This window comes from Myxocyprinus asiaticus, chromosome 33, assembly GCF_019703515.2.
Source record: "Myxocyprinus asiaticus isolate MX2 ecotype Aquarium Trade chromosome 33, UBuf_Myxa_2, whole genome shotgun sequence".
NCBI lineage: Eukaryota > Metazoa > Chordata > Actinopteri > Cypriniformes > Catostomidae > Myxocyprinus > Myxocyprinus asiaticus.
The window spans coordinates 26,782,219-26,926,397 of record NC_059376.1 but is presented as its reverse complement, the minus strand read 5'-3'; the positions used below and the strand labels follow the sequence as shown (position 1 = coordinate 26,926,397).

Sequence of the window (144,179 nt, the reverse complement as noted above, 5' to 3'; positions counted from 1 at the left end):
AGAGAAAAAGTCTTACAGGACAAACACCTCTGTACATTGAAAATTTACAGCTTAATTAAAAACTATGTGGATACTTTTTATACATACATACTGTATATTTGTGAATAAATAGCTGTTTTCAAAATGTTTGTAAATTAAATGTAAAAAGTAAACAAAAGGATGCTTGTTGCATAAATTAATTTGAGGCATTCAGTTTAAATTTAGTTTGGCCAGGTCCGGTAGTCCTGCCTCCAGAGCTTTGGCTGAGACTCTGTCATTTAAAGGCAAGATGATCAGCGGGAGTTTAATCATAGGATTTTTAGTGAATGATACATCCAAAATAACCTGCAACAGAAAGAACAAACTAGACTTTAGGTGGTGTCAAAAAAACAAACAAACAAAAAATCATAAAACAATGAGTGTAATTTATCCATGAATGTTTTTTTTTTTTTGTTTGTTTGTTTGTTTTTTATTGCAAGAAAACTATCTTTAATTTTCATCCCTTAGTTCCACTGAAACAAATACACTATTCATAAACAAAGACTTTACTGAAAAATCAGCCATTTACACACATCTACTAACAAAACAAAACAAAGCCAATCATAAAACTCTGTAGCTTAACTGGTAGAGCATGGTGCTAGCAAAGCTAATGTCATGGGTTTGATTACCACATAACACACATGCATAAAAATTATTAAAATGTTTAACTCAGATGCACTGTAATTCACTTGGGATAAAAGTTTCTGCCAAATGCATAAATGTTAATATAAAACCCACTAACTAATTTATTTAAAATATAAATGTAGCATTTTTGCATTATGCTTTTTAAGTAAATTCATCTTATGGTCATTTCATGTGAGCACACCTAGAAAACCTTTGTGAAATATACACAAATGTATCAGTTCATTCCACATTATTTGCTTAAAAACACATTTATATCACTGTTTCTACTTAATTTACTTTAAAGAAAACAATAACTGAGGTCAGGTATTAAACGTGTTTCCCCAAAGAAGTGCACACAAAGCTGTATTTTTAGCTATGCATATGAACATGCTCAAGGAAAGATGGCATACACTGAACAGAATTCAATTTGACCACTTATGGAACACTAATCACCCAAATGGTGACTTTACAAGAAACAGCAATTAACAGTAAATCAGCATAAATTATTCTATATAACTTCATGCTTTAATTATTCAGGCACAAGCGCTTATGGTTATTCCCCACAACCTTAGTTCTGTACTTGATTGTTTGAGTTAGTAGTACATAAAATCTTAATTTTATTGATTTGTAAGCTAAAGAAGTTCAAGGAACTCATGATAATTCATTTACTTTATGTAAATCTAAGATCACCTTAAAATGTATATTTTGTGTTGTACACATTAATGAAAATGTAGTAAACCTAAAACTATTAAAATATATGCATTTTTAAGTAGAAGCTTTTTATTGTTATATGATGAGCCAACAATTGTTTCCCACACATACTGTAGAGGTTGCAAGATACCCAAGCCACACTTCCCCTTTCATTGTTTAATACAGGATATTAGACATAAAAGTCTTTCAAAAGAGAGGGGAAAGACAGGTAGGCCCACTAATGTTACTGTAATTGGGAAATTATTGAAACACATTAGCCAATTACTGTTCAATGGCATTGTTCTTCTCAAAAATCATTTTCCGGTTAATTTTTTACATTTCCTTGCTTGAATACAAACCACATAAAACATATCTGCTGCTGAAATTAAATCAAACCCTTTTAGAAAACCTGGTAAATCCTAGTTGAGTTTTTGAATATGTACCTTTAGTCTATATTCCACTTTGAGGATACAACAGTTTTGGATGGTGGGGGTGATTCCTGAGGGAATGGTTAATACTTTAGACAGATTCTCTCTGGTGGAAGAAGCTAAAGAGTCTCCCTTCTCCTTCAGAATCTCAGTGGTATAGACTGCTCTGTTACCTCCAGCAAAGAAGCTCTGCTTCTGGTAGATAATGTACTTTGGCACAATTTTTCGAGTTGAGTTGTTGATGATTTCACCATTGACAACCAGCCCTTCACCTGTTTGGGAAGTAAACAAATGCATTATAGCTCACAAAAACAAAAACAAAAAAATCAATGTTTCCCTGTTATTTAATGGTCTTTTTGTCAAGATTGTCCTTCTAACATGCTAATTTAATATCTTTGATGGTTCAGTTCCAGGAACATCCCACTGGGATTATTTACAGTGTTTCTAACTTTGATGTTTAAGGTAGGTTTGTCTCAGATGCTACATTCTGATTTTATTGATTGTGTTACCTTGCTGATAGCCTGTCTTTGGCAAAAAAATATTCATAGAAATATTTCCAGAGGCAAAGAATATGACATTCTTGTCTTTACTGCCATGCTGAGGTGCCTGAAAATCCAAAAAATGTTTTTAAATACCATCCACTGAGTAACAAAACATTAGAGAGTAATCTAAGCATTTATTGCTTCTCATTTACTAATAATTGTTCAGTCACTACTGGATTAAAGTGGTAATGAGTTTATTATTATTATTATTGTTCCACTTATTTAATATACTTACCGAAACACAAACTGCATTAGCTGTGTCTTTGAATGTTACCTCTAGCTTAACTGATAAGGATCGTGATCATACCATGAGTGTTGTCTGATCATAATCAGCTCGGGAAACAAAGGTGAACTTTGTTTCGGATTTGCTTGCAGCATGCAGAGACCTGCTCAGCTTGGCCAAAAGTCTGTAGTGGATTTTACCATTTGCACCTTTAAAAGATGAGGGTAGACCCCTGTGAGAGAGGGACATTCTGCATTAATCACAGCACTGACATTCTTCAGGTATAAAAGACTTTGTATCTTATGATAGATCAATTCTTCAGATTTGCAGCATATATGTACAGCCGCTTATAGTTCCTACCAAATCCAGGTATTGACTACATTTAAAAGGTAGTTGCTCTAAGCTATAGAGTTCACACTGTCCGTTTCAAAGGAAGAATCTCAGTCAAATTCATCAACCAGATTCATAGACTGTGTGTCAGAGGAAGAAAAAGATGTTGTTGACTTACTGGTATGGAAGCTGGAAAGCAAACGGGAACACATGTCGTCCAGCCACAAGTGTGACAGAGCCTTACAAAAGGTACAAACATAAACAACATGCACACACAAAAAGACATATAGGTAAAATATTAAACAAGATGATAATCTGTGCTGTATAAACTAGAAACCTAAATGTTAAAAACAAAGAACAATCTGGCATTAAGTGCAAGGATTGTTTTGAACATGTGAGTGAGTGTATAACAGCATTTGCATCTTGAGATACCATCTGCTTTATCCTCTGGTAAGACAGACTGAGTTTGTGAGAAATACTTTTCTTTATCCCAGTAGGTCACGCTTTCTTCCCCATGTGTCTCAGTCCATGCCACATCGGCTTTGCCTTTCACCTTGACAGTAAGAGACTTGATCTTCGTCTTCTTTGAGACCTCCATGATAACTCTGCCTGTCAAAATATCCCCATTACTGAAGGTGTTACGATCATTTAAGGCATCATATTCAATGGTGAAGCTCTGGATTGTCATCTCCTGGAAAAGCAGATGAAGTCTGAAACTGATGGTATATTGTTGTAAATGGATTTGTAGGATGTCTGGAGTTGTAATTTTCACTCCTGCTTTCTGTAACAGTCTTTGAAAGAGTAACCTGGGGATATTCGCACTGATGAATAGCTCACCAAACTGGCTTAACGAGTCACGCCTCTTACCTGACAACATCTACTACAACAGGTCTAGCATGTAAATTGAATGTTAAAGGGATAGTTCACCCAAAAATGATTCACCCTCAAAACTTGTACCAGGTTACAAACCTGTCAGACTTTCTTTCTTCCATGGAACACAAAAGATGTTAGGTGAAATGATAATCTCAATCACCATTTGCTCACATTTTATATATATATATATAAAAAAAAGATTCAATGAAAGTGAATGGTGACGGAGGCTGTAAGTGCCTGACTTTCTGCCCAACATCTTCTTTTGTGAGGGAGAGTAAAGAATGACAGAAATGTCATTTTTAGGTGAACAATCCCTTTAAACACATGACAAAGTGAGAGTGCTGTTACTATTTCTATGGTGTCAGAGAGTCTACTGGGAATCTGCTTTTAGAGCAGGGTAGTGTAAACAGGGGCATTGTGAGGGAGGAAATGAAGCTGAGAATACAGCAACTGGAAAAACAAAACTCACTCTGCTGTCGGTGCACCTGCGCTGTGAACCTGAGCTTTAATTAGTTCTTCATGGCTCTTTGTGTTTTGTGGTTAAAGAGAATGTAAGCCACAATCACTGTCTACAGTTTAATAACTGCCCTTAAAACTATTTTTAGATGCACATTATTTTTACACATTGCAATGACTGATGAGGCAATTAAGTGTTGTTGGCAATGAACAGTGAATATTGTGTATATGTGTTGGATGGAAATGTGTAGAGTGAGATTCCAGAGCAGCTGAATATTTCTGTTGTTGTGATCCATTTTCTCCACTTTGCAAGCACATAGTGCATATAAATTGGCAATACAATGGTCAGTTCTAAAGAGATTACTTTGAATAAGCCAACAAAAAGCTTTTCTTGGTCACGCTACATCCTGATGGTCATTTAAAAAAAAATTCTGGTATGATCCACATTGATGGATGCGTACTTTTGCTCTGCAAAACTGTCTTTGGAAAAGCAATTTCTATTGATTTTTCACCCATCAAAAATATAATTCACATTTGTTAGTGAGTAAACTTGATTTGAATACATTTAGAGTCATAAACATTTGTATGTTATGAGGAATTGCTTAAATGTGTTTGTTGCCTAGAGGCAACATTGTGCGCAAGGTTATAATTGTTTAAAAAAAAAATAATATATTTCCGTTTCGTTTAAAAAGTTTCACTCCAATATAGTTTAGTTTTCATTTTGTTTGTTAGTTCTTTGTTAGTTTTAGTTTTTAAATAATTGATAGTTTAGTTTCAGTTTTTCATTACATTAAGTTTTTATTTTAGTTTTAGTTTTTATATCAAGTGATACATATAGAATGGGGAAAACAGGCTGGACACCCAAATGTACGGTTTGTAAATAGTACTTATGAAAAGACTGTGTGTGTGTGTGTGTGTGTGTGTATGTGTGTGTGTGTGTGTGTGTGTGTGTGTGTGTGTGTGTGTGTGTGTGTGTGTGTGTGTGTGTGTGTGTGTGTGTGTGTGTGTGTGTGTGTGTGTTTGCGGGTGTGTGTGTGGGGGTGTGTGTGTGTGTGTGTCTGTGTGTTTTAGGTTACAAAATGGTAATTACAAGGGTATTATTCTATAAATGTGGTTTATGAGGACATTTCTAGTGTCCCCATAATTCAAATTGCCTAAAAAACATACTAAACAATGTTTTTTTGAAAATGTAAAGATGCAGAAAGTTTTTTGTGAGGGTCAGGGTTAGGGTATATAATCTATAGTTTGTACAGTATAAAAATCATATTGTCTATGGAGAGTCCTCATAATGATAGCTGCACCAACATGTGTGTGTGTGTGTGTGTGTGTGTGTGTGTGTGAGAGAGAGAGAGAGAGAGAGAGAGAGAGAGAGAGAGAGAGAGAGAGAGAGAATGTCAGAATAAATTACTGGATATTCTATTGTTTCTGTTCTCTTTGTTTTAACATCATGCATTGGCAACACAACAGTCATTCCAATAAAAGTTCAAATGAGTCATTACTGAAGTCCCAGAGAGGGCTAGCGCGTTTTGTATAGGGTGACCAGATTTTGAAAGTCTCAAACTGAGACACCTGGGGGGTTCGCGATACACGCATATATATATATATATATATATATATATATATATATATATATATAAAATGTACAAATTCCATATAGCCTATTATATCCATATGATGTCATATTGCATGTGTAATAATGAAATGACTTGGCAGTGCTTGAAATTTCTTGTCAGCTACACATTTTTACACAAAATTTGCAACACTGGAACTTAAATGATAAAATGCAATTCCACATTTAAGTGCTTGTACTATTTATTAAAAGTGCAGCTGTATGAATATGACCTGCAATCTCTTATTTAACACTGTGGCGATGGGAAATTGAACATTTCCAGTGACAGTAAAACATTTAAATTCCATTTTCACATGTTGTGCGAAGAAATAGATCGGCTTCTTTCAGCTTGTTGAACATGCATTTTCATTTGGGCATTTCTAAGCGCCAAACGCGTGAGTCGTTGTCATGGTAACCAGATAGCTTCTGAGCGGATTGCTGCAAAACTAGAATGAAAGTGTCTTCATCAGTCACGAAACCAAGAAGGACGTTGATGATATTTAATTTAAAAAAATTATAATAATAAAAAATAAAAAAAATCAGTGAGCCTAACAGCTGAAACCGGGACATTGTTACATTTTTTTTAGACAAATGACGGGACACCGGGACATACCTCGTAAAACCGGGACCGACTTCTGGTCACCCTAGTTTTCTATCTGCTTTGCTTTTCTCCATGATGTACTAGTGATTCCCTCCCGCTGTATCTTTGCCAATGTAATGAGGGCAATAGGCATCTGGACCAATGACGTGATGTGCAATTTTGATGTCCAAACCACTTTATGGAGTAAAAATAAGGAAAATGTTTATAAAAAACACATTTATTGAATCTATTAATCTCTGTTTATCAAATGATATGAACATGTAATGAGGGTTTTACAAAGTTTAAGAATTATTAGACATTATAGTCACACAATGTCATACCGGATAACTGTCCAGACAGTCCGGACTCATAGTGAAATGCAAAAAAGCTACAAAAAGTGTTAAAAATCAAATAAAACCTAAAATCTCTGCAACATGAATGTTGCCAACAATATATTTAAAAATTTAAAAAAAATATATGTCATCCAGTTGATTGTTATGCTTTGGAGCATTCTGTCCCAAAACTGGCAGTCAGCCAATGTCATCCGGGATAACAAGCAATCTGAAGCAATTTTATAGGGCATTTAATTTTGACACCTTATCAGACAGGATGTTACACAATCAGGAAGACCCTGAAGGACCCCCAAACAATGGTGAGAGGTTAGTAAGTCTCTCTTAAAATGTGTTTATTTTACCCTTTTTGCTCACTGGTACACTAGGTAGTAAAATCCTGTGTCCTTTTTACAGTGCGTTATTAGTTATTTCATATTTAAACGTGTCAAAAGAGAATGCACCATATTCATAACATTTTTCATTTGCCTAGATACTTAATATTTATATAATTATTCATCATTAACAATTAATATGTATATGTACAGTTCTCACATTTTGATGATTTTTCTAGATGCCACTGTCAAACAAAGAGAGAGCAGCAAGGTTTCTTTACAGTGTAGCCTAATTAATTTCCTTGAAAAAACTATTTTCAGCATGACTCCCTTTGCATAACATAAAAATTAATTATTTATGAACATCAATTATGTGTAAGTTGTGTAAAAATGACAATTCATATGTAAACTCATAAGGTGTCACACCGAGTAACAATTTCAGTCAGGCGGGATAATGCTGATTTTTCCCTTAAAACGCATAATTTCATTTTATGGAGTTAATGCCAAGTACTGTAAAACATTTTCAGACATTTTGCAGCTTAAATCACATTGCAGCATTAAAATGTGGGTAAAGAACTTTAACAAGTAGGTTCACGTTTAAAGCAAACACATTATAATGAGAAAAAATAATTGTGCAAGTTTTATTTTCCGAGCTCTAAATATTGGTTACTGCCTCACTTTATATATTCATTAAGAATTATTGATTAAAAAAGTTTTAATATGATAATATTTAGAAAATTCATTAACGTTATCCCATATGACATTTTGACTGGTGTCAATTATTTTAATTTTAATGTTATATTTAGTTTTCGTTTTCGTTTTAGTTTACAATAAATACCTTGATTGTGCGACAGTGAGATGGATATGGATGTAATACAATTTGGATATAAGCCATTATGTAAAATATTGCAGTTATCATGTTATGTTTTTATTTGTATTTGTATTTGTATTTTTTATTTTGTTGTATTGTCCACACAGTAAAATCTAATTAGGTGACCTTATATTTTTAAAGCAATCGGTTTGCATGCTTTTTTAAGTAAACGTACTGATTTAGCTCAAGTAAAGTGAACTTTACTATTTAAGTACTGTTAACACAAGTAGACAACTCATAAATGTGATTATAATATTATTGTTTATAATAATAAAAAATAAATAAAAATAGTTATAATTTACAGAAGCACTTAACTGCAAGGTGAAAAAAAATAATTAGGTGCCTCCAGTCAGTTTACCTAATTAGGACTCTCCAAATATTATTTTTCAAAATTAGTTTTTGGTAAAGAAGTACATTTTGTGTAATAAAATTTAATCAAAATCAGTGCAACAGAGAGTTCACCACAGGAATGTGTGGAGTATATCAATACCATCACAAGACCCATGACATTGTGTAATGTGTGGAAATGAACTTGTCTTATTTTACAAACAGATATTGAAAATGTTTATTTCTGAAGCTATGCAGGAAGGGTGGTATTTGATTCTATAGCACTGACGTAGAATTGGGAGAGACGGGGGCACACGTCCCCCACATGCTGTGAAGGGAGTGATTTGATCTACCAAATTCATATCCATCAAAAAAGCGACTTTGGCAGCATTTAAATGACAGACTGAAGACAACGGATGCAAAACAAGCAGACAGAAGTCCTAGAAAGACACATTCTAAATTGCACTTAAATGCCGCAAATGATTTGACTAACTATTTTATTTGGTATATTCAAAGTAATTGAAGCTATCAGAACATGTGGAAAATAAACCTGAGTAGACACTGTAAATAGAGTTTTGTTTTTTCTGTATTCAGAGCTCAATCTGCAATTTTGGGGTTTCCAGACAGACACCTATAAGCCCTCGTAGCCAATTTCACACACTGATTTGTACCCAATTTAACAATATTTCTGCTGGACAGTGCAGTTATAGCTAATAAATGAATGAATAATTGATTGAATGATTGATTGAATTGCGCCTCAATCAGTTATCACCTGTACTTATATCTTTTTATGATTATACACTATACCTGATGTTATATGCAGATTAATTCTCTACAATGAGAATAGCTCTTAAAAATGTGTAACTGACTTTTCCTAAACAATTACTGATTTAAAAATGGATGTTATGTTAAAATAACCAGAGATTCCCAGAAACTGTAATAGGTTGAAATAGAACAGGAATAGAAAACTGTTAAATGTCAAAACAACAGTCTGATATTGAATACAAACAATTCAGTGAATGCTAACATGAGTTTAAGAATTCATTTATTCTACATGTGTAGATGTTGAAGCAAAGCAATGCGATATTTACACATTTTGATCATGTGCCATTCATAAAGGTTCTCTCGGTATCGCCACCCCACACTAGGTCTGTGCCCCATCTTGGCCACCCCAGTAAAAATGTCCTGGATACGCCACTGCTGCTGTTATTATGCATAGTCCACAGGTTTATTTGTAAGGTGTTGTGGATAGTATTTATAGTCTGTTGCCAATTGTTATGTTGGGGTGTCTGACAGAACAACGGATTGCTTTAATAAACTGTAGAAAGTAGAAGAAAAAACTGTTTGATGTCATGAACTACATGTTGCGTATCCACAATAATCTTACATTTACGCACTTTTGAAGCACTCTGGTTACACTTAAACACATCACTGAGCTCAGGATGCGCAAAAGCGTTGCTGTGCTCTAGATTGGAGTGTCTCCTATTACCTTGTGTGTGTGTGTGTGTGTGTGTGTGTGTGTATTTATCAGTTTTCTTATTATAGGGCTTCCTTTAGCGTCTACATATCCCCCAGAAATACGTCCACTTAGACGTTTAGGCAATTGTAATATGATATGCATTTTTTGCATCAGTGCTGTTAAATAATAAGAAAATTTGCATATAATTGAAAAACCGGTCAACCACAATTTTTTCTCAAAATAATGTCTTCAAAAACATTCACCACATCATCCCTACATTGAATATACTTTTTTTTTATTTATCTGTGCATTAATTTGAACTGTTATTATGCATTGTGTAATGTGTTGTAATGAAACACACTCATGTATCACTGTAACTTGATTCAAAGCTGATACAGACATAGTGAAACAATCCAATATACAAGATCAGGATCATCAGATTCAGTCCAATATATGGTTTAATCTCCAGCTCTTGATTATATGTACGTTTTAATGTGAAGCTGCTCAATAAAATGTTTCGAAGCTATTCATTATTCAATTCTTTGAAAGTTATTTTAGCTTTTCGATTTGTCTAGATATATTAGACTGGAAGCAAATGATTGGGCCTTCTTTGCTTCTGCAATTTTAATAAGAACATATTATTTATTAGGCAGACAGTTTTTTCTAAAGCAAATTACAGTGTATACAAGCTATTTATTTTATCATTATGTGTGTTCCCTGTGTATCAAACCCCATGACATTGGCATTACTAGCGCCATGCTCTACCAGTTGAGCTATAGGTACTTGTTCGTCTTTGTACTGAATATTTGAAAATTATAACATTGTAGTCAAGACTTAAGAATAGAGTATTTCTGTAAACGTACTTTTTGAACGCTGGCTGGCCTACAGTGTTTCAAATGTGTGTTGAGGATATCTCACAAAACAGAGGGGTTTTGTCCTTTATGCTTCTGAGAGATGGTGAAACAAGTGCCATGTAAAATTATGAGATTACAGAGATGTTATGGCCTAGGTTGTCAGCAGAGCTGATCAATAGAATAGTGGAGTATTTATGGAGGAGCTATCTGGCTTAAAAGGCTCAGGCAGACAGAAAGGGAAAAGCAGCGATAACAGCAATCAAGTCAATCTATAATTTGCCATGGTGCATAAAAGGAGAAACTGAAATTAATTGATGCTGTTAAATTAAGTAAATAATCCCTTTATACATGAACACACACAAGTTTGAAAAAGTTTATCATGTGGCACACTGCTCATAAGGATCTTACTGGAAGGAAATCTTCAGAAGTATTTATTTTCTAACACAGACAGTGACGAACAGTCAATAATCACTATTAAATGCACTAACACACACACACACACACACACACACACACACACACACACACACACACATCAGTGTACCACACATACAGGGCAGTGAGATCACAGCTGTTGGTTTAATGAAGCACTTCTCCCAGGAATTCCAACACCTCAGCATTCACTAGCACTTCTAACTGACCCACACACATACTTATACAGAAACAAGCAGTCACACACACACACATGTTGGTGCAGCTATCATTATGAGGACTCTCCATAGACATAATGATTTTTATACTGTACGAACTATAGATTCTATCCCCTAACCCTACCCCTACTCCTAAACCTAACCCTCACAAAAAAACTTTCAGCATTTTTACATTTTCAAAAAAACATTGTTTAGTATGTTTTTTTTTAAGCGATTGGAATTATGGGGACACTAGAAATGTCCTCATAAACCACATTTATAGCATAATACCCTTGTAATTACCAGTTGTAACCTAAAAAAAAGTCCTCGTAAACCACCTAATAGAGACTTGAGTTTAGTAAAGATGTACGCTTGCCACAGAATGTGGATTATTTTACTTGGTACGCTGACTGTATGAGTTGGTCTCCACTTTCTGGCAGTAAGTAGGCAGCAAAGTTATCCATTTTATTTTAATTTGAGAAATTGTTACAATAAATGTAATATGTTTGTATGTTTTGGTGGTTGATGTCCTCACACTACTGTGCATGGGTGGGTGTGTTCATACAGTAGGATGTTGCCTTGACTTGATAAAGGAACAGTTGTACAGAGATAAAGTGGCCTCTACAGGCAGATTCGGGAAGTGCATTGCGCAATAAATATATAAACAAATCTTACTAGGCCTTCTACAGTAATACACATATTTGTAGACAGTGTAATTTAGTCGCTCTTTCTTTCTGACACACCATGAGTTTTAGTAGTGGTTAGATTGATTATTGTTTTGATTAATTTAGGAGACACAAACTGCATTACGGCCTCAATGTCTTTCCTTTAGTTTTCATCTTTTTATGTGTAACTGATTTGTTCATTTTTTAATTGTTCAGTATTGAATAAAATGGTGCCAATAATTGTGCCACACATATATTTGACAAAAATATGTGTATTTGATCAAACTTATGTTGTGTTTGCAATTGTTTGATATCCATTAGAGGATAGATTTTTGTGAATATTTTGAATGAAAAATCAAAAGAATAAACAATAAAGACATATTTTTCACAGCCTTCTTTGCTCATATTTACCAAGGGTGCCAATATTTTTGGCCACAACTGTGTGTGTGTGTGTGTGTGTGTGTGTGTGTGTGTGTGTGTATACAGTGTAAAGTCTTTGTGTGTGTGTTTGTGTAATTTGCGACAGTGCTCGATAAAAACATAGCCTAGAACACAACCTAACTCTACCCTTAAGTACAGTAAATACTTGGCAAGCATTCATACAATGATGCTAAAGGTTATTTTGCCATTTGCAAAGTATTGTTACTGTGTGTTGTTCATGTACTTGACTTGATTTAAGGTTTAAACAAACATTTTTGTTCATACAACAGCTAAGTGTCTCTCACTTAATTTGTGGTGACATCTAAATTAATTGGCTTCAAGTAAAAATATATTATTTAATCACTAAATCAACCTGATTACATTAGGTCACACAAGCAAAACACATTTTAAGACTTAGGCCAGGTAGAAATAGTTCCTTAAGGTAACAATTGCAGGTTACCACTTTTTAACTGTGTAGAACAAAAACTTGTGCGTACTGTAGAATAGAAAACTGTTCAATGAAAGCAATTTGTCTCATATACAGTAGTTCTTTATTTCTATTTCATGACCTTGTCCAGGTTTCAGTTCCTTCTTGTCTCATCTCTGCACATTGTCGTGTTTAGGTTTCATCCGCACAGCACATACAGTATATGTGTTTCTGCTGGTATACATCAGCATTCCTAGAACTTCTTTACAAATTAGCAGTCCAGAAAATAAACTCACCTTAGTGTGACCACTTATGCAACCTCACACAAATATGTATGCACCTCACCTCAGCATGTCAGGGCCTGTATGTGGTTGGACAGCTGCTCCTGACTCAACAAATAGAGAGGGAATTTCCCAATCTGCTGCCTCCAGAGGAACTTGACAGGAACTTGTTAATAAACATGAAGATGAAACTTGGAGATGCAGATGATGGTATTGTATATGTTTGTAGACACTGAGGGGATTTTTATTTTATTTTTATTTATTTTTTTACAAATGGCACTAAACACATAAAAAAAAAAATAAAAAAAATAAAAAAAAAACCTGTAGGTGAATGTTTTGCTTCCTGAAACCTAATTATACAACATAATATATAAGTTCATAAATTGTATTCACTGTAATAAATATTACTTATATATTTATATAAATTATATTGTTAATATAATTTATATTAATATAATGTATATTAATAATATATACTATAAATATATTTACATATATGGATGCAATCACGAGCAAGAATGCTGATATCCTGTACAATAGCATGATTGTAAGTGTGATATTGCTTTTATACAGTAATAAAAACAAGAATTTGATTTAGAGTAACTTACATTTTACACAAAATATAGGCAGTTATTTGATCTATTTTTACTCAGCTGATGAAAATAGTTCCAAACGAATCCAAAGTACGATCGAATTTGCATGTCGCTAAGCAACACACAGACAAGTGGAGTTACAAATAGCGTTAGACTAAATATCAGCATTCTTATAATGCCAGCTGTGTAATCAGATTAGAGGACCAGAACTAACTGTTGTGTAATTTTATTTGCATGCATAACTTATATATAAATAAGCTATAAATACCAGGTATTATCTCATCGTTCCACACAATCACACAAACACACATACTATTTGAGAAGACATCCCTGAGGACATATTGTGTCTCAGACATTGCCCACAGAGGGAAAAAAACAAAAACATATTTAAACTGTTAAAGAGGCGTAGTCTTTGCACTCCAACATGTTGAATAAGCTTTAATTATATATGGGTTAATCAAGGTTTGTGGTATAGCTCTCTCTCTCTCTCTCTGTGGTACTGAGTGATGAACCACAGCTTTACAACTTCTTCCCGTGCCAGCTTAAATATTCCTTTCCACTTAACCCACGCTCCATTCACTGACTGTATTTGGTAAAATCTTTTGTCCTCCAGATGTAGCCACCAGTTTGGTGTTGAAACATTTAACCCCCACTTTTTAGTTTTAATTGGTGTTTTTTTCTTCCTTATTCAAACATATTCTAATTGCCCCTTAAACTTGTTGAACAAGTCTGTTTATGTATTATGTTTAATTCTGTTCTTGAACTTTTGAGGGAATGTGGTTTCAGTGTGGCTAAAGTATTGCTGGTTTGGCAGATATTTCTCAAGTGTCTCATTGTATATGCTGCTGGGATTTAGTGCCACTGTGTGCATTCAAGGGAAGGGAGGAAATGGTGTGATATGGAAATGTAAAACCACCAGCCGTTTCAGGTTTTGCTGAGTTCAGCTTGTGGCTGCTTTAAAGTGACCATAAATGCTGGATAATGTGCAAAGTTTACAAAGTTTATCGCGAATGCTGAGCAAAAAAGGGAAGAAAGTTTTTGTTTTTTCCCCTGTTTTGCACACCACATTTTGTTTTGCCTTCACAGCTTTATCTTATTTTTAAGTTCCTGTGAACTTTGGTCTCAGTTATCTTGCTTTTATTTAATGGTATTGCTGTAATAGCAATGTCAGCTTCTAATTTGGTATTTTTCTCCACAATAGAAGTAGAAGTTGTGGTTTAGATGGATATCATTAATCATCTTCATCATCTCTCTGTATTTTACTTACATTCAAACACACCCTTTCAAGAAAGAGCATCAGGCGGATAATTGAACACCTTGTAACGGTGCAGCTTAAGGTTTTTAATGAATCATTTCAATGCAGCCTGTTCTATGAAAAGATTTTGCAGAACTTCTCTTCAGCCAGACAGAAGAGTCATCTGAGCTTTATTAACATCAGCTCTTTGACTCACAAATCCCGAGGATCACAGACAAGAGTATATTTTGATTTTGCATTTAATATCCAGGATAGTTTTGCATGACACCCTAGGCTCTAAATAATAATTGTTATCTTCATGATTTTTTCTTCAGTTCTATCCAGACAGGTGTTTTTTGCCTCCACAATTGAACCAATTATTTCTTAAGAGACACTACTTAAAGGGATAGTACACCCAAAAAAGAAAATTCTCTCATCATTTACTCACCATCATGTTTGATTTTCTTTCTTCTTTCTGCAGACCCCAAACAAAGATTTTTAGAAGAATATTATAACATAGAAAATGGATAAAGGGATTTTATAATATATCATATAGATAATATTTGGTGCTCCAAAAAGCACATATAGCCATCATAAAATTAATACATATGACTCCAGTGAATTCATGAATGTCTTCTGAAGTGAAAAGCTAGGTGTGTGTAAGAAATAGATCAATATTTAAAAAAATTTTACCAAAAATTTTCACTTCCGGCCAGCTGTGGTGTGCACATTCACGAGGGTGGAGTTCAAACTGCTGCGTGATGTAAGTGTGATGTAGCGCGTTGGCATGACGATATTGTCAGATCCCTCAACTGGTATGAAATCGGCAGGGGAAAAATGTTCACTGCACACCCTCAATATTTTGAGTGACTCAATGGGTGTATTGAGTCAGCAAGCAGCCATAACTTCAGTCGATCAGGATAATTGATAGGGAATCTGTGAAACGTTAGTCTTTTCTCTTGCGATGATTCCTGGGGATGTAATCTAATGTTTTTCAGTAGGTTGAGATATCCAGGATAAGCACACACAAAAAGAAACAGATACAAATACTAATTCAGCTTCTGTACAACATTCCTCCTCCTCTGTTGTAAACAACACTGTGCTTCTGTATTTTTCATATTTCACGCGTCAGTTCTAGCATGAACTTGCCAACACGCTTACTTTACGTGAGAGGCTGTGTGACCTCGACCTCGTGAACTTGCATACCACAGCTGGCCAGAAGCGAAATTTTTTTGTAAAAAAAGTTTTAAATATTGATCTATTTCTTATGCACACCTAGTCTTTAGCTTCAGAAGACATTCATTAATCCACTGGAGTCATATGGATTACTTTTATCATGCCTTTATTGGCTTTTTGGAGCTTCAAAATTTTTGGCACCCATTCACTTGCATTGTATGGACCAACAGAGCTGAAATATTCTTCCAAAAATCTTTGTTTGTGTTCTGCTGAAGAAATAAAGTCATACACATCTGGGATGGCATGACGGTGAGTGAATGATGAGAGAATTTTCTTTTTTTTTTTTTTTTTGGTGAACTATTTCTTTAAACGTTTCACTTTACTCAAAATATCCTCAGTGGAGTGGAGTGCGAGATTTAAAGTATGTAGTCTATTATATATGCATGTATCTTAATGTATCTGATTGTATAAGCTTGAAATTCAAATGCTTTCAAATTGTATGTATTGATGCTGCCTTCATGTGCTATCGGAATAATTCTACTTCCCACTTCTGAAGTGGTAATTTCAAGTACGTCGTGTTCAAGTGCTTTGTTGTCAGAAAGAACAGGAAACATGGACGAAGCCAGGTTCATTCATACATATATCTTGAGAAACTTTTATTTTGACACCATAATACATATCACTCAGTTAACTTGCTTACGATAATAGCATCTTAGTTAAATACGTACAAACTACTTTCACACTGTAAAAATATAAAACATGCATAGAATGGTATTTAAAACAATTAACAAAACCTGTCATTCACTAAAGAAACTGTACTCTTGTACATGTTAAAACGGCATGTTGAAAGTTTAGGACTCCTCCCATCTTGGGTATCAACGTTTCCCAGTCATAATTATGACTTGAGGGGTCATTCACGTGCAACTTCCGAATGGGAAACTCATATTTACAATAATTCCAATAGCAGGTGAAGGCAGCATTAAATGAGGTATAATAACACAAATAAAAAGACCTTCAACTCACAGCACTCATCTGTCATTCACAATTGAATGGCTTTGAAATGGTATTTCTATAAATACATTATGACAGAATCAGTAAAAATCGCCATCATTCTGGAGAGCATGACACAGGTTCAAAAGATTTGCTTTGGTAACATGATGTATTTGATCACATAACGTACAAGATTGTTAAAAAGATATGTAAAAAAAAAAAAAACTAGACTAGTGCCAGAGAAATCATGTAAACCCAGTCAGCATTTACGGGAATAGTTCACCCAAAAATTACAATTCTCACATCATTTACTCACTGTTATGCCATCTCAAACTTGAATGACTTTCTTTCTTCCATGGAACACAAATGAAGATATTTTAATGGACATATGACATCTGTTCATCCATACAATGCAAGTGAATGGTGACTAAATTTACAAGCTCCAAAAAGCATAAAGACTGCATAAAGAGAATCTATAAGACTCCAGTGGTTTAATCTATGTGTTCTTAAACAAACCAACAGGTGTGGGATTAGAACAGACCAAAATAAAACAAATTTTCACTGTACATCTTTCTATTGCAGTCTCTTGGCACGATCATAGTTTTAAGCTTGATTACACTTCCTAGCGCTTGACCCATGCGCACAGCGCTAGATGGTGCTAGGGAGTGTAATAAAGCTTGAGATCATGATTGCCAAGGAGATTGCTGATGTCAAGATTTATAGTGAAAAAAGAGTTATATTTTGGTCACTTCTCCCCCAAAATCGATTGGATCACTTCAGAAGATATTGATTAAACCACTGGTGTCTTATGGATTACCTTTTTGCTGCCTTTATGTCCTTTTTGGCTTTTTAACATTTGGTCACCATTCATTTGCATTGTATGGACAAACAGACATCATATGTCAATTAAAATATCTTTGTTTGTGTGCTTTATATTTAAATTTTTGTACTTCAGTTTTATACTTAATTTTGACAGCATGTCAAGTATACATACATGGATTTATCAGTGCTGCAGGGTATGTCCAGCAGGTAGGTGTAGGTAGTTGTGGCAGGTCGGAGGGCGGGGCCGGGTTGTGATTCTGCACACCCGGCCCCGAATTAGGCTGATTAAGCCCGAGAGGGATAAGGCTGAACGGAGACGGCAGTGCGACAGGGAGAGAGTTATGGACAGCTGTCTGACACATGTGTGTGTTTGTCTTTTTGGTTAAGTTTATCATTAAATTATTATTTATATTGTCAAGCCGGTTCTCGCCTCCTCCTTTCCATCAAACTGTGTTACAGTAGTCTTATGATGGAAGTGAAGGTAGGCTCATTTGGCAGGAGGACAGCTCTCCTGAGATGGTTCTAAAGGTGAAAGGTGATGGGATAGAGTCAGTGTCAATCCATCTAATGGAGAAACTGCATGGGACTTTGATGGACAGCGGCTCCATCAAATTTCTTCATGACACAGGCAGGGGAAATTGCACTTTCACAATGAAGTTGCTGAAGGTGAAGGCAGTTGCGTGGAAAGCATTTGCCAAGAGGAGGAAAAGTAGAAATATCTTGGATTGAGAACACTTCATGCTCACTTAATCTGAGGGAGTAGATGATAAAAAAATTAAGTTGACCCATATTCAGCAACTCAGCAACAAACTGTTGTGTTGACATCAGCTTCTTATGAAGAAGGAGAATGTCAATGTGTGATTCTGGTGGTGGCTCATATCCTACACCTCTCTGGTAATGTTTATTAGGATAAAGAAAAAAGTCCCACCAAACTCATTGTATAGTGTCATCATGTGTGTAGCCACAGGAAATGACTCAAGCTCTTAGGCAAACATATACTCTGCAACTGCTGTGCCAGAAACAAGACAAACAGCAAGTGCCTTTGAACTTTAAAGCATAACAGTGCTACTTTTTAGTACCATTATAATTCTGCTCATGTGCCTTTGTGTTCCAACACAAAGAACTTACCTGCAGAGTTACTTGGTTACACAATGATGCTTTATTTTCTGCAACTGATAATTGTTGTCCACATAGCAGGGGATGTTGTGTCTAAAATGACTCTATCGATACACAGAAATATACTTTATTAAATACGAGAATTGATAAAGTATTGATAATTTTTTTTTTAAATAATAGAAAACGGACTATTTAACCCAAAAATGTGTGCTGTGCATGGGAGCGTGTGGAGGGGGATGTGGTCTTGTGTCTGTCAGTGGGGAGAGAGGAAGTGGTAAGAGCCATCACCCGGAAATTATTGACTCTAAACACCTGTGTCTCATTTCAGTGATGGCAGAGACTGGCTTTAAATGGCCTAACTAGAGCTGAACAGCTGTAAAGCTGTTTATGTTGAATCTAATGAGTTTATGTTGACTGTTATCACTGAAGCTGATGAGTATGAACTAAAGTTCTTGTTGAAAGACAAAGATTGAATGAAACTTTGAGAATAAAAAGAACACTCATGTGGACTGCAACACTGACTCCCACATCCCCCTTTCCACCCCGTTACTGAGAATGTTACACTGGTGCCGAAACCCGGGACTGGGAAGAAGGTTGGTCGCCATGGACACCTCACCGCTGGGCGAAGTCATCCGCACCTTGGCTGGCATCCAGGAGACTCACCATCAAGCACTCCTTGCCCAGGAGCGCCGCTTCCAAGAGCTCCCTTAAGCTCAGGCCGAGGATCAGCAGCTCCAAGCAGGTCCTCCACCGTGGCCCCGGAAACAGTGATGAAGCCGTACTTTGTTCTCATGATAATGGGGCCCCAGGACGATCTGGAGGCATTTATGAGCCTGTTTGAGAAGTCGGCCACGGCCTCCGGCTGGCTGTGAATGCAATGGGCCCTCCACCTGCTGCCGTTGCTTTCCGGGGAGGTGTGCGGCATGCCAGTTGGTGAATCCACCGGCCACCACAAGAGCGCCATTGCACTCATTACTGTTAATCGAGGCCCCCTTCGAAAGAATTGGTATGGACCTCGTTGGGCCATTAGAGCGGTCAGCACGCAGATATCGGTTTGTATTAGTCCTGGTAGGTTATGCAATGCGATATCCAGAAGCAGTGCCTTTGCGCAACATCTCAGCATGCAGTTTTGCAGAGGAACTCTTCCATATGATCTCCCAGGTGGGGATTCTGAAGGAAATTGTCACCGATCAAGGCACAACGTTTAAGTCACGTACACTGCTCAAACTTTATGAACTGCTGGGGATTAAATCGATTTGCACCAATGTTTACCACCCACAAACTGATGGGCTTGTCAAACGATTTAATCGAACCATAAAAAAATATGATTCGTAAGTTTGTATGCGAGGACGCTAGAAACTGGGACAGATGGCTGGAACCCCTATTATTTGCAGTCCGGGAGGTCCTGCAAGCCTCCACAGGGTTTTCCCCCTTCGAGCTCCTGTGTGGACATCAGCCCCGCGAGGTGCTTTACATCATACGGGAGGTGTGGGAGGAGGGACCTTCCCAAAGCAAAAATGAAATTCAGTATGTCCTTGATCTTCGAGCAAAGCTACACATGCTGGGTCGGTTGTCACAGGGAAATTTGCTTCAAGCTCAAGAGAGACAAAACCGGCTCTATAACAGGGGTGCCCAGCTATGGGAATTTGCACCGGGAGACAAAGTCCTTGTATTACTGCCCACTTCGAGCTCTAAATTACTCACCAAGTGGCAAGGACATTTGAGGTTACATGGCGAGTCAGGGATCAGGGATCGGGCTAATCATTGCACATGTAATGACCTCAAAGAATTGTTATTTAATTTGTTTCATGTCTTTATGTTTATTGTAGGTAATTTGCACTAATATGTTAAGAGGATAATATACAGAAAACCTAAGAAAATATATACTGTTGGGGGCACTGTGGGAAGAAATACTAGAGAGTAAAAATATAGAGAATAAGCGGAGTTAACGCATGTTGTTAGTGTTGAAGCTTTCCGCCCTGAATCTGTTGCAGAAAACAAAAAGGGAAAACAACCGAGGCAAATAAATCTACAGAAAATCAAATGCTTGTCGTGGTCCTTGTCCGAGGGGGCAACACACAGTAGTTTTCATACATATTTCTCAACACAACTTGGGTAAAGTGTGAACGGCAGGGTAACATAAAGTGGGTCGCACACCGGACGAGTCTGGCGGATGGCATGGCGCATTCTAAAATGAGAAACAATTGTTTTCTATGAAGGTATGCACACCGCTGCCACCGCTCGGTGTCTGTTGGCGGCGCCCAGCAATGACTCTGGAGGCTGCTCTAAATTCTGCAGAACCACGGAGCGAAACTCGCATAGTTTTTCACTAAATTTGACCCAATCATTATTACAAGACATAGATTATTTACTCTTGCCATCACTAGATGATATATTGTGTATATGTATCTTTCATATAGCCTACACACATACTCATCAAGGTCACTTTGTTTATTCTTGTAAAAGTACAAAAACCTTCGTAGCGTTTGTGTGTATGGTGACTAGATTAACAACTTTGGACTACCACCTGCACCGCATCGACACGTTCTTCAGCATTAAGGACAGTAAATATTTTATTTCCCCCATGTGGTCTTCTAAAGCTATTTTGCCAGACTACATTAAACAAAAGGCCAACTGACAGTGGATTGAAATGCACACAAATTATGCTCCTAATTTAAATGTTGACATTAAACACATGATAAAAACATATCGAGATAATAACATGCCGATCAATAATCAATGTATCGAAATTTTATGGCATTCCTAATTTTCACCTTTTGCTTGTTAAATAGGCAACTAGCTAGCATCAGAAGGACTGTGCATGCCATAATGTTTGATATGTGAACATGTTGCCATATTGTGTGATTGACCGGAATGCACTGAGGTCAGAAGTGGGAAATTTCAACTAGGGTATCCCACCTCCGACTTAGTCTATTAGAGGCTCCAATTCCATTAGGATGCTGCCATATAAGGCAGCTACCTATAGGCAGGATTTGGTTGTGATTTGGTTTTCTGGATGGTGTATTCCCATTAATTTAAGTTGAATTATATACATCAGCATCTTTTTATAGAATACATGGCTGAGGTGCAACCCACCATTTCACATTTGTGATAAACACAATAAGGAATTACTTGCAATGATTTATGAACAGTTTATTTGGCTGTTCAGCTGTTTCATAATACAAATCCCACAGTCCAAGCATATTATAAAATATTATTAGAGTATTGTTTTCCTAAAAAGCAGCCTGGTGGAGTGGAACGCAGCCAAGTGTGAGGGCTCAGTGTCTGTGTAGGCTTTGGCTAGAGGAGTAGGGCAGGGCAGACTCTGTAGCTGTGGTTGCTTTATAGCCAGCAATCTCGGCCTGCAGCATTTAAAACATAATTATTTGCATGCATCATTCTGAGGCTTTAAGAAGAGGCGAAGTGCGGGCCAGTCACTCCTTGCCTCCTCCAGAGGATAGACTCTTCACACAAGCCATTGCTTTTATCACACAGGATCTTAGTTGTGCACATCAAACCACAGTATGTTTTTACAATGTTACATTCACACCGACATCAGCTAATCCCTGTCAACATCACACACACATCCTCATTGTTGTGATGCAATGCACTTTTTTCTGTCTGCAATGGTTTCATCTTCCAACATGAGAAATATTTTCTCAAATGAGCTGTAAATTTACTGTTGCCAAACAAGATGTGAATTTTTTTTTTGGAAGATGTTTGTGTTTTTTTGGAAGAGGAATAGCAAAAACACTATGGCATTCTGTGCACACTGTGGCCGTGTTCATTACTCATTTGACGCCATGCTTAAACACATACAGATGTATCTGTATAAGCAACTCTATGTGGATATGTGAACGATACGAATAGTATCACCCATATGATTGTGCATACAGTAAATTATCATAATGTCCAATTCCAGGTACGTCTTATGAACAGTTATATCTATAAGACTTGGACTTGAAATGGAGTGTTGAACTTGTAAGGAATCAAATTCAGTAAAACATTTGTCACCATAGATCAGTTATTTGGGGTTTGTTGTTGCTGTCTAAAAGGGGCACAACAGAGCCTGCATATGTGTGTGGTTGTTACTCTAATTCATGTTGAAATTATTTGGTTTTGTTGACATTTAGTCTCCTTGAAGGAAGAATCATCCTCAAAAGGAGTTCCATGGCCAAACTTTACATGAGCAACAAAATTCTCCACATAAAAGCCAAATGGCAACCGTATGTCTGAAAAACATAAACACAAGTATATTTTTGTGTTTTGTCTTTAAGTTTAAAGAGTCACTCCCTTGTGTCTAATGGGAAAATTGTGCCCATTCTTGTGCCTTAAACAACTTTTCAGGACAAGATCAAACAAATGTTAGAAATATTTTTGATACTTTTAGGAGAACTCACACTCCTAACAGACCTAAATGCATTGCCATATTCTTAAATTTACTATTAAAGGTGAAGTGTATAATTTCTGCACCACTAGTGTCGCCACATGGAACTGCAAAAGTAATGACTGTTTTCAAGCAGGTTTCCTGAACACTTCTCCATTCTGTTATTTGTCACACAACAGACTGTCTCTTCCCTAAACCAGTATTTTAGCCAATGAGCATGTTTACATGCACAGCAAAATTCTAATCACAAATCAGCTTATTAAAATATATACTGTATATATAAGTGTTTACATGACTTACACGTTGGCGGCAGGGATAAATTGGAATTTTTGAGGTGGGAGGAATTCTAACACCACCCACCCCTCCGTCACATCCGCCTTGAGGTTATTCCAAACTCAGGGTCAAAATGATGATTTCACTGGATGGCACTGATGGAAAGTGATAGGAACTAGCTGGCAGGACTAAATCTCACGAATTTGGAAGTTCCTCAATTTTTTTATTTGGATATAACTGATCTAATGAATATGGCCTCAGGGTTTTGCATTAGGTATGAATGTGTAAGTGAGAAAGTGTGAGAAGAAATTAAACTTCAATGAGCTCTGGATGTGCAAATATGAATTTCTCACTCAGCCTGTTACTCAGTAGTAATAGAAAGATACCCCAAACACACAAATCATATCCATATCCTGACACATACACACACACTGCTTATTTTTTATTCTTTTAAATGTTACTTCATACTATTGAAATCTTTATAGTGCTTTTAACAAATCAAATCCATTTTCCAATACAACTCCACCCATAGGTTACAGACATTACACTACACCATAAAAGTATGTCATAACTATTTCTGATGCTCTCAATATATGTTGCCATACAAGGACATGCTTTCCATGATATCAGTTCACTTTAAATTTCTTAAAAACAAAGAAAAATAACACTGTTCAATTCAGAACGAGTTTTTTTTTTTTTTTTTTTTTTTTGGCAGTTGTTTATGGAAACAGAGCAAGGTGCAATAACAACAAAATGTTCTGTTTTGATTTTGATTTTTTTTCCAACATCTTGTATCATATCACAAACATCTCAAAGATAAATTAGTGCATTCCTTACCTTTGGCATCCACTTAATCTGATACTGACCAAAGAAACTATTCAAGCATGTCGGCACCCCCTTCTTATTAATGGTTTTGGCTATTCCAGTTATTCCAGTCAAAACAAATCGGAATGCTACACCATACAGTGACATTGTAAGTAATTCTATGGTTCCAACTTTTTTTTTTTTTACAGTTTGGGGAGGGCATTTTCTTTTCCAGAATGACAGCGTCCTTGTGCACAAAGGATATAAAGAAATGGTTTACCAAGTCTGGTGTGGGAAAAACTTGGCTGCCCAGAAAATCGGAAACAGCAGGTTGAATTTTCTTTAGCTAAAATCAGTCTCTGCTGACTGAAATTCAAATCACTGCCCCCAGTGGCCAAAGCGGTATGTGTTGTTGACGGATTGGCATGTTTGAGCTCCATTTTCTGGGTGTAATGTCAACAGAGGGGTGCCAAAAGCAAGTTGTGATGCCAGTTGTTTTCAGCTGTACATGCTGTAAAACAGTGAAGAGGAATGCAAATTTTATCAACTGTACCCCAAACCCAAACATAAATATAACCAATCATTGGAGTAAAAATATAATGCTAGACGAAAAAATGCAGCCTCCAAATCACACCCATCACTGATTATAGGAAAGTGATTACTACATGCGTTCAATGCAGTATCCAAACCTAGGTCTCCCACACTGCTGACACAACATGCCTCCGGTCGCACCACATGTTAAACATGCTGGAGCTGATGCAAAAATGTCTGATAGCAGTTGCTGCTTGTCAGTGAGTCAGAATTGTGCACAATGCCCAGGACTGAAACCCACTGAACACAGTTGGGATGAAATGGAATGCTGACAGCAAGCCAAGCCTCATCACCAAATGTCATGTGCCTGACCTCACTGATGCTCTTGTTTCCTTATGTTAAAAGACAGACAGATTGACAGATAGATACATGGATGGATAGATGGGTCAATGGATGCATAATCAGGCAGATATAGTTGTGTAAGCTGTAAATCAGCTTTTACATTTCATTTATGAATAATAAATATTCTAGGCATAATTGTATAAACTCAGAAAGAGTGCAGTTTATGTCCAATTAAGCATCTGTGTAATTCTGCTATTAAATGTGATTAACATGGGCTTGTGATCAGCCTTACTGAAAACAGCTAATTTCAAAATTGGCTCCTGATGAAATAATTAAAAAAGGATGTTGCATTTGCGTCGGAAGTGTTGATTAGTTAAGAATAGAGGATGTCTAAATACAGTCTTGTTTTACTGCAGTAAAACCACATGTCTGTGACATAATAAGTAATTACCAAATGTTCAAATTTCGCACAGCCCACTATACTTATTTACAGCCTAAACATACCTATAAACTATTTTCCATAATTTAAAAAAGTATATTATACTTGTTACTACATTATCCTGAATTCTGTTCTAGTAAGTCATTCCCTCTATTTCCCTCTGAATAGAGGGAAATATGTCAGAAATAGAGACATGCAAGTTACTTTTAGCACCAAGCCATGAGAGCGCTCTTTCCTGTTTCAGGTTGTGTCACAATGCATTTGTTCATCTGTGCCTAGAAAAGGCAGTGATATAAAATGTATTGAGAGTGCATTACATTCTTAGGTGAAGTATGCAAGAGAAAAAAATGATCACAACTTCTATAGTTTCCCAAGAAACACATACAGGCACATTCTGGTGATGAAGTGAAATTAGGAAATGAGCAAATGATTTTGTCTTGCACTGTTTACCAACACAACACATCTCTCTCCTGTTCTCATTAGGCAACATTTTAGATGTAAAAAATTAAAACACCAGCTGATGGCTTCTGCATTTCTGGCCACAAACTAGAGCAATGCATGCCCATACATGGATTATGATTTCCTTAGCCTTTGGGCACAAAACTGCTTAGAACCCCCTCAACAGCCTAATTGCACAGTGCTGTCCAACATGAATCCAGTTGCACAATTTATGGTTAGTACGTTTATGGAGCTACTGTATGTTGTCAGAACACCTGCACGTATATATGTCATTCAACCACATCATGAATGTTGGTAAAAATATTTATGAGGAGAACAATTTTATTTGCCCATTCTTCACAAGGAATGATTAATAGTGAATTATTGACTCAATTCTCCCAAACTGCATAATCTTCCACTTTCCCCAAATGCTTGATATCCATCCATCCGTCTGTCCATCCATCCATCCATCCAGCCATAAAATTTTCAAACAGTTACTGGAAGGTATTATTAACTTGAACATCTTACTGTACTGTACTGGAAATTATCAAATTTATTTTGAGACAAAATTCTTATTTGACATTTTCTATTTTGTTTAAGGTGATTGAATAAATAATAAATAAAAAATCAATAACTGTTCAATAAATTAAAGAATAGTATTTGGGGTTAAAAGCCCCTCTGTTGCAGGGGCTAAAGGCCCCTATTAAACACACTGTTTTTCTTAAGTGGGGAAAATAGATTTGTTATGAATAATGTTTTAAAGTGGGCTCACATTGACTGATCCATTCACAATGGAGATTCATTTGTTTATAGAATACTTGAGATGTAATAAAATATCAAATGTGATTGAAATGAACAAGAAATGATGCATCCTTTTCTAAGTAGTTATTCTGAATAAGCATTATTTTAATTTGTTACTAAAAAAAAGTATTTTGATATCTTATAAGTATTTACATACGTTGACAAATTTTGTTGCTCCATCAATTTTTAATTAAAATTAATGTATTCATTGAATCTTGATACACTTTGTGACCAGAAAAAAATCAAATAAAAAAATCTTTAAGGTGTGCCTTTAGCCCCATTGTACCCTAATTAATTTCTCTGGTGATCATAAACTGCAAGTTTTAAAAATCTACACTGAAAAAGGTGGTGGAGTGGAGTTAATTCTACCTGATATAAACTTTAAAATGAGTTTTATTGCTGTAACCTAATGTATGAAAATAAATTTTTAAAAAAATGTAAATATAAATTTTAGTTTAATTTTTCTTTTTTCTCTTTTAAGGATAAGTTAAGGATAAAAACTCTTTAATAAACGTTATACTAAAAAATGTAACACTGAAAGCTTTGAAATGGAATTATCAACAATAGAATTTAAGAAGCCAACAAAATCTATGTAAATATTTACAATTCATGCAAAGATTTATTGTAAAATACTAGATAGAAAGAGATAACTAAATTTAATCTTTTGTGTCTTCACAATAAGAGGTTGCTGGAAAGCCCCTTCTTTTTTGAATAGGTTAAAAAAAATAATCACTCCTTTCAGTGGGTAAGTGTTTAGTAAGTGGGAGTGCTAAAATGACCTACAGGAGATGGGTGGGTGCTCAGTGACTAATCCCTATGGACCACATAAATACTGCCTTCAGGGCACAAGAGAAGACAGAAAGATCAAGAGGAGAAGACACAACAAAACTGCATGTTCTTCACTTCTGGCTTCATCTGATCTGGCTTCTCCCAAGAAGACGTTTCTCCAGATTTGTTTTCTGTTTACTTATACAAATTTACTTTGATCTGTGATCAAAGCTCTAAATATGAGACTTGGAGTCCTGTCATTTCTGGTTCTAGGAACCTGCTCATTGACAGCGTGGTGCGTGCCACTGAAATCTGTGTATGTGACATTCCCTGGAGATGTGATCAAGAACATGACAGACATTCAGTTGGCAGATGTGAGTATATCAAGTTGTATTTCATGGTTCAATTATAAAATTTGTATAATTTTAATTGTAAATCAAAGACAAAATATGGTTTATATGATATAGATAACTCCCCTCAGTCCTCTTTAATTAATTCCATATACTGTATATTTATTTACTTAAAAAAGTGGTAACCTGCAGGGATCTATTTGTACTTGATGAAATGTGCAATCCATTAAGTGGATTGGTTCAAGTCAAAAATAATACTTAACATTACAGAATCAACCTGAAAACATTAGATTACAATAAACAAAGTTCAGTCAGGTTAGCTTCTTAAGGTAACTATTGCGGGTTACCAGTTTTTACAGTGTAGATTACTGTTTGAATAGATAGAACACAAGTGAATTTAATTCATCTGTATGTATATATATATTTGGCTCCAGGAGTACCTGAAGCGTTACGGCTACATAGATGTCCTGCAGAAGAGTGGAATGCAATCAGTCTTCTCCACTTCAAATGTTCTGAAGAAGCTCCAAAAGCAGCTCGGACTGGAGGAGACGGGGACACTTGACAAAACCACACTTGATGCAATGAAGCAGCCTCGTTGTGGGGTCCCAGACATCCGCAGCTATCAGACTTTTGCTGGGGACCTGAAATGGGACCACAATGATGTTACATACAGGTGAAATATTAACTGCATGACAAAGAGATATATTACACCAGCAACATAGTCAAGCACTTTGAAATCCCTTTAATTTGTGGTGAACAGATTACAATAAATTGCATTGTTTTGACTCGTAGGATTCTGAATTATTCTCCCGACATGGAAGCCACTTTGATCGATGACGCCTTTGCCAGAGCTTTCAAGGTGTGGAATGATGTGACCCCACTGACTTTTACCCGCCTCTATGAGGGCACTGCTGACATCATGATCTCCTTTGGGAAAGCAGGTGAGTCCCATGAAGCCACTCACAATTTCAGATGTAAGGTGTAATTTTTTACAATATTAAAATAGCCTACTTTCTCCTATCACAATTTAATATGCAGAGCCAACTATGAGTAAGCCACTCATAGGTTGATCCAGCTGAAAAGTGTAAACACTGTAGCTCTGTGGCACTTTCAAAAGCACTGTTCATTGTTTCTTTGTTCCAGCCCATAACAGCAACATTGGCTCAACCAATGGCATGATTTTAGGGTGGGATCTTTTGTTCACCAAAATTTTGAAAACATTATTTTTGCATTTCCATTTGGTGGTTCTAGTGGTACAGAAATTACACACTTCATCTTTAATGGAAAAAGTATGGTAACACAAAACACTTGGGGTTCTGAGAAGGTCTGAATGGGTTGCTGTTTGTTGTTTCAGATCACGGTGATCCCTATCCATTTGATGGAAAAGATGGCCTGCTGGCTCACGCCTATCCTCCAGGTGAAGGAATACAGGGGGATGCCCATTTTGATGATGATGAATACTGGACACTGGGCTCTGGACCAGGTACGAGTTATTCATGCTCCCTCTCAAAAATGTACAAAAAAAAACAAAAAAAAAAACAAAAGTAAACTGAAGGACATTTCATACTTGAATACACTCTATTTTCACAGTTTTTATTGAAGCAGTTTGGATTTATAAGAGGCTGGAATTTTAAACGATGTAGGAGTACAAGTCCCTGATTGATAAGATTGCATAGTGGAACAATAGTTCCCTCTACAGTTTGGATTGTATATTGACTAGAGCAGCAATTCTCCACGTGGAAAGGGGTCAGGGCCGAAGTGGGGTAAAAGGTGGGAATGATTTTATGGGCCCACACGTCCAGGGGGGCCCACAACAATTTATAAATAGTATTTTTTTTAAAGGTAAGGGGCACAAGGCAATAAACAGTCAGGGGGCCAAAATTCCTTACTACGGCCCTGAACGAGGTACATGGAAAGATTTAGATTTTTTTTTTTTTTTTACCTATAAAACTGAAACTTAAAACATTGTAGACTGTCAAAGGGTACAATAATTAATTACAATTAATCTCATAATTTTTGTAGTGACTGCCTTCAAATATTTATTTCCAGTATAAATCCAGTATAATATGATTTAAAAGGAAAAACAGTTGGGAAATACTAGTTTAGAAAACAACAATTATATGTCTCTTTCAGCAATTCAAACTCGCTATGGTAACGCCGAGGGAGCCATGTGCTTCTTCCCCTTCCGTTTTGAGGGAACGTCCTACACCACCTGTACCACTGATGGGCGCACAGATGGACTCCCCTGGTGCGCCACCACTGCAGACTATGACAAGGACAAGAAATTTGGCTTCTGTCCCAGTGAACGTATGTGTTCCAGACTCTTAGAAGGGCTCTTTTACCAAAACATTGTAAAAGTTTATAAAAGATGGTCACTTTTAATTGATTCCTTGTCCCTCAGTATGGAATTAGTATAAAACAAGCAAAAGAACATTTTTAATCTAACAATCGGACTTTCTCCCCCACAGTTCTCTTCACATTTGGCGGGAACAGCAATGAGGCACCATGTGTCTTTCCATTTGTGTTTCAGAAGGTAAAATATGACTCATGCACCACAGATGGACGAACTGATGGATATCGCTGGTGTGCCACTACAGCTAACTTTGACACAGATAGCCAATATGGATTCTGCCCTAATAGAGGTGAGCAGCTTTCATACATTCAGGATGAACACTTTTATGACAGAAACAAGATAAGCAGTTCGCAATTAGATATAATTATCTCTATGCCACAGCAAATATTTAAAAAGTTGCTTTTTTCCACCTCACAGATACAGCTGTGATAGGTGGAAATTCAGAGGGAGAGCCATGCCAGTTTCCTTTCACCTTCCTGGGAAAGACATACACTTCCTGCACCACCGAAGGCCGCAGCGATGGAAAACTCTGGTGTGGAACTACCAGCAACTATGACACAGACAAAAAATGGGGATTTTGCCCTGATAGGGGTGAGTGTATTGAGAAACGCAATATACATTAACAAAATTGTAATACAACAATAAATGTGAAAGTGAGACATTAACAAACATTCCTAATCAGAATGACACTGCTTTCCCCTCATAGGATACAGTCTGTTTCTGGTAGCTGCCCATGAGTTTGGACATGCACTTGGTCTGGACCACTCCAACGTCAAAGACGCTCTGATGTATCCCATGTACAAATATGTAGAGGATTTTTCTCTGAATAGTGATGATATTAAGGGCATTCAGTATCTATATGGTATTTATTCAATCAAACAATCGATTATTTACTGATTGATACAAAATTCTATATTTTCCTCAATGATTCTTGCTTCCTACAGTAGCTATATTTTTATTTAATTATTTCCTTTCAGGACCCAAAACAGGCCCTGATCCCACTCCTCCACAACCCAAGATGACCACTTCCTCTCCAATCTTGCCAACCAGACCCAACCCAAGTGAGACAACTACCTCTGTTTCTACCACAACACATGTAGTAGTCCCTTCTGTGGATGCCTGTCAGTTCAAAGAATTTGATGCCATCACTGAAATCCAGAAAGAGCTTCACTTTTTCAAGGATGGGTATGAGCCATCATTCTACAAATAGGCTGATATAAAAAAATATATATATACATTTTCATTAACTGAGCAGGTTCTTAATAAAATGTTTTGACATTCTCTCTCTTTAATAAAAAAGGCACTTCTGGAAGATTTCAAGCACTGGAGAGCGCAAAGGTCCATTCTTGACATCTGAGAAATGGCCTGCCCTGCCAGCAGTCATTAACACTGCCTTTGAGGATCAAATCACACAAAAGCTTTACTTCTTTGCAGGTACTAGCATTACAGATTGAGATATTTTGCCATAATTACTATCTGAATAAGTTTAAATTTCAATTAAACCTGTATCTTGTGCACACAGAAAAACAGTTCTGGGTATATACTGGAAATGAAGTGCTTGGACCACGTAAAATTGAGAAGCTCGGCCTACCAAGCAACTTAGAGAGAGTGCAGGGAGCAATACAGAGAGGAAAAGGCAAAGTGCTTCTGTTTAGTGGCGAGAACTTCTGGAGGCAAGTACACTGCTTTAAGTGACTGTGACTTTCGTAAAAAACTTTTTCTTTTTTGTATAGAGCTATTTTCTTATGCCCTATTTATTGTCACAGACTGGATGTAAAGGATCAGTTGATAGACAGAGGGTACCCTCGATTGACTGACTCCGCTTTTGGTGGAGTGCCCCTCGATTCACATGATGCATTCCTCTACAAGGGTAGGTGTGCTAAATCCAAAATACTGAACTGTTGACCAGCTCATTACATATAATATGCTTCTTCCTTTTGGCCATTAATTTTAAAGGTGCACTCAGTGACTTTTGTCTTATATACAAATCTTGGACTTACACTGACACTTAGCAGCTTGGATACAGCATCATTTAAAATCAATATTTTTCAGTTTCAGATGCCATTGTAGAAATTTAGTATTCACAGTCGGCCATGATTACTTTAATCAATGAGTGAAAGTGTAAAATAACAGGACCTTTACTGAGATTATGCCAGTAGTATTCGGCTGGTCATGTGAGTCTAACATGGCAGCCCCCATGTGCGGACCCTCTCCATGTAGAACAAAACAGCTTTTATAAGGTTACTGATATGACTGGAGTCTTAATTTTAATGTGAGTGGTCGTGATTTCCTACGTATACAGCAAAATTACAATTCATGTCTTTAGAAGTTAAACTTTTTTAAATCATTAAATTAGATTTACTGCATTAATTATCTGATTTGATCATGTTAAGTCTATTGTTTATACTTTGCAGGATTCTATTACTTTTGCCGGGAAAGTTTCTACTGGAGAATGAATTCCAGAAGGCAGGTTGACCGAGTTGGATATGTGAAGTATGACCTCCTGAAATGCTAATGACGACAGTCATTAGACACATTCTAATGAAGTCTTCCAACATCCTAACCTGATGACAGAGCCCTTTTTAATAGGGAAACCATTTCTCTTCAGTGTAAAATGTAGTGAGGTGCACACAGGCAGAATGTATTAAATTTAAGGTCTCTGTTATGGGGATCTTGACTTTAACTGTTACAGGAGAAGAACAGTTTTAACACTGAAATTATGATAGGCACATGAAACAGGATTTTAGGCATATTTGTCTGCTTTAACATGATTTTCTAATTTATTATTTCAGCGCACTATATAACTGCTTAGGTATGAATGCATTTCTGAACAGAACATTAACAAATAATTAAATCTTGTGCTATAAAACTATGAGGAAAGTTTTAACCTAGGAATTGACTTTGTGTTTTTAAATGTAGGAGTGGAGTCACCACAAGAACATTCAGAGATCAAATGCATTTATTGATGGCATTAATTGTAGTTTTGTGCAACTTGTCCATTCACTGTGTTGACCCCACTCAAATGTTTTCCAATGCAAAGGTTTATTTTTAGCCATAGAGCTAATATTCAGATGTTATTAAGCCCAGATTTTGGTATATTGTAAAAATGATTTGCCTTGTGTAAATGAGGATATTGGTATTATTAATTTAATGGTCCACTTTGCACTTATTTATATTTTTCTGTTTGTTGCATTGTTTGTTGTTTACGTTTACTCAATAAATTAGTAAAAAATAAATAAATAAATAAATAAAAGACTATTCCGATACTTGTGCAATTGCTGTGTCCTTACAACTTGATAAATAAACCTAGTTGAAAATAATAAAATACTCAATCGTATTTGTTTCAGTAGGATGGAAATGACAAACATATCTATATCCAGATTAAACACGGTGTATGAAAAATGACCCTACACATTTTTTACTTAGAGAATTCAATATTTTAAATAAGTATTAAACCAAATAATTAGCGTCCATATTAATCCGCGAGTCGCTCGCTGGTTTCATCCTCTCAGAGGAATATAGTCCTCCGTTTCACAACATTAATTTACAAAACACTAAAAAATTAGGCGATAGGGGTAATATTCATGTTTCCTTGCCAATAGGTAAACCTTAAGATAAACCGTGGTACATTATAAATTAAAAGCGAACACGCGTTTCCTCACTCGTCTTTTCCCCTTGACGGATAAATGAGTTCCGGCCAGCTATGAGGACAGGAAGCGAGGAGACGCTGATGGCGCCCGACTAGAAAACACTAGCAACTAATCGCTTTCGAACACCTAATTTATTTCGCCTCATTCGCGAACGAGAGGAGCAAACAGTCGTCCATCTACGGTAAGAAAATTTCCTAGCTCTAAATAGTGGGGCAAGTTATTTATATATACAATTTGTTGCATGGTGGGCAAAAGAAAACATTCGGGCAGGCTGGCTGCTCCCTGCCCGTGTAGGCCCTCGAGGTCCCCGAGTCGTTCTTCATATCGCCTGAGCGGAAAAAATAATCCGAGAGCGGCGGGAGGGAAAATGGCGCTGCGCAAGCAGGCAGGAGAAAGGGCAGCACATACACACGCATTTATAGAGGGATTGAAGCAAGCAAACAGTAGCCACTCAGTGCTGTGAATAATTACGTGTTTTAAAATTAAATGTAGTTATATTTTCTTCCCTTCAAATTGTTGTAAAAGACGTTTGGTGGTATTAATGTTGGACAATGACCCAAGCCGTGTACAAGCGGTTGTCCATGAGAAGTTTGTGCTGGGAGAAATGCCCAAATCCTAGCTATATAATGTGAGGTGTTGTGGTGGGGTGGGATTAACAGTGTTTCACTGGGTGAAATACAAATGGTTTAGATGACGTTTTATTGTTTATTAAGTGCATTTAACGCAAAGTCCACGTTGTTGTCGGGCTGTTGTTCTGAGGGTGAGTTATCAAGTGTAATGAGCGCTTATGCGGACTGTATATTTTCCTGCGCATAGTCCACATAAGAACATAACATGCTAAATTGGTTGTCACCAAGCTTTTTATTTTCACCAGGGAGTATTATTTATAATACAAGAAAACTGATTCAGAATTATGTTTTCCCCCACTGTGTCCTGGTAAAAGGGGTCAATAACGTGACGCTTTTTTTGTGTGTGTGTGTGACCAATCAGGAAATTTGAGGCCGATTCCGATCTCCGATTTTTAACACTAAGATCGGCAGATACTGATACCGATTTTTATAAAGGTGCCCTTTGCCACACTTTTTTGTTTACCAAAAAACCCCAAAACCATATATCAGAGAAGACAAGTTTGAGTGTGAAGATTTCCAAATATAACTGATATTTTTATAAAAAACACCTTTTGTTCAGGTCATGTAGTGTAATCCTGAGAATGTTTTTTATTTTTGTTTTCATATATTTGTAAAAATTCATAATATTTTTACCCAAAAATAATACCTTGAAAATCTTGTTTGAATATTTGTTTTTTTTGTTTTGACATTTAATATGAAGTGTACACTATTTATTTTTATTTAAAGTGCAAGAAAGTACTTTAATACTTTTAATTTCATGGTTACATCACATTACGTTTTTAAAGTTATTTATTTATTTATTTTGAAAATGCTAGGCTATAAATTGTCAAAAAAAAAATTAGACCAACTTGAGCATAAAGATTCCATTTCTATGAACCTGACACATGGGTTTTTTTTAACTAGATTTTTAAAAGATTTCTCAATTGCCATCATTTCACCTCAGAAAACATTAATTGTCAATGACTCAAAGATATTGTTAGTCAAAACATCAGTAATGTGCATCTCCCTAAGATCATAAAAACCTTTGACTGACCACCCCATGTGTCACAATGTAACATACAGATTATCAAACTTTATCACTGGTAAGTAATGAGAAATGTTTTGAAATCAGTTACAAGTAGTATACAAGATTGTCAAGCAATTAACTGTATAGGCTCATGAATGTAACCAAATATTACATTTTAAATCTTAAGAATCTGTACAAATTTACTTTGGGCTAAAGCCAAACGTTATGTGTGTGCTTATGTGTTTTTTACAGTTCTAAAAATGTAGGTTGGTCCATGTTTTCAGATGCATGCAGTTCAGCCCATCTCAGTATCATTCTCGGGGCACTCTGTCCAATCTAACTGTATTATTGTGTCATAGACACTTTCTCACAGAGCAGAGATGGACTCGGAGGACATGGAGGTGGAGAGCAGCAGTGATGTGGGACATTCTGGGATGGAGGAGCCGTCAGAAAGTGGCATGGGCATGGAGTCTTCAGAGGCCATGTCTGCTGATAGCAGTGATGCGGCTGCTCCTGCCCAGGCCCCAGAATCAGATTGTCATGTAGGACAGAGTTCTGAGGGACTTGTGGTAAGACAGACAACTTAAACATTTGTGTAGCTCCATATGCTAAAGTGTAGATCTAGATTTCATATCAAGGTTACTTTATCTGCTGTGTTGTAGGTTTTTATACCAGAGACCAGCTCAAGCACAGATGTGCGAAGAGTTCATCTCCCAGACTCTTCCTCTGTCGCCCAATCAACCAGTGTTTCTAGCGTCTCCACGGTGACACAATCAGTCCTGGTGTCGGAGTCTGTCCAGGTCCTGGTGCATTCCAGTGCTGTGTCTGAAGGAGGAATGATGATTTCTGATTCCACTGCTTCCACCTCCTCAGATCTTGGCTCAGCTATTGACAAGATCATCGAATCCACAATTGGACCTGACATTATGAATGGTAGAAAAACACTGACAATGTAGTAATACGTTTTTAAGTATTTTTTTCATCTTAATTTTTATAACACCAAAGGAAGTTAAGATTGTAGTCATTATCATCTTTGATGTTTTATTCATATACACTCTACATGCTGGGTACATTATTTCTATCAATGCCCATTTTACAGGATGTATTGCCGTTACGAGTGCAGAAGATGGCAGCGCAGTGACAACGCAGTATGTGATACTTCAAGGACCTGATGATGGTGAGAACACTAGGGATCTTTCAAAGTTAAAGTGTAGTCTTAATTTTAAGGGAGAGTTAACCCAGCAATGAAAATTGTGTCATCATTTACCTCGCCCTCATGTTGGTTGATTTGTCTGTCTTCTGCTGAACACAAAAGGAGTTTATGAATAATGTTCATCTTCTCTTTTCAATACAACAAAAACAATAAAGTGGCAGAAAAATAGTCAAAAGCCATTTTTGTGCTATATTCCATATCTTCTACCTTTTTTGGTACTTTTTGGAGTTTGACAGCCCCTACCATTCCTACCAACCTAGCCATTCTGCTAAAAACAAGACAAGACAAATCACACAGGTTTCAAATGGCATCAGCATGAGTAAATTATAACTTTTCATTTATGGGTAAACTTTACCTTTCCCCTTTGATCACATTCTAGTCTTAATTAGTGTGTGACAAATCTACATAGTTGTTTATTAGTGTCTGGTTTGGCTCAAATTTGCTGGTATTACTGTACTTCCACATTCATGGAGGGAAAGGACCTTTTTTTTTTTTTTTTACAAAAAGAAAAAAGATACAAGAAGTGCGGACTTGTTTTGGCTTTTTAATAAAGACTTCCTGTATGTTAACTGTGTGTAGGAGCACCAATGGTTCCTCAGATGTTTTCCTCTGCACTGTCGCTTCGGCATTTTAATAAGACTTCCTGTGTGTTAACTGTGTGTAGGAGCACCAGTGGTTCCTCAGATGTCTTCCTCTGCACTGTCGAGTCGCATTGCCATTGAAGCTCTTGCTGATGGACCCACCTCCACGTGCCAGGATCAAGCAGACCTATCAGATAACCCGCAGGGCAGCGTGGAACCCGACCAGCCTGGACACTCTGGTTACCGTGGACATGAAGACGGCAGCAGTAGCAGCCATCCAGACCAGACCCAGCACTCCCAGTACATTGAGTGCGGTGAAGGAGATGACTCAGACCAGACCAGAGAGGCTCGATGCATTGAGTGCTCAGGAGCAGAACCAGACCCAACCCCACGTCATTCTGGGGTCACGAACTACAGCGTGGCCGAGTGCAGTGGTACGAATTCTAGCCCTCAGAGATGGCCGTTTTGTTCCTCACGCTACGTTGTGGAATGCAGTGATGGGTACTTGGAGTGCAGAGCAGAAGGGACGGAGCAGACAGAGCATTCCCGTTACATCGACAGCAGCGTGGATGACAGGGAGCGCGTCTCGGCCTCAGAGCAGGAAGGGAGTGTGGCAGAGGAGCCCCAACATTTGTACATGCTGCAGGACGCACCATATGCAGATGAGGGTGCTGTTCGCCACTCACTGGCTGACACAGTGGGTTCGCAGCTCGCTGATCAAATGGACTGCAGTGACAGTTTGCCTGGACCATTCATAAGTAGCAGCGGGAACTATTCTACCCAACCAGAGCCTGAGGTGGTGGAGTCTGGGGTGGTGGCTGAACCAGAGCACAGAACCCCAGATATGGCAGAGCTGGAGGAAATGATGGAGGTGGTGATTGTACAGCAGTTTAAGTGTAAGATGTGCCCATATAAAAGTGTCTCCAAGGATACGCTCATCAACCACATGAGGGACAGACATTTTAAACCACCAGGTAAACAACAACAGGTTATAACTGACCCTTAGCTAGGTTCTGCCCCCCTTGGTTATGGTCGCTCGCTCTGACAAGCTCTGCAGAACTCCCCATGGGAATGAATGGGAGATTGCCGTGAACGGCAAAGTTTTTGGCAAAATATTCTCATAAACAGAATAGATAATATTCCGTTCCAAACCAGTATGACTTTTTTCTTTCATGGAACACAAAAGAAGATGTTAGACAGAATGTTAGCTTCAGTCACCATTCACTTCAATGTATGGAAAAAAGTTACAGTGAAAGTGAATGGAATAGACAGAGACTAACGTTTTGGCTAACACCTTTTTTTTGTGTTCCACGGGAGAGTGAAAGTAATGAAGGTTTGGAACAGAATGAGAATGAGGGACTGTAATGATGATGATGATAGAATTTTCATTTTTGGGTGAACTATCAATTTTCTTTTTGCTTCCGATTGTGCTGTTTCACACTCAGGTGCTCCACCCCCCAAAAAACGTGGCCGGGGTCGTCCACGAAAATCTGAAACTAAAGAGCGACCCGTTTCTGAGGTCAAGAAGGAAGAGCCACCTGAAGAAGATGATGATGACATCATTGATGCAGGTGCCATTGATGATCTTGAAGGTCAGTGGGGTTAATTTAATACAGTTTGCATTTTCCAAAGTCCATAATGTCCTGTTTTTTAAATACATATGTTTTATTTTGCTTTTTAGGCGACAGTGATTATAAGCCAGCTGATGAAGAGGCTAGGCCCAGATCAGCTGCCAGTCATAGCACACCTCCTCCTCCTCCGTGTTCTTCCTCATCTTTCACTACCTTGCGTAAACGGCCCAGAAGAATGGTGGGCCCACCCCGCAAATTCCTTTTCTCCCAAAGTTACTCAGGTCAGTGTTAAAAAACTGGGTATTTATTTAGTTTTCCCAGGTTACAGAATTGCAATAAAACCTCTATATAGCTCTCCTATGTAGCTGGTCATTTGAGAAATTCACAAAAATCTAAATTTCCAAGAAAGTATACTATAAATCTATGAGAAAATTGTGATTTATTTTCACCTGTGTATGAAACAGAAGCACCAGCATTGTCTCAGACGAACTATCCAGGTGACCCTCAAGCTCCTGAAGAGGCAAGCTCCTCTGGATTGGAGAGCAGAACTTCCACATTATCCAATGGGAGTACAGCGGAGCCAGGCATCAGCCAATCAGATTCAGAGAACAAAGATCCCTCATCAAACACTGGCCCTGATGACGTAGAGTTTTTGCCAAGGAAAAGAGGACGGCCTTCCAAACGCTTCCTTCAGAAGAAGTACAAAAAGTACATGAATCGCAAGTATGTGATGAAGGCTTTACCAGTCGTTGATCATCCAAAGCAGATTTTGATCGGTTGATTTGTCAAAATCAACAAAACCTTGAATGACATTCATTTCAAAGATGTAGCTATATATTCAGGATTGTCAGTCTCATTTTCTTTTATATTATTTTTTAAGTAAGTACTACAGATCCCTGAAGCCTCTACTAAGGCCTCATAATTGCTGGATCTGTGGCTCCCGTTTTCTTTCGCAAGAAGATCTCCGTTTCCATGTGGATTCTCATGAAGGAAATGACCCTGAACGCTTCAAGTGTCTGCAGTGTAGCTACCGCTGTAAACGTTGGTCCTCACTCAAAGTAAGAACCAGAGCCCCTCAACTGAGGACCAAGGTTAAATTCATGCTTCAATTTGTAGATCTTAATAATTGAAATATCATAAAAATGTGTTGATATTATTGAATATACTGTGATTTATTGACTTTAGTTCTTGTTCTGTCTGTATTAACTATTTCTTTGCATTTTTATCATAAAGTCCTAAAAGCTTCTTTTCTAACATTCTTGATATGTGTGTCCCATAGGAGCACATGTTCAATCATGAAGGTACGAAACCTTATAAGTGTGAGTCATGTGATTACTCCAGTGTTTATAAGAAAGACGTCATCCGGCATTCGGCTGTCCACAACAAAAGCAAGTAAGACCTGACACATGAGAACATCTCCTTTTCAAATAGTTTCTTGTCATGTTATTTTTTTATGATTTGCTTATTAAAAATCAAATTCTAAAATACTCACTTGTTTGGAATATGAATGAAAATCTGATTGAATTAATTTCATATTTATACATTATATAAAATCTTATTACAGTGGTATTAATATTTTTGTTTCTTTTCCAATTCCCTTTAGGAGTCGGAAGACAGATATGGTAAGATTCCAGAAGTCATGATGCTAACTATCAACAAGCAATCACATTTAAATTAATCACATGACCTGCATCTTATTCTCTCATTCATATAATGTATCAGTTTAGGTTTACATTAAAGTAGTAGTTCAGCCAAAAATGAAAAATCTCTCATAATTTACTAACCTTCATGCCATTTCAGATGTGTATGACTTTGTTTCTTCTGCTGAACTCATGAAGATTTTTAGAAGAATATTTTGACTCTGTAGGTCCATACAATGCAAGTGAATGGGTACCAAAATTTTGAGGCTCCAAAAGCACATAAAGGCAGCATAAAAGTAATCCATAAAATCCCGGGTATACTTAGTTTTTGTGTGTTCTGGATCGGCTCGCGTTGCTTTGCAAAGTATACTCTTCTGACCGCAAGAGAATACTAACGCATTTGACGCATGCCCACTACAGCTGCTTTGTGATACTCTTTTAGTAGAGTCAATGGCAGGCGCATGCGCAGACGATGCACACAAACGAGAACCGCATCTGCCTGTCAAGAAAATCTGGGCCGCGCGCGTTCAGTCTGTGTGGACTGTGCTGATGATGAAATTTGATTCACGCATGCTGTACACAGAGTGATCCGCAATGCGGACACCCAAAGTATACTTTGGTCTTAAGACTCCAGTGGTTAAATCTATATCTTCAGAAGTGAAATGATGGGTGTGGGTGACAGAGATAAATATTTATGTCCTTTTCTTCCTTTATCTCCACTTTTACATTCTTCTTGTGTTTTTGATGATTCCCATTCTTCGTGCATATCGCCACCTACTGGGCAGGAAAGAGAATTTATAGTAAAAAAGGACTTATGCCTAAATATTGATCTATTTCTCGCCCACACCTGTCATATCACTTCAGAAGACATGGATTTAACCACTGGAGTCTTATGGATTACTTTGATGCTGCCTTTGTGTTTTTGTATTTTTTTGCTTCACAGTTCTGGCCACCATTCACTTGCATTGTGGACCAACAGAGCTGAGATATAGATAATTGTTTTAATCTTTTTTTTTATTATTATTATATTTTTTCAGCAAAAGAAAGAAATTCTTACACATCTGGGATGGTGTGAGGGTGAGAAAAACCAAAATTTTTTGGTGAACTATTTCTTTAAAGGGATAGTTCAAGCAAAAAGAAAAAAGTCTGTCATCATTTAAGCACCTTTTAGAAAGTCATTTGAAACCTATGTTACTACCTTCCTTAAAGGAGCAGTTAGGCATAATGTTAGACAGCCTCAGTCACCATTCACTTTCTTCGCATCTTTTTCCCATACAATGAAAGTGCATTGAGACTGATGCTAAGATTCTGCCTAACATCTCCTTTTGTGATCCACGGAAGAAAGTCATATGGGTTTGAAAAAAATGATGGCAATTATTTGTGAAATTTATTTTTGGGTGAACTAGCTCTTTAACTCTTAATGGTTTGATAAAGGGTAGCTTTTCATGCGACAGCAGTCCTACGTTAATCCTTCACAGGTTCCCAAAGTGTCAGAGTTTCCGTGTCCCATCTGCCACCGTGTGTACCCCATGCAGAAACGCCTCACGCAGCACATGAAGACACACAGCACGGAGAAGCCTCACATGTGTGACAAGGTAGGAAAGCCATATCAGCCAGCAGCCATATCACCCTGTAGCTCTCGCCTGATTACCCACTGAAGCTAAGCAGATTTGAGCCTGGTCCGTACATGGATGGGAGACCTCATGAGGAAAGCTAAGGTTTCTGCTGCAAGAGGTGTTAGTGAGGCCAGCAGGGGGTGCTCACCCTGCGGTCTGTTTGGGTCCTAACTGGGTGACACTGTACTGTAAAAAAGGCACAGTCTTTCTGATGAGACATTGAACGGAGGTCCTGACTCTCTGTGGTCATTAAAAATCCCAGGGTAGTTCTCGTAAAGAGTAGGGGTGTAACCCCGGTGTCCTGGCCAAATTCCCCCTATTTAAAAAAAGGCCCTTCTCCCCAGAGTTCTTGCCTCCCCTCACCAGCACCTTGATTTGTTCCAGTTGATTTATTTATTATTTTTTTTATTTTTTTATTATTATTATTATTACCTATTTTTGATTGTTACTTTTGACTTTAAAATAAATAATACTTTTTGTTTAAATCTTATCCTCGTGTGGCCTCCCCTTCATGTTGCACTGCCTTGAGCCAGGTGGTTTGTAACATATGGGGGCTTGTCCGGGATTGTAGCTGGGATCAGGTCAGTAATGTCCTTGGGAATATTTATTTTTTCACAACACATTACATGAGAGGTATTGTGTTAGTGTTGTGTAAAACGCTTTGAGAGTAGAGTCAGAAAAGCGCTATATAAATGTAACATTCATTCATTCAAATCTACAGCTAATCATTGCTGAAGTTCTAATGTGCTGTAGCTGGGCATGTGAAATAATATTTTGTGCATATGGATAGACAAATGGACTGGTTTTGATGGGTTGGACAGGATTTATGCTTTGCTTATTCTAATTTAAATATATCTACCTTGCAGTGTGGGAAATCCTTCAAGAAACGCTACACTTTCAAAATGCATCTTCTCACACACATACAAAACTGCGGCAACAGCTTGTAAGTGAGATGTTAGGTCTCAGTGTATGTGTCTGTTTGCTCCAAAAAACTAAACTCAATCTTAAACACTGTGAAGTTCAGCTTTACATTATGCTCTTGGTGAATGCTTTTTTAACAAGGCATAAGTGCGCATATTGCACAAAGTGGTTATACTAGGACAGATTTCTAGAAGAGTGATCCTCTCTTATCCTTTGTCAGGTTTAAGTGTGAGTTCTGTGAAATAACCTGCAATGACAAGAAAAACTTGCTCAATCATCAGCTATCCCACACCAATGACAAACCTTTCAAATGTGAAGATTGCAAATATTCTACGAGTAAAGAGGATTTCCTGGTGTCCCACATTGCCATTAAACATACGGGTGAGTTCACATTATGAATAAGAAGTTCAATGTTTTTTTAAAGGTTGTTATTCTGGGTTCAGTTCAAGTTAAGCTCAATCAACAGCATTTGTGAAATTATATTGATTACCACAAAAATTAATGTTGACATTCACCTCCTTTTCTTTAAAAAAAAAGAAGCAATAATCGAGGTTACAGTGAGGCACTTACAATGGAAGTGAATGGGGGCCAAAATACTCACTTTTTCAAAAGTATAGCTTCAAGAGATAAACAATATGTGTGTAAGCATAATTTTAGTGTGTAAAGTTATAGCCTGTTTAACAACTTCATTGTCATGACGATGTAGTCACCAAACCCTAAAATGACTATAAAAATTACAATTTAAACAACTTTACATCTCAAATAATACATGAGTTTTAACAGAAGAATTAATTTTAGTGCGTTTATAAAATTATAAGCTTCAAATTTCTGCCTTTTAAACCCTCCAGAAATTAGCCACATTCACTTCCACTGTAAGTGCCTCACTGTAACCTCTAATTTTTTTTATTTTTTATTTTTTTTAAAGAAAAGTTGGGATGAGTCTAAATAATTTTTTGTGGTAATCAACATTTTTCCACAAATGTTGTCAATTGAGCTAAATTTGTATTGAACCCAGAATATTCCTTTAAAATACCTTCTTTTGTCATTTTAATGTAATGAAGTAGTCACAAAGTATTTAGATTGTATATTAATTACTATGATAAAACAAAAAAAATAAACTGCTCCATCCAAAGCAATTTACAACAAACTTCTTGCAAAGACACACAGATATCTTTCTGTATCAACTTTATCCTCTCAAAGAAGGCACAAAGATCTCAGTAATTCACTTTTAGATGAGATCGAACCTACAACTTTTAGTAGCCCTTTAAACCACCACTTGCATAACTACTGGAAGTTTCATTAAGCTTGTAATGTCATACATATTTAACTTTCTTGAAAGTGTTGAAAGTTTTGCTGACCTGCCATGTCTGTCCATCATTACCTGCCACTCAGGTGAAAAGCCCTTCTCCTGTGACATGTGCCACTTCACGACCCGACACAGGAAGAACCTTCGGCTGCATGTGCAGTGTCGTCACCCTGAGGCCTTCGAGGAGTGGAGTCATTTGCACCCTGAGGAGCCCATCCGTCGCCGCCAGAAACCTGTTTTCACCTCACAGCAGATTGAAGAGCTTAGGTTGCAGCATGAGACGCAGGGACTTCAGGGTACAATTGTGAGTATACATACACACCAGAAAGTATTTGGCCACTTATGGACACTTAAGTCACACTGAGCATTTGACAATACTTTTTGTCTTCATTGTGAACAATATATCTACCGATTTATCACTTCAAAACCTAAAAAACTTGAAATGTTTTGCTTAAAGTGTGTTTGTGCTATATTTCTATCTATATTCAAATCATCAACCTTTTATCATTATTTCACTGCCACTCTATATACAGTACATGCATTTAAATACGCATGAATGAATTGTGCCATGTAATGAAGTTTTAATATAATAAGATAATCCTCTTTCGTACTCTAAGGTGTCAGTGGACCCCATCACTCTCCAAACCATGGAGTCCATGGGGAACACCTCTATATCACAAGATGCCCTGGGAAACACTACCATCATTTACGAGCAAGGTCAGTAGAAAAGTTCTCCAGCCTAATGCTAGTCTAGCCCTTAAATATTTTGGCAGCCACTTAAATTGCAGCATGTAATTTTGAATTTGCCTACACATATTATTACAAAATTTCACCTTTCATCTTGTATTATATTAATAGTCAGCTCACAGTGCTAAATTTGATTGTTATCCCTGCACACAGCCCAGACTGCAGACCTCTCAGCCCAGAATGCCCTAGACCTGCTGCTGAACATGAGTAATGCAAGAGAACTGCAGGTACTGTACTGACACAGTCATCTGTCATTTATGTATAGAATAAGGTGATAAAAACCTCATATTTAGGCTTGTAATGTTAGGATATGAAGGTACCATTAACTGATTCAAGTGCTTTCGACATTTTTGCAGATACCAAACAACTATAGGCCAAATACTGATTATGAATTTTTGTAACTAGATTTTTGTTTTACTTTTGAATTACTCCTGTAAATAAACAGTTGAATGATGCCCCTACAAAGGCATTTAGCAATTTACACTGAGCATTATTGGATTGGATCGGATCTGTTAATTGGATGCATTACAGGCTTACATTACAAGACATTCACATTGAAAAAAAAAAAATTCAAATATGACCATTCTTTTATAGAGGTTGTTATTGCACTAAACAGCTTTTACCTGTAATGACAGAACATAAAATAAACTCAAAAAATAACTCAAGTTCCTTGATAACTCAAAACCTTGATACTTCAGAGAGAGAAAAATGGGACAAGAATTACAAAATAAACTTTTTTGCTTTTTCACAGCTCAGTCAGTTTTGTTACACATGTTGTGTATACAGACATGTGGACAAGAAACACCCAACATGCTTTACATTTTCCAGATGTCATTCTTTTATGTAGGTATTTAAGTGATTATCAATGACTATAGGTGATTTCATATGCAGAAAAAAGCTGATTAAATACCCTATGCAACACCACTGTATGTACCCAAGTAATTATAAAGAAACTTTGCCTTGTTCATGGTAAAAGCCGATTTGTAGTGGTTTTCATCAAAAACTGGCTGATAAATCAGTGTCCCGTACATTGGAGCATCTCTAGAAGTCATCAGACGGCTGACCTAAGATTATTATTTGACCTTTATCTGCTGGTGAATCGCATTACGCTATAATCATATGTAAAAGGGAGAGTAGATCCAACACAGCGTTTATCTTTAGAATCTAAGCAGTGCCCGTTCTCTGTGATGTCCCCTCTCAGGTGGCGGTGCTGAAAACAGATGGTAAGACTCTGGAGAATGGGTCTTGGCCTGGAGCTGGCTCTGGGGGTCAACCTCAAAAGATTGTGACCTTCCATGTGTCAGAGAACGGAGATACTCTGGTGCAGGAGGCGTTTGAGACAGCTACAGGAACCGTGGAGCAAGAAGAGGCTACTGGTGTGTCACAGGAAGTGGCAGAGATTGGCATCAGTACATACGAGGGAGAAGATTTCAGTGTGGTGGAACAGGCTGCGGAGGAAATTCCTGCCACTGGAACAACACACAGGTACCATTTAATGTCTTAAAATGTCATAAATATTTAAGATCCTGCACTATTTCGAGGTCACTTATCATGTTAACTGCTTTGTACAAAAGGTCAGATTTCCTTTTCATGCAGGGATAACATGGATCACCAGATTTTGCACACCCTTGTGGAGTGCATGCAAGCTCGAGTGCTTGCTATCATTAAAGCTAAGGGGGGACATTCTAAGGGGCCGTACAGACCGAATGCGTTCTTGTGCACAAAAAGACTAGACACAGCACAAGGAATAGAACAGAACGCAGGTGTCTTGACGTGTTTATAAAAGATGAATCTTTTGTAAACCTGTCACAGCATCTAAAAATGCAGAAAATATAGTGAGACTCGGTGCAATGGTCAAAGATGTCCATCTAGTGCATGTTTACATAGAAAAGCAACTGAAAAACAGCGCAGACACATGCAGGAACGCTAAGAAAGTCTGAAATTGTTACTTTTTCAATTAAACCTTTCACTCAAATTATTATTCTGATAATATAAAATAAATAAATAGAAAAATGCTAAATCGTAGCAGTTCAGTAGTGGTATCAGACTTTTGGACCCCACTGTATATTTTTATTATGCAGTGCTGTACAAAACTTTATTGATGATAATCCTTTATGGTGTGTGTGTGTGTGTGTGTGTGTGTGTGTGTGTGTGTGTGTGTGTGTGTGTGTGAGCAGTTTAGAGGAGCCCTCAGCAGAGCCTCAGTTGATGGAAGTGAGCACCGAGCCCTTGTCCATCTCTACATCTCTGAAAGAGAGTAAAGAGAAGTTTTACCTGAGCTCAGGTCTCACGGATGGAGTCCTGCAGCAGGTGGAGGTGAGATTGGGTTTGTTACTTCACAGAAAGAATAATCAATGTTGTTTTATTTCCCAGTGGAAAGCACAATTGATGAAATTATTTTCCTGCAGCTGAGCAGTGAAGCTCCAGGCTCCCCTTCTCTGTGTCCATCACCCTCTTCTCAACAGTTCAACAACAAACGCTTCTCCTGCCGGATCTGCATGGAAGCTTTCCATGGCCGCTCAGACATGGAGAACCACAAGAGGGCGCACTTAGACCCCAAAACGTTTAAATGCCCCGACTGTGACTTCACAGCACCTTCCTGGCCAGAGGTCAAGGTATGAGGGTCTTATCATTTACATTTTATATCAATGTTTTGTTTTAGATTTTATTTTCATGATTTGTTTGAAAAATAAATTAGCACTCTGAATAATTTTGGTGTGTGAAATGCTTCTTATAATAAAGTTATATAATCCTAGTCTCACATGGCCATGCACGCTTATTTGAGGCCTCATAAATGCACCAGCTGCAGTTTTGCCTCTAAGAACAAGAAAGACCTGAGACGCCACATGATGACACACACCAACGAGAAGCCTTTCGCTTGTCAGGTCTGCGGACAAAGGTGCTGTCCCTGATTCTATTTGACTCTTCATTATATTCAGATTCTGTTGATCTCTATTTGACAGCTTTGATGGTCTGTTCTATTTTGAAGTTCTACAGATCTGAAGTTTTTATTTTTTTATTTTTTTATATCACATATATCCATCTTTTTTTATTTATTCTGCAACGTTTCCATATTGCTAGTACTCGGATAGCTTTCTTGCTCTTTATACAATATGATAAAATATGAAAAGCATATTGTTGGTCAGTTATGATTCGAGAATAGGTACTTTGTGATTTAATATAAAGCTTCTTTTTTCTTTTTTTTTTACCACATATAGGGATAAAGACAACACACACTGAGTCTGAGTTTCTCTTTTAGGTTCAACCGTAATGGCCATCTGAAGTTCCATATGGAGAGGCTTCACACTCAGGAGGCCTCGCCCCGTAAAAGCCGCTCTGTCCCCTCTCAACAGACCATCATTGTTAACAGCGATGAAGAGGCTTTAGCCACACTGCAGAGTGAGTGCTGACTACTGTCTCTCAGCTTTACTCATTATGAAACTGATGCATTTAATTGATAGAAATAATCCCAAACAGCCTTGTTCTCTCCCTCACAACTGATTACTTGAAGACTTGCTATGCTACAATTATAATATAATACTTATACTTCCTGGCTAAATTATTATATTGCTCTTGTATGTGTGTGTGGGTGTATTCTATATCTGTAAGCGGGTCAGGCAGTGATCAGTCCAGAGAGGTTGCAGCAGGCTTTGGGTCAGGAGCACATCATTGTGACCCAGGATCAGACTCTTTCTGACCAGGTATATCCCAATAAATTATCCATTAGCAGTCATATTCTTGTCAATGGCAGTTTTTTGGCAGGCACAGGACCCCTTGGAAGTATGTGGTTTGAATTGTGCCATCTATGCTTATAAGCCATAAATGTCATGTGACCTAATTACTCTGGAGCCGAATATGAAGTCCTGACAGCACTGATTGGCTGATAGCACCACAGGAATGCACACAGCCTTAAATAGTTCAGTCAAAAATTAAAATTCTCTCATCATTTAATCCTCATGCCATCCCAGATGTGTATGACTTTCTTCTGAAAATAAACAAAAATGTTTAGAAAAGTAACTCCGCTCTGTTGGTCATTCCATGCAAGTGAATGGTGACCAGAACTTTAAAGCTCCAAAAAGCACAAAAAGGCATCCTAAAAGTAATCCATACTATTCCCGTGGTTTAATCCATGTCTTCAGAAGAAATATGATAAGTGTGGGTGAGAAACGGATCGATAATGATAGTAAAAACTAAATTAATTAATGATCTGTTTCTCACCCACACCTATCATATTGCTTCTGAATACATGGATTAAACCACTGGAGTCTTTATTAGCAACTGTGACATCAAAGATGTGTGAAAAGTAAGTCCATTTCACACTTTTAGGGTTTCTTAAAAAAATCTTTCACTGGTAAAATATTTACTATAATTTAATTCTTGCGATTTATATGCTGCCTACGTTTGTATGTGTGTCAGAATACATGACAACTTTTGAATGGTTGTCAATGAAGAAAGGTGCTTTTTGCCCTAAAGAACGGTTTAGTTGTGGCATTTAACAGTAGGGGCTAGCTGGATCATGCTAACCAATTAAACCTTGACCCTCTGGCACTCTGAGAGGAAGAGCTTGTGATTGGACAATGGCCAAAAAGAATCAGCCAATCACAGAGCTGCTCGGTAAGCTTGCATTTACTAACAGACTGAAAGCTTTGATTATTCTCTTTTACCAGGTTTAAGGTCTATTAAATTTGACTGAATGGATTGAAAAACTTGTTTTAGACTAAATGCTTATTTTCTCAGGAGGAGGCGACATATATTCAGCAGATCACAACAGTTGATGGACAGACGGTACAGCACTTAATGACTGGAGATAATCAGGTCACTGAGGTACTCATTTTCGAACACATTTTTGATTCTGCTTAAATTTACATGACTTTTAGCTGCTGTCTCAGATGGGACAATGTCTCATTAATGTTGTAAGGGCCGAATGAAACAATGCCACTAAACAGGTTCAATGAGAGCCTGATGCACTCATGATCAATGCAAATCACATTCTGATGGCTATCATTCCTTCCTATGGCCTGTTTCTCTTAGGTCCAGTACATCATCTCCCAGGACGGAGTTCAGCACTTAATCCCACGGGAATATGTGGTAGTATCTGATGGCAACCACATTCAGGTTAGTGTCTTTACAAAAGGACATCTCTAACCAAATGGTCCAGAATCCTCAAGGAGAGGTTTTCAATGAAAGGTCCTTTAAAAGCTTAGAACAGGCTCAACTGGTCTGTAACAGCAACTTGAAATGCATTTAGAGTGTCATTCATGGTCTGTAGGACATTAAGTAAAGACAAAAAATTCTGTCTGTGATTTCTAGATGGAGGATGGAGAGATCGCTCACATTCATTATGAACACGATGGGACGTTTCTGCAGGAGCAGCAGGTTAAGCTCACAGCAGAACACAAACACTGATGCTTTTGCATTGCTGCATAGCTTAAAAAGCATAAATGTCTGTGAACACTTTTTTTTAAATTCAGGAAAGCACACATATGCTCTTTCCCAAAAAACCTATTCAGCTGCGTACTGCCTATATATGCAGCTGCTTTCTAAGGCAGCATCCTAACCAGCATGGAACCTCATGATGTGACCCATTTGGAACATATTTGGTACACATAGCCAGCAAATCTGTGTGCCACTCAAATGGTGCTCTGCTCAATACACTCAGCATACAAATTATTTCAGTAGTGTGACATCGGTATGACATCAGTATCAAACATAGCGTACACAATATATTGAGTAAAATAATCAAATTTTAAGAACAATAAACCATTTTTAGCGACACCATCCATTATTTCATAATTTCATTAATAAAAATTTATAATCAATATTTCACATTGTTGTTTATTTTTAACTCTCTTCTGTGGTGGTCAGATTGATGGACAGATCCAGTATGTTCCCATCACTGCCGAGCAACAGATTGTCACCCCTGAGGACCTGGAGGCTGCCGCCCATTCCGCTGTCACCGGTATAATCTTTCTCCAGCTCTGACCTTGTTATACTTTACCTGGACAAGTTTGATCACCCTCAGTGCCAAGAGCAAAATGTTTTTTATAACTTTCTGGTAATGGAAGAGAGAATATTGAGGGATGGAAGCAACCAGTGTTGGGTAACGTTACTTTTAAAAGTAACTCGTTAGAATATTGCATTACTCCTTAAAAAAGTAACTTAATTAAAAAGTTAATTTTTATGGAAAGTAAAGCGTTAAATTACTTTCGTGTTATTTTTGCGTTACTTTTTTCTCACAGTCACTTTCTCTTGCGGTTGATACAACTTGAATGGAATCTTTATTAATGCTACCAAAATGTCATAAAAACAGTTTGTTTCGTGAATCAAACTACTTGTTTATTATAAAACAAAAATGTAGAATCTTTTTAGAAAAAGTTATTTTCTTTGCGTACACAATCGATGTCTAACCTTGCTTGGAGTCGATCCAGAGTCAGCTTTTTTTCATCCCATTCACCCAGTTACAGTAAGCTGTAACACGAAGCAGTTTTGATGCATAAGTAAGTGAATTGAGCAAGTATTTCACCCTGTGTATCATGTCGTGGCCAGTGGAAGACTAATCTTATAATCCCTCTGCTTAAACATATTTACTGATTTTTTTTTTTTGTTATTATTAATTTTTTTTTATGCAATGTGTATTAACATGAATCAATCACGTTTCACTCAACCGAATGTTGACCTCATATTACGCTAAAACACGCAATTTTCTCAGCATTTATAGCTAATGCGCATGCTCGTTAGTGAGTTGATTGACAGGCGATGTCTGTATCTAAAAGGTGATTGGCTCTTTTATCTGCAAGGACGGGACTTCCTTTCTACATCCATTCACTGTTGGGTGATAGAGCTTCTTGGTTGGATGTTCTAATTCATTTAAATAGAAGTGACTCGACTCTGCTAAATAGTCTCTGGCCTCAAACTCTATAGAACTACAATGCCCATCATGCACTATATCTCCTCCCCGAAGTTTGCACACTTTAACTACAGATTTCAAAAGTAGATGTGTACAAATGCAACGTATTACTTTATTTAAAAAGTAACTCCGATATTATGGTCTAAAATAAAAAAGATATTGTGTTACTTTACTCGTTACTCGAAAAATATGTCTGATTACGTAACACGTGCTACTTGTAACGTGTTACTACCCCCAACACTGGAAGCAACCGACACTTGTGTATCAGAAGTGATGTGATTGATGGGTATGTTTGTGTGTAGCTGTTGCAGATGCAGCCATGGCTCAGGCGCAGACAGTTTACACAGAGGCCACACCTGAACAACTAGAACAGCTGCAGCAACAGGGCATCCAATATGATGTCATAACATTTACTGAGGAATAGAAAATAAATACACTCTGATTTTGAACACCAACACACACACAGAATTTTGCGGCTCGTGGCTGCTCCATATGACTGCAGTGGACATCACAGACAATGATGATCATCAATCAGACCGAGATGTTCCACAGACTCAAATTATCTTCTGCCAGAATTGTCCAGTAAGAGGGTGAATGTACTGTTAGATGCACTCTACAAATTATACAAATCATGCCTTTATATTTATATATCATATTTAAAATGATTTATCTTTGCGCGCCTACAGTGTGTTTCCCTTGTAAAGATAAAGAAAAAAGAAAACAGTGCAACCTGTATAGAGAATTCTGTATTTAATTCTGTGTTGCTGTGGTGTACTACCATGGATGCTACTTCTACTGTTCCTCTGATTTAGACAGAATTGGAATTGCACAAGTGTGTAAAAAGTATTGGACGATTGATATATCTTGTTTTCATATGGTTCCTAGCTGTAGCTAAAATAAAGGTGGGTTTATTTTCATTTTACATGAAACACTGTTTCGTCTTTAGCTTCTTCAGTTTTAAAAAGACTTTTACTTTGTCTATAAAGATGCCTGCAGAAATTAACTTAAAGTGCATACCAAATAAATCATGTCTTCTTTATCTGAACTTTACATTGTTAAAGTATTTATGCTTTTTTGACGTTCAGTTCAACATCACAGATATTGTGATGTACAGTACAAGAGAACAGATCTGTTGTACCTTTTAGATACTTAGGTTTGTGGATCAAAGATTGAGGATGACTCTTTAGTTAAAAAACAGCAAAATAATTGCACCATTCACTTGATATTCCCTGGCACATCTAAAATATTATATTGAATATACAGTGTATAGATACGTAAAATTAAATGCTCCAGCCAGTGCAACAATGGTCTTTTGGTGGTTATATTGGGGACGTTTGTACACTGATAAGTATAATCATTTAATTCTATTAATGTAAAGGATAATTACCAGTCATACAATTAGAAAATTTGCCTCGGGATCATCTATAAAGTGATTTATTAATATTATTATTTTTCTTTTAAATCATGAAATCAGAAATCATGAATGCCTGGAAAGTTTATCTTTCCAGGAATTCATTACAAGAACATATAACATGTCTCAACAAGAACATATACAAGTTTCAAACTGGATCAGAAAAACTATTTAACACCTAAACATCATTGGTCACACTTTTTGTGGAGCTGCTTATACTTGCATTTTGTTATTTACGGTGATGTGAAAAAGTGTTTGCCCTCTTCCTGGTTTCTTCTATTTTTGTGTTTTTCATTCTAAATTGTTTAGATCTTCATACAAGATATAACATAAAACAAAGGCAACCTGAGTAAACACGAAATACAGTTTTCAAAAAAGTTATCCAACACCTATATCACCCATGTGAAAAACTAACTGCCCCCTTAAATTTAATAGCTGGTTGTGCCACCTTTAGCAGCAACATCTGCAACCAAACACTTCCAATAACTGGAGATCAGTCTTTCACAACGCTATGGTGGAATTTTGGCCCACTCTTCTTTGCAGAACTGCTTTAGTTCAGCTACATTGGAGGGTTTTCGAGCATGAACTGCCCGTTTAAGGTCCTGTCACAGCATCTCTATCGAATTCAAGTCAGGACTTTGACTAGGCCACTCCAAAACTTTAATTTTGCTTCTTTTGAGCCATTCAATGATGGACTTACTCCTATGCTTTGGATCATTGTCTTGCTGCATAATCCAGTTGCGCTTGAGCTTCAACTCATGGACTGATGACCAGACGTTCTCCTTTAGTATTTTGTGGTAGAGAGCAGAATTCATGTTTCCCTCAATTATTGCAAGTCACCCTGGCCCTGAAGCAGCAAAGCATCCCCACACCATCACACTACCACCACCATGCTTGATGGTATGTTCTTTTTGTGGAATTTTGTGTTTGATTTATGCCAGGTGTAACGGGACGCCTGTCTTCCAAACAGTTCCACTTTCAATTCATTAGTCCACAGAACATTCTCCCAAAAGATTTGAGGATCATCAAGGTGTGTTTTGGCAAAATTCAGACAAGCCTTAATATTCTTCTGGGTTAGCAGTGGTTTTCGCCTCGCCACTCTTCCATGGATGGCAGTTTTGGCCAGTGTCTTTCTGATAGTGGAGCAACCTTTATTGATGCGAGAGAGGTCTGCAGTTCCGTGGATGTTGTCCTTGGCTTTTTTGTGACTTCCTGAATGAGTTGTCGCTGTACTCTTGGAGGAATTTTGGAAGGTCGGCCACTTCTGGGAAGGTTCCCTACTGTGCCAAGTTTTCTCCATTTGGAGATAATGGCTCTTACTGTGGTTCTTTGCACTCAAAAAACTGAAACATGTTGTTTTATCAAACTGTTGTTTGATAAAATGAAATTAAGTATTTTGAAACAATTAAAACTAAATAATTTATGAGATGAAGTGTTATTTTAATTCAATCTAAATTAACCCTTGTAAGTTACTCAGAGGTCCTTAGAGGACAAAAATGTCCACGTCAAAAAATTGCCATAATAATATTATATATTAATATTATTTTCCACTTTCAATGAGTTAATTTTTTTTAACCAACATCAGTCCTGATAATAACTACCAAATATTCATTCATTTTAAGGATTTTAATCCTTTAAATGCCATTTTGTTTATATAATGCCACTGTTATGGGACAAAGTATATTGAAATAACTTTATTTTGTGTTAATTTTTATACTTTGTTTTATGATCAGGTTCCTAGATTAAGTGCTTATAGTCACCTTTGGCTTGCTCACTGGAAGCCTAAAGGCAATAAGTTTGAAGGTATAATTTTCAATCGCATTATTCATATAAACCGCACAATGAGGACTTTAAGACATCACGGCATCATTTTCTGTTTCCTGTTACAGCATAATTTTCTGTGAAGCTGCTTTGAAACAATGTTGTGAAAAGTGCAATACAAATAAAAATTAAAGCTGCAAGCAGCGATGTGGATTCCTCTTCAAAACTGCAGATTATGTAAAAATTGAGATGGTAGAGACATGTACTTCACACATGTACACAACATCTCATTAATTTGTTATTAAACATTGCAAGAGTCTTCATATGAACTGGTGATTGAATCAAAGTTTCGGTTTTATGACTAGCGAATTTGTAAAGCATTATTTTAGTGTTAGTGATAAATAACAGTAAACTGTAATTCTGTCATCTTGTGACACATCAAGGTGAAATTTTGCACAGTACTTCAGAGTGATGTCACCTTGAAGCCTGTTAGGTTGGAAAAAACATTAGTCAAAATGGCATTAGATTTTTTGGACATATGGATAATGAGACAATGTGGACATAAATGCGCACATTCAGCCATTTTGTATTGTATTCATTTTTGCTATATAATAAATTGAAAGACATGTATCCTACACATACATACCGAGTTTCAAGTCAGTTGGCGCTATGGTTCAGGAGGACTTTATGGGTTCTAGAGGCTTTTTTGTTCCTCGTGAGAAATGAGGCATATATACCATGTTTCAGAAATTTTGGACTTATGGGGTGGAATAAGCATCACTTTGAAAATTGATTGGGGTGTGGCCTGTAGTGCCACCTTTAGGCTCACGTGGGCCATTTTTGGTGTGGTAATTACTCGTGGCCTGTAGTATCAATGTGCCAAATTTAAAAAAAAATTTTACCAAGAAGATATTGAGTTATTGGGCAATTTAGAGCTACAGGAATAATAATAATAAGAACGAGGGACTTGGGATCTCTGGGTCTGTCGTCATGTACTTACTGGCCCCTTACTATTGATAGGGCACTCCACTGATTCCCTGCAATTCAGGATCAGCCTGATGAGAGGGCTGCTTGAGGAGCACAGTTCAGGGGATGTCCTGCCTCAGACAACCAGGCATTTCCCCTCTGAAGTTCCTCAAACCACTTCCCAGGGTAGCAGGACCAGGTGGTACTGCAAGGTCCGTCTCCAGCACATGGAAGACAAAGAAGAGGCACTTTAAAAAAATACATATGTGTGCCGTGCAACACTCCCTTGTGTGTTACTCCATGCTTTGAGGAGTACCACATACTCAAACATTATTGAACCAATAAAAGGTTGTTTAAATGTTCTTTATAGTTAATATGTAAAGTTATTTCATACTGCTTAGTACATATTATCATATGTATATTTTTTTTGCTTTGTTTTTGTTTTTTGTTTTTTTAAAGTAGTTCAAGTTTAGTAGTTCTTAAAATTGCTATGGTGTATGAAATTTGTGTCTTTTGTTTAACCATAACTGTAATAAAACTAACATTTCATCATTATTCAAAATGTCATTTATTATGCCTCTTGATGAAGCAGAGCCAAGTAACATCAAGTAACATAGTACTTCACATCATGCAGACTCAGGACATTTACAACTTACAAGTGAATAACACTCCTTTCAGCATGTTTTGGTTCCTCTCCATGGATGAATTAATGACAAAGTGGAAGGGCAGGCTGGCATTTCATCAGTTTACACCTGCAAAAAGAAACCGATTTCACATCATTTTTTTGTGTGTGTGACATGCACACTGAGTATTTGCAAGACATGGTTATTTATATCAGATCCACCACAGACATTCACCATTATGAGGGGCAGATCATAATCCAAGAGACCCAATTTCAGTCATAACTCAATTTTGTAAAATGTGTATTTTGCCTTTGCATTAGAGTTTATTGCTGATTAATTACATATCATGCTACTTTCAATTACAACCCATTCCTAATATTAGCATTAGAAAATAGGCTATACCTCACACAATAGCATTCGATCAAAGTGAACACGATAAAACATTAGATATGTGCAATATGCCCACAACATTACACAAGCAGTGAACAGCACAAGCCATTACGTAAACCACATCATAGTACGATAAATACAGATCATAAACATATTATTCATGCATTTATCATGGACTACATGTGTTTGCAAACAATTTACAACAATTCTCAATCGAAAAAGACTTAAAATGTACACACCAGTAGCAATCCTGTAATGCGTTGGCAGAAAAGTTGCACGTGGGAGCGAAATTCAAAGCCCGAGAAAATAAAATAAATAAATGTCAATATAAACCGTTGGTTAAAACAGTTATTATAGTTTATACATGTTTTAAACCAATGAGGAACGTTTTAAAGTGAAGAAAAAAGCGAAACATGACTTGCAACGCTTACCTATACTCTGTCCTCCATCTCTAATCGAGACGAGTCAGCGGTGAACGATCATGTGACTGCCCAGAGTGTCACGTGACAATCTTGGTGCGTCACACTGGATTTTAAAATTTGATACGTTGTAAAATAACTGCCGAAAAAAAAATCACACTGGGGGGATCAGTTAAATAATTTACAATTTACGTGCGAAAGGATTAAACCCTCCCAATGGAGGAATCCTAAAAAAACATGTCTTTCTGTCTGAATCCTAAACAAGAAACTTATGGCTATGGCTAGATTTGAACCTCTGACCCTTCATTTACCAACACAACATCTTAACCAAGTTAGCTATTAACATTGCTGAACATTTCTGCTTTCAGTTTCTGTATAAAAAAAGAACCAGTAGCTAGCATTGTCAGATTTGGTCCAAGTTCAAACAAGTGTAATTCAGTCATTTTTTGACATATCAAGGTGAAATTTTGCACGGTACTTCAGAGTGATGTCCATCAGTCAAAATGACATTTGATTTATTGACCCATATATATTGAGGCAATGTGGACATTTACATAAATGCGCCCCTTTCAGCCATTTTGTACTGTATTCATTTTTGCTAAGTAACAAATTGACATCAATTCTACACATGGGTACCAAATTCAAGTCAACTGGATCTATGGGTCAAGAGAAAAAGATTTTTGTATGTTTTCCCAAATTTTCACTGTACAGGAAAATCCATCATGGCAGACCTTATGGGTCCTTGAGGCTTTTTTGTCCCCCATGAGAAATGAGGCATGTACACCAAGTTTCAGAAGAATTGGACAAATAGGGTGGAAATGCCATCACTTTGAAAATAGGAATTTTGGGCGTGGCCTGTAGCGCCCCTAAGGGCGAATGTGGTCCATTCTTGGTGTGGGGATTCCCGGTGGCCTGTAGTATCAATGTGCCAAATTAGAAAATTTTTGACTAGTGACTTTTTGAGATATTGGGGCGCAAGGAGAATAACAATAGTAATAATAATAATAATAATAATAAATATAGCTGCAAGCAGCAATGCGGATTCCTCCTCAAAATGGTAAATCATTTAAAAATTGATCAGTAGAGGGTTGGGGTTAAACCCTCCCGATGGAGGAATCCTAAAAAACATGTCTTTCTGTTTGAATCCTAAACAAAAATTATGGCTATGGCTGGATTTGAACCTCTGACCCTTCACTTACCAGCACAACATCTTAGCCAAGTTAGTTATTCACATTGCTGAATATTTCTGCTTTCAGTTTCTGTATAAAAAAAGAACCAGTGGCTAGCATTGTCAGATTTAGCCCAAGTTCAAACAGCTGTAATTCAGACATCTTTTGACATATCAAGGTGAAATTTTGCATGGTACTTCAGAGTGATATCATCTTGAAGCATGTTAGGTTTGAAAAACCATCAGTCAAAATGACATTTGATTTATTGACACATATATATTGAGGCAATGTGGACATTTACATAAATGCGCCCCTTTCAGCCATTTTGTATTGTATTAATTTTTGCTAAGTAACAAATTGAAAGACATCAATTCTACACATGGGTGCCAAATTTCAAGTCAGTTGGATCTATGGTTCAAGAGAAGAAGATTTTTGTAGGTTTTCCCAAATTTTCACTGTACAAGAAAATCCATCATGGTGGACCTTAAGGGTCCTTGAGGCTTTTTTGTTCCCCATAAGAACACTCAATTCATGCCAGTATTATTTACCATCTCTGAATCAACATGACTACATTAAGTTACACCAACAACCATTCTGTAGCAGAGTCCAGAGGAGCAGAGTGGCATCATCTACTCAGTGGTGGACTTCAAGCCCCACCATGATCCATCTGAACTTTTTGCCAATATGCAGATACACAGTGAAAGAGATACTGGTTATTCTTCAAACTGTACCATCAAATCATGGGAAAGTGTAGAATATTCCACTATTTTGAGAGCAAAGTCATAAACATTTTCATAATTATGTTATATCTTCTGTTGTTTTCCCAGTGCATACATTTTTGTTATTTTTAGTTGTTTGATAGATTATTATTATATATTTTTTTCTTCTTAAAAGATACTATAGTGGTAATTAATTTATTCTAAAAGGTGACATTAAGAAGTTCTATTATGTATAAAAAAAAAAAAAATAATAAAAAAAGGGTTTCGCCTTCTGTTGTGAAATAAAACAATGTGTACTACCCCTTCTGGTTAAAGCATCTGACGATGTGCTATGTGAACATTTTGACATCACGGATGAGTGAGGAGACATTTTTAGATTGAACATATTGTACCAGTAGAGAGGAAGTTAACTTCAAAATCCCCTACAGTTCTGTCGAAAGAATGAGTGACATCACAGAGCAAGGGCACAATGTTACGTATCATAAACTTACATCTCCATTCTGGTATGTGATCAAGGTTTGACTAGTTAGCATAGCTCAGTCAGCCCCTGCATGATATCGTAACTATACAATATGGCTGATAAAACACTTTCATTGAAGGCCAGTCAAAAGTAGCCACATATTTTGACTGAGTCATTCATTTTGCAGACAACATATAAATCAAAAATATTTTATTTGTCAGTTCCCATTTATTAAAATAGATAACACTGAATAGATGAGAGGTTTCAAGACCCTCTGGTGTTTAAAGTTCTGTGATCATCTGAAACACAAATTGCTACACCACACATTCAGAACAGAAGTAAAAAAAAAAAAAAAAAAAAACAATTCCCTGTTTCTGTGCTTAGACTTTCATTTTGAAATCCTTGTTTAGTTCCCTGTTCCTGTTTCCTGTTAGTTTTGTAGTCCTTTGTAGTTTCCTATCATGACTGGTTTTCCCCTGATTGTTTTCCCCAGGTGTTCCTCATTCCCTAGTTTGCTCTTGTGTATTTAAGCCCTTGTTTCAACTGGTTTCTTTGTCAGTCTTAACATGTTTTGTCATGTTCTGTGTTTGGGGCCCTGTGTTTTGTTTTCTTTTATTCTGAGTTACCTTGTTCATCTTTGGTTTATTAAAAGCTGTGTTTAGATCTTCATTCCTTGTCTGCCTCGTCACAGTGCCAATAGAGTATTTTCAACCATTTAGGACATGTACTTATAGCCTGTTTTATTTTAATTATGAGTTTGAATCATTAGAATTTTTCAAGGTTAGTTTGCAAACACCGCAGTGTTGATACTCTATATGGCACAAAAACAATCATAGTTATTTTAATATTTACTTTTTATTTTAATATTTTTAAATAGCAATCAGTGTATTTGGAACACTATTTTCATTGAGTGTGTTTTTGTGCAGGCGATGAACTTTGTCAGTGCAGTATTTCACTGTTTTTACAGTATTGAAACACTGTTTGATCAAGAATCAGAGATTTAATCTAATAGGGAACATTACGGTTTGTTTTATCTTTAGAATATAACCCCTTTTAATCCCAGTTGTCCTCATACAGTAAATGTTATGTTTAATTAGGAAAGAGTTGGTGCCAGGATCAGGCTGCTTTGACTTTGTGTTTCCAAAATGTTCATGTTCTTATATGGTGATCCTAATAAATTTTATTGTTTATATCATTATAGTAATATAATTCTTTCATCATTAACCATGTCTCTTGATGCCTCTCTCTCTCTCTCTCTGTGTGTGTGTGTCACACTCACACAGAACAAAAAAGATGCACAAAGACCATTCAGACAGATTATAATTTAATTACAATAACTAAGCCTTCAATAAATTTACAGCATATTGAACATGGATTTCTCCAGAAATAAGATTCCTTTCTGAACATATTCCTAACAAAATTGTGTACTACGTATTCTTGTATGATTGCATGAGGTCAGGTTAGACTATGAAACTAACGTATGTTTTTACTATTAAATAAAAGTGCAGTGGATGCCAAAGTGAACCAACGATTCTGAAGTAGACCTTGTGGCATGGCCGTAATATGTTTGCATTTCTGGGGAAGCTGGATAACAGCATTTGTAGTGCAAAGCTCATGATAGTGAAAAATGAAAATGATGAGAAAGATGCTATGGCACTTATGTATTCTTCTTGTGCTATCCAGTCTTTCTTTGAAGTATTCCTCTTCTCCATTGTTCTTGTTTTCGCTCTCATTTTCAGTGTTAAAAGTCTATGTTTTTAAAGTCACTGGTGCAGCGATATCTGTTGTCATTGTACCTGCTACACACCAGGTATGGCAGGCAGGGGCAAGTGTGGTGTTGTCTCTTGCCAGGAAAAGGAACCTGCAGTGGGGTCGAAACACTTTGGATTACTTCTTTAGCAACTCGATCTTAAAATTAAACTGTTGGATTATTATTACACTGTAAACCCTAAAGTTGTCATTACTGTAAAAATCAAGTTGTCTTAAGTATTACTTGAAATGTCAAGTTTTGGACTCATAACTCAAATATTTAAGTTCATTGAAATCATTTTTCTTAAAAATCCATAGAATTAAAATTTGAAGTGTTAATAACTCAAACTACTGAGTACAAAATTGAGGCTATGGGGAATACCCACAATCCCTTGCTGCTTGAATTATGTTTCCTTGGTCAGAGGGAAGATTGGGGCATTTAAATAATTGTTATTAAGAATTCATAGATATTTTAGCTCTTTTGTTGTATTATTTATGCTTTGTTGCAAATAGTTGTTTGGTGTAATGTCACCATTAGGGTGATCTGTGTCTCTTTGGTCAAGTTGGACCATGGTCACACTATCTCAGTTCTCTTTGTGCATGTACATCTGAAGTGCATATATGCATCTCTGTAAAGAATTATTTATTAACTCTCCTAGAATCAGTTATCATCTTTTTTTGAGCTGTGCTGTTGTTTGATCTAAAATTGAATAAATTCAATTAAATGTACAACCGTAGAAACAACAATATTTAAATTCAAATCTGAGTTAAGTCTTCTTGCATGTAGTTAACTCAACTTAAAAAGTTAAGTTCACTCTACTTGAAAACCAAGTTAATTGAACTTAAATACTCAAGTTTTGGGAGACCCCATTACTCAATGGAATTGAGGGAACGAGTTTAATCAATCAAATGAGTGCAATGAACTTATTAGGGTTTTCAGTGTAGTAGTAAATTATTTGATCAGATCTGCAGTGATAATGAAAAGATTAGACATAATTTTGTTGATACATTTTTAAGTCTGACTGCTATAATGACATCAACATGGTTATCGTTTTAATTAAATCTTTGAAGGTTGTTTTGGTAGGCCAATCAAGATATGTTGCATTAAACTATAGAGGCTTAGGTTTCTGGAAAAGGGCTATCAGTCTTATTAGTTGAGTCAGAGACACCCTCCAAATCTGTTTTTACTTCACTTCCTAACCTTCTGTATCTCAATACCAGTCTGAGACAGTCCAACAGAGAGATAAACAGCCCTGATCTGTCAGACATCTGATCGATATCAGTTACACTTATCAGCGGATTCTTTTCAAGCCTTCTCAGCCCTCTCTGGCAATCGCTCATGCGTACTTCACTGCCGATAGTATGTCTGGGCAGTCAGATCACTGTTAGCTGTTTAAACCACATGAAACATTGTATCTTTTCACTTAAAAGTTGTTTGGCCATCAATATGAGATTTTAATTCTTGCATACTGGCAGTTTCTTGATGTGGGGTTTCTCTCTCTCTCTCTCTCTCTCTCTCTCTCTCTCTCTCTCTCTCTCTCTCTAGCAATTTTTATAACGGTAAATCATGATTTCCTGCAGGTCAACCAATCAAATCATTACATTCATGCTCCAGAGGGGTTTCTCTAGACTCTCTCTCTCTCTCTTTGTGTGTGTGTGTGTGTGTGTGTGTGTATACCTTGTGGCTGTATGGGTGGCATTCATCTCCCTCCAGTCCCTGTGGTGTGCACATACGCAGTCCTCTGAGCCACAGACTCACTGCACAGCAAAGACCCACACCACACTGCACATCCCTGTCACATGCCTGATACACAACAACACAACACAAAGTCAGTGTGCCATGTGCCCCCACTACAAATGTCCTAGATTAGAAAAAACAATTATTTGTATAACCAGGGTCAGAAATTAGCAACCTGGTCTTATAGAATGAACGTTACTCTATATACATTTTTGCAAACTGATTTGCAGGTGCCGCTTACTACGTTTTGATGCAGTTTCCTGGTGAAATGAACACTAGAGGCGCTACAACAACTGTGCATTTTATTCATTGTCACACAAATCACAAGTACAACTGCTGATTATGACTTTATAAAAACGTATTTGTCACTCTGGAAAATAAGGATCAGCTTTAGTTGGATTGTCTCTCTTGTGCTCCTGCCTTCCGCTGCTCTGTGCGCGTTTAGAGAGAATCTCTGTACACTTTAAAAAAAATAAAAAATACACACACACACACACACACACAATTTACTCAACGGTGCTGCAGCATCACATTAGTAGATTGAAAAAGTTCCATCAAAAGCCTACTCGTTGTTTTGACAGTCATACGTATCATCACTTATTTTAGGTGGGCATACGCAAAATCCTAAGAAAGATAGGTGGGCATATGGCAAATGCTTGCGTATGCCCTAGACTACACTACTAAGGGTAAAGATTTCTGTTTTGTTAAACTCTCATTTATTTTTTTCATACACTATTGGTCAGGTTTAGGGTAAAGTTTTTGGTCAGGGAGGTAGGCTTTGTTTTACTTATTAAAACCTCCATCTAATATTCACCTAACAAACCTCATCTGATTACAACCTCATTTCACTCTCTTTTGGCGCCCCCCGCTGGAAATTTCACTTGAAAACTGCAGCAAAACGTGGAATGAAGCTAATTTCAGTTTGCAAAAATGTTGCAATGCTCACGTAAATTTCATGAGACCAGGCTGGATATTAACCAAGGCTTTGGGAAAAAATGCCACCAAATCAGTATGTGGGGGCAATAAATAATGTCCTATAATGAATCACTCTTTTTATTTTTTGTAACATTTGATGTATTTTTTTTTATTCTACATTAGTCCTAGTTAGTTATTTGCATCATTTAGATGGAGAATTTATTGTAACAAACCAATTAAATTTAAGTTTTGATGTATTTTTATGTGGTTGGTTAATAATACACCCTAATAAGGGAAAAATGCACCTGAAAATCAAATCCAGAAGGAAAATAATGTTTAATTATAATAAAAAAGTTAATTTCTGACAGCGTGCATAACTGTGATAATGATTTAGTTTAAATAGTGGTAATTAAACTGCATAAACAATGTATACTAACTGGTATGTGTAACAGACCTTTTTCATAGACTGTGATGATGCGTTTCTGCCTTATTTAGCAGCGTAAATCTAGCAAAAACTTTTTTTATAGGATCATTTTTTTTAAATATTGAGTGTAAGTTTATAACATTATTCTTTGTGTAATATTACCCTGGAATTAGTTTTAAAAACTGAATTACCACAGCTGCAAGGGGGTTTCGATAACTGCTGCTGAGAGAGTGACAGTAAATCTTCTCCAATCTTAATCCACCGCCCTCTATTTTTTATTCTGGAAAGTCATTCAAATGTAATAGTGGACTTTTTATATTGCTCTTGGAGCAAATGAGTAAGTAAAAATAATATATTCTGTGGTCTCCCATTCACCTTCATTCACCGCTGTTGAAGTTTACCCTGCAATCATTTACTTGCATGTTCTGGAGTGTGAAAAAGATCTAATGAAAAAAAGACTTTAAGTAGGAACATTATTATTAAGCTTACAATAATCTTATTTGATATCTGACCTGATTATTAAGAAATTGTCATTTTTTTAAGCTATTGAAAGCTATTAGCTATAATGAAATTAAAACTAATTTGAAATATATTGGCTGCGTGAGCAAGAACGTTTTTAGAACAATTAGCTTGAATAAAGGCGATTAAGGTAAATCATGGATGAATTCCAATTTAGTTGATTTTGGAGACAAACAAACTTTTCTAACTTACCAAAATCCTCCCTTTAATACTTGTATACATTATTTAAATTAATCATTACATTTGATTCTTTTCCTACATGTATTCAGTAATACTTTACAACAAGTTTATAAATGTTAACATTAGTTAACATAATAATTAATGAGAACTAACGCTTAACAAATTTACAGCATTTATTAAACTTGATTAATGTTACCTTTTACTGTACATATAGAGTACTAATAAATGTTTACATCAAAAGTTAAATATGTTCATGCATTATGAACTGAAATGTACCAATGACCAGTAGTATATTCAATAATAATATACATTAAAAATGTAAATATAAATTAACATTAACCAAGATCAATAAATGCTGTAAAAAATATTGTTCATTGTGGTTAATAACACCTAATGCATTACTGTAACTAATGTTAACCTTATATAAATTGTTACCAATTATTCAGATCTAACCCAACTAAACTGTATCTTTTATTACTGTATGCACAATTGCATAAATGAATGATGAAATAAAAATTAATTGAAGATATTTTTGTGAGGTATATTTGTGAGACTTACCCCTGTAATGACAGCACATCTGCACCAGCTGACAGACAGCAGGAGTACGGAGAGAATCACTACCCTGCTCATAGCAGTAGATGAACAAACTCACACGATTTAACACTAATTACTTGCTTTTTCTTTTTGCCTCTTTCTAGCCTCTATTTTTGTTAATTTTCTCCTAGTGGGGCTCCCAAAGGATTATGTATGGCCCTGAGGAAATGCAATTCCTTGTATAATTTATTTTTTGTCTTCACTCGTGTGCTTCTCGATGTGTCTCAGTGTGCCTGAGTCTATAGTATAGGTAACTTCTGAAATAAGGCTGAGATCTCACTCTGTCTGTCTCTCTCTCTCTCTCTCTCTCTCTCTCTCTCTCTCTCTATCTATCTATCTCTCTCTCTTTCTCCATCTCTTTCTCTTTATTTCCCTTACCCGTTTTACCCCCACCCACACTGCTGCAGGGGCTTCTTCATCACCCTTTGTATGATGCTGGATGGGATGATGAAGAAGAGACCTCACTGGACATTGCTGTTCAAGCAAATCCATACTTGCAAGATTATAGCTTTTTTATTTGTTTATTTTTTTATTTTATTTTTTATTTTTTTGGCCATTGAATTTCTGTGGTTATTAATCAACTGAGTAAAATTTTAAAAAGCACATGTCACTGGTAGCAATTTTTCACTATATGCAATGTTACAGAATAACCCATTCCATAACCCATTCATTTGATAGCATGTTTTTTTTCATACAATGCAAGTGAATGGTGACTCACGTCACCATCTGCTTTTGTGTTCCACATAAGAAAGTCATATATATTTGGAACAATATTAGGGTGAGTAAATGATGACTGAATTTTCATTTTATGGGTGAACTAACCTGTTAATGTTTATATTTAGTGTTGTCTTTCCACTGTGTTTAACTAGCATAATCAGTGAATATTACGGTTTTATGTTTTAATTACTTTCTTCTTTTTTTTTCAAACACTTTTCAGACAGTTTCATTTGAGTATTATTAGAGTATGCATTATTTAAAGGTTTATTTATTTTTATTTATGTAAGAAATCCCTGTTGAAAAGACTACAGTATATGTTGTGTTTTGGATGCTGGTGATGTGCTGGTGAGTCCTTCATTTTATCATCAACAAATGTCCACATACAGTACTGTGCAAAAGTTTTAGGCACAGGATATCTTCAAAAATAATGCCATAAATAGTTTTCATTTATCAGTTAACATCATACAAAGTCCAGTAAACATAAAAAAATAAAAAATAAATAAAAAAACAGCTAAATCAATATTTGGTGTGATCAACATGGCCTTTAAAACAGCCCCGATTCTCCTAGGTACACCTGGACACAGTTTTTCTTGGTTGTTGGCAGTTAGGATGTACCAAGCTTCTTAGAGAATTCACCACAGTTCTTTTATCCATTTAGGCTGTCTCAATTGCTTCTGTCTCTTCATGTAATCACAGACTGACTCAATGTTCAGTGGGGGGCTCTGTGGGGGCAATGCCATCTCTTGCAGAGCGACCTGTTCTTCTATTCTAATCTTTTCTATTGCAAAAGTAATGTTTGGGAGTCTAAAATATATTTTCCCTATTGACACACTAATGCTGAAGATATAAATAACCATCTTAAGACAAATGTTTTTGTGAAACTTCTTAAGTGCCTAAAACTTTTACACAGTACTGTATATGCATCAGGTCTCATGCACAGCTGGTCAGAGTAAATAGAGTTACTCTCCTGTCCCTTGACCACTTCTTCACAAGGCACTTGTTCATTTTACAGAAGTCTATGACCTATTGTCATCTTCTAATTTGAATCATTAGGCTTCATCACCCTTTACAGTGCCAAAGTATTGTCAGAATTGCTGCCAAGTTTCAAAACAAGTAGTACCAACACAAGTAAATTAATAGGAAATGAGTCTTCAGCACAAGGGGTTGACGAGAGAAACGTTTATTTTTGCTTCCTGACAATATGATTCAGCTTGCAGGTAAATCACAACAAATTAAGCACTTGTCAATTCATTTAAGACCTTTAAGCCTACAGTCACTCCATGACATAATATGCTCTGTCATTCACTGACAATTTCTTATTTGCATGTCTTAAATGTGCCAGTCAGGCACAGACGGTTAAACGCATTCGACATCATGTCCTCTCATGCCTGAAAACTTTCTTGAAAACTAACACTTTGTACCCAGCAGTAGCAAGACTAATTTCATCTCATCATGGACATTTGTGAAGGTAGACACACATTCTCTACTCACAAACAGTAAATTTCTCATGAAGGGGCTTGGTAACTGTTTAGCTCTTACTGCTGTTAAGTCAGCAGAGGAAGACCTCCACAACAAAGAACATCACAAATTCTGACACCAGGTTTGTGCATCATTAAAGCTGATGTTTGTAGTTATTTCGATGTTGAAATACTTTTTCCTATCCCAGCTTAATATGCATAGTCAACTATAAGTAAGCCATTTGTAGGTTGTTGACCTATGTGGCTCTAAGACTCCCGTTTGATCATGTTGTTGTTTAAGCAACACAGTAACACTGGTTCAACCTATGTTGTGTGTTTGGGGTGAGCCTATCTGTTTGTACAACCCATGGATAGCAGGGGGACTTTTCTGGAATCTGTTTAAAAACAGTGATTATTTTTTCAATACCGTGTAGGGACACTGGTGCAGATATTATACACTTCAGTTTTAGGAATGGCAATTAAATTCTTGAATTTGAATTAAACTGCATTTCAAATATTAACTTAATGAAGCAGAATTAAAATGGAATGGAAGTATCTGAAAACAATGTGGTGCATTTTGTGGTGCTGTATAACTTAAAATAAAAATTCTCATTAGATGGCTGATTCAATTGTTTAGACAGTGTTGAAGTTAAAGGGTTAGTTCACTCAAAAATGAAAATTATCTTGTCATTTACACACCCTCATGCCATCCCAGATGTGTATGACTTTCTTTCTTCTGCAGGGCACAAACAAAGGTTTTTACTCATCTCTGTTGGTCCTCACAGTGCAAGTAAAAGGGTACCAACATTTTGAAGCTCCAAACTACACATAAAGGCAGCATAAAAGTAATCCATAAGACACCAGTGGTTAAATCTATGTCTTCAGAAGTAATATGATAGCTGCGGGTGAGAAACAGATCAATATTTAAAGGTGCATTCAGTAACTTTTTTTTGTGTAATCTTGGACTTACAGTAACACCTAGAGGTGTGGTTGCAGCATCATTCAAAATCAACAGTTTTCAGTTACAGATGCCATTGTAGAAATTCACTATTCCCAATCAGCCATGATTAATTTAATCCAAGAGTGAAAGTGTCCAATAACAAGACGGTTACTGAGATTAAGCGAGTAGTATTCAGCTGGTCATGTGATTTTAAAATGGCAGCACCCATGAGGGCGCCTCTGCCCCATGTAGAATAAAACAACTTTTATAAGGTTACTGATATGACTAGAGTCCTCATCTCATGTGAGTGCTTATGATTTTATACATCTGTTTCAAAATTACAATTCATTTCTTTGGGAGTAAAACATTTTTTTAATGTGGAAAAAATTACTGAGTGCAACTTTAAGTACATTTTTACTCTAAATTCTTCTCCGTGCCCAGTAGGTGGCGATACGTACAAATAATGCAAATCATCAGAAACAAAAGAAGAATGTGAAAGTGGAAATTGATAGGACAAACGCATTTAAATATTGATCCATTTCTCACCCACACCTATTATATTGCTTCTGAAGACAGATATATTTCCACTGGAGTCTTATGGATAAATTTTATACTGCCTTTATATGAGTTTTGGAGCTTCAAATGTCTGGTCACCATTCACTTGCATTGAAAGGACCTACAGAGCTGAGATATTCTTCTAAAAATCTTTGTTTGTATAATGCAATAGAAAGAAATTCATACACATCTGCATGGCCTGAGGGTGAGTAAATGATGAGAGCATTTTTATTCTTAGATAAACTATTCCTTTAAGAGTAACATTTCTAATCAGTTGAGTAAAAATATATTCTACTACAAAAATGCATAGCCTAATTAATAAGAAATAAAGATGCATTTTTAAATCTTTTGTCGCAAAACTTTTGTTGTGTTGAACTAATTAAATTTCTCTGTTGTGTGACTCTGTTGAATTTCTTTGAATTAAAATTCAGTAAATTCTACTTCCTGTCGTTCCATAATAAATTCCGATTCAACATCCTGTGGGATGCGGCCAATTTAATTCAAATTCCAACTCATGAACTAAATAGGAGCCAATTATAAATTCTGAATTTTGACCAAAACATTTTGACACTCTTTAATACCCTTTCTTGAACATATATAGACATGCTTTAGTGACATCTAATGTGGACTTGCTCCTTAAGATGTTGAGCTCTTATTTGATCAGCATCAGATGTATATGAAACTGTGGTGGCACGGTGTGGATATGACCAGCATGAACTGCTGATTCTACAAGCCCCTGGGATGGAGATACGTGACGGAACGCAGCTATGCAGAACTAATGAGCTTTTTGAAATGATAGCTAAATAAAATATCAAACTTGACAGCAGTTGGAGTGAAGGATAGTGGACTGGATAGTGCCATTCCCATGTGTTAGAATTTGATTTAGGTTTAGAGAGTGCGTGAAAATGCCATTAGTTAGTCAGCAGAGCACTCATAGGCTGCTTTGAAAGTGATGGATGTCGCTGATCCCCAGGCCACGTAATTACATTGCAACTTTTAGCCTCATCAGCAGACAGACTTGGCCCTAACTGCACAGGACTGGGCAGAAATCCTCAACCGTTGCCAGCAAGGGAGAACCAAAGTTGGCTAAATGAGCTTGGAGGCTGTTAAACAACAACATAATAAAATATGTAGTGGGAAAGTCTGAGATGAAAAGAGGAGTTTAAATACTAAAATGGAAATTGTATTTTGGCTTGTAACAATGGCCTTTGATAGAAGGCGTTGTAATTATTCACATTATTTATCAAAATATTCATACCCAGTGATTAAAGTGTCAGTTCATATATTATGTCCTTGTAGAAGTAATTTGGTGGGAGAATCATCTTATAGATTTTGACGGTTATGCTATCACCAATGATATACAGTATAACTATAAACAGAATTGCATTGATTAGGTCGAAATTGTCTTTGCTGACCAAGCCTCTACCCAGCTAGCTAGCATACTAAAGCCAATATTTCATACCATGTTTATAAAGGCAGTTAAAAAATTACCGTAGCACTCCTTATTAAAGCTATTTGTCAAGAGAGAGAAACAGTGAAAATATCTTAAATGAGTCTCACATCAAAGAGCTTTGATTTCCATAAATAAATGGTTATGTACATTCTGAATACATTAAACTGTTTTGATGGGTTTTAGAGGAATATAAATAGCAAATGCTGCTCTGCCTCCTATTTCCAAGTATGTTGAGTTTAATAGCCTTATTTATACTTATAAGCTTCATTTTGTTGGCTACTGTCTTTTCAACCAAGGACCATCAAGAAGATAGAAGAGTAATCATATGAATAAGGAGACAGCATTTCTGGCAGATTAAGTTTAAATCAAACTGTGCTAGTGTATGTACACTTAGTAGTACAGTATATTACAGGCTATTTAAATATATTATACACATATATTTGACAAATTATTTAATGACAGAGAAAAATGGTCTTTGTCAAAGCTGACACATAAAACACAAAAGAGAGAGTGGCTCAATACCACGCGTTCTAAATGGAGAAGGAGGCAGATTTATGATAAAGAATATCTGCTCTAAAGGCAGACTCAAGTACATTTGATGGAAAGAAGCAGAACTGGTCTTTTATTCTGCTTGTGGTCAGAGCATGGGGTCGTCTGGAGAGAGGTACCAACATTTCAATTCACTAGAGCCACTGAAGTTCCCCTGGGAGTTCTCAAAATGTTAGCTTGCCATCTTTAACTGTGCGCATTTCCGTGCCCTTCTGAAAATGTATTATTTATGAAAAAGGAGAGGAAGAAAGGTCTAGCAGCTGAAACCAGTGCTACGCTAAAAGTAGCCTATCATTCCCTCTTTCCCAAATAATTGGTTTTATTTATTTAACACAAATGCACCAATAAAGCAGTCCATCTCTGGGCTGCAGGATACTGCATGAGAGACTGCACAGAGAAGGTTTGGCTGATATTCTATTTTCTTTTCTTATTATTATTTTTGTGTTTATTTTTTACTAGACTGACTTTAGCTAGATGGCGCTATTCCTTGCAGGTCGCCGTAGTATTCGAGTCACATGTTAGAATGTCAGCTGATATCCCGGAAGGAGCACAAAATAAACAACGCTTCCGCTCTATGCACAGACTTTTTCTCTTGTCTGTTAATTTAACAGCATTTTAGCCGATATTATGGAGAGTGCACTGGAACAGCATCTTGACGACACGTAAGTGTAAAGATTTATCATTTATATATAATTATTTTCGGTATTAGGCAAGGCTAAAGTTGTTGCATGCTTATCTGTGTTTTCTCTCGCTAGGATGAAAAATCCTGCCATTGTTGGGGTTTTGTGCACAGACGCTCAAGGCCATAATCTAGGATGTAAGTATCGTCTCATTCATCCACTAGCTCATGATGACAGTGTTATGACTGTAGTTAGGCAGAAGACAGTTTATAATGTCCATGTACTGATTTGTCCTTAAGCTAATCAAGAATTTAAAGTTAAACATTTACAAATGAGTACAAAAGGAAAGTGGGCATCTTAGGTAGGCTACTGGAACTGTCCCTATTTTTTTTCTTTTTTATGGTTTTAAATTGTGAGAAAAGAACTTTTAAAAGTGCAAATATTACATATAGACTCTCAGTTGATATCAGGGGACTAAAACTAAATAAATAATCATTCATACTCATCCAGGCCGCGGCTCACTCTCTGATGAGCATGGAGGAGTTGTGTCTGTACTGGCCAAGCAAGCTGCTTCCTTAACCAAAGACCCCACTGACTGCCCTACTGTGTGCCTTGAGTCTGACAGTGGGTAAGAAAATATATATATATATATATATATATATATATATATATATATATATATATATATATATATAATGTATATGTGTTGAAAAATCAAATCCAGGAGGCAATTACTGCACCTTTTTGTAAAAGTACATTTCTGACACTGCAAGACAAATTTTTCTGGGTTGAAGATTAACATTAGATTTGATCTTAGAGATAAGAAATCAAAAATTTGAGATCTAATGGCTGACTATCTTCATTTATATGAATAAAGAAACATCTCTTAGATGGAGGGTGCTCTGTAGGTTTAAATGGTTAGTTCACCCAGAAATGAAAATTCTCTCATGATTTACTTACATTTAAGCCATCCCAGATGTGTATGACTTTCTTCAGCAGAACCTAAGTGAAGATTTTTATAAGCAGATTTCAGCTCTGTTTGTCCATACAGTGCAAGCAAATGCTTCAGCGCTGTATTTCTATTGAAACTTCTGTTTAGAACTGACTCTCACGTGACGTTCATTCCTCTTGTATACAAAGCGCACACTTATGACTTCTCGCGTGAACGGCCATTGCGCTTATGTCACTGATGCGTCGACTGCTGGCAGGAAGCGATTTTTTTTTTTTTTTTTTTTTTTTTTTTACACAAACCTATCGATTTGCTTTAGAAGACATTAATTGATTGACTGGAGTCATGTGGATTAATTTTATGCCACCTAAATATACCTTTTGGACCGTCAAACAGCCAGCAGCCTGATGGCACCTATTTACATACATTGTATGGACAAACTGAGCTGAAATCTGCTTATAAAAATTTTCAATTAAGTTCTGCTGAAGAACAAAAGTCATACACATCTGAGATGGCTTAAAGTTAAGTAAATCATGAGATTTTTGGGTGAACTAACTCTTTAAGGTCAAATTTTCAGTGTGAATGTTCATTGTGCATGCGAACAAGCTTTTGAATAGGAACAATGGAATTGCCGAACCTCACTGCTATTGTTAATGCCAGGATAATAACACAAGTATTCCTGTAATGGTGCTCTTTTGCTCGTCATGCACAAGAAACCCAGAATTCAAGACAAATATGCAAGAAAATGAACCTGTGTTTTCTTTTATATTATTTTTTTTAATGTTCTGATGCATCGTGTGTTATACTATACCTGTAATGTTCCACGTGTAATGTTATATTATCCAGGCATTATTAAAAAAAAGAGAAGCTTGGGAGTTCAGAAGTTCATTTGGAAAATACCTGTTGCAAAATACATACATAAATAGCCTATAAAGTCACAGGATGTAGATTTATGCAACAGTGCTCTTTACTCATCTCATTTACACAAAAAACAGATTATATATACTTCAAAATGCATCAGAAATATAGAAAGAACATAATGAAACAGTTATGCCAAATTAGGTAAATTAATTTCTTAACAGCGTTATATATATTCATCTCATACATTGACATCTGTATGCAGGAAACCATAAAAAATATGATTGTAGAACAGCCTAGCCTACTATACAGGGGTGAAATTGTTTTTCATTGTATTCATTTCGGTCTTGGTGTGAATGTTAATAGATCTTTCGTCTGCAGTTCGTCTCCCAAATTTGTCCCTGATTTGGTCTGAACAGGACTTTAGTATATCATTTTACATTTAAGGCTTTAAAAAAATAATTTAAGTCACCATTTTCTGCCTCCATATTGCAATTTTAAACTTCCATACCAAATGAAAAACAAAAAACAAGGTCATTTGAAAAAGCAGCTTACTATCTGTATTCAGTACTGACAACCAAACCAGGGATGTAGAAATCATTATAACTGGGGCAATGCTCCCCCACTTTAAGTAATTTCTACATTCATCCTATTACTTTTTAAAGACCCACACACACATTTTTTCATATGCCTGTGCTGAAAACAGTAATCACTGATCTCAGTTATTTATTATAAAGTGATTTATAATAAATATTGCAGCCATCTGTAACAATTAAATAATAAACCTTATGTAATTCTATCATTGCAGGAACATTTTGGTGAGAACACATGGAACAATGACAGTAGCCGTGCATAAAATGGCATCATGAATTATCTGTTAAACTGTTCGCTCTAATTGTCTCTGAATATGTGCAGTGTTTTTAAACTTCATTACTTTGTATTTGAATAGCTTTAACAGTCCTTTATCATCAACAGAGAAGCCTTGATTGGCTGAGATTATGTCTCCTGTTTAACAGATGTATTTAATGCTTTTTTTGTCAAACAATATTGTTCCCCAATTAATAAATTGTGTTATTTATGGAAACTGATTGTGACTGAATCTAATTTACACAATTATGAAGGGCGATGCAGTACCACATAGTGTCCAGTGTAAGACATTTAGCATGAAGCAGAATAGCCTAATGTTAATCAAACCTGAACACAGTGACTTTACAGACATCAAGTACTACACAGAGATCAGTTTACTGGATCATTTAGACATGAGCCATATGAAAGTCATGGGTTTGATTCCCAGGGAATGCATGCAAATGTATACTTTGCATAAAAGTGTCTGCCAATTGCATAACTGTAAATAGTCAAAGTCTAAAATGCCTTCCACCTTTTAAGGGTTTAAGCAGCTCTCATTGTCATTTCCACCATCATGGATTATCCAAGAAATCTGAGTACATACAACCCTCATAATTTGCCCCCATAGCAAGTGTAGTGCTTTGACCTTCAAATAGGTGAAGCCCAGGAAAGTCTTTTAAGCGATCTCTGAAATGTTCTCAACACTCGGTTTCTGGGTTTTGGTCACGTGGCCATGAAATTGACATGGGGGTGCCTCAGCGCACTGCATCCAAGCTGTGCCGGTCCAAGGGGTCAAATGTGAGACACCGAGAGACTCAGAGACAGGGGGCAACATTTCAGAAATGAAGGGATATCAGCCACAAGGATTCCAGCCATGGTCAGGGATGGCTTTGATAAGATACACTATATTGCCAAAAGTATTCGCTCACCCATCCAAATAATTGAATTCAGGTGTTCCAATCACTTCCATGGCCACAGGTGTATAAAATGAAGCACCTAGGCATGCAGACTGCTTCTACAAACATTTGTGAAAGAATGGGCCGCTCTCAGGAGCTCAGTGAATTCCAGCGTGGTACTGTGATAGGATGCCACCTGTGCAACAAGTCCAGTCGTGAAATTTCCTCGCTACTAAATATTCCACAGTCAACTGTCAGTGGTATTATAACAAAGTGGAAGCGATTGGGAATGACAGGAACTCAGCCACGAAGTGGTAGGCCACGTAAAATGACAGAGCGGGGTCAGCGGATGCTGAGGCGCATAGTGCACAGAGGTTGCCAACTTTCTGCAGAGTCAATCGCTACAGACCTTCATGTGGCCTTCAGATTAGCTCAAGAACAGTGCGTAGAGAGCTTCATGGAATGGGTTTCCATGGCCAAGCAGCTGCATCCAAGCCATACATTACCAAGTGCAATGCAAACGTCGGATGCAGTGGTGTAAAGCACGCTGCCACTGGACTCTAGAGCAGTGGCGACGCGTGCTCTGGAGTGACGAATCACGCTTCTCCATCTGGCAATCTGATGGACGAGTCTGGGTTTGGCGGTTGCCAGGAGAACGGTACTTGTCTGACTGCATTGTGCCAACTGTGAAGTTTGGTGGAGGGGGGATTATGGTGTGGGGTTGTTTTTCAGGAGCTGGGCTTGGCCCCTTAGTTCCAGTGAAAGGAACTCTGAATGCTTCAGCATACCAAGAGATTTTGGACAATTCCATGCTCCCAACTTTGTGGGAACAGTTTGGGGATGGCCCCTTCCTGTTCCAACATGACTGCGCACCAGTGCACAAAGCAAGGTCCATAAAGACATGGATGAGCGAGTTTGGTGTGGAAGAACTTGACTGGCCTGCACAGAGTCCTGACCTCAACCCGATAGAGCACCTTTGGGATGAATTAGAGCGAAGACTGCAAGCCAGGCCTTCTCGTCCAACATCAGTGTCTGACCTCACAAATGCGCTTCTGGAAGAATGGTCAAAAATTCCCATAAACACACTCCTAAACCTTGTGGAAAGTCTTCCCAGAAGAGTTGAAGCTGTTATAGCTGCAAAGGGTGGGCCGACATCATATTAAACCCTATGGATTAAGAATGGGATGTCATTTAAATTCATATGCGTCTAAAGGCAGATGAGCGAATACTTTTGGCAATATAGTGTATATTATCACATAACACAGGGTCTTTATGCGGCCCTAAGCAGAATTTGATTTGGGGGCCCCTTGGCGCCACCAAATACAATTGTCTGTTGTCAATGCTTGATTATTCGCACACTATAAATCTAACACACCCATTATCAATTTTATTAGTTGTAGCTGTGTTGCTTACATTATACCAATGTCTGCCTGGCATGTTTTTACCATTTTTAATTGTAACAATAGCAAACCCACAAGAGTGGTCAGATGTTAATTTGCACTTTAATATTCAAAGTCTTACAGTACTAAGTGGCATACTTAATGTGGTGTACTGAAAAGTAGCAAAATAAACTAGCAGACAATGCATTTACTGTAAACAAGTTAACCACTTTAATTGCTTTTGGTTAAAAAAAAAAAAATGTGCAATGTTCAAAAGTGCAGAACAATCAACTACAAATAAAATAAAATAAACAGTATTACATTAATAATTATAATTAGAAATATTAATCTCATGATATTCTACGGTAAACTGAGCAAATACAAAGGCTGCTGTGCTATTAACTTAACTGCCACATCCGCTGAGGTTGAAACAGACATGGAAGGAACAGTAGGATCAGTGGATGCAGGTGCTGGTAAGTGCTCCTCGCCAGCAGAGGATGGACCTGATGAAAGATGAAAATAATAATAATAATAATAATAATAATAATAAAAGATAGCCATGTTAGATGTCATATTAGAAGGTAATGCAACTATCTGTCAAAAACAAAAAAAGATCTCACAAAAGGCATGGTTTATCCATATAAATATATTGATCTGGGATTGTTAAAATCTCTCCTGCTGGCACTTGGGGCAGGTGGCGTTGGTTGTGCCCCACCAACAAAATATTTCAACAGTGCTCCTAGGGAAGTTTCATAAGAGTACATAATTGACAGAACAGAATGTTATTTTAACAACATAAATTATTATACACAGCAGCAAGCCATCTGTACACCTAAAACAACAACTCTTAATCTATAACTAGCTAACTGAAGCATAATGATACTGGAATATAATAGCAAAGACCCCAAACTGGTAAGCTGTTATCAGTACCAAGTTTATGGAACAGAAGCTTAATTTTACCACAAAAATATATACCCAGGAACAAGTTATTTTTACACAGAAGACAAAAACTTTAATCTAAAACTAGCTAAGTAATATGTTGTATTATAATATATTAAGATGACAAGGCTATTTACGGATGTTTAATCAAACGTGAACTTTCCTAAAACAAGAAGATATGCTACTTAGGCTATGTTAACTAACTAGCCAGCTAACGTTGGCTCGCGACATAGCCTAGCTACTTAACATACCTTTATCTTGCTGGGGGTTTTTTCTCTTCCTCGGTTTTCTTCTTTTTCCTTTTCTCTGCACCAGAGGGATATGTCCTTTTTTGTGACATTGCTGTTTTGCTGCAATGCTGCTGCCTCTTCAGTCAACTAACTGTGACTGTGCTTGCATCCTGCAGCCCGTTAACATAATATTGCGTTTAATATTGCGTTTTTGTATAATTTCCATTGTCCATTGACATAATATATCACAAAATAATAATAATAATAATAATAATAATAATAATAATAAAATAAATAAATAAATAAGAATAAAGCTGTCATTTCATGTGCTCTTGGGGCCCCCTGGTGACCACGGGTGCCCTAAGCAGCCGCTTAGTTAGCTAATGCCTTGGGCCGGCTCTGACATGAGGAGCTATCGCTGGGGAATCCAGCTGTTGCCAACAGCGCAACAGTATATGCGCGACTGAGGAGACCTCTACCGATATCGAGTCTTAAGTGATCCCTCGAATAAAGTGACAGATATTGTTTGGGAAAGTATGGTAAGTACGTTAGTTTATTAAACCTTTTGTTTTATTATTGAAATGACACTTTGGGTTGAGTTGTCCAAGAATTCCTAAAAGTTTAGACTACTCTTTTCTAAGTTTTAATTTATGATGACATATTTTTAATGTTAACGACATACGGTCATGTTCTGTTGTTGATAGGTTTATGTACTGCACTCCTGTAGTGCGCGCACACATGCATGCCTCTGGGCTTCACCTATCACTCGCGCGAGACAGAGAAGAGCGCTATGCGGCAGCGGACATCGCGCGACTCTATAGACGCAGGCGTTTGAGGTAAGTGCAACACCCTTGTGACTCTTTTCCAGTCTTTTGAGTTGTGGTGTGGGATTACGAACAACTAAGCCAAGTTTTTAGACATTAAATTACACAATCGCACGGCTCGTTGTACGCTTTTCGGGTGTCGTATATTCTGATGACTGAGTTGAGAATGGGGATGAATGATTTTCAACACATTTTCAAACTCTGCGGGACGTTCTGAACGGTGCTGTCCCAGTGTAAATTTTTAAAAGACTAAAAAACCCGTTTAGAAACACAAAAAATAAAAATAAAAAAGTTTCGAAAACTATTATTGTTTTACCATTAAAACAGATACTGGCAATGCATATTTTATGAAGTATTTCATAAGTGCCAAAATCCATGTTTCCTTCTAAACCAGGTTAAATTGCATAATTTATGATGAGAACACTTTTTATTATTATTCATTTAGGATGGGCACTTTTGATTTTACTTTATTGTAATAAGTTTTGTTTTCACAACCTTTGTAGATCCTGAAATGTTTGATGTAATGACACCAGTGAACTGGCATTAGTAGGCTTTTGCTGCAAGTGCAACTGCCCTGCGTGGAAATGTACATTCTGTGAACGTAATTGATTAGAAAACGTTACAGTGGATCAATGGAAAGGTCAACAGGATTTTCCTTTCACTGACTGTGACAACAACATGATGTAGCCCATGTCTTTACAGATACATCGAATAAGTGATATTTATTGATTTATTCAATTCTCTGCATGTGAATGTCATATTTTAACTACCGTAAAAGGCCAACCCCCTGCACAAATTCATCAGCAGGAAAAGGGGTCCATCTTAACAGGGGTGTCAAGTTCTACACAGATATGCCAACACAACAACTGTTTAAAAAAGTCTAAAGCAAGAGCAACACTATGTCTGTTCAGACCAGAAAATATGAGTTATGGTCTTAAGGTTGCTGGCCCCAAGCTAGACATCTCTAGCAATGAATAACAAGCATCTCATGCATCGGTCAATCTGAACTGTGTTAATGAATTATAGTGAGTAAGCAACATGAAATTCTAGCAGCAGCCATAGGTTGCAGATGTTGGTCAAGTAAGATAACTCTGAAATGTTTGTGTGACAGGTGTGTCCAAAGCAAGATCTGCAGGTTAAGCAACCTAGTGCAGAAGATGATGTTGAGTAAATAAGCTGTCAGCTCAGAGGTTCTTCAGTTTCCTGTGCAACAAGTATGCTACCGAAAGAGCAACACAGGTAAGTCTGCAATGCCAGACTTACTTGGGTCAAGTCCACACTAATACATTTTCATTTGAAAATGCATTGATTTTGATACATTTACACTTCTCATCCACTGGAATGGCATTTTCCTTCACTGAAAATAGAGACTTTTGAAAACACTAGCCATTTCTGCATACTTTTGAAAACGATGACTATAGGAATGGATTAGTATGGATGTAGACTTAGATATTTACTTTTTTGATGTGACAACATTGTGCTAATAGTACTTAGGTTAATTGATAGTGAAGATTTATTTTTTTATTTTTTTTACATTATCACTCAACTCTCCCATGTTAGTGACATGAAAATCACTCGTAAAATGTGTCATTTTCAGGATTTTTATTTTTTATTTTTTTTAGTTTCTGCTCTTTTTTTGTGAATACAAAAGGAAACAGGTGTATATCTGTTACATTTTTGTGGGATTTTGCTTCTCTTGCGAACAAGAGGAAAAAAGAAAATATATAAAATTGAAGACTCTTTTAATATCTAAATACATTTTTATGGTAAATATTTGGAACATTTTCTTAAGCTGGTTGCACATTGTAGCTTTTTATTAGATGGCTGCTTTTTGTCAGTTAGAAAATATTTGAGCATATATTTTATAAGAGGACTTGATTAAATCTTTAGCATAGATGCTCTTGAGACAGACCTACTTATTTTCACATTATTTAAATGTACTTTTTTCCTTCTTTTTTAAAAAAATCCTGGGTATTGTTCTCAGTTTGAAGGTTTTATGACTCTGATTTGAGTTCTTGATAGCAGTGTGTGTGTGTGTGTGTGGCTTTGAGAGAGCAAACATACATCTCTGTTGTACTTTATTTTGTTTCTTTATTTCTTTATATTTTCTTATTTATTTACATTCTTTATACAAATACATTTTATGTACAGTAACTTTTAATATATTTTGCTGTTGCTGTTTAATCTAATGTTGAGTGCTGTATTGTCTTCACAAGTTCGAGATTTGGGGATGTCTCCATTTCAAGGTGTTCAACATCATAAGACTATGTAGAGAAGCAGTAATTGTCCTTTGCATGTTATCATAACATTTATTATCATTATATTTTTTTCTGGTCAGATTAAGTCAGACTGAGCATTGGGAAAGATGCAAGTATAATTATTCTGTAAAGTCTAAAGCTGTCCAAACGTTTAGTTTAACTTAGATTTTTCCTACAGATGAGCTATCATATTCTTGTCAGCTATATGCTAATTTTGCAGAACATTTTAAAATGAAGCAACTAGACAAGTTCTGTATGACAGTTAGATAAGGGCAGGGATGGACTGGCCATCAGGAGCACCAGGTATTTTCCAGGGCCAATAAAAAAAAAATTTTTTTTTGTTCTACCTGCAATTTTCCAGATAATACCTTTACAATCCATGTACCAAAGGATGTAAATATTTGTGACAGAAATTGTTCCATTATTGCCAAAAGGCAATTACCAAAAATGCAATTAGCACTTGCTTTAAAGAGGCTTTAGAGAGAGAGAGAGAGAGAGAGAGAGAGAGAGAGAACAGTGGTGAAAAATAGGTGTACTATAGACTGCCATAGTACAACTTCCTGCCCTTACCCTTAAGTTGAAACATTCACACATGTGATCTCACATACATGAATGCCAGCACACACACACACACACACACACACACACACACACACACACACATGCAGACACATGCACAAACACACTCCGGGGCACTCTGTGATAAGCACATAGAAGTATTTTTTTCCTTTACAACACACTGGCCCAATTCATTGCTCTCTAATCCTCTAAGCAGTTTCTGCATGCTTTGGCCTCTCCACATGTCTGTCTTCTCTTGAAGGAACAGCCAACTACTTTGCATTTGAACTCATGAGCTTTACATACAATTGCTTTACAAACCACATATTTTCTGAAATGCCCCCTGATTCTACAGAAGTGTGGAAATACATTCGTGTGTCGGCGGTGGATCCACACAAAATAAGCATTTAGAGTTCTACACACAATATGGAATCTGTTAAAGCTGATATATATATATATGATATATATATATATATTATTTATTTATTTATTATGCTAAAATATTTCTCTTAACCAAATGTCATATGCAGACAAAAGTAAGCCATTCATACAGTATGCTGATTTCCCCAAAAAGTGTAGACACCGTGGCATTATCATGTTTGATCCCAACCAGCCCGACATATTGGCTCAACCAATGATATAAGTTAAGGGGCGGCTGTCAGTTTGTTCGACAAATGGCAGATGGTGGAATTGTTCAGAAAACTTTGAAAATTGTCATTATTTTGGCAATTCCTTTTGGTGACATTAGTGACGCAGAAATTTCCAACTTTTAATGAAAAAAAAAAGAATAAATCATATGTTGATATAAATATACATTTGTTGTTGTGTGTACGTTTATGTGCTTTCAAATCACACATTTCATCATGTTCCTTTTTCAACTGGAAAAACTTGAAGTACTGACTCTGACTGCTCAGTATCCATATTTCAGATGATCCACCACCTTTGCACAGGGGCTTGCCGTTTGGTTAACCTAATGCCGGTGATTATTTAAATGTACCTGTTAGCTTTTCCCTTTTGAACAAAAACAGCATAGCAGGTCACCAACATATGTTTTATTTTCAATGCTGGTCCACAACATGGAATGCTGGTGTTCTTGTGTTCCAACCATGCATTTTGACCAGCAAGACTTCCTTGGTTAACCAGCATTATCAGAAAAAAAAAAAAAAAACATACTGGTCGACCAGCTTTTTCAGCTAAGTTTTACTGGTGAATAACACAGCTATGTTGTTCTATTAGATAGACCAGCACCAAACCAGTCTAGACCAGCATTTGAATTGGGAATTGCATGCTAGGTAAGATGGTCTTTTTAGCATTGGATTTTTTTGGCTCAGTCTCTTTTAGTCTGGCTATTATTTTGAACATTGGACAAGACATACTGTAATCAGCTGTAAAGAAAGAGGTCTCGAGGCCTGATCCATAGTAAACACTTTCTTATAACCAGTGTAAACCAGCGGCATCCTCAGCTTGACTCAAATTTTCAATACTTTTAAATAGAACAACCCATTGTACTGATAACAACATGGTTCACTGCCTGTTGAGACAGAAACATTTTAAAGATTTACAAAGATAGCACCAGATTAAAGCACATTGTAAAGTGCTGGCACTTTTTGGGTCCAAAATTCTGCACCAAATGCAATATGTGCAAGAGATATAGGAGTACCAATAGATGAGATTAAATAGTAACTGTAACACAGAGTCATGGTAAAAAGTATGACTAAAATTTGTTTGTCAATTAACCTAAAAATGTGCTTTATGTGGTAACCTCTAAATTAAATGGTTGTAATAAAGGCAAAAATAAATAAATAAAATCAACCGGACTTGTATGCTTAAACCAACAAAAGTAATTTGTAAGGGTGAGATCAAGTAGAAATAGATGCTTAAAGGAATAGTTCACCCAAAAAAAGAAAATTCTCATCAATTACTCGCCCTCATGCCATCCCATGTTGAGAAGAAAGTTGTTTAGAGCCTCATGACACTTGTGAGACTGATGTTTTGAAGCTTTAATCGCTCATTAGTTGTTATTATTAAGTGGATATTTTGATGGTTTCAGTGAGGGCAAGGCAGCCAAAAACCTCTGCTATGAACATACAATCAAGTCCATGATGAAGGAAAAGAAAGAGGTTGTGGACGTAGACCCACCAGATGGAGGTTGGGGTTGGATGGTGGTTCTGCATTGTTTCCTGGTACGTTCTCAGTCCTGCTATTATGGATGCTGATTTAAAGCTTCTTTGCCATGATATAAAATAATTTTTCATAGAGAAAGCATAACAAAAATTATTTTAAATAGAAATAATAAGCATTAATTGTTTTGAAATTATTTTAATTAAATTCATTTGAACTGAATGTGAACGTGATTGAATTGAACTGAACTGGATCAGGACTGCTGTTAGTGTGTTTTTCAGGTGAACGTGTTGGTAATGGGCACGCTGAAGAGCTTTGGGATCTTCTTTGTGGCATTGCAGGATGAGTTTGGAGGCTCGTCCGAGAGCATCAGCTGGATTGGATCCATCATGTCCAGCCTTAGGCTCTCTGGAGGTACAGTCACCATAGAAATCATCCTTGATCCATAGGGTCAACTCCCAATCCAATATCAGATTCTCTCACATTAAGCGGTCATGAACTCAGTCTGGTTTGTGACCCATTAGGTCCATTGGCTTCAGTGGCCTGTGCCAAGCTGGGCAACAGGGTTACCTCTATACTGGGGGCAGTTCTCGTCAGCACCGGCTTTCTCACCAGCATGTTTGCCAACAGTGTGTTGTATCTTTACTTTAGCATGGGGCTGATTGTAGGTGAGTTTTTTATATATATATATATATATATATATATATAGCTCTGGAAAAAATTAAGAGACCACTGCAAAATTATCACTTTCTCTGGATTGACTATTCATAGGTATGTGTTTGAGTAAAATTACAATTTTTGTTTTATTCTATAAAGTACTGACAACATTTCTCCCAAATTCCAAAAAAAAAAAAATATAGTCATTTAGAGCATTTATTTGCAGAAAATGACAATTGGTCAAAATAACAAAAAAGATGCAGTGTTTTCAGACCTCGAATAATGCAAAGAAAACAAGTTCATATTAGTTTTTAAACAACACAATACTAATGTTTTAACTTAGGAAGAATTCAGAAATCAATATTGAAAGACTGGTTAGAGAGCATGCCAAGATGCATGAAAGCTGTGATTGGAAATCAGGGTTATTCCACCAAATATTGATTTCTGAACTCTTCCTAAGTTAAAACATTAGTATTGTGTCGTTTAAAAATGAATATGAACTTGTTTTCTTTGCATTATTCGAGGTCTGAAAACACAGTTGTCATTTTCTGCAAATAAATGCTCTAAATGACAATATTTTTATTTGGAATTTGGGGGAAAAAAATAAAAATCATTTTACTCAAACACATACCTATAAATAGTAAATCCAGTGAAACTGATAATTTTGCAGTGGTCTTTTTTACATTTTTCCAGAGCTGTATATTATACATTTGATTACATATCTGAAAGTTAACAAGATATAATTTCATTTCAACCATTGACTGATATGACATGAAAAAGTAATTATTATTTTTTTTTATCATTAATGAAACTTGTTCTTTCCAGGTCTCGGGTTTGCACTTCTTTATCAGGCCACATCTGTTGTAATAGTGACCTATTTCCGAAAGAGGCTGGCAACTGCATATTCCATTGGACGTTCTGGCATGGGTCTGACCTTTGCCCTTGCTCCTTTCACTCAGCTGCTTTTGGATCAGTATTCTTGGCAGGGTAACTGGGCTTTAGCCTTATTATTTTAAAATTTGTAATGCAATACACAGTGTGCATCTTTCACTGATTAATGCTTTAAATATTCATTATTCAATATGTTTCCACAATAAAATATTATTGTGTATCTATGCTTTTTAGACACAGCCTTAATCTATCATGCCGTACACTACCAGTCAAAAGTTTGGACACAGTTAAATGTATATTTCTAATTATTTTAGAAACCTTTTGATCTTAAAGCTTATGCTTAAATGCTTGAAGTTACTTTAATACTAGACTAGTATAAAATGCCTACTGATGAAACTCTTCACACAAAAAAGAAAAATACAAATAATTAAATACTGTAGATGAGTTGACTAGATAAGGATGTAAAATCAGCCAAGTGCCCAACATGTATGGAAACTACTTTAATAGTGTTTATAAAGCATGAATATCTCATGACATTGGTTGAGAGAAAGCCTAGAGTGTGCAGAGCTATAATCTAGGGAAATGCTTATCTACTAGGTGTTCTATTAAGAACACCTGTACACCTACTTATTCATGCGATTATCTAATCAGCCAATCGTGTGGCAGCAGTGCAATGCATAAAATCATGCATTTTCAGGTCAGCAGCTTCAGTTAATATTTAAATCAACCATCAGAATGGGGAAAAAATTTGATCTCAGTGATTTCGACTGTGGGATGATTGTTGGTGTCAGACGGGCTGGTTTGATTATTTCTGTAAGTGCTGATCTCCTGGGATTTTCATGCACAACAGTCTCTAGAGTTAAATCAGAATGGTGCCAAAAAACATCCGTCAGCAAAACTGCCGCTCACTGGAAATGCCTTTTCGATGAGAGAGGTCAACGGAGAATGGCTAGACTGGTTAGAACTGACAGAAAGGCTACGGTAACTCAGATAACCACTCTGTACAATTGTTGTAAGCAGAATAGCATCTAAGAAAGCACAACACGTCGAATCTTGAGGCGGATGGGCTACAACAGCTGAAGACCACATTGGGCACTTTATTAGGACCGTAGTGTTTCTAACAAAGTTCTTAGTGAGAGAGTTTTGATTTAAAAAATTTTGGTCACTACATAATTTCCGTACTTTCATTTGTTATTTAATAGTTTTGATGACTTTATTATAATTCTCTAATGTGTAAAATAGGAATAAACAATGAGCAGTAGTGTCCAAATTTTTCAACTGGTACTGTATAAACAAATATAGTTTTTTATTTGTAACAGCATCAGAGAGATGACTCGTGCCTATTCTGTTCTGGCGTCTCTTATGTGTCAAGGAGCTCTGTTGATTTTGGGTGGTCTGATGCTGAACCTGGTGGCCTCTGGGATGCTTCTGCGGCCCATTAATGTTAGACCTGCAGACTCTCCCACCTCAAACTCCAGCCTTGATAAAGGCTCTCACGGATCTGAAAAAGACCCTTTTAAGAACAGCCTAAATGGCAACACACCTGTGTCCAATGGCGTCTCCAAAATGGACAGCTCACCCTCCAATCAAAGGGATACCCTTATCATAGAGAACCCAGCACATGGGCAGAACACTCCCCCACATTTGAAACTAAACAAACCCATTCAAAATTGGGTGAATGGAACAGATAGCAGCCAGATTAAGTCTTCCTCTGAGATTGATGGGGTTTCTCCTGTGGATACCAGAACAGAAAATCTCCCTGCAAAACCCAAAAAAGTGTTGGACTTCTCACTTTTGAAGAACCCTTTCTTTTGTATCTATACCTGGTCAGTGATATTTAGTCAGTTGGCCTATTTTATCCCTTACTTCCATTTGTCTGCAAGGGCCCGGAACCTGGGTATCGACCCCATGGATGCTTCCTTCATTATCTCTGTGGCTGGTGAGTCCTGATTCCTCATATTACCTTTGATCAACCTCTGTAACCCTATAGTCTTGTTTTTCCACTGTCATCTATTTTAAGTAAATGTGCTTTTTACAAGTATTTTTGCATTGGCAGGGAAACTAGAGATAATAGACTGGTAACATAGGTTGCATGATAATTCTAATTCAAAAAGTTACCCATTGCAAAAAAATGTCCTCTAGTCAGCAGGTTTGTTATTGCTTTTCTCTGGCTGAAACCATTCAACTGTACACTAATAATGTGTAACAGAAGAAGAAATCAATAGGATCCAAGCAGTGCTGATCTTTGCAAAACTGTAGACAAAAAAAACAAAACAAAAAAACATGCAATGACAGCCCTAGTGTAAAGCATGTTATTGTGGGAGTAAGAGTAAAAAACAAGTTTTTATAAAATCAAAATCAGCAAATGTACTTGTGATTAGTGTGACAATGATTAAACCACATAGCTGTTGTAGCGCCTCTAATGTTCATTTCACCAGGAAATTGCATCGAAATGTAAAAGTGGCACTTAAAAGTCAGTTTGCAAAAATGTATATAGGAGCAACGTTCATTCTGTGAGACCAGGTTGGAAAGATGCACTATGGTCATTGTGCTCTGCAGCCAGACATGCTTTAATATGGGGTTTTAAGGACTGATGCAAAAATACAGCCAACTTCACATTAATTATTTGTGAGCAGTTTAAAATCTGCAGTGTTATGTAATGATTGCTCTTACATAAAAACTGAACTTTGGCCCAGTTGCTAAAACCAGTGCATTTGTAAGTATCCTGTCGATAATGCCACAGTGAATAAAAAAAATAAAATAAAAAATACACCCAGAGTGTTAATAAATTTACCCAAATGTGCTACAGTTGTGCTCAAAAGTTTGCACACCCTTGGAGAATTGGTAATATATGTACCATTTTTAAAGAAAACATGAGTGAGCAGGCAAAACACATTTCTTCTTCTACGTCTATGAGGCCCGAAATACTTGCAGGTGGTATAGCTGCCCATTCTTGGCAAAATGCCTCCAGGTCATGCAAAGTCTTTGGTCGTCTTGCATGAACCGCAAGTTTGAGATCTCCCCAGAGTGGCTCGATGATATTAAGATCAGGAGACTGTGATGGCCATTCCAGAACCATCACCTTTTTCTGCTGTAACCACTGGAGGGTCAACTTGACCTTGGGCTTAGGGTCATTATCGTACTGGAAAGTCCAAGAGTGTCCCATGCGCAACTTTCGTGCAGAAGAATGCAAATTATCTGCCAGTATTTTCTGATAACATGCTGCATTCATCTTGCCATCAATTTTCACAAGATTCCCCCTGCCTTTAGAGCTCATACACCCCCAAAACATCAGTGAGCCACCACCATGCTTCACAGTGGGGATGGTATTCTTTTCACTACAGGCCTTGTTGACCCCTCTCCAAACATAGCGCTTATGGTTGTGACCATAAAGCTCTATTTTGGTCTCGTCACTCCAAATTACAGTGTGCCAGAAGCTGTGAGACGTGTCAAGGTGTTGTCGGGCATATTGTAACCGGGCTTTTTTGTGGCATTGGCGCAGTAAAGGCTTCTTTCTGGCAACTCGACCATGCAGCTCATTTTTGTTCAAGTATCGTCGTATTGTGCTCCTTGAAAAACCACACCGTCTTTTTCCAGAGCAGCCTGTATTTCTCCTAAGGTTACCTGTGGGTTTTTCTTTGTATCCCGAACAATTCTCTGGCAGTTGTGGCTGAAATCTTTCTTGGTCTACCTGACCTTGGCATCAAGAGATCCCTGAATTTTCCACTTTTTAATAAGTGATTGAACAGTACTGACTGGCATTTTCAAGGCTATGGAAATCTTTTTATATCCTTTTCCATCATTATAAAGTTCCATTACCTTGTCACACAGGTCTTTTGACAGTTCTTTTCTGCTCCCCATGGCTAGTATCTAGCCTGCTCAGTGCATCCATGTGAGAGCTAACAAACTCATTGACTTTATACACAGACACTAATTGCAATTTAAAAAGCCACAGGTGTGGGAAATTAACCTTTAATTGCCATTTAAACCTGTGTGTGTCACCTTGTGTGTCTGTAACAAGGCCAAACATTCAAGGGTATGTAAACTTTTGATCAGGGCCATTTGGGTGATTTCTGTTATCATTATGATTTAAAAAAGAGCCAAGCAACTATGTGATAATAAATGGCTTCATATGATCACTATCCTTAAATAAAAAGACAGTTTGCATGATCAGTCATATTTTCAAAATCAATGCCAAAATTTCACAATTTCTGCCAGGGTATGCAAACTTTTGAGCACAACTGTGTATTAGGAGGTATTTTTGTATATTTCCATTTTCAATCATATTTGACACAAATAGTTTTGGAAAGTTGATGTCCTGCAGTGTGACTATATTCCAATAAACAGCATTTTTCTAATTCTTTTATAATTATTATGCATGCAGCTTTTATATTAACCCTTAAATGCATGGGTATTTCACAAAACATTATGCCATAATCTGGTCAGGTACAGTATATCTATCACAAATGGATCTATGCCCAGATAGTGTAAAATTTGCAAAGCATAATAGAATAGGATATATTCCGATATATTTTTATTTTCCATATACTGTATCAAAGAGATGATGCAAAAAATCTGGACAAATCTGGAACAGGATTCATGACTTTCACACTGAAATTTCACAACACGCAACTGGCTGTCAGTCACATACTGAGACACGTAACACATACAGCTGAAGTCAGAAGTTTACATACACTTAGGTTGAAGTCATTAAAACTAATTTAACCACTCCACAGATTTAATATTAGCAAACTATAGTTTTGGCAAGTCGTTTAGGACATCTACTTTGTGCATGATTTCCACTGTTTACAGACAGATCGTTTCACTTTTAATTGACTATAACAATTACAGTGGGTACATACACTAAGTTAACTGTGCCTTTAATCAGCTTGGAAAATTCCAGAAAATGATGTTAAGCCTTTCGACAATTAGCTTCTGATAGGTGGTGTACTGAATTGGAGGTGTACCTGTGGATGTATTTTAAGGCCTACCTTCAAACTCAGTGCCTCTTGATTTTCCCATTATGTCAAGCCAAAAGAAGTCAGCCAAGACCTCAGAAAAAAAAAATGTTGGCTCTCCACAAGTCTGGTTCATCCTTGGGAGCAATTTCCAAATGCCTGAAGGTACCACGTTCATCTTTACAAACAATTGTACGCATGTATAAACACCATGGGACCACGCAGTCATCATACCGCTCTGTCATACCATTCTGTCTCCTAGAGATGAACGTGGTTTGGTGTGAAAAGTGCAAATCAAGCCCAGAACAACAGCAAAAGGACCTTGTGAAGATGCTAGAGCAAACAGGTAGACAAGTATCTATATCCACAGTAAAACGAGTCCTATATCGACATGAACTGAAAGGCTACTCAGCAAGGAAAAGCCACTGGTTCAAAACTGCCATAAAAAAGCCAGACTACAGTTTGCAAGTGCACATGGAGACAAAGATCTTACTTTTTGGAGAAACGTTCTCTGGTCTAATAAAACAAAAATTGAACTGTTTGGCCAAAATGACCATCAGTATGTTTGGATGAAAAAGGTTGAGGCTTGCAAGCCGAAGAACACCATCCCAACCGTGAAGCATGGGGGTGGCAGCATCATGTTGTGGGGATGCTTTGCTGCAGGAGGGACTGGTGCACTTCACAAAATAGATGGCATCATGAGGAAGGAAAATTATGTGGATATATTGAAGCAACATCAAGACATCAGCCATGAAGTTAAAGCTCGGTCTCAAATGGGTCTTCCAAATGGACAATGACCCCAAGCATACCTCCAAAGTTGTGGCAAATGGCTTAAGGACAACAAAGTCAAGGTATTGGAGTGTCCATCACAAAGCCCTGACCTCAGTCCGATAGAAAATGTGTGGCCAGAACTGAAAGGTGTGTGTGAGCAAGGAGGCCTACAAACCGGACTCAGTTACACCAGTTCTGTCTGGAGGAATGGGCCAATATTCCAGCAACTTATTGTGAGAAGCTTGTGGAAGGCTACTCAAAATGTTTGGCCCAAGTTAAACAATTTAAAGGCAATGCAACCAAATACTTACAAAGTGTATGTGAACTTCTGACCCACTGGGAATGAATGCTGAAATGTATAATTCTCTCTACTATTATTCTGACATTTCACATTCTTAAAATAGTGATCCTAACTGACCTAAGAAAGGGAATGTTTTCTATGATTAAATATCACGAATTGTGAAAAACATATGTTTAAATGTATTTGGCTAAGGTGTATGTAAACCTCTGACATCAGCTGTAAGCTACACAGATGTGCATGCACGTTTTGTGTCTAAATAGGTGCACAACTTGGTACACTCAAATGACAATAGCCAAATCTTACTGTTCATGTGTTACATTTGCTATAGTTTACTTCCATGTTCTTTCTTCATCAAATAGAAATGTCAAGTCACTGAAACAACAGCACCATCTTTAGTAACAAAAAACTTGTATGAGTACACACATATTGGATACTGATAATTCACTTCTGTTGCACAGTAAATCGACATGATATAATAGTCATTTACATGAATAAACGTAGAACTCATTTGTCTTGTGATTGATAAAGAAATAGATATCCTGTGATGGCAAACCTATATAAATATGAAATAGTGACACTATTACATTCCTAGGGTCCCAATTGACCCTATACACTTTTGGAACATATATATAAAATTATTATTATTTTTTTGTTTTTTACACTATTCATAAGAGAAAGGTTGAGATACTAAAGAGGTGTGGGACAACCTCAAAAAATGGATGAGGTACAGGGGGTGGAATGAGGTTCCGGGTCACTAACGACCTGAGGAGAGGTTACATGGAACGTTTTATACTTTTAAAAAATGGTGGAAAACTGAATGAAAAGAAATGGTAATCAGCCACAGTCCCTAAAATAAACACTTCCCTTCACATGCAAATATATTTTAACCTAAAACCAAAAAAACTAAAATGTTATGCATCATTTACCCATACTCATTTTTCTGTCATTGTTCTGTTAATGTTTGCCAGATACAATGCTGATTCAAGAACTCTTAGCAGAGAAGTGCTTCCAATATTCCCAATTTTCCAAACATTTCCCTTTCCCCACCTGCACTCGGAAAGTTGTTTTCACTTCAGACAGGGTGAGAAGTTAACCGAACCGCCACTGAAAGCTGCTTCTTGAGGCAGGTCACTCACTGTCGGTGAGCCGAAGGAAGTCGCTAAACAACAACTCAAGTAGCTGCAGTGAAGCTTCCTAGTCCCATGCCCAGTTCTGAAGTGGCTGACATTGTGCGGTGCACTACTGAGGCAGCAATGCGGACAAATCAAGTGTGGAGCTGAGCCAAACACTTTTTGTGATTTAATGAGCTGTTAGCGATCAGACATTCATCTGGGCTCTCTGTTCCTCAGTGTGGACTCACTGTCCCTCTCTGAAGTAGTGGGAACATTGCATTCGTCCAGTACTTTTGTAACCACTGAGTGAAGTCCACAAAGGCACAGATACCTGTCACATGCCTGAATACCCCAGTGAAAGTCAGTTATACACTACAGAGATTTGGGAACAAGGCACCATCATTTAAAGACAGTTTATTGTGCAAAGCATGACAGAAACAGCTGTTAAACTGAAAGGCCCTGCTGGAATTTAAATACACAAACAAATCACAAAATGTCATTGGGTCCAAGCGAGGCACATCAGGACGTCACCTTTAATGACTCACCGAGGACACGCAAACATGGAGCAGCTGCTTTGTTTTATGTCTAGCCAGAAATAAATGACCCCACATGTGTATGAATTGCAGCATCAGCTCAAGCCATCACAAGAGTGTTGGAGTTGAGTTTCTCAACTTGTCAGTATGGTAGATCATGCCACACCTCAGGGTGTGTGTGGGTTTTGTGCAAACATACTGTATACATTAAGGTTCAAAACTCAGAGACCATATTGAAAACCTGAGATTAATTTCATTTAAACTTGGAAATAAATAGAATGTTTTAGGATTTAAATATTAATACAAAGAAGAGTTATGGAGTAAAATGAAGAGATATTTAAGATGGTACACCATTTCTAGGTCACTGAATAAATGAATGCAAATTTTCTTATATTTCTTAAAAAAATATTATTAAAAACATCTAATGGATAGGGTCTGTACATTTTTAAACCAGTATACTCATTAGTTATTTCTCCAGTAATCTGTGACAGGCTCTATAGATTGAAAGATTGCATGTCAGCAGTGAATGTCACACTTTGGATCTGTTGTTTATGTATTAATCTGTGGAACAGTGTTGCCTTAGGTCTTTTCCTGGACTGTTCAATAAAGCTCTGCCACACATGGACACTGAACTGACAGACATTCTGACTGCAGCATAGACAACAGCAAATACAAACCAGCTCTGAGAAAGCTTTGAACAACACACCACAAAATGTGTTCTTACCTCTATTGTTCTCCTGCCACTCTTTGGATTGAAAGATTCCAACAGAGACGTCAACTGCAATAATGTAAATTGTGAGAAAAGCACTGTCAGTATGCTAATAATGCAGATTTTTAAGATGTATGGTTGCTTCAAAGAATAGTCCACCCCCAAAAAGAAAAAGAAAATATTCTGTGAAAAACGAAGGGAGAAATTTTGAAGAATGTGCATGCCCCTTTTTTCCATTCAACAACAGTTCATGGTGACCAAAACACCAAAAAGGCACCATGCAACTTGTCCATTATATTCAAAATCTTTTGAAGCCATACAGTAGCTTTGAGTGAGGATCAAAGCAAACATCTGCCTCTCAGCCAGAGCTCACAAATCTCATTCACACTCACGTTTAAATTAAAATATGGTGCTTTAGACGCATTGCAACAGGTTTAAAATTATTGACTCCAAACACCACTAGTATTTGCATATGGTGTAACCAAACTAGAGCTGCAGCATAGTGGAAGATTTACAATAAATACGGACTTCAATTATGGTCTGTTTGACACACAAAGCTGTAGCACTCAAGTTGTATGGACTACTTTTATGATACGTTTATGGAGTTTTTGGTCTTTTACAGAGTTTGACAGCCCAGACTGGTCTCACTATGAATTTGGTGACAGTAAGTTCCAGTGCTGTTCTTCAGCCGTAAGCTCTTTAGCTGAAATTGCAATGTTTACCAAAATTCGAACCACATGCTCCCAGTGACTGAAGCTGGAACTGTTGTTGAATGTATGGGCCAGTGTGAGCTCCAGTTTCTGGGTGAAAAGTCCACAGAGTAGCACCAAAAACAGGTTGTATTTTTAGTTGTAAATTATGTAATACAGTCAACAGTAATGCACATTTTATTAATCATACACCCTAACCCAAACCCCAACCCTAAATTTAACCGTCAGTGAAATAAAAATGTAATCGTAGAGGGAAAATGCAACCTCAGAATTGTGCTTATCATTGATTATGTGAATATAATTACTTCCTGGTTTTCATGGGACCAGATAGCATGTCTTGAGAGTTACTCAAATTTAGTGTCTTTGTAGTTGTCACAAAAAAAAGAGGAGTCATTTTTCAGTATGTGAGTCAATTAGTGCTCATCAGTTCAAACAATGAGTTAAACACTTTTTTTCTCACAGGTATAACAGAGACAGTGGCCCAGCTTGCATCTGGCTGGGTGGCTGACAGGAATCTTGTTCACAAATATCACTACCATAAGGCCTACCTCATCCTGTGTGGTGTGGTTAATCTTCTGTCCCCTCTGGCCACCTCCTACATCTTGCTCATGTTCTACGCGGTCTTCTTTGCCATCTTCTGTGGGGGGTACATGGCCCTTCTACTTCCTGTACTGGTGAGTACTGGTAGACCTAAATGAAAAAGATATTAAAACAGTTCTCCATGTTCAGTAGTTTCGGTGATTTTTTCAGGCAATGTTTCCAGCAGCTGTATTAATAAGTTAATAGATCAGTTTCAGACCTTATCATTATGTCTAGCTGTTTATCACCTTAATATGGTTAGTTTGGAGAGTTGTGATGTCAGTACTCAGTAAAAATACACACCTTGTCAAAAAGTCAGCGTGTGTTGCTTCCTTCACCCTTTAGTCATTACATGTGGTCAAAGGTCTTTCTAGTATGTTGACATGCCTGTTCTTTACTGTTACTCTACTTCATAGATAGTGTAAGGAGAGAGGGATAGATTGACTGGCATCACTGCTATATGCGTTGGCACTTGTTCCTCTGGAAGGAATCTAAGGTTTTACCTTTCAAATATTTTTTTACAACCTATGGAATCATCCTCAGTGAACCAGATGTTCAAAGTTAGTACATAAAACCCCTTGGGGGAAAAAGACTGAGATTCTGTTGGTAACCTGAAAAAAAAAAAAAGTTGCGTGTAAGTTTTTCTGTGTTAAAATACTTTCTCCTGACCTGGCTTGCAATATGCAAATATCACTATAATTAAGCCATTCCTTGGTTGGGTTTCTCGAAAACTTTAAACACAGTCTCTGTGGCACTATAAAATTGCTCTGTTTGTTTTAAGCGACCTGTCCAGCCTAACACAACAACACTGACTCAACCAATGATGTGAGTTGGGGGCAGGACTATATGTTTGTTGGATCAACAGCAGAATGGGGTGTATTTGGAAGGCTGTTTGAAAAACTTTTATTTTTGCAATTCTGTCCGGTGGCACTAGTGGCGCTGAAATTACACACTTCAGCGTTAAATTAACATTGCTTGTAATATTTAGATTTATATGAAGTAGTCATTATGTGTTGAAATGCTGTGGCAAACGTTACTTCAACTTTACAAACTGATCAAATATTGGTTCTTTATGAATTCTTTAGAAAATACCTTAAGTCTTGTGTAGCCTTTATATGCATATCAGCTACTGTACGTTCTTTTCCTTACTAACAGTTGCTCTTTTCTTATTCAGCAATGTGAGTAAACCTGAAAGCACCAAAAGAATTTGTAAAGTGGGAGTTAAAAAATACTTTTTCTATACAGTGCTGTATTGCCTATTCTGGTTTCTTCTATATTTGTGTATTTTTCAAACCAATTTGTAGATCTTCAAACGAGATATAACATAAAACAAAGGCAACCTGAGTAAACAAAATACAGTTTTCAAATATATATCTTTTTTATTGAAGCAAAAAAGTTATACAATACCTATATCAAGGTTGTGCCACCTTTAGCAGCAACATCTGCAACCAGACGCTTCCAATAACTGGAGATCAGTCTTTCACAATGCTGTGGTGGAATTTTAGCCCACTCTTCTTTGCAGAACTGCTTTAGTTCAGCCACACTGGAGGATTTTCGAGCATGAACTGCCCGTTTAAGGTCCTGCCACAGCATCTCAATTGGGTTCAAGTCAGGACTTTGACTAGGCCACTCCAAAACTTGAATTTTGCTTCTTTTGAGCCATTCAGAGATGGACTTACTCCTATGCTGTGTATCATTGTCTTGCTGTAAAATCCAGTTGCGTTTGAGCTTCAACTCACGGACTGATGACCAGACGTTCTCCTTTAGGAGTTTCTAGTAGAGAACAGAATTCATGTTTCCCTCAATTATTGCAAGTCACCCTGGCCCTGAAGCAGCAAAGCATCCTCACACCATCACACTACCACCACCATGCTTGACTGTAGGTATGATGTTCTTTTTGTGGAATTCTGTGTTTGATTTACACCAGATGTAATGGGACTTCTGTCTTCCAAACAGTTCCACTTTTGACTCATCAGTCCACAGAACATTCTCCCAGAAGCTTTGAGGATCATCAAGGTGTGTTTTGGCAAAATTCAGACGAGCCTTTAAGTTCTTCTGGGTTAGCAGTGGTTTTCGCCTCGCCACTCTTCCATGGATGCCATCTTCCAGTCGGCCACTTCTGGGAAGGTTCACTACTGTGCCAAGTTTTCTCCATTTGGAGATAATGGCTCTCACTGTGGTTCTTTGGAATCCCAGAGCCTTTGAAAAAGCTTTGAAACCCTTCCCAGACTGATGTATTTCAATCACCTTTTTCCTCATCATTTCTGTAATTTCTTTCAACCTTGGCATAGTGTGCTACTTGGTAAGAGCTTTTAGACAACTTCATGCTGCTGAAAAAGTTCTATTTAGGTGTTGATTTGATTGAACAGGGCTTGCAGTAATCAGGCCTGGGTGTGTCTAGTCCAGCTGAACCCCATTATGAATGCAGTTTCATAGATTTGGGGATTTAGTAAGTAAGGGAACAAATACTTTTTCACACAGGCCCAGTTGGTATTGGATAACTTTTTTTGCTTCAATAAATAACACTATCATTTAAAAACTGTATTTTGTGTTTACTCAGATTGCCTCTGTTTTATGTTAGATTTTGTTTGAATTTTTGAAACAATTTAGTATGAGATATACACAAAAACAGAAGAAATCAGAATTGGGGCAAATATTTTTGGAAAGTTTCTTTTTCCATAAAGATTCACTGAACATCTGTAATTTTCCCAAAGATATATAGATTTATTATTTCTTAAAAAATATCAACCAATATAGTATATATATATATATATATATATATATATATATATATATATATATATATATTTAAAAAAATTTAATAAAAAATCTTAAAAGACCTGATTTATGGCTATGTAAAAATAACATTTTCTGTAATGTTCAGTATCATCAATGTCCTTGTTCAGTATTGAAATATTACTAACCAAAACTCCATTTCTTCGAGCCTAGGCAGAGAAGTCTTCATATAATCTCTTAATTATTGTTTACCTTGTGTGTCATAAATTTCCATATTTATGTTTTCCAGGTGGACTTGGTGGGTTCTGAAAAGCTGAACAACTCGATGGGGTTCTCCATGTTCTTTGTGGGGCTTGGCTGTCTAACAGGTCCTCCTCTGGCAGGTATGTGGCGTTTGGAGGAGGGCCATGATCGTAAAGTGATAAACTGCAATAGGTGAACCTTGCCTTCATGTCTCAAAAAAAAAAAAGAAAAAAAAAGGGGGGATAATTAAAAGTGCTTGAAAGACTTGGCCAATCTTGTTAATGTGTTTGTGTGTGTGTGCATGTGCGTGTTGAGAGGACGTTAACGGTGTATAGTTTCATATTCCTTTTTGAGTGGAGCACACATGGGAGACACATTAACTGATCCAAAAATAGGATTAGCTACCTGGTTAGATTCAAAGCATTTTGAAGCAGCACTGAGCACTTTTTCTTGGGGTTTTATAATTTGTTTGGAGTACAGCATATTCCTCCCAACAAGAAATTAAAGGAATAGTTCATCCAAAAATGAAAATTCTGTTATCATTTACTCTCTCTCATATCATTCCAAACCTGTATAACATTCTTCTGTGGAACACAAAAGGAGATGTTAGGAAGAATGACAGCCTCAAGTCACCATTAACATTCATTCTCTGGAAATAAATATGCAATGAAAGTGAACAGTGACTGAGACTGAGACTTACGTAGTGAATAACATCTCTTTTTGTGTTTTACAGAAGAAAAAAAGTCAAATGGGTTTGGAACAACATGAGGGTGAGGAAATTTTGGGAGAATTTTCATTTTTGGGTGAACTATGCCTGTAAGGAAGTTTAAGGCATTTAATAAATGCTGTTATTTTCATCATAATGTAATGCTTAAAAAATAGAAAGAATAAAAAAAAAAAAAAACATTCAGTTTGTTTAGTAGTCCACAGGCTTGAACCCTTTCGGGGTGATGGAACAGAAGTTTATTTATCTTATTAGCTGCTATTTATTAACAATATACAGTTGCAAATACCACAACATTACAGGATTTCCTTATGTGGAAAAACATGTGAACAGCTCTTAAGACAGGTAAAATTCTTGGAAATGCTAGCCTCCTTGCAGAGGGGCCTCTTTAGGAAGGCGAATATAGACCTTGCCTTGAACTCTGTAACACAGTTATGCTTATGTGAACCATCTCGTCAGGGCCCCCCTCCACTTTTCCCCTGCCCCCCATAAATAATGAGAAGCCAGGGAAGCAAAACTGATCCGTCTACCCTATGACCCAGTGCATAGACACTAGAAACTTGCTTTAATTCACCATAGTTTTGATTTGTTTCTTCTAAAGCGTATCCAGTAAGAAAACAGGTGTGGGGAGGTTATGGGTCAAAACTCGAAAAAGTTTTCTCCATCTATCCATCGTAATAAATGTTAGGTTTCCTACTGATCTCACATATTGTGCAAGAAAGCATCCATCTTAACCTACTTGGACAATGTTGCTAGATAAGTGATGTGTACACAAGCAGAAAACATTATTTTTGCAATTCCATTTGTTGATGCTTGTGGTGCAGAAATTACACACTTCACCTTTACAAAAACATTCCATCTGTCAAGACTGTTATATACTGTATGTCTGACGCTTGCATTTTGTCCCTAAGGCTTCCTGTATGACTACACTCAGACCTATGACTGCTCCTTCTACCTGGCAGGTGTATGTTACCTGTTATCATCAGTTTCTCTTTTCCTGGAGCCACTGGTGAGACGCTGGCAAGCCAGAAAGAAACGACAGGAGACTCTAAATGAAGAGTTGATTTGGAGTAATTGCTGTTTCTGCCCGGCACCTCAGAGAAATTTTGTCATATAAGAAAGGAATGAACTCTAAGCCATCTCAATTTCCAACGTCATGTGGTTCACCCTCCAAGGACTGAACACTAAAGGACCTGAGCTGAACTTTTGGCCAGACACAGCATGGCAAGCAAATGAATGTTCAGTTGAATGCTCAGAATGTTTAGTTGAGATTTCTTTATCATTACCAACAAAATATTGATGCTTAAGGACAGTGCAGTACAGTGCAATTCAGTAAGAATGGATTTTGTTAATTTTTTTTATATAAATCAAATTGCTACAACATGGTAAGCATCCCTCACTGCCACTCTTTTCTTTTTCTCATCTTTAAAGACTATTAGACCAGCACAAGAAAAAAGTAAGGCATCTTTGTTACCATTTGAGATTTTTTATTTTGAGTCCATTTAGAGTTTCAGACCAGCACATAATCATTCTGGCAAGGATCTTTCTTCAGAAAAATCCTCAGACGCTTCCACTGGGATGATGGTATATCCCGGACTGCAGAAGACATTTTACAGACTTTAGCCACAACCTCTGCCACAATTACAGATGTATGATGAATGCCTTTGCATTATGCAACAAAATATAAAACCAAGTTGCGCTTCATACTGTATAGCACAAAAACAGTTTTCAAGCTAAATATTTAACAAAACGTTTTCAAACAAAATATCAATGCAGTAATTGTTCAAAATGAATATATATACAGTGTGTATATATATATATATATATATATATATATATATATATATATATATATATATATATATATATGGGACACTTTCTGGATACCAAATGTTATGTACACCTTTGTTTACCCTGCAAGGACACCTGTGTGAACTTGAGGGAGCTGACTTTATACATCTACAAAAAATCACCTTAGTTCTGAGAAAAGGAGTAGCATTTGTTGCAGATATTTTGTCTTCCAATGCAAGTAAATGTATACATATTTAAATGTTACTTAAAGGGAAAGTTCACCCAAAAATGGAAATTCTCTCATCATTGACTTACCTTCATGCCATTCCAGATGTGTATGACTTTCTTTCTTTCTGCTGAACACAAATTAAGATTTTTAGAAGAATATTTCAGCTTTATAGGTCTATACAATGCAAGTGAATGGTGGCCAGAACTTTGAATCTCCAAACGTCACATAAAGGCACCATAAATGTAATCCATAAGACTCCAATTGTTAAATATATGTCTTCAGAAGTGATACTGATAGGTGTGGGTGAGAAACAGATACATATTTAAGTCTTTTTTTTTTTTACTATAAATTCTCCTCCCTGCCCAGTAGGTAGCGATATGCACAATGAATGTGAATTAAAAAAACAAAAACAAAACAAACAAAAAAACAACAGAAGAAGAATGTGAAAGCTGAGATTTAGAGTAAAAAAGGATTTAAATATTGTTCTGTTCTCACCCAAACCTATCATATCACTTCTGAAAACCACTGGAGTTATAATGCCCTTTCCCACCTACAGTCCTGTTACTTTTCTCTTAGTAACTTTCTAGAGAACTCTTACAAGGAACGGGACACCCGAGAAGACTTTTCCCCTGTTGCATTCGCACTCATAAAGTAACCACCATAGCGACATCATCTTGTATCGACTATTTTTATTCTGATGTTATATGCATGCACGTTTCAAAAGCAACAACAACAAAATGAACAACAACGACGGAGGACACCGCGATCGGAGCTACACTTTTGTTTGTTTAGGGCTGTTTTATACAACTTTGGATGCATCTGAAAACTTAGTCAGCTGCCTTATCAGTTCATGGTATAAAAACAGTGTTTTTGGATGAATGGAACTCTCTGAATAGTTTAAAATCTATCTATATTGATTACTTTTAAACTGCCTTTGTGATTTCTGGAGCTTCAAAGTTCTGGCCACCATTCTCTTCATTGTATGGACCTACAGAGCTGAGATATTTTTCTAAAAATATTAATTTGTGTTCTGCAGAAGAAAGAAAGTCCTACACACCTGGGATGGCATGAGGGTGAGTAAATGATGAGTGAATTTTTATTTTTGGGTGAATTATTCCTTTAAGTGTCCAAAAAAAGTGTTCAAATACTCTTTGGGGCCACTGTGTACTAGAATTTAATAAGGTGCAAGTTACATGTATTAATTTACAAAAACACGTATTTTGTCAAATGGTGGTTTTATGCAATAAGCTCTTAAAGATGGCTGCAGGGCACACAAGGCTGCTTCCTTTGTCTACATTGACTGTTCATGTTTGTTATTTACAAAGATTAGTACAGAATGCAGTACTGTATAAGCTAGGGTGCAATGGCTGACAGCAACATGGATAAACATCTATTGATAAGTTTGCTTTTGTCATTGGTGCCCCAACTGGAAGATGTTTTGGGCCAGAATGACAATCTTAATATTCCAGACAATCACAGTCATACTGTTGTTAACTACTGAAAACGACCAAGAAATTTCCCACTGCATTCAGACTAAGTGAATACACTGATCAGCCACAACATTAAAACCACCTGCCTAATATTGTGTAAGTCCCCCTCGTGCCACCAAAACAGCACCAACCCGAATCTCAGAATATCATTCTGGGATGATTGTCTTCTCACCACGATTGTACAGAGCGGTTATCTGAGTTACCGTAGACTTTGTAAGTTCGAACCAGTCTGGCCATTCTCTGTTGTCCTCTCTCATCAACAAGGCATTTCCGTCCACAGAACTGCCACTCACTGGATGTTTTTTGTTTTTGGCACCATTCGGAGTAAATTCTAGAGACTGCTGTGCATGAAAATCCCAGGAGATCAGCAGTTACAGAAATACTCAAACCAGCCCGTCTGGCACCAACAATCATCCATGCGATTACCTAATCAGCCAATCGTGTGGCAGCAGTGCAGCGCATAAAATCATGCAGATACAAGTCAGGAGCTTCAGTTAATGTTCATATCAAACATCAGAATGGGGGGGAAAAAATTGATCTCAGTGATTTGGGCTGTGGCATGATTGTTGGTGCCAGAGGGGCTGGTTTGAGTATTTCTGTAACTGCTGATCTCCTGGGATTTTCATGCACAAGTCTCTAGAATTTACTCTGAATGGTGCCAAAAACAAAAGAAAATCCAGTTAGGGGCAGTTCTACGGATGGAAACGCATGTTGATGAGAGAGGTCAACAAAGAATGGCCAGACTGGTTCGAACTGACAAAATCTACGGTAACTCAGATAACCACTCTGTACAATTGTGGTGAGAAGAATAGCTTCTCAGAATGATATTCTGAGATGCGGGTTGTCTCTGTTTTGGTGGCATGAGGGGGACCTACACAATATTAGGCAGGTGGTTTTAATGTTGTGGCTGATCAGTGTAAATTCTATTACTAATTAGCCAAGAGTTGCAAAAAATAGGTCAGTTGGCTTGTGGGTTCACATGTTGTGAACCTGTACTGGAGGCCCTGACAGCAAATGTATATATGGGGAGTTTCCTGTTTCCTATATTTTTGTCAGTTTTATTTTACGTTTTGGTTCAACTGAATAACCTACAGTGAAACTACTGTATGTTTATCACCACTTTTTGCCTTTGTAGGCAATGACTGTGTTAACTATCCTTTAATGAGAGCCAAAGATGCAACAGAGATTTAGTTTATCAATCTATGCATTATTGCATTTGAACGTCCTCAATATGTACTGTAGACATGTACACTAGTGTTCACACATTGCAATTCTGCCTGATAAAGATGTTCTGTGTAAGCTCCTGCCCTCCTGCGGCACAAACTATGTACTACCACTGGGATGTTGTATCAGTTATCCGTGTTTTATAGCGATTCTGTTATACCCAGTTCTTTCATCAACAAAGTTGTAATGAAAATCTTTTCTTTCTTTCTTTTTTTTTTTTTTTTAAATGATGATGAGCAAAACACAATTTAACAAAACAGAAAACATTCTTGGAAAGCTCTTAATAGAAACCACAAATAATGAGCATGTCTCTGAGCAATTCAATTATTGTTAACATAAACTGTTTTAAAGACTTGTGATGCTTCCGAAAGCTTTTTACTGTTATCACTTTTGATTGCTCAATAAAGACAGGGTTCTTTGGAGAAATGGTTTAGAAGTAATCTTGTATTTCAGTAATTTTGTATAAAGTAAATTAGTCGTAAACTCAAAAGGTAGCCTTAAGACAATTAAGGTGACAAAATAACATTCTCTTAATGTCACTGACAGAGATCTCACCAGCTATTGTACTGTTAGTCAGTGATTATTTACTCTTTTTTTTTTTTTTTTTTTTACATTTGTCATAGGTTTTGGATTATTTTTTGTTGACAAATTCCACAATTGTCATGTTTTTCCATGACTGCAATTAAAGCCAGCAGTGGATTTGAAAGCCATTCTGTAAAAACAAAAATTCCATAATTCCTGGAAGATGTTCTGTTTGCTATAAAGGGCAAAGTATGAGAACACCATGTCTGTCTCTATTTCACAATGTCTGAACTCCAATAATTAGCTTAATTATTGGGGGGAAAACAAAATATGCGCTGTCATATAAGCATCACTTGTATTCTGTAATTCTAAAGCACATTCATTTTCACACCTATTAATTCTTTCATCACAATATTACAAAGTCAGAGTGGTGTAAAAATATATCTTTATTGAGAACAAAGCATATCGTACAAACTACAAAAAAATGTATGCAGCATTCCATAAATATATATATAAATTAGCATCCATTTGTATTAATACAAACTTATTCAATTCTACTGTGCAAAAAATTAAAATAGCACTTACAGACTGTGAGCTGTGATGAGGTCTGACACGCTGCACTCTTTTCATGATTAATCACTGATGAACAGATAGCTATAATGCAACACGTTCTGTGGACATACAAAAAAATAAAAAACGTGTAGGGAAATCTTAAAACTTCATCTCATATAGGTATCACAACATCTGGCAATATCATAGTTCATTAAAAGGTTAATAACTACATGCATAATGAAATATGCTTGTTCAACTCTAGTATCAAAGGCATGAGAGCAGAGACTTCTAAAAATTAACAAACCGTCTAACAGTTTTATCTGAAGACGACCAACTGTGCTTTTATCACTCAGCAGGACACTCAAATTTGTCAACCGGGAAATGACTCAGATCAGGACATCAGCTGAAAAATAGGCACATATATCCAGAATAAGTGTGTGATGCTTCTTGCTATGGTTGGGGTTGGTGTTAAAGTAAAAGAACCTATTAGAAGATAGGTAATCTATAACTTCAACAACTGACTCCAAGTGACAGATAAGAGATAGAACAGGTTTTTTTATAACCATTACTCTCCTTCATAATGGCTATTAAAATAAATAGTGCAGGTATAATATATTCAGAATGAACTCTTTAAAGAGGAAATTCTAATTGTGTTCAGTTTGGGCATCTGACTTGAATTTATATATATAAAAAAAAAAAAAAAACTTACAATAAGTAGTATTCTTAGTAAGATCAGATGGTAGAAAGCCTCTTGTAAGACCTGAAATAGCTTACAGCCATCATGTGGTAGCTTTTGCAGAGGCTATGAGAGACCTAAGCTACAACTAGGAACAATGAGCTAATGTTTTGGACTGCTGGACTTAATGTGGTCTTTTTTTTTATTACTCAGATGAGTGGGTAGGGGACAGTGGCTAGGCTACACAAAGAGATTATGTAAATAAAGCCAGGGGAGGGGCTAGAATGTTACCATGGAGACCTACAGTTACCAAGTTACCAGGCCCATTCCATAGCATCTGAGAACAAGCCAGTCAGTGAGCACTGTGGTGAAGATACAAGAGATATCATAAATATTAGAGACTACAGCTGTGTTCAGAGTGCTATCATAAATTGCAATAGAAATATATATTGTTGGATAAAATAATACAAATCACATGAACCATAAATAGATAATTCTATAATGTCCTGCATTTAATGTTTGCCAGTGCCCAAGCCCTTTTTGCAGAGAGCAAATGGTCTGCCAGTTTCCTCACAACTTTGGTCAATAAATGAGTTGAGCTGAATGGATGTACAGGATACATCATATCTTTTCTTATAATTATAATAAAAAATTTTTATAAGGCTATAAAAACAAAAGATGTTAGGCAGAATATTAAGGACAGACAAACCTCAGTCACCATTCACTTTCACGATACAGATAAAAAAAAATGCAATTAAAGAGAATGTTGACTGAAGCTATCTACCTAACATTTACTTAATATGTCCTTATGTGTTCCACTGAACAAAGAAAGTCATACGGGTTTGGAACTAAACGAGGGCGAATAAATGACTGAATTTTCATTTTTGGGTGACCTATCCCTTTTATGTACAATCTTGGGCTCTTTATCAAAACCTCACACTGCTCAAACAATACAGGAGCCTGTGAGACCCAAACATTAACATCCTTGTAATTGTGATAGAGCCCCGATTATGTCTTTAGAACTCAAATCCACCCCACTACAGTACTAACAAAGCACAGGAGAAAGTTTGTGAGCTGGGGACACTACATCATAAATTAATAAATAGAATTTATCTTACAGTTTTTTTCTGAATGCTTAAACACGAACAGTGATTCTTTAAGAACTATCTCTGAAACCACTAACACTTGTAGCCAATGCATTTACCAAGTGTGCCAAACTGAATGCACGTTTTCTGTTTAACATTCAGTTTGTAATTTTATAACACACTTTTTGCTAAACTGTAAACAACTCACTGCCATACACTTAGTTTACAATTTTTGTAAACATTGGTCTCTACATTGCTACACTATTTTGTCAATTGCCAATTGACATGTATGACAAAACTTTATTGCAAACTGCTATGCCCTGCACACAGAAAAATCCACAAGTGTTTTTCATTTATACTATCAGTGCATAGTTGACGCTTCGTGTGCTTATTCAAATGATGGTTTGTGTGTACTGTATTGACGCAAAAACACAATATTTTAAAAGAGTTTGAAGAGTTTTTCCAAGAACTGTTTGCTTTTGCAAGAGATGTATGTTTTGCTGGTTTGGTGTAAGGTTTTATGGTTAGTGTGTAGAGTTTTGAAAAAATAGCCTATAGTTTCAAAGATAGTACCTAAGCAATCAGAAAAATTTTTTATTTAATGTTAGGTTTTAAAGGGTACTAAAAGGCTAAATGTCAGTTTTGTAAAGCTTTAATTGGAATGTACAGCTCTGTCACACCGTAACATGTCTTTCCTTAACAGTGACCAACCATATTTCATTTACCCAACAGCTATACTAAGGTTTAAAGGATATTGTATCAGATTTCACAATACAGTTATGATTTAGCAATGATTTATCTTCAGTTGTGTATCTAGTAAACACTTTAAATTATGAACATTACAAATTAATGTACACATACTATATTATTTAAAAAGAATATGTTATTAACGTTCTTTTGGGCTGTTTACAAAGTCATTTTAAATGCTTGAATTATTTGAATACTGCGCTGACAGCTGAACTCCTGTATAATCTACAGTGTGTGATGCTGAAACTAATAGATACCATCAACTCTTTCTCCACATCTGCAAATATAATGCAGTCAATAGGTGTTCTAGATTTTATATATATTTAAAATAAATATGATCAACATGATCATCGTTGTTGCCTGGAGTAACTTACCAATTCATTTGTTTACATCACCAGTTGCCTCAACCTTTCATATGCTAATTTATGGGGATAGTTCACCCAAAAACAACTATTTTGTTATGTTGTTCTAAACCCATATGACCTTATTACCTCTGTGGAAAACAAAAGGAAACGATATGCAGAATGTTGGGGACTGACAGCCTCAAAACACCATTAACTTTCATTGTATGGAAAAAGAAAGCTGCTTTTAAATTGAATGGCGATGGAAGCTGTCAGTTCCTAACAAATGTTGTGTTCCATGAAAGAAAGAAATTCATAAGGCTTTGTAACAACATGAGTAATGATTTCAGAATAATTTTTGGATGGTGAACTATTCCTTTAAATACTAAATATATTCCTTTAAATACTAAATATATTTCTGTATTTTTCTTTAAAAAATCATTTTTGGAAACAAACATATACACATAAATATAAACATTACAACCAACGGTAAAAGTTCAAAACCATTTACTCTGGTGCTTGCTTTAAACTTACCTGAACCAGGTAGATTTTGTCTAATGCCCCAGTATGAGGCAAGCCCCAGTATGCCCCCTACTCACCACTAACACCAGAGCACAGGTCTGACTCTGAATCCTCACATCTGCCCTTCAGAGACATGAATGAGCAGCGTGTGAAGTGATGCAGCTGACTTTTTCCTAGCAAAGGAAGAAAGGTGTGTTCATTTTCTTCTGATGAGGCTCCTGGCAAGAGTTCAGATGGGCAGTACAGTAGGAAATGTTTGATTTTCTTTGAGGGTTTCTTCAAAACAGAGGTTCAATTTACCATGTAATGATCATCTGGATGTGTTTTTAAAATTTCTTTTTGAAAATAAATGTTTAAGTAAGCAAAACTATCAAACTCGCTTCGAGAGGAACACAATACTGAAGGCTAAAAACGCTTTTCACTTTTCTAAATCGCTTTCCTCTCTGATCATGGAAATCCTCTTCCTTCAATGATTTTCAATGGAGCAAAACAAACTCAAATCAGAAGAAATCAAAGGATGGAATAAACAAACGCCTGCTCCTCTGTGAAATGGAAATCATTGTTATAAGGTTTGATCGGCCTCTATAGTGCTGGCAGTTGTGCTGGCAATGCATAGTGTGAACAGCAGTGTGGCCGGCCATGTTACAGCAAGCCTGGATACTTCCGGCTGAGGAAGCTTGAAACAGCAGGAAACAGCCATCACGCCTGTGAGAATTCAATGACCCCAGTGAAGGTACTGAAACCGATATTTCAGTTTAGATGAAGGTCTGCGCAAACATCATCTCTCCACTGACTGCGTTCATCTCCGAGAACCGAACAGTGCTACATTCTCAACGCTTTGCAGAACAGCCCCCTTCTCTCTGATTTGTTTGAGGGTTGGGGGCAGCAGAATCCTTGGTTATTTAGCATGTGGGGGGAGGGGGGACACAAGGGTGGAAAACATAGATCAACAACAACATTGAGCAACAAAAGAGCGCTCTCCCTTTGCTCTCACTGCCATCCCCGATCCCGGGCCGAAAAACAAAGGGGAGAATTTCTCTTTCCTGAGCAGAAACAAGCAATTGAGCAACAATTCCTCCCGAAACACAACCGAAAAAAGCAGCAGCAGGTGTTCTTGAATTCATTTCCAACGAATAAACATTTCTCCCTCAAATGAAACAATTTATTGATAGCGTGATATAATCAAATGAGGGGCCAGTGCACTTTTTGTGTGTGTACAAACAGCCACGTCAGAGCTGTGCAAGGAGTGTGACCGAATCCTCTTTTCCCCCAATCAAGAAATCAGGTAAACACAGCACAAATCAAGAGTGTCATTATTTCCGTTTAAATACGGGAACTGTAAGCACAAAAACAATTACACAAGCAGGTAGATGCTCTCTCTGTGCAAGTACACTAACACTAAATGGAAAGCTCTTCCCCCTGTGCATCCAAAGGGCTCCTGCATCATTTCAAACAATCATTTCTGGTTCCAGCCATGTGAAGTCCACTTGTGGAACGGTCCATTTCCTGTCCTGTGAGGCTGTGACTGAACATACAGTATGTCCAATTATTCATGTACACATTCAGCTGTTATTATATTGTTAAATCACCAACAAATCAACTTTTAAAACACAATTTAGTGGGAAGAATATAAAAGTCATACATGAAAAGATGTTAGTTATTCATCAGATCAGTACACCGTAATTAGCTAAACAGACTAAGAACACAAACTCTATTTTTTCAGGATTTTAGAGAAAGAATAGACCGTTATTTTAAAACCATTTGAACAATGACACACCCAGGAATCACAACATTGTGAATTATTTCAAACATAACTGGGCTTTCAACTAAAATCATAATTAAATGTATGGTCTACATTGTCAACTAAGATATGTCAATAAAAATAAAAAAAATGTAGGACTGTCTTACAATTGTACAAAGTGCTGGGGCTTGATTTTTACATATACTTGGCATGTTTAGCTAATTAGCACTTGTGGTGCTGACAAAATCTTACGTTAAAGGCCATATGCACTTAAGATTAACTTGAGAATCCTATTAAACCTTGTTTATAAAGAGACCTTCATTAGAACAGCAGTATTAACAATATCACTGTTAGCTGATTATATCTGGGAAAAATTATGACAGTCCTATTGAAAAAATAAAATTAAAACCACCTTAAGCAATCAGATTATAATTATTATTTTCTGACAATCAATTACAATTGAAACTGAGACATTAAACAATCTCACTTTGAAACCAGAATTCAGCTTCATTCAAAACTCTTTGAAATGTAACCCAAAAATTTGAAAACAGTGAGAATACCTTTTTCTTTAAACACACAAGAATTTCCATGAAGTTATGATTTGGTCTATGGAGGGCTAAGAAATATCTACTTTACAATCAAAATTTGTTCACAATATATATTTTAAATGTGATAAGGTAAGTTATGGTGTTAACAAGTAGCCTCTTTTCTACTATAAATCAATATAACACTGATGACTTTCTTTTGGCTACATCTTCGTTTTTAAGCTGGATAAACCTCTGCAACAGGCTACTACTGTCTGTAACACTAGCATCAACATGCAGATCAATAAGTATTTGTTGTTATTTTTAGTTGCCTACAGAACTACAATATATACCTATATTACACTCTCCATTGTGAAATGATTGTTCAAAGCATCAAGACACATGAACCAAAGTTGAACCCCTTAAATCAGCTCAGTTGGTAACCACATAAATCAACATTCACAGAAATGATTTCGTACAAGCTGACTGTCTGATATCTGACTGAAATACATGAAGTATAACTAGTTAAAGTGATTCATGACTAATACCAAATTAAATGTTCCTATTCTAATATGACCAGTATCATTCCTTTTATGCAGGGTACAACTTAACAAAAACTAGACATCTGAATAAACTTGCAATGTAAAACAAACATATTGCCATAGAGCTAAATTTTACTATATGAAAGGGCCTTACAGTTTTTTTTCTCTCTCTCTCTCTTTTCTTTTTTTTTTTTTTGTACAGGTTAGGCAGAATAGGTAATAACATATGCCCTTTACTGTGGTACCACTTCTGCTTTACACAGCATGCAATTAAGAGACATTAAGAGAAGCTTGCAATTAACAATACTTTGGTGTGTGTTATGATTGTTAAGATGCTCCTCGAACTATGATCATGACCAGGAAGTCCTCTTCTGTTTTGGCAAGAGCTTTCGCAGATGAATCTAAGAACTGCTGAGAGAAATCACAGGGCGGAAAAGCGTGCAGGACCCCAGCACTGTCCTTATCTCTACTGGCCCCGACAGGTAAACTGATGACCCCAGCGGCTTGCTTTTGCTTCAGGTAGGAAACCAAGTTGCGCAGGGGCCTCTGTGTTGATGCTGCTGGGTCTGAAGACGAAGTCTCCTCAGAGATGCCTGGGACGGCCAGAAGAACCGCATACCCACCTGGGCCTGCGACTTTGATGCGGCGAGACACTTCGTCGATCTTGGGCTGGTCGAGGCGAAGGCGTTGTGTGATGCGTAGCTGACTGACCTTGCCGCCTGTGCTGCCGTCGATAAGGAGACTGGTGGCAACGCTCAGGTCTCCCTCTAGGAGGTGCATGCTAGCTGGGAAGTTGCTGTTCTTCAGGAGTAACATGCCATTCCAGGCCATGCTCAGCTTCCCCCCTGCATCTTGCTTTGAGGGGTTGCTGCCTTTGGAGCTGCCCTCAGATCGGTCTCTCTTGGAGGCACCTTTGGCTGAATCACCTAATTTGCGTTTTCTCTCTGCTGGACTAGCGCCGATACTGGACTCTGAGAGGCAGCCACTGCTTTTGAGGCGCTTCTCGCCGGGGGCTCTGTCCAGGCTGCTGCGGCTCTCTCGTGCTGGGGATGCTCGGTCGGCTCTCGCTGGCCGCTCAGAGTCACTGAAACGTCCGTCACGGCTGCTACCACCTGGGCTGCCCTCTAGGGAGGGCGGTCTGCGACGTCGGGCTGCCCACTCACTGCTGCTGTCAGGAGAGCACTCCAGATGTCTCCCATCCTCCATGAGGCGGCGTTTACGTGCAGGGTCCCTGCCTGGCAGCTCCCTCTCCAGAGACCACGCCTCTCGCCGTCGTTCACGTTCCAAGTGTTCGAGGGGCTCAAATGCAGGAGTTCTAACACGTTCACGAATGGCAGGTGCTGGCCACTCAGCCCCAGCATACAGTTCTCTGTCTCTGAAGTGCAGTGGAGGAGGAGTCCTTTCTCGGACTCTGATGGCCTCAGGGGTGGCACGATGGACGAAAGACTCGGCCACAATTTCATAGTGTTGCAAGGGGAGGGGCTGCAAGAACTGTTGCTGGTAGCGGTGCTCTGTGTCAGCAAAGTCCACCCTCAGCCGTCTGTCTGGACCACCAAGAGGAAAACCACGCATGTGCGTGCAGGCTGCCTGAGCGGCATCCAAGCTTTCATACTGAATATATGCCCAGGTGTCCCCTTTTCTGTAGTCTATAGTCCTAATAGTTCCAAAGCGATCAAATTCCCTTGCTAATGCAGTCAGAGGGACCCACGGTCCAAGACCGCCCACCCATAGCCGTGTGGTGGGGGTCGCTTTGCCATATCCAATTTTTATGGGGTTTCGGCCAACAACTTTCCCAGACATGCTTATTTTTGCACGATGGGCCATGTCCAAGTTCTCAAATTTGAGAAAGCCATAGGTGCTGCTTTGGCCACGAGTGGGTCTTTTAATGTCTACCTCAGTGATGGTCCCAAATCTTTCAAAGGCCCTCCTCAAATCGTTTTCAGTGACAGTAATATCCAAATTACCCAGAAACAGTGTGCGGTTGGCTCTCTGATCATCCTCTGGAGAGATAAAGTCCTCCTCGCGGAAAGGAGCGGCCCGCTCTGCAATGTAAGCAGGCCTTGCCCTTGCTTCATAAAAGGCAAATTCTCTTTCCCTTTCAAGCTCTCTGGGTAAGGGAGGGGGTGGGGGAGGAGGAAGCCTTCCGAGCGCTAACTGCTGTAACCTGTAGTCCCTATAGCCTAGGCCAGTTGGAGAGAGCGGCCTCTGCGTATGCAAATGTCTATGGCCTGCTACGACAGAAAAATGGTCCTTGTCAACTGGAGACCGACTTCTCCTTCTATTTAAATAGACCGCCTCGATTTTCAAAGGACGGTCATACAGCACCAAGCGGCCTCGTGCGTGCTTTGCCGCCCTAGCATCATCCGGTCTCCTAAAGTTCACAAATGCAATTCTCTCGTCGTTGACTCGGCTGATTTTAACACTCACGTCACCAAATTTTTTGAATTCGTGGAAAAGCCCATCCTCGATTTCCTCGTCGCTCAGCTGGGAGCCGAGCTCGCTGATTTTTAAAGTTTTGTACTCACTTTCGTTGGTGGGAAGCGGAGCGCGTGATTCCCCGCGCGAGTTGCTGCGGGCGGCTGCCTCTAAAGACAGACTCGAGGCGTGATTCTTGCTGCTCGAGCTTGCAACAGGGCTGGTGTAACCGTGATTATTTCCAGTCCGACTGGAGACATGTCCGTCAAAATCTCGACCATCTCGTTTGTCTCCGATCAATCCCCGTCTTGCAGTACCCCCTTCGCTTTTAGATGAACTATTGCCGTTGTTGCTTCCACCACCAGAAATCGAGATAACCCCCATTTTCTTACTGGTTGGGTGGCTTCCTCCCCTGTCTCGTATATCATCCAAGGCCCTTGAACGCTTTTTCACCGGCGACCGCTCTTTCCCCTTCATGTTAGATATCCTCAAGCTTTGCGCAGCTAACTATAAACTTTTTAACAATTATGCTACCGCGATGTCGGCGAATTTAAGTGAGAAATGTTATAATTTGTTCAGTGTCCCTGCGGTAAAACAACCGCATTCGCCATCTTGTCAAAGCTAAAACACATCCCGCCCACCGACTTTGATTGGCTTGAAGATCTGAGAAACGTCAACACTATTGGTTGTCGTGTCTGTCGATCGAGGCTGCCCGTACGCCCAATACACTCAGGGGGTCAGGAATTGGCTGGTTAGCAGGTTCCTGTTAGCACCTGCTGGTAGATACTGGAACTACACCACCTGATGGCAAATGGCATATTTCTCCATAGGCAGCCATTCAAAATTAGCCGTGTTTTATGACGAAATAAAAAAAATTCCAATAACCATTTTAGTATAAATTATTTCATTACATTATAGTATATAGTCATCAGGTTATGGATTGTTTTTGAATGGCTCTTATAAGCGTCAAATTGATTTATATTTTCCCCTATCTATTCCCATTGACGACTGATCAGTCACGTGACACCCGATCCCGGAACCGAGTGCCCATGAGCAACGATGGCAGTCTCCATTTCGCTAGCTTTCTGGGAACCCTGCGCTAGCTGTGCACAGTCATAGAGATGAATGGGGATGCTAACCTATAGCTCTCTCCATGTATTTAGTAACTCCATGAGTACACCATTTTAGCTCCAAATGTTAAATATTTATCTTAGCCCCTTCATAAACAGGGGAGGTGTCATTCAACGAACTTTCCCTCAGGTTTTAAGGAAATACACAGATATATTATTTACCTCTGAGTTTTATTCCATTCTTAAATCAAATGATACATCATTGTTAGTGGGAGATAAATATTTTGAAATTGAAAGTGTTTTAGAACGTTTCGTCTGCAATTGAAAGAGGTGTTTCGACTTACCTTACATTTAATTTAAATTAGAAATATATGATCTATAAAATGTGTTTGGTAAAATAAATGAAAAAATTAAAAATGTTGTAGTTCACTTTATGCCCAACAGATGGAGACGTTTACATGTTTCTCTGAGGTGAACGGAAGTGGTTTTTGTTGTTGTTGTTGTTGTTGTTGTTGTTGTTTGTTTTTTGTTTTTTTAAATAGTGTAAACTCGATGTTTGTGTGATGCTGAATGTAGCTGTCAAAGATGTTTCAGCCACATAAAATGTAATTTCTTTAGAAATTTTAGAAAGAAACCTCCTATACAAATATAATTAAACACTCTCTAATTGAAATAAATGTATCACACCTAATACAAATACAAAATCCAACACAATATATAGCTTACTTATAGGCCTACAGACATACTAGTACACAAATTCAATTGCTGACCTGACATTCAAAACCGAATTTTCCTGCTGTAGGCCTTGTCATCAAAACAGCTCAACCTTATCTCCTTAACTTTACACATTTCTGCTCTAGTTTGTGTTCATTTTAAATCTGCATCTGGCTAATACTACAGCTCTGGAAATAATTGAGAGACCATTGCAAAATTATCAGTTTCTCTGAATCTACAGATCCTCCAGCAGATTTCACAGTGGGTGCGAGACACTGTGGCTTGTAGGCCTCTCCAGGTCTCCGTCTAACCATTAGATGGCCAGATGGAGGATCGGTGATGATCTGGGGGTGCTTCAGCAAGGCTGGAATCGGGCAGATTCGTCTTTGTGAAGGACGCATGGATCAAGTCATGTACTAGGTTATCCTGGAAGAAAACTTGCTTCCTTCTGCTCTGACAATGTTCCCTAACTCTGAGGATTGGTTTTTCCAGCAGGACAATGCTCCATGCCACACAGCCAGGTCAATCAATGTGTGGATGGAGGACCACCAGATGAAGACCTTGTTATGGCCAGCCCAATCTCCAGACTTGAACACCATTGAAAATCTCAGGAATGTGATCAAGAGGAAGATGGATGCCACAAGCCATCAAACATAGACGAGCTGCTTGAATGTTTGCACCAGGAGTGGCATAATGTCACCCAACAGCAATGTGAAAGACTGGTAGAGAGCATGCCAAGATGCATGAAAGCTGAAATTAAAAATCAGGGTTATTCCACCAAATATTGATTTCTGAACTCTTCCTAAGTTAAAACAGTATTGTGTTGTTTAAAAATTAATATGAACTTGTTTTCTTTGCATTATTCAAGGTCTGAAAACACGGCATCTTTTTTTATTTTGACCAGTTGTCATTTTCTGCAAATAAATGCTCTAAATGACAATATTTTAATTTGGAATTTGGAAGAAATGTTGTCAGTACTTTATAGAATAAAACAAAAATGTTCATTTTACTCAAAAACATACCTATAAATAGTAAATCCTATAAATTTGCAGTGGTCTCTTAATTTTTTCCTGAGCTGTATATCTGGTGTGTCTGTGCTAACACAGCCTACAACATTTAGCACACTAAACACATTGCATTCTTCAACCCACAACATCCTGCCAGTTTTACTGTACTTCTCATCAATTTAGTTACGCTTCTCTTGTGTTCCTGTATGTTTTTATCTCATCCTTTAATCTGGGATTTAATGAGTTTGCATGTGTAGAGCTGGCTCCACTGTCTTGAAAGGTCAGGCTGGAATTCGAAGCTGTGGGTGTGGAGAGAGTTTGTGTCAGCCTCCCTTTCTATCCTCTATTATTGGAACCACATGTCAGCTCTCTCAAAATACGGCATGGTCCGCTAAACTGGCACTTAATGTGATCCAGCATTGCTGTCATCCTGAATGCACAATGGAAAGAAGCAGCAGGAACTGCTTGCCCCAAAGTGATTGTCGATCTGTTCTCGTTCAGAGAATTAGGTAAATGAGAGGAGCTTTGAAAATCCTGTCACTGCAGCTTGTCAGCTTTTTCATCTCAAACAATTTGGTCTTATGTGTCATCTAAATTAAGTGAATCACCCTGAAAGAGTGGCTGTCAGGATTGGTATGCAGTCATAAAACCCAGATCAAGCTGAAAGTCCATACCAGTCACATTTCTGGGACTAAAAAAATTAAAAACACTTTAACTTTAGCTATTTCCCACATTGGATTGGCATAAAAAAAAACAACAACACACAAACAACATGAGAAACTATGTTTTTGACATTAACTTTCTTTAGAAATACACTTTTTGTTGTTCTTTAGAAGCTCTGTACTTATGAGGTACAGTTTAGTTATAAAAATTTTCACCAAGCCAAAACTGAATAATTGTATTGGATTTATGTACATTTATTTGTAATTGATTTAAAACCCATTTAAATCCATACAAAAATGTCAGAGGATTCCAATCAGGTGCTTGTCTGTGAAGGCTCCTCTAGTTTTAAAATAATTGCTATGACAATTTCACCTTCAAACAGTTTGTTAACACTTTATTTCCTTAAATACTGTAATCCATCCGCCAGAGCCTTGGAGTCTGCAGTGCTTTTCAAAATTTGTTTTGATTTTTGGTCAGGACCATTGGATCATAGCATGTAAGTTGACTCATAACTCATTGGGCTTGTGGTTCTGCCCCTGTTGTCAGACACCAGACCTATGGTTGATGGGTGTGATGGAGAGCCTTGGAATTCATCATCAATTCAATAGTGAGGGGTTTTGGTTGCTCAGTTGGATTTATATTAGCAGGGCTAGCACATGCTGCTGATGCACTGAGTGACACTTGATAGCCTGTACAGCAGGCCAACAGCTAAATATAATTTTACAATGCCACCGACTGAGAGATTAGAATACAGTAATACAATATGGCTGTATCCTCTCTCAAATACAAAAACATTTAATCCAAAATGTAAAGTATTTATCTAGCCATAACTGGCACAAAAATATATTGTGGATCGTCAGTGGTGATGTATCTGAATGCACAAAGTCGAAAAATTTAAAATCATTTATTGACTGTCATAATGGGGCTAAAACACTTGGCTGCATACACTGAAACTATGAGATTGACATTAACATACTTAAACACGCACATCTTCTTTGGTAATTAATATTATACTGTTTTTGCAAAATTCAGTATCCAAGAAACATTTGTAAAATTGTACATTAAAGGGATGATTCATCCAAAAATGAAAATTCTCTCATCATTTACTCACCATCATGCCATCCCTGATGTGAATGGCTTACTTTTTTCTGCTAAACACAATATTTTAGAAAAATATCTCAGCTCTGTAAGTCCATACAATGCAAGTGAATTGTGGCCAGAACTCTGAAGGTCAAAAAAAGCACATAAAGGCAGCATAAAAGTAATCCATACAACTCCAGTGGTTAAATCCATGTCTTCAGAAGTGATATGATAGGTGTGGGTGAGAAACTGATGAAGTCCTTTTTTACTATAAATTCTCCTCCCTGCCCAGTAGGTATGCATGAATAATGTGAATTGGCAAAAACAAAAGAAGAAGAATGTCAGAGTGAAGGTGGAGATTTATAGTAAAAAATGGACTTAAATATTGCTCTGTTTCTCGCCCACACCATATCATATAGCTTCTGAAAACATGGATTTAACCACTGGAGTTGTATGGATTACTTTTTTGCTGCCTTTATATGCTTTTTGGACCTTCAAAGTTCTGACTACCATTCAGTTGCAATGAATGGACCAACAGAGCTAAGATATTCTTCTAAAAATCTTTGTTTGTGTTCTACTGAAGAAAGATGGTCATACACATCTGGGATGGCATGAGGATGAGTGAATGATGAGAGAATTTAAATTTTTGGGTGAACTATTTCTTTAAGGCAAGTTGTGTGCCAAGCCTTTGGGGCCCACTGGGTTTCAATATACTCACACAAACAAACAAGATGCTTCCATATGGAAACAGATTAAAACAAAGAGACATATCTTTGTCTGCAGAAAAAAGGTGTGTATTGAGTGTTAAAAAGTGTCCTGCAGTTCTTTGTTTCTGAGTAACACTAATATGCCTGTATGTGCAGGCATGCTAACTGTTTGTTGGCTCAGTGATGCCATTACAATTGCTGCAGCTTGATGGTCATGTTGGCCAGGATAACAGGCTGCCTGGGTCTTTGGTTTTCATCCGCAGGGCCACAAGGCCTGAGGGTTTGAATTCAGACTCTGGTACTGGTTCAAAGGAATGGGCTCCCAGGCCTCCAGGGAAGCCATGGAGTGAATATATCCCATTGATGCTGGAGTGGTGGGGTGGGTGATGGTGATGGTGATGGTGATGATGAGGATGAGGATGACCTGGGGATGCAGACATACCCATAAGCCCAGGTAGGTTGCTATGGGGATGGGGATAAGAGGTCATACAGGATGACGCCATGTTTTCCGATCCCAGGACACAGCCAGTGCCTGCTCCGCCTGCTCCGCCTGCACCTCCCGTTACTGCGCTGCCTGGCCATAAATTATTTTGCATCTAGAAGCACATGCAAGGCAAAAAAAAAAAAAAAAAAAAAAAAACATTAGTAAATGATTGTAATATGTCCATGAATTAATTACAATGATTGCATGATATCTAATAAAATAATAATAAATAAATAAAAAGGCACTTATCAAGCAGCTCCCCAGTGTGTGTTAAAATATTAAAAAAAAACAAAAAAAAAAAGAAAAAATAATAAATTCTTAATTTCTTGCTCTCTCTTACGGTCTCTTTTTTTTTTTATGAGTATGTGTATTCATGTGTGTACCTGGTATGAGTCGGAGCGAGGGAGAAGGGAGATATCATATGTAGCAGCAAAGTGGTTTCGCACCTCTTGCATTTTCCCGTAGCGCTCTCGTTTCCTCCATTTGGCCCGTCTGTTTTGGAACCAAACCTGTGGTGGGGGGTGGGGTGAGGGTGCAAAGAAGAAATGTATTGTGATGAGGCATTGCTTTGATATAAAGGTATGCCCTGTTAGAATTAAAGACATCCACCACCTTAAAAATGTTAACATATTACTTTTTTTTTTTTTTTTTTTTTTTGTGCTATTGTGAAACTGTTTATTAATGGTTCTCAATGACAGTTTTAACAATTCATTTTTAACAAGGAATTTATTAAATGAGCAACATTAATCGTATAGAAAGCATTTACATCCTAATTCTAATGTACATCAGAATATCCATTGCTTCTTACATGCATACCATGCATAGATAATAACTTGCCCCAAGGTGGAGTCTAACACACCTGCACTCTTGCCTCTGTGAGCTCCGTCCTCAGTGCCAGCTGTTCCCGTGCATACACATCAGGGTAATGTGTCTTCTGAAAGACCTTCTCCAGCTCCTCCAGCTGAAAGGTGCTGAAAGTCGTCCGGTTTCGCCGCTTCTTGTTCTTGCCTGAAAGGTCGATGGAGTCAGCGATGGAGTCTCCAGTCAATCCGTTGGACGGCTCTTTCAATTTTCCGCAGCACTCAGAGTCCAGAGTGGGATAGCCAAGGGTCTTGGATAAGGGCTTATCTCCTGCTGACACCAAGATAAAATGACTGCTGTTCAGGGCAGTGTTACAGGTGGACAGGATTTGCCACTAAAAGCAGATTTGAGATCAGTATGGTCTCTAATATATACAAGACTGTGCACAAGCAAATTCAACATTTTATAAAAAGATGAGTAGTTAGCTACAGTGCTTTTTTGTCTGCTCACCCTTGTTTCATATATGCTGTCAGCTGAAGAGACCTGATATGCTGAACAAAACAGAAGCTGAATGACCCACTGCTGTCATTAATGCTGTATAATTAGTTATCCTCTCCTGTAATAAAGCTAGCTGTCTGACAAAGATAAGTGACCTCAAAATAATTTTAAAATTATGTAGTATAATAAGTATATATAAAATTAAAATTAAAATGCAGTTAGTATTTATACATTCTGTAGCATAAATTTAAAAATGTTGCATTGCAGGTTTTCCATTTAAAAATATTGCTTTACTATTCATTTTACTACAATATACAGGTCTCTTTATATATATATATTGAAACATTGTATTGCAGTTGTGATGAATAGCCTGTGTATGCTCAATGTATATTCATCATAAAAGTTATTATCTAATACTGTAATTCCCCTTACTGGCTTAAAAATGATTAGAAACATTCAAATAAAAACAAAAATATCTTTGCTTTTCATATTTTAAATAGCAGGCCATTGAAATAATCTTTTACAGACACACTGAAATGTATTACACATACTTTAACAAAGACAGTAACAAGCACTGTCAGTAGAGCTTGTTTTGATTAAACTTGAAAACTGAGTTTGAATGGATTAAGAATGAAGGCAATCTTTTTTTTTTTTTTAAGATTTTTTAGCTAAATTGTTGCTTGATCAGGACCGAAAGAAAAGAAAACATGTCATTACAATGTCCTATTAAATTTTGATGTGATAGGTTAAAAGGTGGTAAGAAGTAGAAGAGTTTAGACCAAAAAAATAGAGAAAAAAATCTGTTTAAACGACTATAATAATAAACAGAATTTAAACAGGATGTGTTTTCTTTTCTCCGGAGAATATAAAAGATGGGAAGTGATGTTTTAAAAGAAGTGAAGCCTTCTTATGGCTTTGCCACAACAGAGGGTGTCTTTTTAAATGACTACTTGTATTTAAAAAAAAAAAAAAAAAAAAAAAACGTATTTGTAAATGTCGGTTTCATGGGAATTTGGGAAAATTCTATTGCATTTTTTTTAAATTAGTGTAAAATAAACAACATACACACTAAAAAGAAATAACATTAATTCATTTAATTCTTAAGTTCTATGGAAAAGAAAGTAAAGAACATGCCTCAGTGCATTATAGTCTAGATGTCCTAATGTAGCTGGATTCAAAAGTTTTAAAATGTCTTATTGAGATTTCTTATAGCTGTCTGATTATGTCATGCATAGAATAAACCCCTGAAAGAACCTTTCTGAGGGTAATGAAATATGATAATGTAATGATATTTGAACCACATCATGGGTTGAATCATTTAAACCATGATCTTCTTGGTCAATATAATGGCAAAATAACTTAATTAAAACAAATAATAATAATAATAATAATAATAATAATAATAATAATAATAATAATAATAATAATAATGATAACAAAGACACATATAGACTCCAAGTAATGTCTGAAAATAACAGTGATGCATGGTCCCCTGACAAGAACTCAATTGTTTTGCGTCTGAATGAGTGAAAATATTTATGTTAAGACAGATATTTAAAACACCCTATCTCGGGTCATAAAATATCCTTAGGCAGTTTTCTTTAACGCTCAAAGTCTCTCTCTGCTCAGTGATTACAAATAGCGGAAATATATTTATAGTTCTTCCTAATTTAATTTTACCAAAACAGAGCAAACCATTCACTACATCCACATAAGTGTGTTTGGAAAAATACTAAACTCAATTTTAGGAACATAGGATATCCCATACTGTAATTTATCTTAGTTTTTTTTAGAACAAGTCAAGAATTAAGACCTTAATTAAATGACCTAAATTCTCCTTTTATTCATTTTAATTTATTTTTGCCTTCAAATTAATCTCCAAAATTTATTCATTGGCCTTCAAGATGAAGTTGTTAAATTAATTAAGTTAAAATTTAAAGAATGACAAAAATAGTCGTTCAGAGAATATAGATTATAAAGCGAGTCCAGTGATGTATCAGTAACATGATAGACCCTCTAATCTCTGCCACACAGTAAAAATATAGGCCTGTAATATATCCTGGCAGGCTAGCACTGCAAGCCAAGAGACAAAACAGATTGTGTTGGCCTCTCAGTGGCAGGCTACACAAAATTAAAATGTCATAATATTAAGCATGGCCATTTAACACTAGTTTCCTGTGACCAATCAAATCCAGGCTAAATTTGCTCGACATACCTCCATAAGCGTTACCAATTAAAAGCCTAATGCCAATCTACTTGATATAACAGGTCCCGTAGGCTATCGCGTAATATCAGTAAAATCAGTTCTTTCAGTAACATGACTTGTTTACACGTTCATATGGAAATGCTAAATATATTGTGGGGTTTTCCGAAGCAGAACGTTAATCGCATGTACAATAAGGCTACTTAATTTCCCAATAATATCATTATCTATAAATAGCACGTAAAATCGTTCGTAAACTAAGGAGAGGCTCGAACCACTCATGTGCAACTTAAACAGTCCTTTCTCCTTGCTTCAAATTTGATCAGACACTTAAAGTAGCCTATGTTAATGCATTTTGGTCATTGCAAAGCCATTGTACACAATATCCGAAAAAAAGTTTAAAGCCTATTCTTCATTTCAACAATGCCATTGATTTAACAAGAAAACATATATGGCCCTGAAATAGTAACAAGGCCTATATAATATATATATATTTGAGTGAGAGTCTGCAGTTTGAGCTCTTCCCCCTCCTCGTCTTCCTATAATGGCAGATTCAAATATGCTCCAGTTGCATAGTCTGTTACAAAATGGAAGTCACATATTGCATATTGCATGGCAGTTAGAAGTGCACAGTGCTTAGGCTTCAAACTCTGATGCCCGTCATTGGAATCCTGTTCTGTGTGCTTCTTATAAGTTTCCAGCCAAAGGAGCACAGCCAGAATAAGCAGAAACCCCAGAATGATCCACACAACGGACAATCACGTTTAATGCATTTTTTCTTGGGCTACTTTCATTAATCTCTATGAAACTGAGCATCAATATTTCAGAAACCTGTCTTATAGCCAGCATTATTTCATTATTAAATTAAGAAATGCTTCACAAAATTCAGCCCCTCGAAAAGATGACGTGCAATTTCTATGATTGGCAGCAGACAAACTCCTGAACATATTGGTGAAAGTTTAGCATTTGTTCATCTTTGGACCTGGCTCCCATAATGTTGCACCAAGTTCTACAGGCGTTAACCAAGCATAACAAATAAACAAATACATAATAAAGTTGATAATAAGATTTTAGGATTGTACTTTGCAACTTTATCCGGAAACCCAGCCATTAAGTTTGGAGAAAATTTAGAAAGAATCCTTAAGCGTCATAGAATGTTTTAAAAATCTGCTATGTATGACGGGAAGTCAGTGTTCATGTTTAGGATATGTCACAGAGTAGGCCTACATTTTAAAACAAACAAGACAGACCATATGACACGACCTCAGAGCTGCGGAGACAAAGGAGTTCCGCAATCCACTGCCGTCTCTGGCGTTTACATGATATTTTTCTGAATATAGTTATCATTAGATTCTTTATGAACAGTACACCTCGCAATATTTTTTTATAGCTAGGTTTATATAAAGCAGAAATAACTGTTGAAATGTATAGTTCTGGCCTGAGCAGACACTAAAACTGTCAATCATATAGGCGCAGTCAATGATTTATATATATTATAGGCCTAATATTAAAATGTAGCATGGCTCTTGTACTAATATGACCTGAACTTAACTGACAGACAAAGCTCTTACAACCTGAAAGAGGAAACTGTTGTAAAATAAAGACTAACACGTTCCCTTAATTAGGGCAAGTCAATTTTTTCAAGACCCCAAAAATGGTATTTTAAAAAAAAGTAAAATAATAATAATAAAAAATAAATAATAGGGCCTATGCCCCTAGTATTTGTTTTTATTTTTTTTATTCATTTTTATGTTTGTAGGTTCTTCGTCCTATTGATGTAACATGTTCATAATCATTTTTGAACTGTTATTTGAAGATCTGTGTTTGACAACTGAGTAGCTTCACTGAAATGTGCAAAAACGCAGTTAAAATAGGCCTAATGACACATTGGCTGTTTTTTTTTTTTATTATTGGGAATGCAAAAAAGGGCCTTTGTATAAATACAGCTGTATAAATGTATAAATGTAAGTGCATATACATAAAAGGCATTGACAATAGATAAAAAAAATAAGAAAAAGAAATACAAAAAAAAAAAAAAAAAAAAATGAAACGAGACAGCCTCGATGACGTATGCGGCGTATTAATACCAAATGCATTTTGGTAATTGCAAAGCCATTGTACACAATATCCGAAAAAAAGTTTAAAGCCTATTCTTCATTTCAACAATGCCACTGATTTAACAAGAAAACATATATGACCCTGCAATAGTAACAAGGCCTATATAATATATATATATTTGAGTGAGAGTCTGCAGTTTGAGCTCTTCCCCCTCCTCGTCTTCCTATAATGGCAGATTCAAATATGCTCCAGTTGCATAGTCTGTTACAAAATGGAAGTCACATATTGCATATTGCATGGCAGTTAGAAGTGCACAGTGCTTAGGCTTCAAACCAGACTTTCTTTATTCACATAGTGTCCCTCTATGATTTGTAGACCTACATTTGAGTGATTCACAATCACAATAGCTCTGATGCCCGTCATTGGAATGCTGTTCTGTGTGCTTCTTATAAGTTTCCAGCCAAAGGAGCACAGCCAGAAAAAAAAAAAAAAAGGAAACGAAACAGCCTCGATGACGTATGCGGCCGAGAAACGCGACCTCCGGAGGACGCATCCTTCCAAACGGGACACAGCCATTGTCAAATACAGCCTATTAGTTTCAAAGTGCTTAACAAAACATGTGGGTTACAGATCAAACGAATAAATAATTAGATTAAAATAACTAAATTAATCATTAAATAAAGGCATAATCAGCACATTTAATTAATCAAACACAATCATTGTGACATAATTCTGGATAATTGGATACATTTAATGATATTAGGCCCATGAATCAGATAGACCTACACTCCAATAAACAGTTTTACCAATTAAATAGCATGTGTAAACGAAATATATTTATGTTTTTCCGTGATATTACTCCACAATGTCCTCTTTGTCCTTTTTACTTTGGTCTTATTAAGAGTTTTAATAATGCTGAGTAAACGATGACGGATGAGATTTATTATTATTATTATTATTATTATTATTATTATTATTTTACCACCCAGACACCACTACGACCAAAGCACTCAGATACAGTCGAGACGTTTTTTTTTTTGTTTTTTTTTTTTTTTTTTTTTTTGGCGCTGACATGCAATATTGAACTAAAAAGTTTTCACTTACCATCGGAATTGTTCTCGTAAAATGACGAGTTCTTCTCACTGATCGATAAGGTATTTTGGTCCTGGTTCATATTCTCTAGATACTTTGTATGCTTTCCAGGCGATGAGCGTGGAGTTGCAGTGCAAACACCGTGCGTAAAGTCCGCAGAACCGGCGTCAGTATAACGTCCCATTGGCTGTGTGTTAAAAAACTCATGTCGCTGCACTTGTGGAAGATGTGGGGACTTTTGGAGATCTTCACACTGAAAGAAAGAGCCGGAATTATGCTCCAAACTCGGGGATTTCTCCGGCGTGATCCTGTTTGGGGGCGAGGAGAAAGACAAACAACTCTCCGTCTCCATCACCTTGTCCCGAGCGCCAGAGCGCAGACAGTGTACCAAGATGCTGTTGACAGAGAACAAGTTTGTGTATAAGCGAACGAGAGGGTGATTTTTTTCACCTCTTCATTTCAGGTGGGTGGGATTTAAAGGATCAGACACAAAAGACCCGTGAACTGGGAGGGGGCGACTGAGACAGCGGTCTGATTCAATATGCCTTGCACTCAATCACGTGCGACTCCTGTCAATTAACCATTTAACTTTTCCAACGTTCTCTTAATGAAAACATTTTTATAGCCCAAATGGAGATAAAATAATGAGTTTGGGTGATAATTGTCGAGTAATTACTGAAAGCATGGCCGACGAGACTTTATAACCCTAAATCACCTAATATTGAGTCCAGATTTGATATTGAGATATTGAGTCCAGGGTTTTATGCGCGACACTGCTGGTCGCTGTCAAAGCAAAATCAAGAACGGATCATTCGTGCGAAAGAGAGCTTACTGGTTCTAAAATGCTGTATATGATACGCCCCTATGGATCAAGAATCGATGGCAAAATTGTGTTATTTTGAATTTACTAAGATTTGACTATACACAACCCATGTATAAATGTCATTAGGCCTTTCAGTTTTAGTTATGATTCAGATTGAAAGTTTCAGGAAAAGCTGGAACATTATCGCATTTTATTTTCACAAATTTTGATTACGATTTAGGCAAAATATAGAGGAAAGTAGGCGCAAACACATTTATGAGTAAATAAATCATTGTAACTGGACTTTATCTTTGTCATGTTTCAGACAGAAAATAGGCTACTATTCATACGCCATATGCTGGTTGAATCTGGGCTATACTCACGTTAGTTAAAATGTTATTCGAGATAAAGTAAATTAACAATAACAGATGCAATATGCCTATATGTTATATATCATAGTAATAATAATAATAGCCTAAAAATAATTTAACTTTTTATTATTTCTATATTAGTATCTTATACAATAAAAAACATGTTAAACTATATAATAAACAACAACAACAACAACAACAACATTCACTTCAGTAAAAGGGTTTTCCACTGAGTTTTTGAACATTCAATCTTCCCATATACCTCAAATCTGTCAAAACAATTTAAAGGGCTATAGTTTTAACAGTAACACAGTCAGTTTATATTGTCTTATTGAACGACGAGAGATGTTCACACCACCAGCTAAATAACTGGAGAAAAGAGCGCGTTTGGTCAATGCGTGATTAATGCGCAATAATTAATATTATCCAACCGCTTATTTAAAGTCCATGATTATAAAACATTACAGAGAATTTACATTCACCTTAGAATAAAAATAACTTTAACCCACCTGTTATTTTTTCAATTTTTACCATCCCTGTGGCAAAGAATACAACTTCAGTCCTAAAATTGACACACACACACACACACACACACACACACACACACACACACACACACACACAACCCTAAACCCTACCCCTAAACCTAACCCTAACAAAAAACTTTCTGCATTTTTACATTTTCAATAAAACATCGTTTAGTATGTTTTTTAAAGCGATTTAAATTATGGGGACACTAGAAATGTCATCATAAACCACATTTATAGCATAATACCCTTGTAATTACCAGTTTGCAACCTAAAAAAAAGTCCTCGTAATCCACTTAAACCTGCCCACACACACACACACACACACACATATATATATATATAAGAGAGAGAGAGAGAGAGAGAGAGAGAGAGAGAGAGAGAGAGAGAGAGAGAGACCTAAAGGTCTGGAGCAAACCACCTATAGCTACCTTTTAAATTTTCAGGAGAAAATGTCACATACAGAATGTTCTTTCTTCTTCTTCTTCTTCTTCTTCTTCTTCTTCTTCTTCTTCTTCTTCTTATTATTATTATTATTATTATTATTATCAGTTTAGGTAATAAAAATCCAACCCAGGAGATACATTTATTCCCCAATTATCTTTTACATATTTATTTATATATTTTTTTATTTATTTATTTTTTATTTTTTTATCAATTCAAAGGTTTAGGAACATTTTGTAGACTCCGAATTGATACAAAACGAACAAGCAAACACATCTCACGTGCCGATGTCCAAAGTGTTGTCAATTCATCTTCCAGTGTGGAGTTGCAAAGTTTTGGTTGAGTTTGGACATCCATAAATCAAAGAAATTCAAAACGGTTGATTATGGTGTGGCTGCGCCAATCTCTGCAATCCATCTCTAAACATATAGCACTTATACGGTGCTCGCACTGCTCTCCATGATGTCTAACAGTTTTTTGGATATCTATAAGGATCACGGAGCCAACCTGACGGACAAGTGTAAACATTAGTCCATTTGCCTCGTCAGCCAACATAAGTAGCCTACTGTTTTATTCTGTGCTGAATTTACCAAGCTAAAAGACAGGGCAGATATCACTTCCCCTGACAAGCGGCTTTGTTTCACTTGAGTTTTTCGCAAATAAAAAAAAAAAAAAAAAAAAAAACGAATCGATTCTATGATGCTGCTGGTTAAGACTAAACATAAATCTCAGATTCTGAGGAAAGATTTTAATTGTTGCATATACTTTGAAGAATCTAACAGCTTTTTTATTTTTATTTTGGTTATTGGGGTTTCAGTATAATATTCAAAATAATAGGTAAAGGAGATTCAAATGAATAATTATTTATAAACAAGGGCAAAAGAGGAAACCGAATTTGCTGAAACCTTTTAGCAATGGCCCAGACTGAGCCATTCACAGACTAGATGAAGATGGTAAAGTTAGAATAAAAACGCTGTCTTTCATTACGGTGATACAAAAAGAGGCAGAGGAACCACCATTAATTACCGAGCAGAGGTTAATCAAAAAGACATGACCGCTATAAACCAGACTGACGCTCGTGGTTGCAGTGGCATGTTTGTAACCCAATTAATGAAGAACATGACTTAGATTAGGATGTTGTGGGAGCTCTAGAAACATGGGCGCAAATTGGAGACCCTGTGCACGACAGGACCACAGCACGCTGTCTGCCCAATTAAACTAAAGCTACTGATCTTATGCATGTGCTGGTCATGTAAAGGCAAAGTGAACATGATAAATGTGTAAAAAACAAGCATCAGCTGTGAAGTAAATAATGTAGTGTAAAGTTGGTGTAACAGAGTAAATAGGCAGATCCTAAAAACACTATAAATGTTTAATTTATTAATAAGTGAATGTAGAATGCATGCTGCTAATGGTGATGATCATAACAATTATGCCTATTTAAAAATATATACTCTGTCTACATCTACTCTTTGAACTTCAATATGTATTTTTTTAATGCTAATAAATGCACTCTGGACAACTTTTGTTGTGTTTGAGACAAGTTTCTGTTTGAGCCAGTAGCTTTCAACAAGTTTTGTGATTCTTGCACAAGGAGGTTAAATGTCTGAAATCTCAAAGAGAACATTTTACTCTAGCCTGAGGTGATGGCATGTTCATGCAATCAAAAACCCAGTGGAGAAAATGTACTCCAGAACTGGATGGCCTCAGGAACTAGCTCTTGACTTTTTTTTTGATAGGGTTGGCTTGCACACAACCATAGCCATATAATTTGCATCTGCAGGAAAGCAGAAGGGAATGTGGCCTCCTTCTATTGATCAAACAGATCAGCTGCCATTTTAAGAGCAAACACCACACAAATATGTTCAGAATACAGTAGTGCTGGCATATTAATGATTGTAAATTCAAGTAGGTCTCCTCATAAATTTCAATTAATATATGTAACTGAATAGGATCTGATTGCCCATTAAAGAGAAGTGACAAATTCTAAAATGTGAAACTAGACACACTTTGATGTTGGGTTGACAAAGCGCTGTCTGACAGATTGATAGATCAAGTCTCCTTATTAAAAGACCCACTAAACCCAAACCCCCAGAACCCCAGTCATCAAAACTCAGGTTAAAGATTAGGATGAAGCACCAATATTTTCCCACCTGAAAATCTCTTGCAGCCTTTTCGATTTCTGATAAGTCATCAAACGGCTGACCCTGCTTGCTGTGGCTTTGTGGCCACTCTTGTTTCCTGAACCTGGGGCGGCTGAACCTGTCCCTGGCATGACCCCATGCAGGAAATCAGTCCAGTATGTGGCCCATAGTCTCTCTTTCTACCCCTCTCCTTCTCTCCCTCTATTTCTCTCCCAGTTCACCCATTTCTGCTCAACTCTGAGCAGAAAGAGCAGAGTTGGATGTGACCGAGATAAGATCCTCAATTGACACAATACTGGCCTTTCTATCCCTCTCTCTTCTTGCTTTATTTGTTCCCAGGAAGATACAAAATTTCAATATTAAGAACAAGATCAGTTTTTGAGTGTTGATATAATCCATTCATTTCATAACTACAATCCACATCAAACTTTAAGTTGGACACTTAATATAAATACAAAATCATGCCTAAGACGTTTAAGGCTCTGAAGAGTGAAGGACTTCTCCCCCTTAAGAACATGCACTCTACACTTTTTGGGGATGATTTAGGGATTAGGATTTAATTTGTTCAAGACCAGCATTAGTTATGTTTAAACAGGGCAACCTCTGTGCTGTTAAACAATCAAATTCACAAACTGATAATGTTTGCACTGGTATATGTGAAGGGAAAGGGCAGGGAAGGGCAGTAATTTAATTATATGCCCTGCATGCAAAGAGATAAAAAGAGGATGGATTTTCCTCTGATGTCTCTTTCTCTCTCTTCCTCTCTCTCGCTCCCACTCTCTCTGTCCAGCAGTTTGATGGCCAGCTGAAGCTGAAGCTCTGATTGACAGCTGCGACCTCTGGGTCATAACACATGACAGAGGGAGTCTGGGAAGCGGGAGTATGTTTCAGAAAAGCACTCTGAGCGGGCCAGCATGTATGTGTGTGCGTGTGAGGGATATTGGGTATGAACAGACGGACTGTCCTCCCAACAACCCCAAACACTTTCACAGCCACTCCAGTCTCCATGAGATTAACAGGGTCTGAGATGACTACATTACCAAAAGGTGATGCAATGATGACTTTCAAAGTCAAAGTTAACATTTATGCAATACAAAAAGTGTATAGAGGCCATGTTTTTCTCAGTGGCACCTTCTGAACTTCCTCTCAGCCAATGCATTATAAAAGCCCACTCATCTCACTCACTCATCCATCCATCAAACAACAGAAAATGTAGCTATGCAGAACAGGGAGTATAAACATAGAGCTGGTTTTGCAGGCCTGAAAAACATTTTTCCTCATGCAGAGGTCATATCATTACTAGATACAGAGCTGAGTAACTCTAATCAGCGACATTCCGACATATCCTCGCTTTTCTCTGACTGCAGGAATCCGTAAACAGGCTCCTCAGCGAAACCATCTGGGTATCAGTTAACCTGGCTGCCATGGACGATGCTACAGCTAAAAAATAAATAATCCCTAAATGTGTTTATACAGAACGGGGGGAGCTGGTGGCACAGAGTCTCTGTGACCTGTGGCTCTGATTCAATTAAAGTTGCTCACACAATGACCATAAAGAAGATTCTAAAGCTCAGATGTTCAGCCATGGGATTTTTATAGCTGCAGCCTGAGGCAGGGACCCTCTCCTCAGATATGACTAAATCCGGAAGAGTTGGCTAAGCATCCCACTCTTTTACTCTCCTCTGTCCCATGCAGGACCTCTGCTCTAAGAAGCCAAAAAATAAATAAATAAATAAATCCTTAAGCACCCTGTCCTGTCCTAACATCTGTCTTCTAACATCTCTAAATGTAATTGTTCTGGCATGCAATTTGTACTTCACCTTGCCCTAAATCCATAAAGGTCTGTCAAACATGGTATTCAAGATTACTTCTAATATTTATTTTATTTAACAATATTAGGAGAGTTTAATGTAGCATGTGCCAATGTCTATGGCACTCTCTCCTGAGATCCCTTTTCCTGGCATCCCATGCATATGTCAAGAAGGAAGTTTAAAGTGTCCCATGGAAACCTACAGGCTTTTTTTTCGAAGCTTTTCATTAACTTGCACATTACAGGCAGTATAACATTTATTACTCTGATGTTTCTTTTGCTTTTTTGACATAGTGTCTTCGTTTGGAAGCCCATTTTTTGCTGGGAAAGTACAGATAAGATAATAATACTTTTGATCGATGTAAAAATAACACCATGAAATTTCTGCGAGCTAGAAAACAAGAATAATTTACAGTCTTGAACATTTTGTGACTGTAGCATCATTCTTTCGTACCCATCTTAGTTTCCAAAATAAAACAGACCATTATTTTCGACACAAGCATTTTGGTTGTTTCATGAGTCATGTGTACGCGGGATAGAAAGAGCCCTTTTAAACTGTCACCGATAAACGAATGAGTGGTCATGTCGCTTCAAAGCATGTTGTTAAATCCATGCCAGTTTTCAGTCTGTTCTGTGGAAGTCATCATCAGTCATAGCAAAGCGGCCAATAGAAGATTTAAGCCTACTGTTCGCGTATTAACAATCAGGTTCTCTGTCACATTTCTGCAGTAGCAGGCTAATAGTCGAATACAGAATGTTTAAAAAGCGAATGGGAATTATCGAGGCCTCTCTTCGTCTAATTTATTTAATTTTAAAAATGAAATCAATAAAAAAAAAAAAAAAAAAAAAATAAAAACGTTTCCCATTCTTCTAAAGTGAGAACTATAATAGATCTATAATATTTATTATAGATTTTCCCCCAAAGTAGGCCTACTGTAAATATATTTTTAATACTGTAAGGAGGCTAAAGAAATTATATTTAATGGTTAAACCTAGTCTATATGCATTCTTTACATGTTGGCTTATCATTCCTGTGTAATTTTATTTATGGCCTAATATTCTTTTTATGACAATCTTAAAAATACAAGCAAGTGTTCAACAAGCAATATTTAAGTTGAGAAAATCTGTTCTTTCTGCTCAACTGGGTTCTTGCTTTCTAATTTGAACGCTTATCTAGTTGCCTAGCTATTATTTAAACAACCGAATTAGGAGATGACTGAATGGAGCAATAGAGAATAAAAAAAATATATATATATATATATATATATATATATATATATATATATATATATATATATATATATATATATATAATAACAAAAATAAATAAATAATAAAAAAATACAATAAAAATCCAAAACTACCCAAAGGTTGTTTTTGGGGGGGTCGTAACAGCTGTCTTTCTCAAGCCATCATATGAAGAATGAAGGCGATTCTATTTATAAACATTAGGCCTACTATAGACTATATTTTTACATGAGTATGCACAATATTTCGCGTAAAATATATGATATATTTTGGTATTTTTAAAATATTGGTAGTACAGAATTTAACTTGAATTCGTTTAATTTATATAATTTCATGTTATTTTTGTGTGTAGCGATTTTAACGTCAATTAATAATAATAATAATAATAATTTAAAATCAAAAGGTTGCAAGTTTGAAACCCGATCTGAAAATTCGTATGATTTCAAGGTTCAATAGAAGAAAACGGCATTTAATACTCTTATTTTCAATTAGCAGCGTAAGCCAGAAATCCGAGAAAAACCTACATAAATCGCTCTTAACGTTCCGTGTGTTGTTGATGGCACCACTGCAAAACTTGACAATATCAAGCGCTTAACAACATACATTTCAAAAAGAGCAGTTTAACGATTGAGGAAAGTCCGGGAGGAATACGTGTGTGGTTTTATGAACTTGAAATCTACAATGCATTACAAGACAGGATAATGACCTACATTTGGCCCGTGGCCTTTGGTTGTGGGCACACAACGCCAGACTGTGGCAGCTTTACAAGCTCGACAGCACAGGAACAGCGTGGGACATCTTCACGCCCCACGAAGCCTTTCCTCATCCTGATGCCCCGAGGCACTGGACACGCACTCTGACCCCTCACAGAACCACCCGCTGGTCATAATACAACCTTTCATATGCATTTATGTCTATCTCCTGCGTGAGTATCGAATTCGTTCATCCACAGGACATGGTTTATTCTTGCACAAAGGGTACACAGACATTCGTAATAACACATGGACACACACACACACACACACACACACACACACACACGTTGGTGCAGCTATCATTATGAGGACTCTCCATAGACATAATGATTTTTATACTGTATAAACTATAGATTCTATCCCCTAACCCTACCCCTACTCCTAAACCTAACCCTCACAAAAAACTTTCTGCATTTTTACATTTTCAATAAAACATCATTTAGTATGTTTTTAAAGTGATTTGAATTATGGGGACACAAGAAATGTCCTCATAAACCACATTTATAGCATAATACCCTTGTAATACCAGTTTGTAACCTAAAAAAATGTACTCGTAAACCACTTAAACTAGCCCCCCCCCCCCCCCCCCACACACACATATAGTTACTCCTATCACTATGAGAACTCTCCATAGACATAATGATTTTTAAACTGTACAAACTATATACAGTATTATATCCCCTAACCCTACACCTAAACCTATAACCCTCACAGAAACATTTTTTGCATTTTTACATAAATAAAACAAAACAAACAACAACAACAACAAAATTGTTTAGTATGTTTTTAAAGCTGTTTGAATTACAGGGACACTAGGGTTGTCATCATAAACCACATTTACAGCATAATACCCTCATAATTATTAGTGTGCAACCTAAAACAAATGTCACACACACACCACCTTCCCACTTTGGCATCCTACACTGGGATTCAAATACACACACAGAGGGGGGAAAACAGGGAGAGCTAACATATTTTTATTAGGCTACTAAAGCTCTTCCAACAGCAATAAAGACATTCACATTGAAATACTCAAAAGCATCCACAAGTCACTTCTAAGGAGAGACTGAGTGAATGAGGAACCACATCACACAACCTAACATGAATATTGTTACCATTTCATGTGAATTCAATCCTCCCTCCAAGACAGCGGCTGACCTTGAGATAGACACTTGTGGAATCAAAACCTAAACTGTTTGGAAATACTTTGCACCCAGCAATGGGAAGCAGATGCCGATCAAGAAAGCAACATGACATTAATGCTCCATTTGCAGTATGTCTTTCACACAACAACAAAGACATAAGGAGAGAGAAAGAATTGTATCCATTCAGAAACACTGAAAACAAGTGCATTTGACTTCTCTTCCGCTGAAAATTTTAAACAGTATAGAAATATGCTTAGAAAGAAGAAGAAGAAAAAAAAAATCCCATTTCATTTACATGCAACTGATGAATCCATAGAATCAAATCAATATTGGGAAAATTGGAATACGGTAAACTAATTTTATCATGAATATCTAGCTTTATTAGCATGAAGATATCAACTATGATCAACTATGTCTCTGATCTTTTTAGTAATACAAATACAAATAATAATAATAATAATAATAATAATAACAACAATAAAAACACTCCTCCTATTCCCCTGTGTTTGAAGCCATTGTCATATTACTTCAATTCATAAGAGAGACAAATTCATCTAAATAGCGGAATGCATTTAAAAGGATAAAAAAGATTCTTGAACAGACTAGCCATTTTTGTAGCAGCAGATAAGCCATACTGTTTTTCTACCAAAATATCACACATCAGCCTATAAATACAAACAAATCAGCCAAGACAAACCAACCAATCCATTTGAATCTCTAGGAAGTAATGATGAAGACACCGATGCCCAGCAGTGCTATGGAGATCTACATCCCTGAAGCAGTGCAGAAAATCTAATTTATTGAAGCTCTGCAGCAGCTGGATTTAGACTTCCAAGAAAGGGATTCCGTTACAGCCAGCGGAACCTAAACTGGAATTCTGGGAGTTCTGGACTGCTGAGGTGGTTTAGGCCTGGGGCAAAGTCTACAGAGCACCAGTTTACCCCCTACCCTGCAATTGCATCTGGCACACAGCCCACGGTCACAGTGAAGTCCTCAATGTAGACTGCTGAGAAAGATCCTAAAAACTGAAATATTTCTGGTAATTACAAAGCAATAAATAATTTGAACTTCATAAAGTGGCATGCATATGAGGCAACCTGAATGGGTAGGTGGTGATTCAATCTGTCCTTTTTTATCTTCTCCATTACCCTTACCAAGAGTCATCCAGTTCAACTGCTTGGTTCTCCGTATACTGTAGACTACAGAAAAGATCAACACAAGCAAGCAATCAGATCCACAGGTGAAGTCTATCCAGCAGAGTCTTTCATTCTTGTGCTTTAACTACCATCCCAGAGGAATAGGAGTCTGTTAAGGTAAACATAATGAGAAATGATATCTTATATACTGACACATATATAGCATGCTAGGTTCCCTCATTGTCCCCCAGTAATTAAAATGTTCTCTGGAAGGAAAAAAAAACTCTCAATGTTTAGTTATCCATACACTCATACACTCATGCATGCAAGGTAATGTCCCCACAAGTGGAGTCCTGGCTGTGACCCTTCCGTGGCCAACCACCCCCCAGACCGCATCCCCCAGGCCCCTGTCTCCAAATGCAGTATCAGACCAGAAGGACAGCTGTCCTTCTCCCCTTCCCCTTTCCCTCTGCCTTAACTCTCTCTCCCCAGTGCTTTCAAAAGCTCCCTGTGTCACCAGACTGATTAAAACAAACACCGCTCATATTTTGGTATCTAATCCAATTGTGCTCTTTTTCTTCAATCTGAGCCTGCAGCACGTGGGGTATTGGGTGTCTGGGACCCAGTAGGCCCCCCTCTTCTGTGGCAGGGCTTCAATTTCAAACACTCTAGGACATCACATACGGCAAGCATAAATAAAGACTTACAGTGGCTCTTTTGAAATGCCCAGATATGAGTGGAAAAATGTCCCTGCTTTCCCTGTGTAACTTTATTTGACTTTGATGGCTTAAAATAGTGACCAGCCTTTGTAGTGAGCTTGTGATTGTGTTTCGAGCATGGTTTGTATGTGTATGTGAAGCCATATTGATAAGGGGTTAAAAGGGAAGGCCTCTCTCGGGGGTGGACCCTGCTTATGTTGCCGACAGAAATGGGGGTGGATCGTGTGACTTATTCCATGTTTATTGTTTTATTAATAGGGGCATGTTAAGCTTGTGGGGTCAGGACTTTTTGTGATATCCTGACTTTAAGTAGTAGACTGGTTTGTGCAGAGACCTGAGCACAAGGCCCAGATACACTCATAGTTACAGATATTAAACTCAACATGTAGTTATGTTATTTATTATTGAGAGCACCTTTGTATCCAAGAGAATGAATGACACAAACTCTGCTTGGACCTGATTCTTGCTAAAATGAGTCTTCCTCCAAATGATCTGACCCTCAAATGTTGCCAGGTTATGATAAGAGCATTCTAGCATTCATCCCCCTCTTTCCGCCACAAGATAAACACAGGGAGATTTAAGCTGTAACCAGAGCTGTTCAGAGAATTCATGCAAGGGTCAGAAGCACACACGGCGCTTCCATATAACAGCTTAATCATTCATATATGGCCTGGATCACTCCTTCAGATTCATTAGTGGTGCATTGTGCAATATTTAATCACTGTATTGGAACTGTATTAAATCTATCAGAGCTGGAGGACAGTATTTTAGATCAGGTACAGTGAGTTTTCATAAATAATTTTAATTGCAGCACGTATTTAACTAGACTGGCAGTGCTGCTGTACTCTATTCTGTGAGGTCAGTTACAGTTGGATATAAAAACTACTTTCCTATACTCATTATTTGAACTTCATAGTCTTGTCCTTGGACAGAACATTTAATGAGTACCAATACACAAAGTTGGGCTTTGGTAATAGATCTTTCAGCAGGAATCAAGCATGACATTTTTAGCACCATCTAGTGGAAAAAAAAAAAAGAAAAAAAAAAATCTGGGTAACTCATTTAAGCATTAACTCTGTTGATGTAATTTTCTGTTTAGTGGCTGGACCCGTTCCTGTTGCACTTATTAAGTGCAACCTTTAAGAAGGAGATTATATTTTGTCAAAAACCATTTAGATCTCCTTTAAAATGTTGTCATTTCTGGTTTTCTATATATTCCTTTTGGCAACATTAAATTTAATTGGGTAGACCTGTTCTATGTCAATGAACCTGTTTCCTCATAAAACAGAACAGACCAAAGCCTATAAAGCTCTAAATGTATTTACTAAGTTGTAATTTATGACGTATGGTACAACGGGGCTAAATGCTCCATGGGATAAAAGGCTCCATTGACTTTATTTTCTCCCAAAACACTAAATGGCAACAAAAACTACCACAGCACTTTCCTAAACACCTGTTTGTCAATATACACTGGACATTTTTCCTGTTCCATGATATCTTTGTGTGAGGTGTCTATGGGTTTATTTTGAGGCAATTTATCAATTAGATTTAAATGTTTCAAATTTATATAGCTAATGAAAATCCCTGAAATTAACACATTTCTTTTTAAACAAAATACTTATTTATCATTTTCAGTTTTGTTTAAGGTCTTTGAATCAAACATTTTTCAATAACTGTCCAATAAGTGAAATGATATTATTTGGGGTAAAAGAAGACCCCCTGTTGCAGGGGCTAAAGGCCCCTGTTAAACACATTGTTTTTTTGTTTTGTTTTTCTTCAAGTGGGGCGAATAGACTTATTATGAAAGATTTTCAAATTGGGCTCACATTGACTCATCCAATCATATTAGAGGTTAGTTTGTTTATAGAATACCTGAGATGTAATAAAATGCCAAATGTGATTGAAATTAACAGGAAATGGTTTACTTTTTTCTGAAGTAGTTATTTTGAGTAAGCATCATCTTAATTTGTTACTCAAAAAAGCATCTTGGTGTCTCAAAATTATTTGCACAAGTTGACAAATTGTGCCCTATAACTATTGCCCCAGTATCTACATGATATCACTTTGAAACCCCCTTGGGGCCTTTTACCTCACCACCTCATTTTATTCAAAACAACTTTCCGTTGTTATTTTTTCACACAAATTATGTTGCTCCATCAATTTTCAATAAAGATAAATTCTTTTTTTACACCTTGATACATTTTGTGACCAGAAAAAAAGCTAAATTTCCTTAAGGGGTGCCTGTAGCCCCATTATATCTTACTGTAAAAACCCTCCCTTGTATTATTGTCTCTTGTTTTAACGTCCATCCAGTGAGAGTCATGAATGAGTCGCCGTGTGAGGAAAACTCAAAAGAATCATCAAGGACTGTACTCACCTTGTGCACAATATGATTTTGACACTGGCAGATGGTACTCAGGGGTGTAGCAGTCATTGTAAAAGTGGGGGGCTGTCAGTAGGTGGCTTGCACAGACCCAACAATTACAGTGCAGTTTTAATATTTTACAGTAAATATTAATATATAAGTATCACATAAGTATTATATTAATATATAAGTATTATATACTTGTATTTCTAGTATTTTAAAGATTCAAGTATTCCAAATTAACTGCAAAATGTTGCTAAATTAGCTGCAAAAATAAAGGGCATCTTGTGGAGCACTTGCATCAGTTTCACACATTACAATAAAAGACTGAGCACAAGCTGATCCTGAATAAATTATTTAATTAATTACAATAATGACAATTGTGCATGTGCACAATTGTATTTTTTACTCTGTGCTTGTGGGATTTAAATGTAGTCTCCAGTGTTTTGACTACGTTCAACAAAATTCATTCAGATCCATTTAACGATTCGTTCAGTGACCATTTCTGGTGATGCCAGAAGGTGGTGACAAATGAGTGTCTTGTGTGAAATGAGTTAGTCACTGAATCAACGATCTTAAAAATAAAAATAATATTTTCAAATTGTTATTTCTACAGACCTAAAAAGAGACTTTAGTAGAGGTTTTAAGCATTATAAGAACAAAGCAAATCTATCAATTCCCTACAGTTTTTGAGCTGCTCAGCATGACTTTTATCAAAAGACAACAATAATAGTCTTATAATAATTATAATGAGCTTCAATAACATCTGTACATTTTCATGTATAAAAAAAGTGTGTCTACATATCTATTGAGTAAAATGCATGTGTTCTAAGAACACAGCAGATCTATCTTTTTTTCCTACAGTCAACTGCACACCAGCATAAAAGTTAAAAACAGGAGCTGATATTAAAAATACCTTTACATACATAACACAGATCTAGTAATCTGCTTAAATAATAATAATAATAAAAAAAAAAGATCAAACTTTTACCTTTCTTCAGTTTCTGTGAGGACATGTGCATTCCTACTAGGACTTATTTAGCATAAAACAATGTCAAACCATGGTTTACAGCAAAACTCAGGCAGCTTCGTCAGGCCAAAGAAGATGCTTACAGAAGTGGGGATAAAATCTTGTACAATCAGGCCAAATACAAACTGACAAAGGAGATTAGAGTGGCTAAAATAAGCTATTCTGAAAAGCTGAAAAAACAGTTTTCAGCTAATGACCCTGCATCAGTGTTGAGAAGCCTGAAAGACTTTACCAACTACAAGACACCATCCCCCAACACTATAGGGAATCAACAACTGGCTAATGACCTGAATGTGTTTTACTGTAGATTTGAAAAGCCCAGTCTTACACCCCACACCCACTCCAACCTTCACAGCACACAATTACACATTACACCTCCTGCCACCACCCTCCTCCCCTCTCCTGCTACTCAACATGCACTTAAGATCTGTGAAGATGATGTGTGCTGGGTCTTCCGGAAACGGAAGACAAGAAAAGCACAGGGCCCAGATGGTGTTTCACCCACTTGTCTAAAATCCTGTGCTGACTAGCTGGCCCCCATTTTCACACAGATCTTCAACAGATCACTGGAGCAGTGTGAAGTTCCCTGCTGCTTTAAATGCTCCACAATCATCCCCGTCCCAAAGAAACCCAAGATCAAAGGAATTAATGACTACAGACCCATCGCTCTGACATCTGTGGTCATGAAGTCATTTGAGAGACTGGTGTTGGCCCACCTGAAGGACATCACTGAACACTTTCTGGATCCTCTTCAATTTGCTTATAGAGCAAACAGGTCTGTGGATGATGCAGTCAATATGGAACTGCATTACATACTTCAACATCTAGACAGACCAGGGACTTATGCAAGGATACTATTTGTTGACTTCAGTTTAGCTTTTAACACCATCAACCCCGCTCTCCTATGGACTAAATTAACCCAGCTCTCTGTTCACGTCTCTATCTGTCAGTGGATCACCAGCTTTCTGACAGACAGGCAGCAGCTAGTGAGAATGGAGAAATTCACCTTCAGCACATGTACAATCAGCATTGGTGCCCCCCAGGGATGTGTGCTCTCCCCACTACTATTCTCCCTCTACACAAATGACTGCACTGCCAAGGACCCCACTGTTAAGCTCCTGTAGTTCGCAGACAACACTACAGTCATCGGCCTCATCCAAGATGACGATGAGTCTGCATAGAGAAGGGTGCAGTCAAAACAACCTGGAGCTGAACACGCTTAAAACAGTGGACATGATAGTGGACTTTAGGAGGAACACCCCAACATTAACCCCGCTCACCATTCTGAACAGCACTGTGGCAGCAGTGGAGTCATTCAGGTTCTTGGGCACTACCATCTCACAGGACCTGAAGTGAGAGACCCAAATTGACTCCATTTTGAAAAAGGCCCAGCAGAGGTTGTACTTCATTCGCCAGCTGAGGAAGTTCAACCTGCCACAGGCGCTGCTGATACAGTTCTACTCAGCAGTCATTGAGTCTGTCATAAACGTCTATAAACGTCTGGTTTGGTTCAGCTACCAAGTCAGACATCAAGACTTTAAAGGATAGTTTGGACTGCTGAGAGGATTATTGGTGCTCCTCTACCCACCCTACTAGAACTGTGCACATCCAGACTGACGAAAAGGGCTGGTAAAATCACTCTTGACCCCATTCACCCAGCACACTTCCTCTTCAAACTGTTGCCCTCTGGCCTGCACTACAGAGCACTGAGCACCAGAACAGCCAGGCACAGGAACAGTTTTTCCCTGAGGCCATTCACCTTATGAACAGTTAAAACTGCCCCCAAATACTTTCCTTTGGTCAAAACAACCATGTGCAATATTCAATCCATCCAATCCATTATATCTATATTTCATTTATGTTCTTTAACATATCCTACCTCTTCTTCAATACATTACATCACCTGCACATAACTATATATCTGTATATAAAATATTCTAACAACATTATTGCGCTATTGTATTTTTCTCTTTTTAATCTGTTATATTGTATATATATATATATATATATATATATATATATATATGCTTAAATGTACAGTGGGGGAAATAAGTATTGAACGCGTCAACATTTTTTTCAATAAATATATTTTTAATGAGGCTATTCACATAAAATTTTCACCAGACATCAGTATTAACTCAAGAAATCTGTAAATGTAAAGAATTCACAACATTAAAGTCTATAAATAAAGTTATGTGTAATAAAGTGGAATGACACAGGAAAAAGATATTGAACACGCTAACTGAAATTTATTTAATACTTTGTGGAGAAGCCCTTGTATGTAATGACATCTTGAAGACGCTTTAATTATGAATAAATTAATTGGCTGCAGTATTCAGGTGTGATTTCAGCCCATTCTTCTAAACATATTGTCTTTAAATCTTGAAGATTCCGGGGGGCCCTCTTGTGAACCTTGATCTTTAGCTCTTTCCACAAATGTTCAACTGGATTCAAATCAGGTGATTGACTGGGCCATTCTAACACCTTGATTTTTTTTCTCTGAAACCAATTGAGAGTTTCCTTTGCTGTATGCTTTGGACCGCCGTCCTGCTGGAAGGTCCACCCACATCTCATCTTCATCATCCTGGTGGATGGCAGCAGATTCTTCTCAAGAATCTCCCAGTAAAGGGCTCTATTCATCATTCCTTCAAGTCTGCCAGTACCATGCGATGAAAAACAGCCCCACACCATGATGCTTCCACCTCCAAACTTCACTGTTGGTATAGTGTTTTTAGGGTGATGTGCAGTGCCATTTCTTCTCCAAATATGGTGTGTAGTATGACGATGGTACCTGCTGCCTCCAAGTGTTTCTGGAGCTCTTTCCGAGTGGTCCTTGGCTCTTGGGCTACTCTTCTGACTATTCTTCTGACTCCCTGGTCAGAAATCTTGCGAGGAGCTCCTCTCCGTGGCCGGTTGATGATGAAGTGATGTTGCTTCCACTTGCGGATAATGGCCCCAATGCTGCTTACTGGAAGATTCAGAACTTTTGAAATACGTCTGTATCTGATTCCATCAATATGTTTCACAACAATAAGGTTGTGAAGGTCTTGGGAGAGCTCTTTGCTTTTACCCATCATGAGATGTTTCTTATGTGACACCATGGTAACGAAAAGCCTTTTTATAGAACATCAATTTAATAACCCAGCTGATATTAATTTGCACAGATAGGAGGTATAATTACTTTCTAACTACTTATGGATTTCAGCTGGTTCCTTGCCTTACCTTGCCTTGGAGAACTGCTTTTTCTTAGCATCTTCAATACTTTTTTCCTGTGTCATTCCACTTTATTACACATACAGTGCATACGGAAAGTATTCACAGCGCTTCACTTTTTCCACATTTTGTTATGTTACAGCCTTATTCCAAAATGAATTAAATTCATTATTTTCCTCAAAATTCTACAAACAATACCCCATAATGACAACATGAAAGAAGTTTGTTAAATCTTGCAAATTTATTAAAAATAAAAAACGAAAAAAAAAAAAAAAATCACATGTACATAAGTATTCACAGCCTTTGCTCAATACTTTGTTGAAGCACCTTTGGCACCAATTACAGCCTCAAGTCTTTTTGAGTATGATGCTACAAGCTTGGCACACCTATTTTTGGGCAGTTTCTCCC

General features: G+C 37.2%; 8 protein-coding genes and 1 long non-coding RNA gene across 31 annotated transcripts in view; 4 read left to right on the top strand and 5 right to left on the bottom strand.

Moving 5' to 3' along the window:
* LOC127424214 (arrestin domain-containing protein 3-like) overlaps positions 1-5,015 on the bottom strand; it is a 5,140-nt gene extending 125 nt beyond the window's left edge. Inside the window, exons 1-7 of one of the 2 annotated variants that reach the window (XM_051669196.1) lie at positions 3,288-5,015; positions 3,034-3,094; positions 2,610-2,757; positions 2,270-2,366; positions 1,934-2,032; positions 1,776-1,831; positions 1-324 (exon numbers count right to left, since the gene is read on the bottom strand). The exon at positions 1-324 is cut by the window's left edge and continues 125 nt beyond it. In XM_051669196.1, coding sequence (XP_051525156.1) covers positions 190-324; positions 1,776-1,831; positions 1,934-2,032; positions 2,270-2,366; positions 2,610-2,757; positions 3,034-3,094; positions 3,288-3,732 — 1,041 coding nt within the window. In that variant the 5' untranslated portion in view covers positions 3,733-5,015 and the 3' untranslated portion in view covers positions 1-189. Of the gene's footprint in view, positions 325-1,775; positions 2,033-2,269; positions 2,367-2,609; positions 2,758-3,033; positions 3,095-3,287 lie in introns of both variants that reach the window. The other variant, XM_051669195.1, reaches the window with a different exon arrangement.
* Positions 5,016-27,760: 22,745 nt separating this feature from the next.
* LOC127423999 (matrix metalloproteinase-9-like) lies at positions 27,761-33,653 on the top strand. Its single transcript, XM_051668743.1, has 13 exons — positions 27,761-28,058; positions 28,469-28,707; positions 28,827-28,975; positions 29,389-29,517; positions 30,168-30,341; positions 30,503-30,676; positions 30,805-30,978; positions 31,094-31,249; positions 31,365-31,572; positions 31,688-31,821; positions 31,910-32,060; positions 32,154-32,257; positions 32,802-33,653. The coding sequence occupies exons 1-13, from the start codon at positions 27,924-27,926 to the stop codon at positions 32,900-32,902; spliced, it is 2,028 nt and encodes a 675-aa protein (XP_051524703.1). The 5' UTR covers positions 27,761-27,923; the 3' UTR covers positions 32,903-33,653.
* Positions 33,654-33,793: 140 nt separating this feature from the next.
* On the top strand, positions 33,794-53,224 carry LOC127423998 (zinc finger protein 335-like). 8 transcript variants are annotated; one of them, XM_051668739.1, is made up of 28 exons: positions 33,794-34,218; positions 36,032-36,241; positions 36,335-36,605; positions 36,772-36,849; positions 37,550-38,440; positions 38,912-39,058; positions 39,148-39,318; positions 39,502-39,760; positions 39,918-40,095; positions 40,317-40,429; positions 40,641-40,659; positions 42,156-42,272; positions 43,160-43,236; positions 43,435-43,595; positions 44,607-44,824; positions 45,138-45,237; positions 45,421-45,494; positions 46,469-46,752; positions 47,445-47,583; positions 47,676-47,882; positions 48,024-48,166; positions 48,527-48,666; positions 48,877-48,968; positions 50,005-50,091; positions 50,299-50,382; positions 50,578-50,643; positions 51,133-51,226; positions 52,477-53,224. In XM_051668739.1, exons 2-28 carry the CDS (start codon positions 36,053-36,055, stop codon positions 52,596-52,598), a joined length of 4,521 nt encoding a protein of 1,506 aa, XP_051524699.1. In that variant the 5' UTR covers positions 33,794-34,218; positions 36,032-36,052; the 3' UTR covers positions 52,599-53,224. The 8 variants fall into 8 exon arrangements, 6 of the variants coding, with proteins under 6 accessions (XP_051524699.1, XP_051524696.1, XP_051524698.1 ...); XM_051668736.1 differs by having other exon boundaries at positions 42,135-42,272; XM_051668738.1 differs by having other exon boundaries at positions 33,794-34,797; positions 42,135-42,272.
* Positions 53,225-61,522: 8,298 nt separating this feature from the next.
* Positions 61,523-66,381, bottom strand: LOC127424362 (prokineticin-1-like). Its single transcript, XM_051669456.1, has 3 exons — positions 66,176-66,381; positions 63,520-63,645; positions 61,523-61,953 (listed from the first exon to the last, which is right to left on the bottom strand). The coding sequence occupies exons 1-3, from the start codon at positions 66,245-66,247 to the stop codon at positions 61,834-61,836; spliced, it is 318 nt and encodes a 105-aa protein (XP_051525416.1). The 5' UTR covers positions 66,248-66,381; the 3' UTR covers positions 61,523-61,833.
* Positions 66,382-72,383: 6,002 nt separating this feature from the next.
* Positions 72,384-78,637, top strand: lamtor5 (late endosomal/lysosomal adaptor, MAPK and MTOR activator 5). The gene is made up of 4 exons (XM_051668944.1): positions 72,384-72,544; positions 72,638-72,699; positions 73,013-73,130; positions 75,118-78,637. Exons 1-4 carry the CDS (start codon positions 72,510-72,512, stop codon positions 75,176-75,178), a joined length of 276 nt encoding a protein of 91 aa, XP_051524904.1. The 5' UTR covers positions 72,384-72,509; the 3' UTR covers positions 75,179-78,637.
* A 354-nt stretch (positions 78,638-78,991) lies between these two features.
* Positions 78,992-100,571, top strand: LOC127424103 (monocarboxylate transporter 5-like). Its single transcript, XM_051668945.1, has 11 exons — positions 78,992-79,138; positions 79,304-79,435; positions 80,535-80,662; positions 84,290-84,422; positions 84,642-84,774; positions 84,885-85,028; positions 85,843-86,004; positions 87,281-87,847; positions 95,465-95,676; positions 98,607-98,700; positions 100,196-100,571. Exons 3-11 carry the CDS (start codon positions 80,640-80,642, stop codon positions 100,399-100,401), a joined length of 1,674 nt encoding a protein of 557 aa, XP_051524905.1. The 5' UTR covers positions 78,992-79,138; positions 79,304-79,435; positions 80,535-80,639; the 3' UTR covers positions 100,402-100,571.
* LOC127424105 (uncharacterized) lies at positions 94,182-98,670 on the bottom strand. The gene is made up of 3 exons (XR_007894413.1): positions 98,570-98,670; positions 95,551-95,692; positions 94,182-94,361 (listed from the first exon to the last, which is right to left on the bottom strand). It is a non-coding gene; the product is annotated as an uncharacterized LOC127424105 (long non-coding RNA).
* A 184-nt stretch (positions 100,572-100,755) lies between the features above and the next one.
* LOC127424101 (RNA-binding protein 15-like) lies at positions 100,756-114,300 on the bottom strand. 14 transcript variants are annotated; one of them, XM_051668934.1, is made up of 4 exons: positions 105,397-114,300; positions 105,126-105,211; positions 101,391-101,431; positions 100,756-100,880 (listed from the first exon to the last, which is right to left on the bottom strand). In XM_051668934.1, exon 1 carries the CDS (start codon positions 114,160-114,162, stop codon positions 111,598-111,600), a length of 2,565 nt encoding a protein of 854 aa, XP_051524894.1. In that variant the 5' UTR covers positions 114,163-114,300; the 3' UTR covers positions 100,756-100,880; positions 101,391-101,431; positions 105,126-105,211; positions 105,397-111,597. The 14 variants fall into 14 exon arrangements, with proteins under 14 accessions (XP_051524894.1, XP_051524895.1, XP_051524889.1 ...); XM_051668935.1 differs by having other exon boundaries at positions 101,391-101,428; XM_051668929.1 differs by having other exon boundaries at positions 105,126-114,300.
* Positions 114,301-118,719: 4,419 nt separating this feature from the next.
* On the bottom strand, positions 118,720-126,457 carry LOC127424293 (homeobox protein aristaless-like 3). Of its 2 annotated transcripts, none has more exons than XM_051669330.1 (4): positions 126,075-126,457; positions 120,270-120,544; positions 119,794-119,919; positions 118,720-119,522 (listed from the first exon to the last, which is right to left on the bottom strand). In XM_051669330.1, exons 1-4 carry the CDS (start codon positions 126,412-126,414, stop codon positions 119,139-119,141), a joined length of 1,125 nt encoding a protein of 374 aa, XP_051525290.1. In that variant the 5' UTR covers positions 126,415-126,457; the 3' UTR covers positions 118,720-119,138. The 2 variants fall into 2 exon arrangements, with proteins under 2 accessions (XP_051525290.1, XP_051525291.1); XM_051669331.1 differs by having other exon boundaries at positions 120,270-120,541.
* Between the last annotated feature and the right edge of the window lie 17,722 nt (positions 126,458-144,179).

What these genes read in the sequence shown, in the direction of transcription:
- LOC127423999 (XM_051668743.1), top strand. Translation starts at nt 27,924, where the DNA reads ATGAGACTTGGAGTCCTGTCATTTCTGGTTCTAGGAACCTGCTCATTG. An exon ending in AAAGCTTTACTTCTTTGCAG is followed by an intron (nt 31,822 to 31,909) that starts GTACTAGCATTA and finishes TTGTGCACACAG; the next exon opens with AAAAACAGTTCTGGGTATAT. An exon ending in TGATGCATTCCTCTACAAGG is followed by an intron (nt 32,258 to 32,801) that starts GTAGGTGTGCTA and finishes TATACTTTGCAG; the next exon opens with GATTCTATTACTTTTGCCGG.
- LOC127423998 (XM_051668736.1), top strand. Translation starts at nt 36,053, where the DNA reads ATGGACTCGGAGGACATGGAGGTGGAGAGCAGCAGTGATGTGGGACAT. An exon ending in GAGATAATCAGGTCACTGAG is followed by an intron (nt 50,092 to 50,298) that starts GTACTCATTTTC and finishes TGTTTCTCTTAG; the next exon opens with GTCCAGTACATCATCTCCCA. An exon ending in CGTTTCTGCAGGAGCAGCAG is followed by an intron (nt 50,644 to 51,132) that starts GTTAAGCTCACA and finishes TGTGGTGGTCAG; the next exon opens with ATTGATGGACAGATCCAGTA.
- LOC127424362 (XM_051669456.1), bottom strand. Translation starts at nt 66,247, where the DNA reads ATGAGCAGGGTAGTGATTCTCTCCGTACTCCTGCTGTCTGTCAGCTGG. An exon ending in GATGTGCTGTCATTACAGGG is followed by an intron (nt 63,646 to 66,175) that starts GTAAGTCTCACA and finishes GTTGTGTATCAG; the next exon opens with GCATGTGACAGGGATGTGCA. An exon ending in GCCACCCATACAGCCACAAG is followed by an intron (nt 61,954 to 63,519) that starts GTATACACACAC and finishes ACCCCACTGCAG; the next exon opens with GTTCCTTTTCCTGGCAAGAG.
- lamtor5 (XM_051668944.1), top strand. Translation starts at nt 72,510, where the DNA reads ATGGAGAGTGCACTGGAACAGCATCTTGACGACAC. An exon ending in GAACAGCATCTTGACGACAC is followed by an intron (nt 72,545 to 72,637) that starts GTAAGTGTAAAG and finishes TTCTCTCGCTAG; the next exon opens with GATGAAAAATCCTGCCATTG. An exon ending in TGCCTTGAGTCTGACAGTGG is followed by an intron (nt 73,131 to 75,117) that starts GTAAGAAAATAT and finishes CTATCATTGCAG; the next exon opens with GAACATTTTGGTGAGAACAC.
- LOC127424103 (XM_051668945.1), top strand. Translation starts at nt 80,640, where the DNA reads ATGCTACCGAAAGAGCAACACAG. An exon ending in CTTCATTATCTCTGTGGCTG is followed by an intron (nt 87,848 to 95,464) that starts GTGAGTCCTGAT and finishes TTTTTCTCACAG; the next exon opens with GTATAACAGAGACAGTGGCC. An exon ending in CCCTTCTACTTCCTGTACTG is followed by an intron (nt 95,677 to 98,606) that starts GTGAGTACTGGT and finishes TATGTTTTCCAG; the next exon opens with GTGGACTTGGTGGGTTCTGA.
- LOC127424101 (XM_051668929.1), bottom strand. Translation starts at nt 114,162, where the DNA reads ATGAAGGGGAAAGAGCGGTCGCCGGTGAAAAAGCGTTCAAGGGCCTTG.
- LOC127424293 (XM_051669330.1), bottom strand. Translation starts at nt 126,414, where the DNA reads ATGGAGACGGAGAGTTGTTTGTCTTTCTCCTCGCCCCCAAACAGGATC. An exon ending in TTACGAGAACAATTCCGATG is followed by an intron (nt 120,545 to 126,074) that starts GTAAGTGAAAAC and finishes TCTTGGTGTCAG; the next exon opens with CAGGAGATAAGCCCTTATCC. An exon ending in TCACAGAGGCAAGAGTGCAG is followed by an intron (nt 119,920 to 120,269) that starts GTGTGTTAGACT and finishes CCCCCACCACAG; the next exon opens with GTTTGGTTCCAAAACAGACG.